Raw genomic sequence first — 124,292 nt, 5'->3', positions numbered from 1 at the left:
GTCAAGAACTCCTCAGTGCTCAAGTTTAGGTGTATATGGAGCTGAATGCTTCCAGCCTTAGAATTTGGTCCCCAACTTGTCAGGATCAATTGAGCAAAGAGTTCTCCTCTCCACAGTAGTAATGTCACCGTTTCCTTCTGCTACAGCACTTCTCTTCCTTCCCCTCTCCTTCCTTACAGCGGCCAGTCAGCCAGTTTACAGGCTGAAGTCCAACTTCAATTGATCTTTAAATTGCTGTTCATCACTTTGAGGAAAATTTTATAGTCAGAACTCTGTAGCCGTCTTTGGCAAACCCTTCATATCTCCGTGGCACAATTTGGACCCATGCTCTGCGTCAATCTGCCAGTCAGCCAATCTCCCCTTAGTAACTGTGGAACCCATTAGCCAGTTTTAGCCAAATTGGGCAGAAAGGTTAAAGTCTCAAAGTAGGAAGTTGGCTGGCTTATGGATGACGTTTTTTTCTGATCAGCACATGGGTTGCTCTAAATCGGACACAAAACCTACTGCCCTTTACCCAGTCTGTGTTTAAAGGACATAGTAGGGAACTGTGGGAAGAACAAAAAATACACTGAGGGAGCCGCTCTCTCACGGGGTGGATGGGAGGGGTAGGCAGGGTTATTGCTGTGGACACAAACCTCTGGCAGACCAGGCTGCAGGTGTCTGTTGTGTGAAGTCCATGTAGACAATGCAGCCGTTGTTTAATGTAACTGCAATATAACATTGTTTTATTGAGCGGCAGTACACTTTACAGATTTCTCTAACGATGTAATGACGAGGAGAAGTTTCAGCTCCCACACCCCCCATTGCAACTTTAGCTTCAGCCAGTAAGATATTTGTGTAAGAGAGGTAAAGCCAGAAATGTGACCTGCGCTTCTCCAGCTGCCAGCCCAGGAGAATGTGGGTTATGGCAGAACGAAGGAGCGATCCTATCTGGGTTACCACCATGAACGGGTGCACTCCTGTCTTATGGGAAGCTGACGCTCTGAATCGACAAAATGGAAGAACGAGAATAAAACCTGAGCTGACGACAGCCTGTGGTAGTGGAACACTAGAAGCTTAAAAGAGTTAATTTCAACGCAAAAATCTCTTATGAGGATTCTCACCCAGAGTGTTGTCATACGAACATTACTTTCCCCGAAGCAGTATGCCACAGGCCCCGCGTCTCATGGGTCTTGTGTGGTCCATGTATGGCCAAGGTCACCCACAGGGATGACTGGGAGCTGGAAAGTAACTGTGACCCTGCCAGATCCATATAACCAGGTACCATGACAGGTGCACAGCTTCTCGATATCAACTTGAGTGGGGATAGTAGATAAAAGGTGATGCAGAGGAAGACGCAGCACGGCCCTGAAACACTTGCAGTCTAAGTAGGCACACCGAGTGAGCGAGGCTTTCAAATGGCCTCAGGGCTGGCCTAACTTTATTCCTGTTGAAGTCAGCGATAAAACTCCCATAAACGGAGCCTTTTTGAAAATCCCACCCTTGGGGCGTTGAAGTACTTAAAGGAAGAGACTGGAAATCATGCAGGCTTTAGATTCAATTTTGATCAGTTTTCATACGTGTTTCTGTGGGCCCAGCCACGGAATGGCGATAAGAAGGGTTCCTCTGTCTTTCCGTTTTGTGCATCCACGTTCAGTAAGTAAAATGTGTAGGAACAATTATACTGCGGTTTTAATTTTGCCTCTGAACTGCAGTATCACAAGCACACACGTGCTGTGTGGAGCTGTGAAGAACTAGCTGGTACCGTGACTTAAGTGATAAAGGCTGTACGGCCGATAGACCAGTGAATTCTGAAGAGGGCAGATAATCTTGCCAAAAAGGCCCAGGGCTGGCACTCAGGAGATCCAGTTTTATTTCTCACTTCTGACACGGGCTTCCTGTATGACCTCAGCACAGTCATGTAATTGCTCGGTGCCTCAGTCCATCATCTCTTTAATAGGGTTACTACTTACTTATTTCCTTTCTCCCGCCCTGGCCTGCCTTACTTAGGCTGCAATTCTGCCAGGGAGTGGAGCATTTCTTACCACGTGCAGGGCCTTCACCCAGTACAATGAGACCTAATGGCAATGCCTCTACAGCAATGCAATACCAATTAAATAAATAAATGAAGACGATAGTATCATTTAGGACTAGATTTGCAGCTTGCAATCCAGCCCAAGGTCAAAGTGCTACGCTTCCCTGGAACCTCGGGACCTAAGGAAGCGCTCCGCAGGGAGGTAAAGTGCTACGCTTCCCTGGAACCTCGGGACCTAAGGAAGCGCTCCGCAGGGAGGTTTCTGCACTGGTCAAAATCAGCGCCAAGCAGTAGCAGGTTTTGGGAAAGGACTGAGCGTCAGTCACAGCTTCGCAGCCGGCCTTCGCTGGCTAACTGCTGGAAGCCACAAGTAGAGGCTCCTGGAAGCCACGAGTAGAGTCTCCTCGGAGACGTGGCGTTGGACTAAGCCTCTTCTCACCTTGTCTGATCTTGGCTCTTCAGTGCTACTGCGGTTCTCCTCCCCTACTGACCGCTAAGTCGTGCACATGAATGCCAGTATCACAACTGCAGAGGAGCTGGTGTCCTTTTGAGCTGCCTTGCATTCCCATAAGGGGCCACATTACAACAAAAGCCACAGCAGGGCACGCAACGTCGTGACCCAAAATGGAGCTGCAGTGAAAATTATTTCCATTACTCGAACCTGCATTCATTCTGATTAATTCAGTGTCTCCTACTATATTTAGATAACCAGGGATTAATTGTATGTGTGCTGAAATGCTTGTCCCTTGTAATAAAATCATGCCGAACTATTCCTAACTTGAGTGCCACTTGAATTCAAAACCTAACTAGACCCTGAGGGCCTTAGCCCTTACTTAGCTGGACGTGTAGGGCATGTAGGATCAGGGCTTTGCTGTTTTCTAATCAAACCACATGGTTTTCAAATCTCATTGCTTGTCTATAATGCTAAATAAATCAGGGATTATTTAATTTGACTGCTAATTCTACCTAGCGATGCTTCAGAAGCACACCTACTTCTCAGTGCATGCGGTTGTCTGTATCTGGTATCGGAGACGACACTATTTTTGTGCTAAATCTAGTCCCTAGTTTAGGTCGATGCAAAGCTAGGTGAGAACTGATACATATACATTGCTATGTAATGTATTTCTAACTACAGCTATATTAATAGCTGTATGTTCCTTGGCTTTGTGGGTCACCCCTTTATGAAACCCATAATTAACTACGTCTTCAAGTGAGCTACTTCGGAGGGCTTTCTGCCAGGGCACAGCCTCGGATGAGGCCGGGCAGCGGGATTACATTCACATGTGGACGTGGCTGAACATGCTCCCGTATCACCCGCAGGCGGAATGAACGTTTTCAAGAAATGGCTAAACTGGACTCTGAATTTAAAGTTTACCAGAATAACTTGTGCACCAGTAATTGATGACCAGTGGAAACAAGTCAGAAAAGAAACAGCGCGCAATTCCTCCACCACGACTGGCAGCCGGAGCTGGTTTTATGGCGAAGTACGGGCAGCCAGTGCTGCAGCTCTGCTGCCTCCCGATCCGGAGGGCCTGGAAAAGTGAAGAAGTGGGGAAAAACGAGACGGTACCCGTCTGTTCCTGCCGTTTAAAGTTTAGTAAACCCTTGGAAAGAGTCACCGTAGGCTTTGTGAAACCCAAGCCAGGCCCCGGTGCCGCTGCGGAGCTCGGGGATGGCGAGCAGGCTGGCCACGTCCCCGCCGGGTGTCAACCACCTCTCCAGCCCTGCCGGTTCCCCCCGCCCCGGCCCGTCCCGGCGCTCCCGCCCCGTCGGGGCGGCCCCTGCGCGGCGCCGCCCGCCCGTCCTCCGCCCGTGGGCGGGCCGTGCCGTGCCGTGCAGTTAGGTTGAGGCTCCCTGCGTGTGTCTATAACTTTGTGTTGCTGCCGGTGGTTGTTAGGAGGAGGAGGGAGGGATGTGGAAGTCGGCGGCGAGCAGGGTGACAGGCTGCTCGGGCGGGCTGCGGCGGGCGGATCGCTCGCCTCTGGCCGGCTGCTCGCAGAGGGAGCGGGGGGATCGCCGCTTTCCCTTCCTTCGCCTTTAAAGGGAAGGCGCCTCGGAGCTGAAGGCGCAGGAGCAGGAACCATGCAGCAGCGCTGCTTCTTCCTCCCGTGATATTCGGATCTCGATTTCTGCCGGTGTGGAGGTGGCTGTTGATTCTTCCCCCCCCCTCCCCGCCTGCCTCCCCTCCCGATGTGGCTCTCCCTGCCTCTTCTGCCTGCGCTTTTTAAATGACTTGAGTGAAGGGGGAAAAAAAAACTGTCAAGATGGCAGCAGCAGGAGCAAGGAGGTTATGAATGTGGTGTTGATGCTGGAACAAAACCTATTCTCTTTGGCAGCCCTAGGGAGGGCTTAAAGCTTCTGGACCTGTTGGAAGACTGGCGATTTGATTTGTTCCCGTTGTGTTTGCTTTTTCCCTGCGAGGAGGAGGATTTTTACATTTTTTTTAAATTTTTTTTATTTTAAATGACTAGCCCCCGGGGTGGCCTTCTCCTGCCCCCGGCTCCGTCGGCTGTGAGATTTTAGGGGGGCTGCTCGCGTGTGGCTCGGGGGGGCACCGCAAAGTGACAGGCTTGCGCTAGTATGCAGTTGGATGTATGCTAAGACTTCGGCTGCCTTTAGGGCGTTTTGAAGGAGGAAAAAAGAAAAAGTCTTCGGCGTAATCTGAAGGACCCCTCTCCCTGCCCTCCTGCCGAGGGAGGGGGCAAAGGACCAACCCCCCCCTAAAAGGGAAGGTATCTGCGGAACCGACGAGGAGCTCGCTCGCCGGGGAAGGCGGGGAGGGTGTCCTCTCCCGGCTGGATACAGCGCAGTTCCCGCTGGAGCGACTTCTGCATCCGCATGGAGTGAAACATAAACAAACGCGCACACGCACCGCGGGAGCGGACGCCGCTCCGCCGGCGCGGAGGGCAGCGCCGCGGGCACCCCCGGCACCGCCCGGCACCGCGCTGCCGCTCCGGCTCCTAATCTGATTTTTTTTTTTTCCCTTCCTTCCCTCCCTCTCTCCCTCCCCTTCCCCCCCCAACCTCCCCCCCCTCCCCCCGCTCCGGCGTGCGCATCGCCAGCGGCGAGCGGGGCTCGGGGTGCAGCGGGAGAGCTTGGCCAGCGAGCCCGTAGCGGAGAGCGGCATGCCCGCCCGCCGGCCCCCCGCCTGCTAAAGCTCCCGTCGGCACCGAGGAGGCGGCGGAGGAGGAGCGGGGTCGGCCGCCCGCCCCGTCGCAGCGCCCCGCCGCCGCAGCCGCCCGCGGGGGAGGCCAAGATGGCAGAGGCGTCGCCCCCCGCCCCGCTCTCCCCCCTGGACGTGGAGCTGGACCCCGAGTTCGAGCCGCAGAGCCGCCCTCGCTCCTGCACCTGGCCCCTGCAGAGGCCCGAGCTGCAGGCCAGCCCCGCCAAGCCCGCCGGCGAGCCGCCCGCCGACGCCGCCTCCATGATCCCCGAGGAGGAGGACGACGAGGAGGAGGGGGGCGGCTCGGCCATGGCCGTCGGCAGCGCGGCCCCCGCGGGGGGAGAAGCGGCGGCGGCGGCGGCCACCACCGCCGTCCCGGAGGAGTCGGCGCGGCTGCTGGCCCCGCTGCCCGGAGGCGGCCCGGAGGGGCCGAGCCTGTCGCCGGGGGGAACGGCGGCGGCGGGCGGCGGGGGGCTGAGCGGGGGCCCGGCGGCGGCGCCGAGGAAGTGTTCGTCGCGGCGCAATGCGTGGGGCAACCTCTCGTACGCCGACCTGATCACCCGCGCCATCGAGAGCTCCCCGGAGAAGCGCCTCACCCTCTCCCAGATCTACGACTGGATGGTCCGCTGCGTCCCCTACTTCAAGGACAAGGGCGACAGCAACAGCTCGGCCGGATGGAAGGTGAGGCGGGGGTCCCGGCGGACCCACCGCGCCGCCCCGACGGACGGGCCGCCCCCGGGGGAGGCGGTGGCGGACGGGGGTGGGGGGTGCCGGCGGCTTTCCCCGACGGCAGCCGGCCGGGCGCTGCCGCCGGTCGCGCTGGGGGTCGGGATGTCGCCTTTGCTTGTTTTATTTTATTTATTTATATTTTTTTTATGGGAGGGGGTAAGAAAAGTTTTGGCGCTTTCCTGTTGCTGTGTGCAAGCGGGGAGGGCTCCGAACTCCGGGAGGAGGGGAGACGCTGGAGCGGAGCTGGCTTCTCTGGTGCACGAATACATAAGCAGGGAAAGAAAAAGAAGGGAAAAAAAAAAAAGAAAAAATAATTTTTAAGGGTGGGGTTTTGTTTTGTTTTTTGAAGTTGTAGGTACCGTTGGTGTAGCTCGTACTGGAAGTAAGCAGAGTTGCTTTTATGCGGGGTCAGTCTGAGTCTCAAAGCTCAAATACAGAACGACTCTGTGTCAAGAAATACCCCTGTGGTTTCCCACACGTTCCTCAAAGGCAATAGAGGGAAATTCGGGTCTTGACATTTCTTCGTAAAGTTAATCAAAGTGTGGAGTTACTGGCTGCTCAGCCACAGGAACGCTTGGTTTGCGCTTCCTGTGGTGCCAATCTATTAGGGCACCGTCTACTGATAAATCCCATATATCCGAGTGTTTTCTGTCCAGCATTGTGACAGTTAGCAGCTAAGATTACTACCGTTTTAATAAGTGACAAAACAAAATAAATCTGGTTTTGCGGCTTGTTTACTTAGCGCGGGCAAAAGCACGTTGCAGGCAGGCAGGGTTTCTGCTCTCAGAGTCTAACAAGGCCTACAGGAGCCGGTGCTGCACATAAAGCACATTTGTAGTGATTTCCAGAACTGCTTTTTTCTCCTCGTTTTCCATGTCCATCTATTAGTGTCTGTCGGACACCGAAATGTCACATACTTGCAGCTCTACAGAAATGCAGGTGCTGCTCCATGTCGATACTGTTTGCAGAGGGAAATCCCAGAACGGTTCAGTTGCTGCCGAGGGCCGATGCTGGCAGCATCCGAGACTGAGTTTTTTTGAATGGATGGCTGAAGGCGAATTTGCCGGGAAGTTTTATTGTGTTACAGAGCAATTAAATTTTCTCTTTGAATCTCTCTGGCTTCGGATCAGGGGATAACTGACAGTATACAAGTCAGTCGGAAATACTGTATGGATGAAACCTTTCTGGCAGTTTTCGTATTAGCAGCCCTGTCTCCTATTTTGGTGCCTGACTAGGGCTTGCTGCTAGGAATTGAAGTGCAGCTGTGTGATTTTTTACCTTCCAAACGGAGCACCATAGAGGAGGCATTTCACTGACAGTCTTGTCTCAGGCTGGCGAAAATATAAACACAAAGTTTTATCGGTGTTATATTTTAGCTGGTTCAAGACAAGTCTCTTAAAAAACCACAGATCCTTTTTACAGCTTTTACCTCTGTTTTAAGGTGTTGAATTTTGATCTGACTTTACAAGTGCGACATGGAGTGTGATAAAGGGTTACGTCTTCTGATGACAGCCCGTGCCTTCGTAAGTTGTTTTGTTTCACGCAGAAGCAGTGGCTTTAGATGACAGCTGCTATGCCAAATCCAGCCTTTTTATCTGATACTTTGAGTTTTCAGTAAATTCTCGATACTCGATTCAAAGGAAGACTTACCGAACAATGGGGCTGATACTGTTTCGGCTGAATTTGGTGGGAAAACTCCCATTCGCTTCCAGCAGAAGCAGGATTTGGGCCACAACGCAAAGTGCTCACATTGATTAGTATGCTTCATACAGTCACAATTTTTCTGACAATTTATACTGTTAATTTGATATTGATTCCTTTGCTGAGCAGCATTAACTGGTACTTGGAGCTAATTAAAATGTTAAAAACTTGGATCCCTTGAGATTCCTCTGATATAATTTAGTTCAGAAGTTTCTCACAAGCCTTTAAGATGACCTTTCTCGGGAGAGGCAAGCATGCTGGTAGCAGAAAATTCTGCCTCTCTAATGACTGGGAGCCGTCTCTGGAAGTTAGGGTGAGGTGTTTGATCACGTTAACGGCGGGTGCAGTTGTGCGTGGGTGGCAGGGGCATTCTGAAAGGGGCAAAGGAGAGGTCAGGAGCTAATAATTTGCCAGGCAGCCAAAACTGCAAATTTTTAATTGCTTAGCAGGGCTAGAGTTTCTTTTAATGTATGCATATACGTTCAGGAGACGACTATCTCAGGAGAGGACTATTTCAGTTTCTTTGGCTGGAAAGTAAATTAGTTTGTGCAGAGGCAACACTCTTTAAATAGAGACTCCATCTTAGTCTTCCGATGCTAAAACACATTATATGTTATTATCATCTTTGTTTCCCTCGCAGGTAATGAATACAACTCTTCAGGAACTAATGTCAGCTTTTCACATCAGACTTTTTTCAGATTGCTAGTTACACTGAGATTTTAAATGAACAGAAGATACTTCTGTATCAGAAAGCTTTTATCTTAATTTAGAATATTTTTACGCAGCTAAGTTCGTCTTTGAAGGCAGCAAGCCCATTTAACAGTATTCTGCGCTGGCACTGAGTGGGAAAATTGTCATTTTAAACAAAGGGAAGAAGAGAACTTGGTTGTATTATCTTTTGTATTATTATATATGAAATATTAATACCATTTCCAGTGACACGTGCTGAATGCCATAATCCGTAAACATAGCTGGGATTATACTCCTCAAAACAATTATTTTAAGAGCTATAAATTAAAGTTACAACTATCACTTTTTCTTTCTTTTTTTTTTCCCCAGTTTTTTTTTTTTTGCCTAGGGCATTAAGGCAGAAGTGAACGTTTCAGATGTGGTTAGGAAGGCATATATTACGTTTCCGCTAATTCAGATAAGGTTTGCCCAATACACACCCCTGGCCCCCCCCTCCCCCAACAATCTTCTCTGCTTCCCGCTCTCCCTGGCCCCCCGTGGGACGTTAACTAACCTAATACTGCCTGAGAACTAACTAGGGCAGTAGCGTACGGTGCATGGCTGCAGAGCTGGCATGCTGCGGACACTCTTGTGTCCCACGGGCAGCCTGGTTTCATATGATCCCGTATGCTTCCAAATCACCGGGAGGGGCTTAGGTGCATGCTTCAATGTCCGCTTACTGTCTTGGATCCTGATGGAGCGTCGGTATTTGTATTTGTCATCACTTGGAGGTGGGAGAAAGGGTCTGAGGGTGAGCTGCTTTCACCCTCGTGACGTGCTCTGTGCCAGGCGGCTGTTGCAGGTACTTCCACGGAGCTCCCCGATGACCAGATAAACCCGTCTCTCCAAATTCGGGTATCCTTTACCCTGTCGATGTCCTGCAGTCACAAAAATAGTGTGCTGACTAAAAAACCAAGTTTTCCCCCAAAAATATTTAGGATGCAGTCACTCACTTCCCTCAATAATCTTGACATAGAAAACTGAAACACCTTTGTGGCCGTGTATATAGTAGAGGTGCCCGGTTTCACTATAGCTTAAGTACTTCCATATCTCTTCCTATAATGTTATTTTGTAATTTCTTGCAGCACTATCTTGTGAAACAGTCTTTTCTACATGTAGAGTACACTAGGGGGACTATTTTCCTCTTCGTTGAGCGGTATGGCAAGACGATGAATCCGGTCCCTTATACGCAGATACCAGCAGTTCCCAAATTTAAATGCAGCTGATTTGCTTTGATTTGTTTTTTGTATCAGAAGCCTATTTGTTTTACACCTGTTGCATTCATCTTCCTCTGGAAAGATAAATACTAGCTGCTGGGATATTTACTTTGAAGGGGAGATTTTTGTAAACTTTGTATGTGGACATTTCATCATTCCTTTACCGTGTTTTATCAACCGATACGTACCGAAGGGCTGCAGTCCCTTCAGTGTAGCAAACGCGCAAGTCTCTTCTCTAATTATTGAGACTTGAAAAGACTTGAGAAATTTGCAAGCGATGTAGACAGATGTCTAAATCTGTTTGCCAGATGCTGATACTCAAGACGTGTCGGACTTTTATTATCATCTTTTTGCAAAGGATGTGGGAAGGAAGCAACACCACTCTCTGTTCTTCTTATGTCTCCTTCCTCAAAGTGGCATACAGCGTCTTTATCAGGAGCGACAGCATAAAACTGGAGTTTGCATCAGTTTCTTTTTTTTCTCTGTTGTCTTTTTTTCTTTTTTCTTTTTTTTTTTTTAAAGACTGTGTTTCTCAGTTAACTGCTAGTATGAATATTATTCTTCTATTATATTCTCACTTTTTTTTTTCTGATTTTGAGCTGCCTTGTTCATCTGTACAGAAGGGTTTGTGTTGCACACTGTATCCCGATTATTTTAAGTTTTGATCTACCGAAGCGAGCACGGGTTTAAGCACGTGAATGGATCCTTGGGACTTCACTGGGATTACTTGTGTGCTTAAACTTACTGCTTAAGCATCTTACCTGATCAAAGCCTTACTATGTTGTGCTTTCACAAAATACTCAGTAGCATTTGTAAGTGAATTTCGTGCTGAGCAACGTAGAGTGATGTGCGGTTCCGGCCCCAGAGTGAAAACCACTGGATAACAAGCTTCTTTGCATCAGAGAGGAGTCTGCTTTAGTATCAAAGTAACAAATGACTTTTTAAACTTTCCAGTAGAAACCATATGTAGATATTAGTGCACATGATTATTTTATATCTGTAATGTACATCAAAGATCTCGCTTTTCCCCAGCTCATGCATGCAGGCGACAGCTATTAGAGGAGAGAGAGAGAGAGACACCGAGTAGCTCTCCCGGAATCATTGACATTGTTTGATCCACAGTGAGACAGTGAGGAAAACCTCCACCGAAGGACTTGTTAAATGCAGATATAAACACATCGCCTTGGTGAATGTCATCAGCTGCAAAGAGTCGCAGGCTCTGAGAAACTTAACTTTTGATGTGAATGGGAAACCTCCAGTGAATGATGCCGGAGAGTATCGCTGTCAGCTAGACCTGCATGACAAATACTGGAATTGATGTCCCTCAGTTTTTTAGAGGCAGAAGGTTACCTAGAACAGTCATGCAATGTCAGCGTTGTCTGTAATAGGTTATTAGAGTCAATATTTGAGTGTATTTAAAATAGGAAGCTTGAGAGTGAAGAGGTTGGCTCCTGCACTTACCTGTGTGTTTGAAAGTACACGGTTAATGCTACTAAAAATTAAATCACCTTAGTCTCTTTTATATCCGCTGTATTGTGTTGGCTTGAACAAACACTGTCTGAGACTTATCAGGCTGGGGAGGAGGGACGTCCTGGCTCTGCTGCCCTGGAACGTCCTGCTTCTGCTTGGTTTTGTCCTGGTAACACGAGCAGTGTCTTACACACCAGGCCATTTTGTATTCGGGTCATTTTGGTGGTGCTACACCACTTTGCTGTAATCCTGGGAGATTAGGGGAGGCTGGGCACGTGCTGGTGCATTTAGAAAGGCGAGCGATTAGGGTTAGCCCGGTGGTTTTGTGAAAGCTCTTTGTACTGAGGTGGACAAAGTAGAACCCTGGGGTCAGTGGTGTCCCTTGCAGAAGGCAGGCAGCGTTGGGAGGTGGGAGGGGGAATGTGCAGCCCCCCCCCCACACCTTCCTGCAGCGTCCGGGCTGTTTTCAGCCAGCTCGTGTGGGGTGGATGGGGGAGAACAAGCATGAAATCACTCCAGAAAATTACGGGTGGGTGCGCTGGGTTCAAAGGGAGGCCGAATGGATTGCCTTGGAGGTAAGGGAAGACTGAGGATTAACAGCCAAAGCATTTCTCTAGGTGGCAGCCTCCTAAAGGTGCCCTGCAAGATTTTGGCAGCCAGTAATTTTGCGTGGAAGTATGGAAAATCTTTTGTGAGGATTGTTTCTTATTTGCAATGCAATTACAGTGGGTCTTGGCGTAGTGGCGGCTTGCCAAGGGAGAAACTGAAAGTGTTTCCTAATGCAAGTTGTTACTTAGACTAAAATCTTTGCATGTTCTTGTTTTCTCTCCCACTTTTTTAAAAGCCTTGCTACTATCTCCGTCACAGAAAACGCGCCCAAGGGCAGGATTATAAAATGGCAGCATTAGTTTCTTCCAAAGGCACGAGGCCCTCTGCGTTTCGAGGCAGACTCTCTCTGGAGGGGGGTGAGCTCCGAGCATCCTCCTGCTGCTGTTCCTTTCCCTCCACCACAAAAAATTCCCAAGTCGGCACTGGAAAGGGGCCATGAGCCTCACCAGGTCCCAGGGCAGGAGTCACATCCAGGTTCCGCAGCACGTAGGGAGCATCCCGATAAAGGCCTGCCTGATAACACAGCGCTCAAGGAGCCGCAGGGTTTTTTTTGATGTGGCTTTTCTTGGGGCTGACAAGTACGTGCGTGGCACAGTGGTTCAGGAGCAAAACGAAGTGTTCAGGTAATGTGCACAGTCATACAGTTTTCGGTAGTGCTGGCTCAGCACACCATGAGTTAAGTAAAGATTATACTTAACCTTTTATTTGCTCTTTTTTTTGTGCTTCTACAAACTTAGGCTGTTCTTTTTCTGTTACAATTTCCTGAGCATTGCCACACACTAAGCTTGGAAAATGAGGTGCATTTAGCCAATTTATGGCCTGACATATATTAATTAACATTAATTACCTGCTTGAATAGTCCATTTAGCAGTTATTATTAAAAAGTGGCTTGTCTACAGACGGGGATTTTCCTTCGGAGTGAGATGTTTTGTTCTAACTTGCTTCAGACAAAATCAGGATGGGGTATCCCATGCTTTTCTGCAGGGCTGTACCGGTTTCCTGATGTTCCAGTTGTGTGTGTGGGATACTATTACACCACTGACAGGCACCAGCTCCTTACCCGTGTGTATTTGACAATTATTTGACATCAACTTAGCTTTCCCAAGCAAACCAGTGTGTTCCCAAGTGGTTTTTGCTAGCGGTGGGTACCGCTCTTGCTCCTCTGGTTGAGGCAGCCGGAGAAAGAGCCACACTTCTCAGCTTGCCAGGAACTGCAGGGAGATCTGGAGGCCTGCGGTGATGTGGTGCCAGCCCGTGTTTGGGGTGGAGGAGTAGGAAAAGCTCAGGTGTGCAAGGCCAGAGGGGGTGCATAGGAGTTGTTGGGGCACCCTGTGGTGCCCTGCAGGGAGGGCGTCTTCAGCTCTCCGAGGATGATGGACCTTGAGGCTCCCGCAGCTGTTGAGCGCAGGCCACCCCTGGAGTGGAGCATGGCCTCCAACAACAGCAGGTTATGTCCTGCTGTATTCATCAGCTGCGTTATCCAAGTTTTCTCCTGGGCAATGTATTGGGCAAGGGTTGTCACAAGTCATTGGTCTAAAACCTGTGCGATGAGGGGAGTAACAAACAGAGAGCACTTGTTCAATTTCCAAATACCAATATTTAAAAAAAAAAATATTCCATTTCTCAATTCCCCATCCCCCAATTCCGCATTCCTGTCTTGTCAGACTCCAGGGATGTTACGTCCTACTTTACCTTCTCCATCCTTCCTTTCCTAACACCAGCCGGGGGGGTTGCGTGGTGCATGGGGTGCCTCTGTGGGAAATGGAGGGCTGGCTCATAGCTGTGCATGGCAAGTAGCTGCTTTTTGGTTGGGGATACAGCGTGGAGGCGATTGGGCTGATGAAGAGCAATTTCAGGGCAGTGTATGGGGTTGGGAAAAAGCAAGTGATCGCATTAGTGCTCTACCTCATCCCTGTGGTGAAATAGCAAGGGAGCTGCCTTTCAGCGGGGCTGGAGAAAGGCATCACTGTGTCACCATTGCTTTTTGCCAGAAAGGTTCCTCCCGATGCTGTGCGTAGCTGTGAGGTCCGGGAGGAGCCAGTCTTGCTGTGCAAAGCTAGATTCCTTTCTCTAGGCCACCCCCCTTGCACGTTTGTTCAAGGACCGATATGCTCCTAACGCGGCTTTGCAGGGAATTTTAGGCATGTCGGGAGTTAACAGCATTGGTGTCTTGTTAATAACTCTGTGTCCTACCTGGACTTTGCTTATTGGGGCAATTCTCTTTATCTGTACACTGGTACCTATTAAAAATAAAGGCTATTTAAATACTTCTACTGATAGGAAACACCTTTGTAAGATTTCAATGACAGAGAAATGCCTTTCTGGGTATTTGTACTGGTAAAGAAATGCCTTGTGAAAAATTAGCTCTTATAACAGACTTGTGCTAACGAATTGTATGGATTGCTTGCTTGATCGCAACGTGTCATGTACTTAAGAGCCGAATTATGAAATGCTGGGTTCTCACTTGAATATGTTTATTTGGCAAGGTGTTCCTTTGCTTTTCTTTATGATTTTCTCCCCTGCTGGTGAAGTTGCCACTCATCAAGTGTAAAGGGACATGCGAGGGAGGTGTGTGCTGGTACAGGAGGGCAGAGACAGCCTGGGGGTCATTGCCACAGAGCTGGAGGAAGGTCCACTTGAAGTCAGGAGGATGGTGTGTGGCACTAACAGCTCTGGGTCTCCCGGAGAGTGCTGCCTGCCAGTTTTGGGGGGGCAGTAGGCTACTCGCAGTGGAGGTGGGGCTCTGGGGGTGCAGCCTTTGGCTGCTGCACACCTGAGTGCTGCGGACAGTCTGGTGCGGCGTTTCCATGGGCTGAGTCACTGGATCATACCACTTCTGCATCCCTTCACCCACTGGCCATGCTGAGGTGAAGGGTGGGTCTGTGCTGATGTCTCCATGCGAAAATCCCGTTGAGAGCTCCGTAAGGAGGGCAGGAGGCAGGAGCGCTGTCGAAGGCACTGTTTCTCTCTTTTGACACCTGCCTCTGAGGCTGCCTTCACGCTTCGTGTTGTGCTGTGGGTCTGCCTGGAGGCTGCTCATAACCCATTCCTCAGCCTTGCAGCACCTTCAGGCCAGCCTGCCTCCCCATCCCTGGCTTTCCAAGACCTTTGGCTCTCCCTAGGGAGCAGCGAAGGCCATGGGGACACCCGTGATAGTGACCAGCGTGTGGGATGCAGTCCTAGGAAAAAAGTTTTCGGTAGGTCTGCTGTCTCCTGAGTCGCGTGAGCAGAAAAGGGCAGGTCCGGGCTGGATGCCAGGACTTGGACAGGGAGGTAACATCTGCTTATCCTGACCCCAGAGGAGTGGGAGGCAGCAGATAAGTCGGAAGGCTGATGAGGACAGAGAGCATCCAGCTGGGGGAGGACAGATAAAGGAGCAACCCAAAGAGATCGGCACGTGTCCGCTTGGGCTTCGCTCTGCCTCCTGGGTGCTGTGACTGCTCAGTCCAAAGCAGTTCCCAGTTGGAATGGGAAACCAGTTTGCGTGGATGCGGCCCAGTCTATGACGGTGCAACTTTTACGGGTAGATAAAGTAAAGAGAGCAGGGTCTGATTCTTGCCCCTGCTAAAGGCCATGTTAAAGCAGCGGAGTGGGGCTCTCCTGTGGTGCTGCAGCAGTGTGCATTTGCATTAACGTAAGTAAGACTCAAGCCAGCGGTGCTTAAAATCCTGATTGCAGCTGAGCCTGGACTCCCGGTGAGGACTGAACAGGACCAGGGAGTGTTAGTAACAGTGTTGCACTTAAGTAAACAAAGCTTTGTTTAAAGACATATTAATTACCTAATAATAGTCTAATACAAACTACTCTCCTAGTCTAGGCAGCCAGCACCTCTGACGTTGTAGATGATTTGCCATTACAACTTAGTGTTTTCTCGTGCCATACCATGTTGGTTTCTGCATTTTTTCCAAAATAGGATGAAGAAGAATAAATATATTATTCTAAAGAGATCATTTTAGGACACAACATCCAGGGCCATATTTGTTTTATCTAGAATGTGGACTGAATTATCTTGATATATATGCCAGTTATGTGTCAGCGCTCTTAAAACCTGCTGTATTTTTTTTTTTTCTCTCTACACTAGCTCTTCAAGCAGCTATTTCAGCTCTCCAAAGACACATTATGACCAAAGTTAGCCCTGCTTTCTCACATGAAATTTACAGTGTAAACATGCCTTAAAATGTGAGACTTAATCCAAATCAAAAGTTTCTGACTTCGCGGGTATTTGTGAAGTTAGGCAGTGAACACCTATCTTGTGTAAATATATTTGCTAGTACTTCATGGAGGATTTATCAGTTTCATATATAAAGTTCTAGATATGCTTAGTACATAACATTTGGCGTTTGATAAGTGAAAACAGCGCTCAACAAAGAATGTCTTTGTGTGAGACTCTCACAGGCTCCCACATTATCACCTTTTTTGCTGATTGGTTTTGTGCTGAGAGCAGTGATATGGTTTCCTGAAAGCCTATAACCTGCTGTTTGTTCTGCAAAACTGCTCTGGACCTTAACTAATTTTCAAAGAATGGTTTTTTCCAGGAATTCGTAGGAGAAGGTGACGCCAGTTCAAGTCGTGTCCTGAGATGCTTGTAAGCTGAGACACGCAGAGCCGCTGTCCCTGTTTTTGTGCAACACGATCTGTTATGTTCAGAAGTTTCTCTGTATGGGGGAACTCAAAACCATTTGTCTGAGATGTCAGGTTTCAGGGTGAATGGTGCTTCTTTAAGTATTCATCAAGACCTACAATGGGAGGCTGCTGGTCCTACGATGCCTTTGTAGAACAGCCTTGGCACCAAGAATGATGCTGCCGCTGAGGAGCTGTAAAAACTCTGAAGTGTTTTGTGAATCTTGTGCAAGCAGCTTCTGCATTTGCGTAGCCTGAGCCATGCACGTGGCCCAGATAAAAGGGCCACATCTAAAATCTTCGATTTTAAAATGGAAATCGTGTCAGAGCTCTGCATGGATCGGGCCAGAGGTTTCCAGCCTAGTTTGTGTAGCAGCCAAAAGCTCCAAACCTAATACTGTTATTTTCATCATGATGTTGACAGTGTAATTCTCGCTTCACATAGCATGTTGAGACTTATTTCTTGCCCCATTGCTCTTACAGCCTGGTTCATGCACGGCAAAAATACTTTTGATTTAAATGTACTAGGAGGTTTGCACTCTTGGGGTAGGAGAGAAATCTTTGATGAGGAGCTGTTTTTTAGAAAGCTGTGGGGAAGGGAGCTGTGTGCTTAAGAAGGTATTTGAAAATCAATGGTGAAGCCATTTTACATACAAAAAAAGAGGGAAAGTGTGTAGGCCATGAGGTAGTGGCATATGGGGCTGGGAGGAGGAAGGATTCTGTGAACTAGCAGTAGGGAGTAAATCAACCTGATGTATGTTCACAGACATCTGATGTCTACTGGGCCTAGTGGGGTAGCTGGGAGCAGGTGGAAGAAGCATACTGTTTACCTAATTAGAAACATAAATAAAATCTTTCCGACATTTTTTTCTAAATGAAAACGCATCTGAAGCATATGTCAGACTTCTCACATCCAGGAAAGATCTCTAAAACCCTGCCGTTCCCCAGGGAGGCTGTTTCTAGCCCACCTTCTTCAGGGCTCTGCCGGGTACCAAGTCCTTCTGGTTGGAGGATGGAGTGGGATGTGCATTAGCAGTTGAAGATGCTGGAGATCTTCCTGAGCGCGTCTGTACTCCTCTCTAATCAGTGGGAAAAGGTCTGTCATTTGAGGTGATAGACCAAGGAATTGGAAAAAAACAAAGAAAGTGATCATAATTGAAATCATTGCAGGTAGGATTTCATCTCTGTGTATTTATTGAGAAGTCGGGGATGGTGGGGAGCAAGGCCTGGGCGGCTGTACAGTCAGAGCAGCTCCATATCTCCAGTGTATTTTAGACACCGAGGAGACAAAGATGATGCTAATTGCAAGAGAAACTACTTAACTGCTTTGTATTATGTTTGAAATGAAGGGGGAATAACGCTGATTGAATGACCTATTTTGACTTTCTCAGTATAATACGTTTAATGTTTTAGTCTTTTTCTGGACAGCGAATTATAATTTTATCAAATCCTGCTGGAAATGAATATGTTGCTGGGCAAAGTATTTTATCCTCGCAGTTTTAACCACAGAGTTACCTCTTGCCGCTTGAATCAGTGGCAGGAGTTTTCTCTTTCGTCTGTAAAGGTCTTTTGCTATGCAACGCAGTGACAGCAGTCTTTTTTAAATACAAAATAGGGACCTGTCAGGAAGAATATAAAATAGGGCACTGAAGGAGTCTAATTTAGAAGGAGAAAGGGCGTAAATCTCCACCTCTCTCTGATGACAGAAGGCCAAAGTACAGCAGAAGTCTTTCCCTGCTTGTAAAGTGCTGGCCCTGATACCAGAGAAGTTGTTCTGTTAAAGGCACAGCTGTATCTAACCTGCTTACGGGTTTTTCAGCATTATTTTCGGTACATAACTGGATGTTGCATAAGGGGATCCTTAGACGACGAAGCGCCTCTGTTAGGGTCCGCTCTGCTTATTGTGCTGTTACAGAAATTGTTTGCAGTTTTGGACCGGTGTCAGGCAGAATAATACTGAATAAGTCCCAGATGAATGTGGGTGGTGAAAGGAGAAAAATAACTTCAAATAAAGAGGGGTATTATCAGCTGAGCAGCCAGTGTTGATCCTATGGTGCTGAAAAATGGAAGCAGGAAAAATAGTCTTCTTTTTTTTTTTTTTTTTTTTTTTTTTTTTTTAAGATGGAAAATCTTAGCCGAAAAATCTGTTCTGACCTGAGCTTGGTACCCTACTTAAACTCGCAGCAACTTGGCATCTCTGCAGCAGCGCTGCGAAGTATTGAGTGGGAGAACAGAAGTACAAACAAGCCTCCAAAACTTGAGAGGATCCTCAGATTCTTTGTCCGTTTAGGACAACATGACCTGTAGCGTCACTTGCAGCTGCTGCATCCAAGAGTATAAATAGTGAAAAGAACACTGATTTGGCTAGGATAAAATGTTCATTTTGGGTTTTTCCAACAGCTGTGTCGGGACTTAACCCTGGCAAAAGCTTCTCACGTGTCATTTTTTATTCAGGCTCCTACTAAGCATGTGGAATGACAATGTTCTCTAATTGAAGGAAAAAAAAAAGGAAAAAAGTAGTAAATTGAGAAATAGTGTGGATTTGGTGTCCCCTCAGCCTGAAGGAAAAACAGTTCGCTTGAACTGTATGATAGCAGTTGTTTGAGAAATTAAGTATGGATTTCCTTCAATTGTAGTTGAATCATGACATCTTACTAAATTTATCCAGTCTTGAGTGCCTGGTTTCTGGTTTGACATTTTCTTTGGATGGTTGTTGCTTTGTTTGTTTTTTGTTTTTGTTTTTTTTTAAAAAAAAAGCTCTGCATGGTCTAACAGATGGTAATTTCCTTATTTTCTGCAGGAAACTGTGTCAGGTATCAAACCACTGATTTTTCCAGGTGGGTATGGGCATGCAGGGACCAGCAGCTTTCTCCTTAGAAGCAGGTGGGTTCGAGCAATGCCAGTGATGGGCCCTTCCCATTTTCCAGGAGCAGACCGGGAGTAGGAAAGTTGGATTTCGCGTGACTTGACCATTAACTGTGTATCACTGGAGCATCCCTGTGGATAGGGAACACTGTTCAGTGAAGTGCCAAGCAGAAGTACTAAATAAGAGTGCACTTCATTTATACGAAAATCTACAGTGAAAAAATGTTTCGATATAAAAGCCAAGTGCTCGGGGAAGTACAAAGTGTCACGAATAAAGTTGCCCCTAACACTTGAAATAACTTCTCATGCTGGCTCTGACACCATCGTTAGTAACGAGCTCACACACTCTATCCACCCCCAGTCTCCTTGTTGGGCTGGGTGCTTCAAGGGGTATTCAGGGTTTCGGCTCATGCCCCGTCATCTCCATGTGGGCCCTATGCCATACTGGTTGCACTCAGCTCTCAGTAAAGAAATACGCCCTTCCCGGTGTGCTCGTCTGTGTCATTCGCCTCCCCCAGTACCCGTGGGTTTTCCCCGATGGGCACCGTCCCAGCCCTGCATCTTCTTCTCCCCTGCCCAAGCTCCTCATCCCCAGTGGTCTCCTGTGCCAGCCTCCTTCCCTGCCATTTCCAGTCCTGTTCCACGCATTCCTCCTTCCTTTTCCTGGGATCTCCCGCCCTTCTGCCCACCTCCTCTGCTTTCCAGATTGGCTGTCCTTGTCCAGCTTGCCTGTTTTTTTCTGTCCAGCTCCCCATTCCACATTTTTCCCCTGCCTTAGGATTCCCTATTTCCCATGTCTTGCCTATCGCGGGCCACATACTCTGTTTCTAATTCCAGTTTCAGTTCAGGTTTGCAAAGCTATTAGCAACGGGGAACAGGGTTTTATAAGAGGAAGTGTTGGACAATTTGAGGTGTAGGTGGGGCTCACAGCACCACCTATAATTTACAACATTGTTTATTTTCTTAACTAATCCACCCTTAGGTAAGTAGTCCCGGTGTGCAAATCCTTAGTCATTTGGGTAGTCCTGTTCCCTCTGCTGATACTGTGTACAGAGGGATTGCTCATCTGTGTCAGAGATGGAGGATCCAGCTTTAGAGAGACTTCGATCTCTGTTTTGGTGAGGCCTGTACTAGACAGCAAACAGTGTCTGAGATTATACAGCTCATTGGGCTACTGAGCTGCCCCTAGAATAGTTAATGGTACGTGTAGTAATTGCTCTCCTTTCCATGGTGAGGGGTTGATCCTTTTTCCTTCCCTATCAGTGAGAACAGAGGAGACATACAAGTTCCTCACTGATAATATATAAGACATGAAAATACACAGTCCGTACTCACACCATATTCTGCATCCTCTACTAGGTGCCCTCTGACTTGGTGTATTTAGACTGGAAAATGTAAAGAGTCTTTTCCTTGCATAGCTCCCTGGTTTTCTTGTACCTTCTGCCTCTGCTGCTGACTTCACGCCTGGTCTTTAATGATTCTGGCAAATGCCTCCACATCTAGGTGGCAAACATTTTTGGTTTTGTTATCAGAATTAGGGTTTTAGTTATCACACTTAGACTGAGAAACTCATGCTGAAGAGTTGCTTAAAACTGTAAGGTGATGCCCTGGAGTGTAGGAGGGTGGGCACCTTTGCTGCTTTCGCTGGGTACGACTTAGCTTCTGTCATAGTCAGTAGGCAGCTTCCAATGGACTCGGTGGCTAGATCAAGTCATTTAATGGTGTGAATAACCTTACGTTGACCTTTTAAAGAGCTTATGCATAGAGCGTGCAGTTTACGAGTCCCTTGTTTTGAGCTCTATCAGGAAGGAACTTTAATCAGGTAACAGGGGGGCCTGTCCTCTTTCCATCGCAGTAAAGTGCACGCAAGCAGGCGTCACAACGAATAGCACAATGGCATGCCCTGCTTTCTCTCCTGCAGGAGAAATCTGGGGTTCATCCTCCGCCACTGCTCCCCAGGCTGTTCCAGCAGCTGGGTCGGCTGAGGGCTTCACTGGTGGTGGCCGATGCCTTTCAGGTACCACACTCCGGTTTCCCTGGCTATAGATAACAGCTGTTCAGTCGCAGCTCTCTGGGTCACCATGTACGGGGATTTTTCTGATGGTTGTGGTGACCTTGGTGGGGAATTAGACTGGATATAATGTTTCCAAGAATTGGAGACGCCTGTGCCATTGAGCTGGTGCGCGTTGCCGAATCAATTACTAGCATTGGCAGGATTTTGCTTTAGGGGAATCTCGCAGCTACATCACAGTCTTGTTATTAGTAGAGTATTGTTAATTGGTTTTAATATAAAGCGAGATATTTGCAGGGAGGCTGGACCTTAAATAGTTGGTTTCTGTGAAGTATTTTTCCCTATGCGCAGCGCTGTTGCAGGGCGTACCCTGGCACTGTATCTCACTTTTGTTTTCGGGAAATTTTTATCAGCTTCTGCGTGGAAATACACGTTTGGTGTAGAACTGTCATCCTCAGGTGAGGAGTTGCGGCGTGGTGCCTCGACCTCCTCCAAAACTGGCGGTGTCAACTGAAACTCTCTGCCTGGAGGTTCTGTAACGTTTTTGTAATGTGTTGAATCACGATAAGGGGACGTGGTGTATGCCCCTGCCGAGCTTTTGCAGAGGGGCTGCCCAGCCAACCCCTCGTTTTTTATGTGCAGCCCCTGCTCCAAATCCAGGTTGCCGGCCCCTCCTGCACCCGTCGCCGTCAGGTGGCATGGAGCAGTTGTGACACAATGTTCTCAGGTGCAATTTAACTTACGACCTCACATATGTGAATGTGCCCCTTGGCAGGTGACCCCGCTTCACCAGCACCAGTTTAGAGCTGCACAGTTTTGCCCTGAGAGATCGGGGTCAGGCTTGGGGCTGCTTCCCTCCTTCAGTGTTGGGTTTCGTGCCAGGGCAGCGGGGTGTTTCTGCAGGCCTGCTCAGCCGAAGCCCCCGCTTGGGTTAGCCCTTGCTCGTGCTGGCGCTGAAGTTACCAGGAGCCCTCTGTGGAAATGTGTCCCCCCTCGTTCAGCTGGTCCATCCGTTGTTCACCGTGTTTGCAATTGACTGTCAAAGTCATAGAATCATAGAATGGTTTGGGTTGAAAGGGACCTTAATGATCATTCCCGGGACACCTCCCACTAGACCTGGTTGCTCAAAGCCCCATCCAGCCTGGCCTTGAACATTTCCAGGGATGGGGCATCCACAGCTTCCCTGGGCAACCTGTTCCAGTGTCTCACAGTAAAGAATTTCTTCCTAATATCTAAATCTAAATCTCCCCTCTTTTCAGTTTAAAACCATTACCCCGTGTCCTATCACTACACTCCCTGATAAAGAGTCCCTCCCCACCTTTCCTGTAGGCCCCCTTTAGGTACTGGAAGGCTGCTGTAAGGTCTCCCTGGAGCCTTCTCTTCTCCAGGCTGAACAACCCCAACTCTCTCAGCCTGTCCTCATAGGAGAGGTGCCTCCAGCCCTCTGATCATCTTTGTGGCCCTCCTCTGGACTCACTCCAACAGGTCCATGTCCTTCTTATGTTGGGGGCCCCAGAGCTGGACACAGTACTCCAGCTGGGGTCTCATGAGAGCAGAGTAGAGGGGCAGAATCACTTCCCTCGACCTGCTGGCCACGCTTCTTCTGATACAGCCCCAATGTGGGCTGTGAGCGCACATTGCCGGCTCATGTTGGGCTTCTTATCAACCAAGTGTTGCTTTTAATTCAAGTGCTGGTAGGGTTTGCCTTAAAATGCCTGTGTAGCGTTAAGCCAGTTAGGAGTTACAAATGTAAATATGTTTACACAAAAATGAGGAATGCATGAAAGCTGGCATTGCTTACACAGCCAAAAGCAGCGTGATTATATGCTAGAGGGACACTGAAAATGTAGGCTGCCGGAGCGTGCCTCCAGAAGTAAATCCCAACCAGAAGCGCTCGCAGCCCCTGCCTTCGAATGCACTGCCTGCCTGCTACAGCTGCTGGGAGAGGGCTCAGGAGTCTGTCAGCATCCCTGGGGAATTCTGTAGGAAAGTTTGCAATGCCGCAGAGAAGTGTTGGCTGTGTCTGAGCGGGTCCTTTTTTTAGATTTTCCCGGGCAGTAGCAATAGAGCAGGCAGTCAGGGGAACCTCTGAGGCTCCTGTTTCATAACTGAAAGTTAGGCATTTTTCACAAGCTGTCCCGTTTCGGGTTGTGAGCGCGGGCACACGCACACGCACACCCCTCGCACACACCCCGCACACCCCCCCAGCACAGTGTTTACTTCCTCTGTAAGTTCTGGGACATTCAGTACTAAGGAGCATGATACGCTTGCATAAACACCCCAGCCAGATTTATCTCTCAAGCCTATCTTTCCTTTCCCTTCTTGGAAAGTGATTAATCTACAGCACACATTTTGTTCTTTGATTGCAGGGCATTATTCTGTAATCATTTACAGTTTTGCAGAGCCGTAGCACTGGCTTGATGGAGTATTTCTGTCATGTAGCCGGTGGTGTCGGCTGAAGCTTTGGCCGCGTTAACACGGAGGGAGCATTACCATGCAGCTCTGTGTCCTGTTAAAATTGTTTCCTTCTACATTGTGTGCTTTCTGTGCATTGAAAAATTCAAATGCCCGTATTTAAAGTGCAGGTAAGTGCCTGCATAGCAATACATGCTGGGGGCTGATTTGTAAGTTTTAGAAACGGTGTCACTGCTGCAGCATTCTGGCTGCCAGCTGAGGCTTTCCTATGCCTTTGTGGAGGGTGGAGGAGTTTAAATAACATTTGTTTCCATGCTGCGCATCGTGCCTTAAAGCCTACACCAGTTAGAAATTAGCAGCCTATGTACATACAAGAACCTGGACACATCCCCTAGTGTCTGAGCAAAACAGAAAAGTGAAAAGGTTGAAGGTGAATCCGAAAATCTGTCCTGTCTATCGCATCGAGGCTTTTCCATGTGTCCTTTGTGGTTTTTGTTTGTTTTCCGCGTTTTCCAGTGTGTGAGGAAAGGTGCTGGGAGAGGTAGGAACCTTGAGTTAACATGCCCTGGGTTGAGATTGGGCTATCAAACAGAGCTTTGTTCGATGCAAGTGTCCCAGCTGTAAACCACTTCTACTTTCAGTTAAAAGGTGTGAAAAGGAGGTAGAAGAAATTGAAAGAAAACCATATGACTTCGGGTTCTGAGGTGTGAGTAAATTTCTTTTTGCGATATATGTGCACCTTTCTCTTCTACAAAGAAAGAGGTTTTAATGGACCTGAAGTTGGTGGGTCTGGACCAGTCACCTGCATTGCTAAGCCCCGTCCCTGTTAGCGGAGGACAGACAAGCGATGAGCGTCTTGCTCCAAAGGGTGCACAGACATCTGGCCGAGTAATCTCACACACCATGTCAGACAAAACGCTTTTCTGTCACCTGAAGACAAACCAAAGCCCCATAGTTGAAATACAGAAGACACAACACTTACGTACTGCATGCAAAGACATGGGGAAACCGAGGGCGTTGCGGGTGCAGAGCGTCTGTTAAATGAGGTGTGCAGAGGATCCCATGCCAGAAGTCAGGACAAAAACATCTTCCAGTAGCCTTCCCTGTCAGTCTGATCTTGCGGGCAGGGCAGGACAAAGGAGGGGGATTTCCTCTGACCACAAATCCAGCAGTTGTTTTAAATGGGTGGATGTCAGAAGAGTACCAGCCTCACATCTCCAGCGATGGGCTTTGGAGCAAGGAGAACAGGCAGCACAGACAAGTATTATTTTTTTTCAACCCCTGCTCCCTGATTTACCGACATATAGGGGTATCTAGAGCATCTGATCATAAATTTCACTTCTCCATCCTAGAAGTGCATATTTCTGTAAAGTCCTCAAAGTCCTTAATTATAAATAAAGAGGAACTTAAAAGCAAGGAGAAGGAAGACTAAGGCTCTTGTGAAACAACAAGTGTTTAGGAAAACTGATGAATTGTATAAGGAAGTGACAGGTTCAGCATATGTATGCAGGTATCCAGCTGCTTGGTTGGGCTCAACAAAGGATGAAGGTATCTCTTCTGTGGTTGTGTGCCACTTGGGTTGTGAATTTGCACCATCTCCACTCCAGTGGGATGAGGCCCTTGGTTAGATTGTGTTTGAGGAAGGGACCAGGTAAATAACATTTTTTTGTGGTTGTGAATTAGTGGCAACGGCAAGAATCTTAGCAATAGGCAGCTTTTCTTAGCATCTGAGAAAGACCAAAAATTACACGAACCAGTGCCAGCCACTTCCCATGCTCTGCATTCCCCCTGAGACCAAATGGAGCTGCTGCTTGTCTCCCCATGCTGCTTTGGTCATGCGGCCGATTTTAAGCGCTGGTAACTGAGTGGAAGCGGCCGTATGGGAGGCAGAGCGGTGCTGCCGCCCGTGCCTGCAGCTGGGACCTGCTGGGGTGGGTTGTGGCTCAGCTTCAGGAACTGAATAATTCGTGTCCAGTTCCCTGGGGCGGGAGCTTCCTCTTGACTGTGCTTGGACATGTGCCATGAGGTCACGGAGTCTGGGTTCAGCCTCGGTCACCCCAGTTTCCTTATCGCCTTGAAATGGTTTGTGCTAGCTCTGTTCGTTTTCCTTTAGCAGCAAGAGATGAGCCCCGTTAATCTTTGCTGTTTGCATCACTGTTTTTACAAAGTACAGCTGCCCGCAGAAAGATTTCTAGGACGTAGTGGGTTCAGTACAAAGGAGTTTCGCGCTGAAAGCTTGAGGCCCCATCCCATCAGGCAGAAAGGAGCCTTTGCCTCAGTGTGGGTTAATTATTTGTTAATAGCTGGCTGAGCAGGCAGGATGGTCATGGACAAGGCATGAGGCTGCTCAGCTATGTCCAGAGTAACATTTCTGAGAGTTAGGAGGGAGTGGTTATCCTTAGCTGCCCACAAGTGTCAGAGCTAATGTCATGCTGAAGTTATGGATTGTTCAAAAGCTTGGGGAGGAAAAGAAGCATTTGACATGAATGTGTTTGATTATGGAAGGGTATGTGCACTGACAGCAAGATCGTCTTGAGTGGAACAGGTACCTCTGCGGGAGGTTTTGGATGAGGACTGGGTGCTGGGAACATCTCTCTCAACATCTTGACCACTGAGTGCTGAGTGCAGTAGAGAGCTGCTGCTTGGAGCTCATCTGAAAACTTAGTGGCTGGGCAGGTGGAGGTATCTGTTCCTATATATGGCCCCCTCATCTCTGTAACTCCCATGTTTTACCTCCACACTTGCCTGGTATGAGGGTGGATGGAAACAAGAGGCGTTTGTGTGAGGAAGACGCTTTGCCAAGCTGAACAGGTGAGTTTAGGAGGTGATGCTGTGGGTGTCAGTGCAGAGGAGCCACTGGCTCCCTGTCATGCATCACATCAGCGGAGAACCCCTGAACCATGAAAGTGTCCCAGAAGAATGGAAGAGCCTGTTAATTGCACACTACCATTTTATTCTTTTCCAGTGCAGCCAAAAAGCATGTGTGTTCTTCTTCACCCAAGGGGTTTGTTTTCAGGTGGAGTAAGATCCACCACTGCTAAGTGTAGCTGTTGTGCAAGTGCACAATTTTTGGCTGTGATAGCTGCAGTTGGGTCAGATCCTTAGAAAGGACTTGCCCTGTGCAAGCCCCAGTAAGAGATGTATTAAGCCCAGCAGAGACTGGAACCAACACTGAGGTTGGTTGCTGTATCTGAGGAACAGCAGACGACAGGCACCTCCCCTCCACCACCCCCTCAGCCCACTGCTGACTTTCAGTCCTTTCTTTTTCCTAAACCATGAAGCGTCAGAGAGCCAGTCCTGCTCGTTGGTCACCCATAAGGGAAACTGGACATTAAATTCTGAACTTCAAACTAGGCTAACATTTTACTTCTTTATTTCATGCTAGAGGTTGGTCCTGGGCACAGTCTTGAAAGCACCTCCTGTGCAACGTAGAACGGGACCCAGAGAGAGGAAATGAAATCAGAAATGGAGAAAAGTTATTTTAGTCATAAATAGCTGTGGTAGGAAGGTAGATGTTTATATGTGCAATAGTACAGTACCTACTGTGTGTATTTTAAGAGAACCTGAGAATAGCAGCTGCGCTGAAATACTTGACAGCAAAGTCAAATATAGTTTAGGTTAAAAAAAAAAAAAAAAAGAAGTTGCTGGGGAGGGTGGATTTGCAGCGTGAAGCCTGTCGGTGTTATCTCCACCGCGCGGCACAGAACAGCCTGTGACTCCGGCGCTTATTTGCGAACGCACAGTTCCCGTAACGGGATACATCCCACTCCCATCAGCCTGGTATAGTGCCCGGGTAGACGCTCCCCCGCCTCCCAAATTTCCCCGAGAACCGCAGGAGGCTGACAGCTTTATTTCTCTGAAGGCTGCCTTTTCTGAGGCGTCGCTGGTTTTGCAGCTGAGGGACCTGTTGAGTTTTAGATCTATAGAGCTCGGAAGCAGCGAAGCCTCAAGCACCTAAAACCGGAGCCCTTGCTCATGCACTGAGGTCAAAAGGATCAAAACCTAAATTAAAGTCGTCCCTGAAATTTGGCTCTGAATCACAAATTCAGGAAGTTGTACATGAAAATCGGTCTGGGCACAGTTTCTTTCTTAAGAGTTCTTTGGCTAAAAATAATGTCTTGCGCTATAGTTATAAATAATACGGGCTCTTTTTTTTTTTTTTTCCCCATCTAATTAAATTGTTACTCTTGCCACAACGAAGGGAAAGGGAAAAGATAATAACATGAATCTGGTTGAACAAGTACGTAGCTTGCAGGTTTCAGCTAGAGCGTTTGCAGCTGCAACCGATGCTGAACCTTACGCTAATGTATTTAATTGTCAAAATTAAAAGAAGGTGCTCTGGAGAAATCAGCAGTGTTTTCTCTGTGTCCGTCATTTGGGAAACACTATTGAAAGCTCACCCAAAATGTTTTTTATCTCTGCTGTCAAAATATAGAAGAAAGGGATTTTTCTTATGAATTTTTTGAAGGAAACTGCAGTGTTTTTTTCTAAAATTGTGGTTGAACCGTATGGTAGGATGTTTTCATGGTCTCTGGTGTCTTTTGCTAACCTAATAAAATGACAAGCAGTGGCCATGTGTAGCTCTGCCATTATAAAGCGTGGCACTCGGCAGGTTTGCCACAGGTAAATAGTGGGCAAAGCTGGAAAAATGAACTTTTCTGCATCGCGATCGCAGCACTGAGATGCTCTTTGAAAGCCATGTGGGCAGCCTGGCCATGGCCATTTGCTTGCTGAACAGTAACAGAGGGCAGCAGCCTGGTGAGACGGTGCTTATCACACCTATTGCAGCTTCTCTGTGTTAGCACCCAGAAAAGTTTCATGTGTTTTGCTGCTGAGATTTGCCAGCCGTTGCTCTGGGGCCTTTTAGCAGCGTCGGGGGTTTGTGGTGGATTGCAGGGGCCATCGGAGAGGCCATTTAACGTGGCGCAGCTCCTGGGAGCGCGCCGATAATGGTCAGTGAAAGCAGTAATCCCAGAGGCCTAAAGTGGGTAACGACAGGCAATAACATGGCTGCCAATCTTCAAGCTTAATCATGACATCTTTCAGGCGGCGAGGGGGTTATTTTTCCCAAATGAGGCCACGGCAGGGGAAAAAGAAGGGTCTTAAAAAGCAGGGTGCTGCGGTGAAGCTGGCCTGCTTGGGCGACAGAGCTGGGCACAGGCTCAAAGATTTATGGTCTTGAAATTCCCTGTACCTTAGAAAGAAAAAAAAAGAAAAAAGAAAAAAAAAAAAAAAAAAGGTGGCGAGGCAGCTGCATTATTTCACTGGCAGTGATGCAATGCCAGTGACAGACCAGGACAGGAGGGACCAGCACGTTCTGTGACAGCACGGAACGTACGTGGTGTCAGTGGAGCAGTGCCCTGCCAGCCAGCAGCTTCCACCAGTGCCCGCACTTCGCCTAGGGCTTCGTTTTCAAGTCGATATTTGTACCTAACAGCTGGAAGCAGCTTTTTGGAAGTAACATGTAGTCACTGTGCATGTACAATTTCCAAAATACCCTCAACCCCTCCTATTTGCTGTGCTTTAAAGGGTTTAGGACTTTTTAAAAAATTATTTTATTACAGTACAGACGAAGCATTTACTTATTTCTCATTCACTTGTCAATGGCGCTGCAAGCGTGCAAATCTCTCAGGAAAATGCCATGCTCTGATAAGGCTGTAAACAGAAAGCAGAAATCCTGGTATTACTTTTAATGGCTTACCGCATCGTCCTGAAGTTGTCTGCTGCCCTCCAAAAGTTAGTGATGGCACAGGCAAAAAGAATACTGTAATATTGAAATGAAAGACCCAAAAAGAAGAAACAAGCATTTTTGTAAGAAAAAATGCAAATGGGGGGAGGGAGAAAGCTGGTGCCTAAGTGCATGTGTTTGTTTAAGAAATTGAATGGGTAGCAAATACTTTTCCATGTGTGTGGAAAATATGAGTTGGCTTTTGCAATAGCATTTTATGGGAAGAAAGATCAAGGGTTCAGGAGCTGAAATACTTATTCATAAAACGTAGGGAGCAAAGACAAGCTACTTGTTGTGCTTCTGCCCATTTGCTGTAAATCCAATCTAGCTGAATCATTTCTAGGAATGGAGTGGGTAACTGGATTTCCAGCCTCCTCTCCGTCTTGGCTTCTCTCCTGCGTGGCTGCTGCTGATTAGTACTGGTTGTGCTGAGCTTTATGTGGAGAGTATGTGCCTGTCCACTTGATGGTGGCTGAAGCTTTTACCACCTTGGGATCTAAGCACAATCCACTTGAAACTGGATTAAAACAGCCAACTCGTTTTACGGAGGCTCGTTAACAGCTATGAGGCAGCAAGCAGAAGCTGACCTGGGTGGGACTGTGATCTGATGCTGGGGAAATGAAAGGCCCTTCCCCATCCCTGGTCCCATCGCGGCGCTCTGTATGCGGTTTCTGCCAAAAGCAAACGCAACCCAAGCATTTCCCGCAGTGCCTGAGCTCTCCCGAAAGGCTGAAGACGTACGGTCTGCTGCGTGAAGCCGAGCTGTGCTGCAGGTGTAATGTTTAGTAGTTCGGTGAATGTGATCTTTTACCTGTCTCTCTGAAGAAATTTGGGTTTGGGCTGCAGGGGCTGCAGGTTTTCTCCGCCTGCCCCCCCCCCAACCCTGCGCTGGCCAAATGATTTGAGCCCTGCTCATCTGCCAGGGCGTGAATATAAGGTCAGTACAGCAACCTGGTCTCGGCCACCGCGCCGTCCTGCACCCACTTTTGTTTAATCTGGACCATTACCAGCTCGTCTTAAATACTGCTGTATGCCTGAAGTCAGCGCAGCATGGCAAGGCCGAGCCCCAGAGAGACAAGGTGGGGCTTGTTGGGGTTTTTTTCTCCTTCCTTTCGATATGTGTAATTGGAGAGGGGATTGAAATGGCTACTCAGAGTATTTTTGAGAGCTTTGAGAGGGCGTGAGCCCCTGAGCCATCCGTGGGTTTCAGGAGGGATTGATGCTGCATCCGAGGACGTAGTTTGTCCGTCTCTTGGAAGGGAAGGAGTCTGGGCTGGTGCTGCACCGGCTGAATTTGTCTCAGTTCGGTTAGAAAAGGCAGCCTGACCTACCTTGCTGACGAATATAAACCCTTTTGGGTGTTAGCTAGCAAGTTTTCCTATTTAGTATTTTTGAAATTGGTTCTGAAAGGGTCACAGTTTGGAGCTTGTGTTCTTTTTCTCCCAAAAGAGGGAAGTGGGTTTTTAAGGATGGTCTTTGTACAAAGTGCAGATTGTTTCTTAGCAGCAAGTGAAGGAGCTTGCTAGCGGGAAAATGTTCCCAGTAAAACTGTCACCTCCACATTCGGCAGTTACCCTGCGTTTAACGAATGGCTTGGGAGGGCTAACAAAGTTTATTAAAAGCAATTTGTTTATCTAAACAAACCCTGTGTGAAAATGCCATGACTGAATGGACTCAAAGCCCTCTAATGATTTTGTGGGGAGGAAAGTTTTTTCGTTGTTGTTGTTTTTCAATCCTTAAAATGTGATTCCCCTTCACCCCTGGCTTTTCTAGCTCTGCGCCCATTTGTGTGTGTGTGCTTGTGTGGTTATCAGCCCCAATGCGGTTCCAGGTCCCTTGGGGCAGCAGCCTTGCCTTGCCTCGTGGCTCTGAAAGACCTCCACGCAGCCAAAAAGATCCTGGCGATTTATGGTTACCACCCTGTTTTTATTGCGTGCCTCTCGCCGGCTCCTCTGCCGAGGTGATGCTGCGCCAGATAAGAGACTTTTCTCTTGTTTTGGAGCGGCTGCTGCACCTCGAAGGTATTCCTGCTGTGGGAGGAGGGTGCTGGCAGGCAGGGCAGAGCAGCTTTAGCTGGGATACTTGCAGCTTTCCATCCCCTCTGCTCGGGTCTCCCCGCTCCTGCTAGGGGCAACCAAATGAAAAGGGTCTGTAGTCCCCAGCAGGCTGTTGTGAACACAAATAGGGCCACGCATCACGTGTGTGAGATATCCACCCCCATCACCCTTTCCATAGGTGCTCCCTTCCCTTGCTGGCTGCCTCCCGGCTGGCCCTGTTGGCTGGGTGTTTTGGCAGCTGCAGCTTCAGCGAGGTTAGGGGAACCTCCTCGCTAAAGCTGAGGGTCTGGCTGTGGTTGCAGGGGGTGGCGAATTGGGAAGGGGAGACGATGACCACTAGCCTTTGGGCCGTGAGGACAGAGATGTCTTGGGCATGGTCCCAACGCAGTTTCTTACGAGGCTGTGCTTCTTTTCCAGAAGATAACGTGTTGGCTCTACACGCTATCAGATGAAGCCAAGGAAATATTTCACCCTGCCCCTACTGCACACCTCAGTGAACTTCAGTCCTTCCCTGTTTCAGGCTGCATGAATTAATGTGAAAATCGGCCATATTAATGCCAGAAGGTTGCTAGATGGCAAAATGATAATTAGTGGCTGCCATCTCTTGCCTTCTTGTGGGCGAAGGCCCCCACACCCTGAGCTGTCAGGACAACCTGGCCCCAGCATGTAGAACACTTTGGTGCTGGTACGTTGGAGTTGTGGTGGATGCTGAGGACAGGAGTGCTGTGTCCACCAGGACTTCCGTAGCCTTTTGGGAGACCCGGTGGTGGGCACCTCCTGTCTTCCTCAGGATTCCCCTTTTCCCATGGGGAGATGTCCGAGTTAGGGACTGGAGAGCTGTGAAGAGAAGTAAATGTATGTGATGCTTCCATCAAATAGCATGTCTGTGTTTAAATACCTTTCTGGCTGCAGGAGCTAGCCTCTCGTACCTAACACGGTCATTTAAAGGAATAAATAGCAAGAGATGGGACTGAATTGTATTTTAAGTATTTTAAAGCTAGCCAAGATACAGATGCTCCCGAGACCTCTGGCAAAAATAAATTAAATTGTTTTTAATCTAGTGTATTAAGAGGATCAAAGACAACCTGTCTTTTAGGAACTTTCTGCCTCTTTTTCCCCCAGCCACCCAGGGGAAGCAAACCACTTCCTTTAGAAATAAATATTTCTTTACGGTGCTGGGACACAGTTGGTCTTCCCACCTTTGCTTGCCTTTGCCACCTCCAATTAGTATTTTATTTAGGCAGTTGTGTCTATTCTTTTCATCACGAGAGTTCATTTCATATTAGTGCTGTGCTTCCACATAGAGTCAAGTGAGATCCTTCGTTATTATCTCTAATACATGAAGCAATTAAGATGGTTCAGTATTCTGCAAGACAAGCAAAACTGAAGACGTTCCGCTCTCCTCCCAGCCTCTTCCATGTTGTGTAAGCGGTTTTGCTCGGAGGCCGCGCGTTTCGGAGGTTTTCTGACTTCCTTGCATGTCGGGCCAGCAAAATTTAAATCCTAAAGGTTGAGAGGCAACTGCCTACGTGATCTTACAGGCGTTGCCGGGTATGGGGTGATCCTACCAGGCCATTTGAAGATGGAGGATGTTGACGCGGTCTCGCAGGGTGTGATTTACAGCTATCTTCCCTCAGGCGGGAGGTGCCGGGGTCAGCCCGAGCCAAGTGACCAAAAGGCTCCGTTCATTGCAGCGTCCAGGCAGCTAACTCAAAGACCCAAACGTTTCCCTTGCAATATCTTAAAAATTCCGTTCTGTTGTAAGCAATTAGGCGTATTCAGAACAAACATGCAACGGGCTACATATTTTGTGCATCGTTTTCTTATAGCAAATATTAGTAGGTTGCCATTATCATTGGGTCGCCCTTTGGGTCAGAAGCTACTTCTGCATACCAGAATGAAGACGTATTACTGACTTCATCAGTGCATAATATGCTAGGTGAAATGGTCCCTCCTTGGCAGAAGTCGTTTCAGAATTCAGATTTAATGGAATGGACTTGAGAACAGTTTTGTAAATCCCTTGCTTATTTTAGGTACTTCCCAGTGTTAGGTTTATTTGCCCTCCAGTAAGCTCTCCCTTTTCTTTGTCTCCAGTGATTAGTTTTGTGTGGGGTTGTTTCATTAGCCCTGCTCGTGTGGTGGTCGTAGTTTGCTGCCCGACAGGAGTTATTTGGATTCAAAGCAGGAAAAAAGGGAAAATTAATTTGGAATTGCATACTTGTCATTTTGATTTTATCCAAATACAGATGCAGGATTATGCCAGAAATCTCTTAGATGTACCTAATATGCCATACATTTTTGCTTTAATGCAGGATGTTTTCCTCTGTCTTCTGACTCAGAAAGGAGGGAATGAAAATTGAGTGAATGTCATAATGTGACATTAATTTTGGACTACAATTCTGTTTTTCCACAGACTCTTACGGAACAGTGAGAACAACTTTCCCAAACAATAAAAGAACATATTGAGATACTATTTTTTTTCTAGTTACCACATTTAGACAGCATTTTACAAACTCGTGCTGTAGCATGACAGTGGGTCCATCGGAGTCAGTATGGCTGGGTATGGGGAGAGGTTTTAGGCTGTGCTTAAAGAAGTTCTGTCCAAGAAGTTGGGCGCTTTCCCAGAAGCATCCTCTTCTTGAGACGGGAAGGGACAAGACGAGAGGACATCACTGTGACCTAGGGTGGTTTTGCAGTCAACTGGGACACGGCTGTCCATGGACGACAGCAGTGTTAAGGCAGCACAAAAGCTGGCTCATTCGGTGTTGAAAGGCTCTGCTGCCTGCCTCTCTGTGTCGGGAGCCTCTGAGCTCAAGAAGAATGTCATTTGGGAGTTGGACTTTTATTATTATTGTTTTCAGTCTGTCTCGGCATGTTGCTGGAAAGTAGCTCAGACCTTCAGTGTGTTATGACAAGCCGACTGAAATTAATACCGTATTTTACATTGTTTTAGAGAGTGACCTCATCTAGGAGCTCTAGGACCTCATCATAAAGAGCTCGTCTTATTTCCCCAGCACTTCTTTCTAAATCTATGTTCATTTCCCCTTGGTTGGGCTGAATTTATAACAATTTATAACACTGAAAACAAGTTTATAACACTGAATTTGTAACACTGGAAACAAAGTCAAATGCAGAAAATTTAACAGAGCTGGTTCTTCAACTTTAAAAGTTTCCTTGACTAGACTGGGCACTTCTAAATGTCTCCTTTTTTTACAGATTCTTTTTTTCTTTTCCTTTCTGGAATTCCTGAATCAGATGAAGGAGATTTCCAGTATTCCTGTGCTGGAAATTTATCCGTGCTTTCCATGATACTTCAATAAAAAAGATCACTAAAAAAAACCCTTTTGCCAAAGCTGTATTGCATTCCTTTTGAATTGTTAATCTGATTATTTAAGTGTAATCTTAAGATACCTGATAATCACATAGAGTATACAAACTCTCTTTGTTGAATTTTTTGAATTGCGTTGCACTTCGCAGTCACTGGCACCTGACTTCCATCTTCCTTTGCTTAAAGGTAGCTGTAACCTTGTACTCTGAACCCTCTTCTCTAGGCACTTGTTATGATAAATTTCCAAGGTGTTCTTTATTTTCCGGGGTTTTTTTAGAGATTACATGCAGCGGAATAGAACTGAGTCCAAGATCTGGTATATTTTATCAGAGTGATTACCTGTGGATTTAAATGTGTTGAACAACGATGACGGAGGTGCTTGTGTTCACCACTCAGTTGCCTCTCTCAGAGCTTTGGTCAAAAGTTTTAAGGAGCGAGTTAGTAGATTTTTCTTACCAGAAGCACATCTTTTGTTTATTTCTAAAATTGAAGGACCTGGTATCTTCTCTCATCAGCAACTTTTTTCAGTTAGAACTTGTGATGGACTCTTTGGAGTTTTTTGGCATTTTTTCTCTAACAAGGTTGACACGGTTGAGATGAGAGCTCCTTGGAGATTTTTCTGAGAGCAGTCCGAGCCTTTGGACCCAAATCATCTCGGTACTGTTGTACTTTCTGGGAGTCAAAGGCAGGGTCCTGCAGGGCTTTCAGGATCCCTAAGAGCTGCTGGAAACCTCAGCTGTCTTTTTGATGTGCGTGCCTCTCGTGCAGTGTGTTGTACCCATATTTATGGTTTTCTAAGCCCTCTGAGCACCAGCTCCAGTGGACAGAAAGGTGAACTCTTCACTGATTTGTGTCAGCCAGCTTTAGCTGTGGTCTTCACACAGTCTTCAGTGGAGAGTTGAGATCTTTATGTGGCTGGTCTAGCAGCTTTTTTAACAACCTTTGCCTTTATTAGCAGATTGGTCACTATTGCCTTAGGGTACCTTTTGCATCATATTTTGTAATTTATTTCTGGTGGGAGGACCCATCTCGCTGTGCCCATTGCTTTAGTGATACTGAAGGACATACCCCGTCCTGGACCGCATGTTCCTCCAACTCCCTTCTAGCTCCAGGGGCTTCTCCGAATACTTTGAGTGAGTGGACTTTTTACTTTTTTACGTCTTTCTGATGTTCTCAAAATTTCCTGGTTTCCAGGGCTTTTAATTTTCCCCACCTTTTGGTAATTCAGATTAGAGGCAAGTGAGCAGTGGTTGTTGTAGGCTGTGGACCCAGGTTCCTAGTCTCAGAAGAAATTTGAGTGGTAATCCCATTTCGTCAAAGAAAAAAGCTGTCCGTCCCTCGCCGGACAGCAAAATGGCTGAGCTGGGCAAATCTGCTTATTGGGTCTGTGACTTGCTTCATCTCCCCCCCATGCAATTGTGCACAGAGAGAAGAACTCCCTTCACACATTTTCATTCACATCATCCAAGCTTGAGGACTTGGTCTAGAAAGATTAAACTTGGGTTCTGTGTTTGCTGCCAAGACGCTGCAATCCACCAAAGAAAAAAAATTCTTGCTAAGTGAGAATTCAGAGCTATTTAGTAATAAGGAAAAGAAAGTGCAAGATCTTTCTCCTTCCCATCTCGTATGTGTGGGCATGCAAAGGGTACCGGTCCTGCTTTTGACCCTGCATCCCCGCTTTCCAAGGGACGTTTTGTATAAATCAGCATTAGAATTAGCAGGCTTCTGAAACCAGGTGTGACAGAAATGGCTTTAATTTAAATGCCTTTTAATTTGAAGTCATTCATGCTTTCCAGTGTTTCATTTGAACAGTAAGGAGGAGACTTTCACGTGTACTGGAGGAGTTGGTCTCTCAGCTCTTGTTGGCTTTTACTGGGATATGAAGAAAAAGCTGTCGCCGCTGTCCTTGAAAAATCTTTCTGTAAAAGTGATGAGTTGGTGTTTCTTTCTGGGAGTCTTTGAAGCTGGTATTTTCCTGAACTTCTTACCAGAATTACCAAGCAAAGCTTTATATTCAAATATTTAAAAGATTGTAATTGCTTTAATTAAAAAAAAACATGCACGCACCTGTATTTGATTTATATTACAAATACCTGTATTATCAGGTTGTATTTGCCAGAGTAAATACCTGAAAGGTTTTAAGAAACTCATTACATTGAAGCTCAGGGACTGAGCTGGCCTGTTTCTCAGGTTTCACAAGGTTTTGTCCTATCTTCCTATGTGTGTGCATGTTTATATGGGTGTATATGTGTCCTTGCATTTACCCTACCAATAAGCAAGCAGCCTGGAGAGCTGTAATCATCCTCGGTCGGGATAAATACGCATTGCCGTGTTTTCTAGAACTACTGCAAACACTGGTAAAATTGTCTTGAGTCGCGGGAAAAGATTTGGTTTACTCCTACGTAGGTGTTCTGAGTCTTCCTCCTATGCAAACAAAAGCAAAGTGGAAGAGCTTTGCTGCAAGCCAGAGCCAGGCTGGGAGTTGCCAACCTCTTCTGCCCAGGAGCATGTGTTCCCCTCGGTAATGTCACACGCAGCCACGTGAGAATTGCTGGCACAAGTAAGAGGTGCACAGGTGATCTTCTGCTACCTTGAAATTTTATTTTTTTCCCCTTTGTGGAGTTATATTGGTTGCCTCTGCTCCCACTTAAAAATACGTGCTGGAAGGAAGCACTCAGTAGAGTCAGCATTTTTTAACCTGTGCTGTAAGGGATTTAATGCACACTACTGAACAATATATCTCATCACCTGTACACTTTAGCATATATTTAGCATATATTTCTACAGCCATGTGTAATGATGCATCAAAACACGTCATATAAGGAGTTTCAGCTTGTGTCCCCAGATGAGTTGGGGACCACTGTGAGCCAAGTTACCCCCATGCCTTGTAGGAGCTGAGGTCAAGGCAAGCATTCCTGCACTAGGCTTAAGGAAACCTCAGGAGTTCAGAAGTTAAATTGCACTGAGAACTAAGTAACATAAATCAAATAAAGGGTAAATTCGCCTTCCCCCTCCCACACCCCCCAAAAATACAATTTTCTGGTTGTATGTGTCTTAAACGTGAAAATAACATGGGAGGCTCTAAATAATAGGGGTGATGGGTGAGGACAGGGAAGGGAGTGGGGAGGTGTGAGCCTCTTTTTTCTCACCTTTGTCCAAGGAGCGGAGCTGTAATGGAGGGTCTCACTGGATGGGTGATGAGGTTGGAAGATACCCGTGCAAAATCTGGAAAAAGCTTTCAGTTTTGGGTGCAAAAAGCCATCTTTGTTTGACAGTGGTCTTGGGAAGGAGCAGAGCAAACAACGCTATCATAATGCATCTTCTCTTCCTTGGCGTGCAGTTGTCACGAGAGATTTGTAACTCTTTTCTTGGTTCATTGTTCCCCAGCTAGTGTGTACTCTCCATTCAGTAGTGCCAGAATTAAGATGAAGCCTGCCCGTTTCAATAAGGCGGCTTTGTTGTACAAATGGCAGCACTTGTATAGAAATTGGATTGATTCCAACAGAGCTCTCACGATACACTGCAAAACTGTTGTCATATGATCCTTTTTATTACTAAGAAAAAGCCTGTTCTCAAAAAAAGACAGACTAGTCCTTTTTTTTTTTTTTTTCTGCTTTGTTAGGGGGGGAAAAATCACCAGCAAATTCCTTCAATTAATAATTAGCTGCAAATTTGAAAACTATGCCTAATGATTGAGTATAGTAAAGAGATCGGATTAAGTGCAGTGACATTAATGTAGAAATATGATGGAGCCCTATCTACTTCATTTTATGTAGCAGCAGCCTTGATTAATCAACTCGCAAGTGTAAGCAAGCACGGAGCATTCAACGTTAGCAAGAAGGTATGGGAGGTGATGGCACAAAGGGGAAAGGAGCAATGTTGGAATGATGCAAAGTGCCACTGTGGTTTCTGAGAAGTGTGTTTCTCTCACCTACCTGCATTTCCTCAAAAAAAAAAAAAGGAGACAGCTTGCTCTAAACAAGCTGTTTGAGAAAGCGAGCATCTCTTGGTACTCCGAGTTCGTATAGCACTTAGCGCTATGAGTCCCTCATCCAGGCCAGGCACAAGGTAGGATGCATCCTTATGAGAAAGACATTAACTACTAATGTCTGCTAGTGCTAATAATGGAAATTGCTGTTTCAACTCAGAAGTATTTTATTCTCTAAGAATTTTTTTTCTCCATGCTGGAATCAAGCATCTAGAAAGAGAGCACTTCTTATCAACTAAGGTCCAGGTGTTGGATTTGAAAAGAGAATTCTCCTCCCTTTATTCTTTTTTTTCCAGTCATATTCAGAAAATAGATGAACACATTTTGTTGTAATTATTGATACTAATTATTAATCAAGAAATGTTATTAAAAAAATTGTGTGTTAACACTGGGGTAGTGTGAAGAGAAATTGCCTTAGATCTAGATGAGTTTTATAAAGCATCTTTTTATATATTTTTTTTTAATTTATTAGTGCACTTCTGTCTTAAAGTACACTAAGAAGCCTCATTTTGTGATGCTTTGTGACTTATAAACTGTTTCTTCTTTAGCTTGTGTTTTGCAGCAATGTGATAAGATTTGTATAGGTTTTGGTAGCTACAAAATGTAACTGAGTTCCTAGCACATACAGAGTAGAATTAATAGATTTTAAAGCTGGAGAGACCCATTATGCTCATTGTCTGACGTCTGTGTGACTACAGGACATCGATTTTCATCTAATAATTCCTGCATCAAGCACGTAAATTCTGGCTGAGCTTGAGGGTATTTTAAAGGCACCCAGTTCTGATTTAAAGACTTCAGATGATAAAGCTCTTGGAATTTTTTCCAGCAGTTAATTACCTTTTTTTCAGAAGTTCGAAACTGCTCTCCCATTCTGGATTTGTCAAGCCACTGTTGGTTAGGGGTTTTTTTGTTTTGGGTTTTTTTTTTTGTTTTGTTTTGTTTTGTTTTTTGTTTGTTTTTTTTTAAATTCCGTTTTTGTGTGCTAACTTGAGCTGATGTCTGCATCAGAGATGTTTGCTTAGGGAAGGTACATAAGACCAGGTCACCCCTTGGTCTTCTCTTAGGTAATCTGAATCAATTGGACTCCTCCTGCCCTCCCTGAAAGGTGTGTCTTCTAGGACTTTACTCTGGTAGCCCTTTACTCTTCTTAATATCATTTATGTAAGTATTACTCGTTATATTTTTTTTTTCTATTACAGATGCCCTAAGCTTTTTGAAATACTGGAATTCTCTAAAACCCTATTTATCGTTCCATCCAGTCATAATTCCACATCCATCTGTAGGCTCTCCAAAGTATAGTTTGTGTTTGGTAGGTGTGGAGGGTGTGTGTTGGCCACTATTTGTGCATTGAGTGATGGAGGAACTGTTTATTTTTAGCTGCTCCAAGAGTTGGGAGGGTGATATGGGAGGTAGGTGTGCCAGGTGATGTAATGAGAGGCAAATACATCGTGTTTTTAAAAAATTCTCTCTAACTTCTCTCCCTCATCCCTTCCCTGGCTCAGAATAATTATCTGGAGACTGATAGTTCAGGATAAATTGTAGGTCTAACAGGTAATAATTATGTATAGTGAAGGCCAGTCAGTCTGCCCTCTGTAGTGTCAAGTGTTGTGTACACCAGACGATGAATAAATTGCGTCTCGCAGCTAGGGATTCAGGATCGTTGAATTCAGTTTGATTGTGAAGCTAAAGGTAGAATGGGCTTTCCTTTTGCTCAATAGCCTGCAGTGCTGCTACTCCGCAGGTTAGTGTTGGCTCCAGAGCATTTCTGCAGTCTTGATGGGAAAATTAGCTCTTATCTACAAATTACTTCTTTTTCCTAATTGTGACTTTTCTTCTTTAAAGATTTTTGTTTACATGGGACAAAAAGGAACAAATACTATTTTATACGGTTAGTGGAATTCAATAGGCAGAAGTTAATGGAGCAGGCTTGGTGGATGGGCTTTTTTACAACACAAAAATCTCACCTCTGCTCTCCAGAGTCCCTGAGCTGCTGGCAGCAGCAGGGATCACCCTGTGCCATCGCTCCTCTTAGCCTCTTCTCTGGTTGACCCGTTGTGGTTACTGGGCTAGAGGGACCGCTGGTCCCACCGAGGGTGGTGGAATTTATCATGATGGTTCTATATCACAGTAGAAATTAAACCAAAGTTTGTATTTGTTGTTGGATAAACCAGCCTGTTCACTGTGAACTACAAGACGCGGTACTATTGGTCACTTCTTTATCTTGTATTACAGTAATTTGTATGAATAAATTAAGTGCATGAATAATATCCGGGAAGGACTTACAGGGATAAGTATGGTACTGAACATTATGGATGTTCAGTATATGGATCCATAATGTTACTGTACATTATGGGTGAATATATTACTGAACAGAGAAATTTCAAAACTCTCCATTAGATGTTCATTAAGGCACACACTGCCCTTTGCTCTTCGGATTTAACTGTGAGGCTTGGAGCAGGCTTGTTGCACAGACACATCGAGGTCAAGCCTGTTTCCCTATCTCCCTACCTTTAACAGTCACAGGGTGGGCACCAAGTCGAAATCCACAGTCAGCGGCCCCTGTAGTCAGTGGAAACAGAGACAAGGTGGTTCCTCATACCCACGTTACTGGCAGCTGAGGCAGTTGTGACCCATAGCTTTGTATGGACACCTGTGACTTTCAGGTGGCCAAATCTAGTGGTAGGAGGGGACCTTTGCCCATGTTGATGTGGAGTTTGCGGGAGCAGAACCCTCTTTGCATATCTGCCTTTGCAGAGGCTTGCTTTATAGCTTGGCGTGCAGCAGTGCCCTGCGGGACTGGGGTCGGGAACTCCCCTCCTTTCTTACTGCCCGAAAAGTGCTTGCAAAGACCTTCAGAGTATTTGAGTCTTTTCTCTTACTCCACAGCTATACTGGTAGTGTCCATCTTTGTAATGGGACCCTCCATGGAAGTTCATTTCTATTAGAAATTTTCTTTTAATAATACATTTTGTTGTCATGATTAGGTTTTTGGATTTTTAAAAAAAATTTAATAGTTTTTGGATTTTTGTTTGCTTGGCATTGTCATTGAATATATGCCTTATGTCAGAGTTCCAAAACCTCCGCTTCCCTCTCCACACCTCTCTGTAGGCAAAGATAGATTTCTTTACCTACCCAGATATGCTAAGTGTTTTGTTTTGATTTAAGTGGAAATAATGTGGGTCTTCCGTTCCTTTTTCTGTATTCTTGATCCATTTCCCTACTCTGCTGTGCATGTGATGACGAATTTAGCCTTTTGTAGATGCAGGAGCTGGAGCTTTTCTAAAACCACCGAAGCTTCCAGCCTCCATTTCCCGCTGCTTTTTGTTTGCCTGTTACCTTGTTCGGCAGTTTGCATGGGGAAGTAGCGCTGTAGCTCTTAAAGAGAAGAAGGGAAATCATAGAATCATGGAACGTGTTGGGCTGGAAGGGACCTTTAAAAGTCACCTAGTCCAACCCCCCTGCAGTAAGCAGGGACATCTTCAACTAGATCAGGTTGCTCAGAGCCTCATCCAGCCTGGCCTTGAATGTCTCCAGGGATGGGGCCTCCACCACCTCTCTGGGCAACCTGTTCCAGTGTCTCACCACCCTCAAATGGTGAGCTCTGGCGTAGCAGAGCCGGTTGCAGGAGGCTGCAAGTCCTTTTACCACCAAGGTCAGCAGCATGTTGGGAACCTCATCTGCCTACATGGGCGGGTACAAAGCCAGAGGGGACAGAGTGCAGTATAATGTGATATTTTTTTTTCAGATGTTGAGGAGGGAGCTGCTGTTTGTGTCATGTCTGGCTTCTGTTCCTTGAGGGTTAGCCATGGAGAGGGAGGTGCTTGCATCCACTGATGGTTACAGCTCTGTCTCCATGCAGGGAAAGGTGTAGACATCTTCTCTCATCAGCAGGCCACTGGAAGCTCCGTGACAATTTTGGTTTGCTTCTGTCTTAATCCAAATCCACAGCTTTCCAAGTAAGTGTCACAGGGGAGGTTACTACAGGTCACTTAGCAGTTTCCAAGTTCGGTGAAGTTGCCGTGTAGCGCTTATTAAGAGGATGGGAGTATAACAGGTAAGCCGAGTAAATGGATTAGCCGTAAGCAGTCCTATTGTTGGCACCGCCTGGAGATGGGTTGTGCACCAAGCAGTCGTGTCTTGCAAGCGATATTCTTTCATCCCCCGATTGCAGAAGAGCAGCATAAATAGAGTGGCCTACATTGAAGTGATTCCTAGAGGAAAGAGGCATTTAAAGCCAGGGACGGTTACGACTACTTGGAGCAAAGTGTTCAACCATAATACCCTTTCCAAGAAGGAGGGGAGGGGGAGAGGAGAAGGAGCATTAAGCCAAGCGTCTGTCTGTCCATTTCTGAATGCTTGAGATGTTAGGGACAAATGATTCCTTCGAGGCACGCGGCACTGCTGTCGTCTTTAGGAACTTCATGGAGCAGCTTTTACCTTTAACTATTTTTAGTGGTTGGCTACTGTTGGCTTGAGGGGGAGTTACATGAGGAAGGTCGCTTAAGAGGACGCCTTTGTGTTTTATTAATAAGACTGGTTGGGGAAGGGTAGAAACATCATACGCTTCTGATGGTGCATGTTGACATGGTTAGAGAAAGCATCAGTCTGCTGCACAGGAATTGCTCATAAAAATCATGGTTTGTCCCTGCAGCCCCTGTCCAGGAAAGATATTTAGATTGTGAGCCCTCTCTGCCTTAAACACAAGCAAATGTGGGTTGCCTGCTCCAGCCGGGCAGGTGGGACGCCCACCCACACTGTGTGGTGGCAGCTGGGATGTGTGTGGGACACAGGAATGCCGGCTGGCTGGTGTCTGTCCCCAGGCAGAGCACTGGCTCTGGAGGGCAAGCTCTCCTTTCCCCTGCTCCGTGGCTTGCTTTTCAGCAGAGCAGCTAGCACAGATTGGTTTTCACTGACATACGGCGTGGTATGCTTGGTGGTGTGTTTTTGGTGTCTCCTCGCAGCCTCCTGGCAGGGTTTGCAGCGTCGCAAGCGTCTAATGGTGTGGCTCGACATGATCAAAGGAGCTCAGGAGGCTTAGGGTTGGATATTTACGTATTTGTTTATTACCTACTATTGTCACTCATATTATCTACGATTACTCTAACTGAAAGAGCTCAGGCAAACACAGTCTCCTCCGCAATTTTCCCTGCCATCTCCTCTGCACTCCTGGACTCACTGGGGGGAAGCGGTGTCACCTGGAGCTGCCTCTCCCCCATCAGCTTCTTCGGGCGATGCTGTATCCCCTGACATGTGGGCACCCAACAAGAGCTGTGTGTGCTCAAGGCCCTCGCTCTGGGTGAGAGAAGAGAGGGTCCTCCACATCACAGCTCACATCTCCACTGGGTTGAATCGTGCTCTCGAGAAAACTTGCTCCGCTCCCCACCTTTCCCATTCTGGCACTTAGGTACCACAGGTATCTAAATCTGGTCTCTTTAGGTCAGAAAAAGACTTCTTCCCAATCTTAGCATCAGTCTCAGCTTTCCACCAGGGTATAAACAAGCTCTTTCAGATGGGCTGAATGAGATTATAAATACACAAGAGGTTCTGGGCAGTTCCTGTCCCACCTTCCTCAACTTCCCCGCCCCCCCCCCCCAGTTTTTTTTTTCTCTTTTTTTATTTTATTAAGCTAATGGGATTTTGAGCTGATAGCAGGTCTTTGATGAAGATAAAGACATTTGCTGTTGTGTTCATTAAAGCCCCATGTAAGGTAAATGTCTTCCACGCAAACCCCATAGTTTGAAGTGTCCTGCTGTTTTTGCCAGGTGGAGCTGCGGGATTTAACACAGTTTTATCACCTAGAAACAATCTTTCTCATCTGCAGGCAAAAAACGATTCTTGGAGATAGAATAGAAACTCAGATGCTTTGTGTGTGGAGACTAAGGCTGTTAAGAGAACATGTTAAGCATTAAAAGATCGTGGGGACAGCTTCCCTCTGGGACTTGTCCTCTCCCCAGTGTAAACCCTGCTCTGCAAAGATTTGGGCATAGACATCAGTGAGTCGGTTGGGGGAGCTGGGGAGGAGCACGCATCCAGAAAACACGCATATTTGGTATCAGTTCTTCCTCTTCTCGACCTCACCTTCTGTTTGTGTCCATTGTCAGGGACTCCACAGCGATCTGGGTCTGTTGCAGATTTGTTTCCACGTGTAAGTGGAACAAATTTTGCAATTTCTGCTAGTGCGTATCTATCTTTTGACGTTTCTCTCACTGAGTAATAGGATTGAAAGTCGCAGCAGCGATTGGAAGCCAAGTGAGAAATAGACCCCTCTTCTGACACCTCTCTGTCCCAGACCTGACACAGTGGGCAGCCCGCAGCATTGCCCCAACACTAAGAGGACCCACCGGTGGTTTTTTGGAGGCTGCATCTTCCGCGGCCACTGCCGCGGGAGGTAACAAGCTCCTTCAGCAGCTTGCATTCATGAAACTCCCTAAGAAAGCTCTCTGTTGGTGCAAGGGAGATGGAAACAGGCTAGGTGTGTTCTAGCTTAGCTGTTAGCACAGACAGATGTGAGGGTCAGAACCATGTAGCTGTGTACCGTATCAATTTATCCAAACCTTCCTGTATCAGGTTGGAATCTGTTGGAAATGCAGCGCATTTTTTAGAAAGACATGGACTTCGAACAATTGGTCTAATAGGATTACTCATTTTCTGATGCATTTGATTTTAAATCTTCGTAAATCTCCACATGGCTCATTTCCCCCTCAAAATTATTTTTTTTTCCACGTGAGATATTCTGCAGTTATACCAAACAGAATCCATATTTAACATAGCATGGAAATAATGTAATTTGAGTACGTCTAATTTTCATTGGATTTTTTTTTTTATTTAAAGGATTTCTATTAATGCAGATCTTAAAATACCATGCAACATTGTCTGCAAATACAGGCATGAAATGACTGTGCTGCTGAGCTCCCTGCAATTCGCCGGCGAGGCTGAAGAGCTTTGTCAGTGCCTTGCAGCAGGTCAGAAGAACTACTTCAGCTGCATTCTTCTGCTGCCATTTCTGTGATTGCGCATTGCTTCCACCATAGGAATGATGAAGTGGTATTTCACATAATTTTGCTCCTTTGGCACTTCTTCACAGAGAACTTTGTGAAGCTGCAGTGATCCATTTGAACTCCACTTCAAGCGTTGAGCGTGTCAAAGAGTGGGTACGTGCCATCAGTTTTGGCCTCATTTTACGTGGAGAATTGATGAGTTTCATTTCAGGAATGTTAATCGAGCCATTTGAGTTCAGGTATGAACTCTTTGCATAACTGCCTTTCGTCGAGGGAGTGAATTCACATGACCCTGGCCTGTCCCTCCTCACTTGTGTCGTTTCTTTTTCTCACCGCAGCCCCGCTCCTACTTTATTCCATAATCTAGATTATGGCCGAAGGCAAGACCTACATAAGCATATGGTGCACGTTGCACGTTGCATTATCTGAATTCATGAGGGTGTGATTAATGGGCTTAGGGTTTTAATTTGGCCTGTTGTACGCTCGTCTCTCTCTCCAGTGAGGCTGCAAAGCCTGACCAGTGACTGCTGGGTGCTCACACCAAGCGGTGAGGTGACACTAATTTCCTTGAAGTGCTGGGCGGCTGCCGGAGGTAAACCTCTGCTGAGAGGAGGAGAGGGAGCGGGGCTTGCTTCAAACTGGCCAGCCAGTTTTAGATGGCATTGGTTTGTCAGATCCTGCTGTCTCAAAGCAGCTCGGTCTCTGCCTTCTGTCTTCTGTGGAGAGAGCGGGTGGCCTAATTAAAGGGTCACATCAAATGACAGCAATTCCCTTTCAGGTGTCGCTCGGCGATGTAGATGCCGTAGGTTTGTAGGAGGGAACTGCTGAGCGGGACCAGGGGATAAAATCTCCCCGCATTGTCAACACCATTAAACCAGAAGTCCGGTCTGCCTTGTGAATTTGGCATCTGGAATTTGAAGAAGGTCAGTTGTACCTTCTTCATCAAATCTAGTGCATAAAATGACTTGTTAGTGCAATACGTGGCTGTCCAGGAAAAATACAGTAGGCGTCTGTCCTGCACAAATCACAAGAGGCACTGGCTGGCCTGGCAGCTCTCTGCGCGAGAGAGACTGGGTCGTTATCGTGCTGTTTGGCACAGTGGGAGAGGATGAGTAGATCAAAGCAGCAGGTGCAGAGGTTCCGGTGTCTACACCATATTCAAACCGACCATTTTATTCCAGACTAGATTTAGTCTGGTCCTTTGGACCAAATGTCCCCACTGCCATATGTATGTTGAATCTTCCTGAGGAGGGGAAGTGGAGAGGGAGGTGCCAAGCTCTTCTCGCTGGTATCCAGTGCTAGGATGCGTGGGAATGGCTCAAAGCTGCACCACGGGAGTTTAGACTGGATATTAGAAAGCATTTCTTTACCAAGAGGGTGGTCAAGCACTGGGACAGGCTTCCTAGAAAGGTGGTCAAATGCCCCAAGGCTGTCTGTGTTCAGGTGACACTTGGACAATGCCCTTAACAACATGCTTTAACTTTTGGTCAGCCCTGAATTGGTCAGGCAGTTGGGCTGGATGATTGTTGTAGGTCCCTTCCAACTCAAATAGTCTATTCTACTTTACTCTAACCTGTCCAAGCAACCACTTGGTTCAGATCCTTCAACCTCTGTTAAAAGACAGGAGGGTGTTTGGTGCATCCCCAGAGCTGAACTTGCCCATTTGGTTTTCTCTGAAAGAAATCTGGTTTGAGCTCAGCAGAGCCACTTTGTGGATGAAGCCAGGATGCAATAGGAGGGACGGCCAGAGGGGTTTGCCTCAGAACTGCTCTGGCCCACCCACTCATGTGGACACAGCCAGGGTGATCGTAGCTGGAGGCTTAGGAAGTCCAGGTTTCCTTTGCATCTCTGGCGCCGATGGGTGCTGTGTGGCTGGTGGGACCACTGCACCTCAGACTGCCCCGTCTGCTTCAAGCCGGGTGGTGTGTGCTCTCCAGGTGAAATCTGGTTCATTATTTATAAACTACTGTCGTTATTGCACGCGTGCTGTCGTGGCAGATGGGGACCCTGCACCACATTCATCTTTCACATTGTTATCTTTGCTGCTTTCACAACAAAACCTACACTTCATTCATAAAATCTCGAACACGTAGCCCCGAGTATGGGACATGCTTGTCAAGGTATGGTTTACTGTCAGGCATGCTACCTCGATGACGTTTCAACAGCAATAGAAAGATGTGTGTTTACGTGTAGTAACTCATCATAGAAGGAAAAAAAGATGAAGCTTCGGTTTCCAGCCAGCTTGCTTAAGGTAGTGAAATTAGCTTTAGAGATAGAGAAATTGAAGTTGTATCTATTTTATCCATGGTGCGGTGTTCAAACAAACTAAATTAGGAGCTTTGTTTGTGGACTGATAGTCAAAATTCTAAGTTTTTATTTATCTTGGAAAGATCTAATGGTTTGTTTTTAGTAATAACAATTCTGCTAATTTTTATGTTAGGCAGCCAAATGTTGTTGGCTTAGATATCTGTGTCCCTCAGAACTGCTGTTTTTAATTTTTGGATTTGGAACAAACCCAGCATCCTAAGTTAAAAGCAAAACTTTTCTCAGCAGGTTGAGACAAAAAGGAAAGTGATTGTATCACAGAATGTATGTGCTTAACAGCTGAGCTTTTTGATTCCATGGTTACAACAACAAAACCAAAAAAACCACGCATATAGCCAGTTGGTAACTTTATTGTTCGAGTCGGATGGCCTTTCTTAAAATGAATTTTAATGGACAAGCAGGAAAGAATGTATTGCCGTACTTGTGCAACTGAAGTTTATGAAATAGGATTGGAAAAATACACAGAATAATTGGGCACATCCTGTACTTAGTGAATCACCGACCTAGTGCAATAAACAGTGCTGCGTTCGGGAATTTAGATCTATACGCTGCTTTTGCCAAGAACATTGGGAATTGCTTGGGATCACAGATGATCTGCAGCAGGGGCTACCTAAACTCTGCTCTCTGCGCAAAGTTTTTCTTCTTTCCATATTTCGTGTTATGAGGTAATTTTTGGTTTCGTGACACAGGCGTTAGTCCAATTCTGTGACACCTCGCATCTGCTTAGACTAACTCAGCGAAACCTAGGAGACAAAGCAGGAGCTGTACATAGCAGGACCTCTGCAGGCGTTGGTATGGTAAGGGAAGACAGTTCTTGAGCACTGTCATACGTGGTCTAACCAACATCTTTCTCAGTGTTTTGTCTTCAAATGTAAAAGCAAAAGCTACAGACATTTGATAGCTTCAATATTGTTTGCCAGGTAAGAGGGATGAACTTGTGAACATGTTTAAGAAATTACTGAATTTCCAGAAAACAGGCTGGTATTTAAGGGACATGAGAACCATTACGAAGCCAGAAACAAACACAACATCCAGATCTGCTCTTGAATACGCACATGGCTCTTGCAAATTCTGAGTGAGCTGCACATGCACAGGCTTAATGGGATCCTGATGGAAACCATCCAGGGCTGGAGTCTGGCTCCTGGTGAAACTAGGACTGCCGTCTGGCTAGGACTGGTGTTCGGGTCTCAGGCAAACTGATGGAGATGTTTTCTTCCCTCAAGGAAGTCTGCGTTTAATTGTCAGCCAGAAAGACAGGATGGCTTGTGTGCAAAGCTTTTGCAGCACTGCGTAGTGTTAGCCCTGGGCTTCTTCCATCTTGTTTTGTTGCCCAAATCACGATAGTCCTTTTAAGGGGAAACTTTACTATTTACAGCAGAGGGAGCGTACCAGCTGTAAACTGAAGGCTGCGTTCCTGTTCTTTCTCCTTGTGAGGACAACTGCCATCCAGGAGATGCAAACGTCCTGCATTTCTGGTACCATTGAACTGAATGGCAGAGTTTAAGTCTTCATTCAAAGCAAACAGTAGTTTCCTCAAGTGTCGGCAAGCAAGTAAGTCCCCAAAGGGAGTGTCTTCTGCAGTTCTGCTTCATCTAGGGAACAAGAGCCAAGAAAGTAGAAATAGGTTGGAAAAGTTGCGCTAGGCCCAGAGAAGTGTTTCTGTTTGGAGTAGTGGGACAGACAGAAAGAAACTGTATCAACACAATTTTTATGTTGGCAGAATTTTTGGAGGTTAAACTTTAAAAGCATAGCCTTCTTTGTTAAAGATGTAGCCTCTCTTGGGGGAAGAGAGAAATGGATTCAACCAGCAGAAAGCGCCTGCTGGTCTTCTCGTCCTCCTGGATAAAAACCGTAACAGTTCGGGACATTCCTGGGGAGGGAAATCAATTTTCTGCACTCCTCAATGCAACGCAGATGCAGCTGTGGCCGTACAGTGAGTGAATCATTCTGTGGCCATCTTTTTAATGATGAAACTATTATGTGCTACATCGCCCATTCAGGCATTTTGTTTTCTATTTCTCTTCCCTTGGTTCCCAGGAACATGAATAATGAGGCTTTTAGCAGAGAGGTGGAAATGCTCCCTGAGACACACCGCCAGGGTAGGACATGCTGTCGGTCGACACTGTGGATAATATTAGGGATACGGGGGCATAATTGGCTTGAACTTTTGATCACCCCTCAAATTAAATCCAAAGCTTTTTTATCAAGTTCAGATAAGGTCCCTACCTCTAGTTGACTCCCATTAGAGCTCTGTCCTTCTGTGTAGCTCCTGGTGGTGTCTCTTTCCATCTCCTTGGGGTTTCAGGTGGGAATGGCAGTGCGTTGCGGATGCAATAGCTCAACCCTGGCCTACAAAACCCGGCGAGCTCAGATGATAAGGAAAGACAGTTTATTACTCCAAGAGCTGCCTTTCCCACATCAAGTAGATTTGCATCAGGCAATTGCATGAATCAGATCTTGATCTTCATTACCATAAAATACGGCAAGGAAAATCCCATTTCTGAGAGTCTTTCTACTGTACACAGATCCAGATGTAAAGCACCGCTCTGTGCACAGCAAACGGGACTCGTATGTATTTTATTAATGTAAGTGTAATGTAATTATTCTCTTGTCCATCTGGCAGGTGGTGTTTTCATTAAGAAGTGAATAATCTAAGCTATAGGCTCTGTAGAGGGGGATGAGTATGGAGGAGATTCAGGTCATCTGCTGTGGGACCATAAATAGAAGCTAACAAGGGAGCCCTTGCTGTCCTTGTCCACTAAAACTGAAAATCTGTTGCTTTTATTTTTCTTTTAGCAGACTGCTCGCAAGCTTAGAAGCTAGTCTATTAATGAAATCTTTTCACCATCGTGCAGTTTAACTCCTCCTTTATGGTAGTGGCTGGAGGCACAATGTGAAAAAATAGGCGTTATATAAGAGAACGAAAATTAAGTCCTTATATAAACCACTATGCATAGGAAGATAAGATTAAAATCACGCTTCCGGAGGTGCCCGGTATGTCTCTGCGTGCGAAGTACTGTTTGAAAAAGGAACATGGATTACTTAAGGCTTTTTATTCATGTAGAAGGTCCTGAATAAAAAAAAAAAAAACCCAAAAAAACCCACACAGAGAGCAACAAGCCTGAACCGTCCTCCAAAAAATTTTGAGAAGTGTGGTGCGTGGAGCTTTCTAAAGGAAATCTGGTTGCTCTCTGACCGTCTGTGTGGCATCTTCTGTTTCCAGACAAAGTTTTCTGATGTCCACATGGAAACGGGAGCAATTTCCTCTTTCCATGTCCTAGCAAGACTTTTCTTGGCACAAGTGACAGCACAAGGCCTAGTTTGAGTTTTGCCCTGGAAAGATATAAATATCCTGGCCCTGTCCCAGGAACATTGAAGCAAGGATTAAGTTTTATTTTTTATCTGGTAACATTCAGGGAAACCTATCAGAGTGACCAGGCTGGGAGGGGCGTTCATTTAGTAAAGCCTGTAAGCCAAGAAGAAAACTGAGCTTTTTTTTTTTTAAAATTCTTATTATTTGTTATTCTATCATTTTAAATTTAGGAGAGGGTGCTGAAATGATGCTAAGCATCATTTCTTCGTGTATGGTGTAGGTATTGCCAGGCAGAAGGTTAGAGATTGTTGTTGCCCTTTGGTAGAGGCACAGATTTCTATTCGGACAGGCTTGCTTCCTTTCCCAGAGGAGTCTCCTTATTTTCCTTCCTCGTAAAGCTCAGGTCCAGTTGCTGTTCAGCCAGGGTGCAGCATGGAGGCTGCCACACCACCACTTCCAAGGAAACACTTCTGAGGGTCCTCATCACCCTGGCTGCAGAGGATGGGAAACTGAAACCACACCTGAGCAACAGCCCCTTGAAAACTGCTTTAGAGGCTGGGTGCCAAACAGTTTAGCGCTGTCTGGAGGTGCTGGGGCGATCCCTTCTCATTAAGGGTGCTGCTGAGCTTCTTTCTTTTGCGGGTACCGAAAATACTTGAAAGGAGATATTTATTTAACTACTGCGCGACTGAGTACGAGAAGCAATGGGAGCAGGAACAGTAAGTAGAGCATCCCAGGCAAATGGTGAGCTAGAGCTTTGCCAGGCTGTAATAAAGCATGGGTGACCCTTTGCCAAACATGCTCTTTCCTCTCTATTTAAAGATGCTATTAATCCCCCCAGACTTCATGAGGTGTTATCTGGAAAGGCTCGCTGTGCAGATCAGTCTTTACCCTATATACGTTGCTCTAGGGGGGTTCCTCGGTTTCTGCAGGAGTTGGTGGTCTCGGTGTTGAGCAGTTTTATTGTTTCAAACAAGGATCCGCTTCTCTGAACGCATCAAGCCTCAGTCATCTGTATGTATGTGTGAAGGTCAGTGGGCCTGTCAGATACCCTATTGTAAAGCCTGTCACTAAATCAATTTCTTTTAATTAAAAAAAAATGCTCTGCTTTTCAGAAGTGGCGCACCCTTTCATCTGGACAAAACCCATTATATCCCAACGCACATAACAGTAGCCGTGAGCTCTCTGCTAGTCTCGGCTGTTGCATTTGTGGTTTGGAAATCTTGGTAGTCAAAAGGGGGCTGCATTTTCCTTTCCTCTGAAGCCACTGGCTACTGTTATTACTCTCTCATCATCTAACTTTGCGACGGCAGAAGCAGGAAAATGTCAATAGCAAAAATCAGGTAGCCAACAGGTGAGAGACATTCCAGCCCCCCCCCTCTCCCCTCCACTCCCCCACCCCCTCACCCCCCCAGGTGCCTAGAAGCATGCAGAAGTCTGACACAACGGCTAAGAGAAGGACAGGATTTTGCATTCATTTAGTAATTCCCTTGGGGTTATACTCTTAGATGACTTAATGACTTAGTGTATACCCTGTCTGGAAGATAAGCAGGCATAATTCATTGCAGGCAGGTCATTCATCCTTTGAGATAACCAGCAACTACACGCCATAGGGAGCAGGGAGATAAAGATACTATACATCAGCAGCAGTAGTTCAAGGTTTCAACCTCTCCGCCTCCTTCTGTGACCCAGAAGTCATTTGCAGTTGATTATTCAGCCATTTGCTTTCTTTAGAGAGAAATACACTGGCAGCAGTTGGCTGAAGTGAGTACATTCTCCATTCTGACGGTGCCGAAGCATATCTCTACCTGGAAGTGGACATCCTCATGTCGCTTAGAGGCTTTATGGCTGGGCTAAATGCTGGTTTGGAAAACTTACTGTCAATTGATGCCAGTTTTTCTGGTGTTCTTCTAATGGTGACTGTTGCTCGCCTGCTGTTTGGGATGCTTGCACATTGCTAATTTTCAGTTTCGGTCCTAGAGAAGCTTTTAGGGGTCCAGTTTATGTGTCAGCAATATATGTGGTCCAAACTGAGGCACAGAGAGAGAAAGAGTGTGTATATGAAACAGTATATTATACATATGGATTTTCTTGTAAAAATAAAATTACTTTCAGTGTCAGCAGGTACATTTTAAAACTGAACAAGTCACACAAAACCATGCCACTCCTAAGCTAACAATTATTAGGATCAAACATACGACGTGACCTCTCCTGAGTTGATATTCCTTCCTCCAAAAATTTGCACTCCAGAAACAGATATCTTGAGATACCCTGCATTGCAAAGTTAAATGTTTGACTCAGCAGGTACCTTATGATGACTAACTCTCAGTGAAATATTTTTCTCTTGTCTCCATGCACAGCAAAAGAAACAGCAAGTACGAGGCTTTTGATACGGACAAATGGTGGTCACGGTGTGATTCACAGTCTGTGATGTTGCTTTGTTTGAGGAGGAGGGGAGGGAGAGAAAGAAAAGTCTATTTTTGTTTGTTTGCTTTCTAATTACTTGGGTTATTTTTTCTTTGACTCAGCAACTCTGAACAGTACATACTGTACTACTGTAACCGGCAGTCAGGGCTGGGAAGTCGAACGATGGTGATGATGAAAGTAAATATTTTGTATTCTCAGAGGGATTAGGAGGAGATGGAAGAATTAGTCTCGTTATGATTTTGTGTGGTGTCACAGGCCCTTTCTACATCAGTGCTATCCTGTATGAAATCTTTAGACCTGTATTTCTCAAGTGAAGTACTAAAACCAAACAAGAAATCAGAATAGTTTTGTTTTCACACATTTTTTTCAATTACAAAACCCACTTGTTGAGATGATGAAAACGTTCATCCTGCACAAGAAACCATGCTGCAAAGAAAATGAAGGAGTCTTGTTTTCAGTAGTGCTTATGGCCTGTTTAGAGAGTGTCTTAAGAACGGAGTGGAGAGTGACTTTGATTGACATGAAGTAATTAACATGAAAAAATTTGATTGACATGAAATACCCTGTACCTCACGATGCATTCCTGTCAGTCTGCATGCTACACTGCAAGACTTGTACTCATCATGGCACACCTTCGCTTGGTTGTCTCGGTCAAAACGGTCTAAGTCCCAACTTCCAAGGTGAGCCCTTACTACTTTTAAAGGCATTAAGTTGCATTTGTGTTTTCACATAAGGAAACACTCAAGCCTGTAATGGATTGCAAGGCAGTCTGGCTGCAAGGGGAAGAAGTGCAGCTTGTGGATTGCTTTGTGCAAGAAGGGATGCTCACTAATGCACTTGTCATCTTCACATTCTCTGCCAACATGCTTCGTTAATGCAAGGCACTCACATGTCAGGATATGTTTAATACAAGACTTTCTGGCTCCCTGGGGGAAGAGCCTCACTTTAGTGAGAGTTGTTCACCAGAGTTGGTTGGGTGTGAATTTTAAGCAGGATATCCAGGCGGAAGAGTTGGTGTCGATGGCCACTGGGGAGCAGATTCCAGAGATCTTCTTACAAAGATGCATGGCCCCTCAAGAACTGGGAATGGAAAACTGTTTCTTACCCTATCTTACAAGCTAAAAGCCCTGCAAAGCATGTTATTTTGCTTTCCAACCTGCTCTTCTGAGAAGTTTCAAGCACCGAGGAGGCTTTGTGGAAAGACAGTGGAGTTCTTGGGAAGGAATGGCTTCCCACCCAGATTCTTGCATGGGTAGCAGCTCCCATCTGGTTCCTTTCTAGAGGCTGCTGTTACAGATTTTTGATGTTTTATTCCATGCTCTTGCTTCCAGTGTTTATCATGGTACTAGAAAACCTAAATGTGTCCTCTTGCAGCCTTTAATTATGTGATAAAAGCCTATTATTTTTCTAGACAAGGTGACCTGTGGATGGCATTGTCCTGTGAAGGAATAGGACTTACCATTTGCTGTTGCTGGCTTTCCCTTCTCCTCTGTTCCTTACCATATTTTTTTCAGTTTAAAATGGTTCTCTGTGATTGTAATTGCACTAAGTACAGTCGATAATGCGGAAGTGACCTATTTTGTGCACAGTTTAGCTGATTCTGCAGTTGCCTGTAGGGTTTCCTAGCAATGTTCCTCAGCCGCTCCTTGGCTTAGAAAAGGCCGATAAGTTAAGCATGGCCAGCACAACATACTGGAGTTAAGGAAAGTTCAAGGTAACAGAGGAGGATGAGCCCTACAGGCAGGAATGGGTTGGACCGAGTGTTTGTAAGGCAAGGTGGAGGCCTCTGGAACAGACCATCAGGACTAGAGTAGATGTCATTAAACGTATTAAACTGTTGGAAGTCCTTTGTACAAGTTTGTTAATACTCCAGTGACATGGCCAGATATTGTGCCCCTGTAGGCTCAGCAGTTAATGTATGATACTTCTGGCATCTGAGGTACGTACTCAACTATAAAAAAATAGATGAGCCGGGACCCATTACCATAAACACTGCCTGTAGTGCTAGTCCTGGTAACAGATTGTTCTGTGCCTCATTAAAAAGGAGATGGCACTGTCAGAGGAGTCAGTGCTTCATTTTGCCATGTTTGCTACATAATCAGTTAATTTTGCTTAATAGTGCATTGCGTCACAGATGTGCAGAAGGGCAGAGTCACTTTGATTTCTGCATAAAACCTCCACTCTGGTGCAGCTGGAATTTTCATGGAGTGTGCGAGCAGGCGAGCTGACCTCAGCCGGTGTCCCTGCCTTACCCCCGTCCTGGGTTCTCCCAGCAGTGCTCTGGCCAAGCTCCATGCTTGGAAGGATTCAATGTACAGGTTCCTCAGACTAGAAGTTAGATGTAGATGTATATGAGGGTGGTCATTCGGTGTCTGCGGTGCTTGTGCTTTGTTTTTTCTCTCTCTCTTTTTTTTTTTTTTTTTTAAATCTTGCTTAAGGCACTGCCGAGGACTTCCCACTTTTCATTAGGAAATACTTTAGTGCCCGTCTTTCATCTAAGCATTACTTAGAATATGAAAGTTAGCATTACTGATTTCTAACGAGGTGATTCCAAATCTGTCTATCTTAACGTAGATCTTTACATTTTACTGCCTTTTGAGTGCAGCTTTTGGGAAGATTATTAACAAGTCAAATACAGTAACACAAAATATGTGGAGAAGCCGAGTTTAGAGCGCTGTTTAGGGACAGATTATTAAAGATTACAACTCAAGGTTTTAGAAGATCAGCATATTACACAGTATTATGGCATATCCAACAATTAGTGCTAATCGTATACTGCTTAAGTTTGTAGTGAAACTGGGTATGAGTAAATGGTTTTCTTCAGATGAAAATTAATATATTCAAAATAAGTAAGTATATTCTGTACTCACATATCCCAGTCTGAGAGTATTATTGGGATCTAAAAAGAACTGAGTTTCTAAACTCTGTAGTGTGGTGTGAATATCTTGTTTAAAAAAAAACCTCAAACATGCAAAAAGTCATACTAGATGTGTTGAGGGCCCCTGTTTAGAAAAATGGGTAGACATGTGATTAAGTTCATCTTTCTTCAGAAAAGCAGGTAAGCACCTGCTTAAATCTAAATGTGCTTAAGTTGTGTTTACTTCAAGAAATGCTTAATGAGGTTTGAAGTTAATCATCCACAGAAAAGATTTTCCCCAATAAAGACTTGCATACACACAAAGGGAGAAAGGCGCTTCAAAACTTAAGTATGATTATAGGTGTAAGTGATGGATATGATTTTAGAAGAACCTGAAGGAAGTTAGGTGCACAAACCTAATTGAAATTCAGTGAGTCTGGAGCATCTAATTGTCTTGGGTCCCTCTGAAAGCCTCGACCTCTTTTAAATGCTAACAACTGAGGGAGGTGCTGGCTCTTATGATCTGATTTCACATTAGCACACCAACACCTTGCTGGGTGTTTCTCCCCAGATGCTCAGTGTGAGAACGTAACTCTCTGTCTATGGTTCCTCCAGTATTGCCAAATACTAGTGATCCTTCAAATGTTTTTATGAACTAAAAAACCACATGAAAATCCCAGTGTGTTTACAAACTTATTTATCACCCAGGAAGAATTGAGGAAGATAAAGGTGGGGGGTGTGTATGTATGATTCAATTGCAGTTCTCTGAAGTTATGAGCAGAAGAGCCTTTTGGAAGCCAGCAGGGTCAAGGTGTGATTTTTAATTAATAGGTGCCTGACCTGGCCCCCTACCTTAGTCCCGGCATCCTACACAGGAAAATTTGCATCTAAATTTTGTATTTTCCTCTTTCTCCACTTTTGAAAGATCAACCAAAACTTTAAAGAAAGTCCTTGAGCTTGAGGTGCTTGGTCACCCTGATTCCATCTGAGGCAATGGCCACAACTTCCCTGGGGATGTTCCCGTGCTCACTGAGGCTGGCTTCATCTCAGGGCACAGAGAGGAGCACTGCTTCTGACAGCCACATCTTCCACAGCAACGTATGCTGACCCTAAGAAGGGCTTTGGTTGTCCTGCGTCCTCCCTCTTCTCCCCACGTTCCCCATGGTTTTCTCTTTCCTCCCTTTCTCCACCAACGTCAATTATTCTGCTGTTTAGCAGGCCAGTCCAGCGAGCTGATCTGGCCAAAATCTGTCAGGAAGAAGAAGAAAGAAAAAAAAAAAGAGGACTGTGGGCACCCTGTTTGGACCAGTAGCAGCCAACATGAGCCTGCACTCGCGTTGTGATGGTGGAGCTGTGTGTAGGCAGTCAGCTTTCTAGACAGGGGTGGAAAGCGATACACCAGGGGAAAATCAAGAGTATTTTTACGTTGGACTGGTTACCCACTCATGCAACCACCTAAGCATCTCCAAAAATTCCCGAGGGCCAGTGCAGGGACAGGCCTGGGCAGTGGGAGAAGAGACCTGCTTGAGGCAGCGTTGCCTCTGAAGAACGTGTTCCTCAAAGCGTGGCTTTCGCCCTGCTTGGCAGGTACGTGTTTTGTGGCTGTAGCAGCAGAGATGCGAGGCTGCTGCAAACAGATGCATTGGGACATGAAGATGAATGCCTTTAAAGAGAAAGAGGAAGGTTTGGGGGTGGCTGGCTCTTAGGACAGTAGGACGGGAGCCTCATTAGCGTGACGCGCCCAACAAGGGCAGCCAGCCCTGATGCTTGAGCTGTGTGGCCCGTGGGGTCTGTGGCCGTGGGTAGGCAGTGGCACATGCTACTCCCAAATTGCAGGTTGCTCAAATCAAGGGGTCTTGCATAACGGGGCCTACAGGATCTCTGGGATACCTTTTATTTTATTTTGTTTTTATTAAAAATGACTGGCAGCAATATGCCCTTCTAAAGTTGGCATACTTCTCCATTCGCTCTTCCACTCGCACGTAGACACGTAGAGTCAAACTCACACAGCAGCCTGTCACAGGCAATTTGTATTCTTTGTTTGAGAAGCAGCCTATAGACAAAACCCGTTTGCCTCTCCCTTCTGTTGCATTAAGCTATTACTGAGGGGATTTTGGGTGCGCGGATGGGTTAGGCACCTGATTTCTGCTGACTTGAGTAGGAATCAAGGCACCTACTGCTGCCTCTGGTGACTGAAAATCTTCCCACAGGTTTTGGCTCGCTGAAAGCTTCTTCATTTTGTTTGGAAAAGGATGAATAAGTCTTTAAATAAGGAGTGCGTGCTCGTTGGGGGTGAAGGCCTTGTCTTGTTAAAGCTCTCAGTGTGCAAGCTGAAGAGAATGAAGCCTTAAAGGCTTGGGCTAGTAGCAGCTTCGTTACGTGATATTTTTTTTTAGTCACATATTCCCACGGCAGGGAGCGAGGCTGACGGCCAGGACTTTCTGCTGCCCTGCCTGGCTCCTTCTTTTGTTAAATTTTGGTGGTGGTGGACTGTGTCTCCACTGGGCTGCTACACCAGGCTGGCTTCTAGTGTGGGTTCACCAGAGCCTGGGGAGAGAGGCTTACGGTCAGGATTTTACATAGGGGGACTCAAAGCTGGGTCGTACCTGTGCTCTCTGTGTGATGGCTGTTCCTTGGGATCTCTTTCTGAGCCTCACGCTTTTTCCCAGGTCATCTCCTGCAACACCAAAGTGCAGTTTCTCAGTTACTTTTTGTTTTGATTAATGGAGTTTACCCTGGTTATTCTATTCATCGGGGCGGGGGGGGGGCACGGACTGTTAGATGCACGAGGAGTTTGCAAGCGCTGGAGGAATAACACCACACAGGTAATAGCAGGTTTTGCATAGTTAGTAGGTTTCAAAAGCACTCACCAAAGCCTGTTTTTAAACGGGGAAGCACTTTGAAGGAAAGCAAAAACATCTCGCGTAGTGCAATCTGTACTTTCTATCTCAAATCTTTTCCTGTCTCTTTATAGTAGCCAGTCCTTGATATAGCGTAAAAAAACCATAAAAACTTAATTTTCCCTGGGTGCTGTTATGTTTAAATCAGAGTAAGTTAAGACATTTAATAATTTAAAATTGCGCATGCAGTATAATTGCGTTTCTGTTTTGCTGTCTGCGGCTGGGTTTAACACCCAGGCATTTACAGGAGTCCTCCACATCATGGGGCACGTTCTGCTCTCGCTCCGCTTGCCAGGCTCCTGCCAGTGTGAGACAGAGGGCCTGTTAGAGCTGCAGGAGAGACCAGGATTGTGCCTTTTTTGGTTGGTTTGGGGTTTTTGGGGGGGTTGGTTTTGTTTGGTTGGTTGTTTTTTTTTATAGTTGCTTATTTTCTGAGATCCAAGTTTGGATTTCCCAGAGTTGACACCGAGGTTAATGGTCAGGATCCCAATTGGCGCTGAGTGGCCGTTTCGGCACCCGCTGCCCAGGGTGGTGGGGTGGGAACAGGAGGTTCTGCCCGCTTTGCTCCCCCAGGACACCGACGAAGTTCTTCTGCCTGTAAGCTTGTTTGCACTCACTTCTTGAACAATGTATGCTGTGTGCATTGTTTGTTTTTCAGGCTTTTAGTCAAGCAGAAAGGCAACTTTTCTCACTTGCTTTATGCCAAAAGCAATGGAAGTATTTTCCCCATGTCCGTAATTCGACTCAGTAATGAGTTTAACCATTTAATTCCTCTTGTAGAGCAAGCTCAGGGGAAGGAGAAGCTTTTAGAAATGGTTGTAGTTCAGGCGTGTACTGAAATATATTTACTTCACCTTTACTGGGAGGTGCAGATATTCTGGGCAGTAAGAAATACAGGGGAACTCGCAGTGAAATCTTAGGCAGTGATTAGCGTGGATGATTTTGATATGTAGATTAATATACAAGAAATAATACATGTTCTGGTTTTTGAGCCAAGGGTATAATTCAGCTAAGAGGCTTGATACAGTACGAATGAAGGTAAGATCAAAACTGGCTCTCTTCTCCTTTATTTCTGCAGCTTTTCTAACATTTCTTCCAGTTATTTGTTGGGCTCCCTAACAATGCCGGTGGAAAAATATAAAAGGCTAGTAGGCATAACCTCTGATTTTCATGTCATTCCACCTATTTATATCTGGGGTTTTTTTACCAGTTCTATATGTCTTCAGTGGAAAGGTGCTAAGAGCAATACTGTGAGTCCCAGGACAGGTGGTTCCATTTTTCAGTTGAGAGGGCAATGCAATACTACGGAGTGTATTACAGGCTTGGAATATCCCTTATTACAATCACGAGTATTAAGATTAATGTCATGACATGTGAATTATTATTTTGCAGTGCCAGTCACTGCGAGCATCCTCTGTTGCACTAAATGTAAGGAGCAGCGTATTGGGTTGGGAGAATAGATTATCTGAGGGGAAAAGAAAAAATGCAGACTGCAGTGTTTCCCGTAACGTACTGTTTATTTTCACTGCTTACCCAGGCTGACTTTTTCTGGCAAAAGCCCAGCACCTACACCTGAGGACTCTGTGCCAAGCTTGGTAGGTCTGACAAAAACAGTAGAGCAACGCTGATTTTTTTTTTTTTTTTTTTGCAGAGATTTCTTTCTGTTGGAAAGGGCAGTGTGAAGGCTCTTCACCGGGATTGCTAATGACAGGGCGCAATAGCCTGGCCGCTGCCTTATTAGCACAGTGTTAAGAACGTGTTTAATGGAGTCTCCGTCAATAGCGTTGCCAGCTTTCCATATGTAGCAGGAGGAGCAAGGTCTCCATTAAGACCTTGACTCACGAGGCGGTGGGGTGAAGCTCACACCTTCTCCGTGCTGGGCAGCCGTGCCGTGCCAGTGGAGGCTCACCCTGGAGGGAAGACAGACGGCGTTGGTCTTGCCAGCCCTGCCCCGAGGGCTGTGTCAGGGACAGACGGCTTCGTCTTGTGGATAAGGCAGGAGACATAGCCTGATCCCGTGGGTGGGGATTACAGCCAGAGGCTGCCAAAGGAACATACTGAATCAGTTTATATCCCGACTGGGCACCTTGCTGGCCAGTGGCACCCTTTTGGGAAGCGCTGGTGAGCCTCCCATCCTGACAGTCCTGGGCTACGCCTGTGGGGTGCTGTCTGCCCACCTCCAGGATGGCTTTCCCTGCCCTCTGCACACAGCTGATGCCGCTGGACCTGGGGTCTTTCCCCAGCCCGACCCTTTGTGCATTAGACAGCACATCCTCTGAGGAAGCCACGGTGGCTCATTTTAGCCCCCACGCCATCACAGCCTCAATGCTTAGTGGCATTTACCTGTCCCTGCCTCGGCAAGCATGAGAGAGGAGAGTTCCCAGCATCCCTCTCCCCCTGCCGCAGCAGCCCCCAGGAGAGAGCCCTTCGGGGGGCTGGGGTACCACCAAGGTGGTGGGTACAGAGCCTGAGCCCCAGCCACTCGGGCAGCCCCCGAGCATGGTTGGGTGCCGGTGTTGTGGCTCACACGCCTGCTCGCATCCCCTTGGGTCTGGGCACTAATCCTGGCTTGAAATTTTAAATATTGACAGAGTTAATTCCTGACTGCTTCATACTGCAGAAACTGGTCTCTGATAAGGCTGTGTTTAATAAGGATATTCGTGGTAAAGAGCTTTGTTGGCTAGACAGAGCTTTACCTTGCAGAGCTCTGCTCTGACGGGTGAGGAAGAGGAGGTCCCCTCCCCGCTGCGCTCCCATCTTGCAGCCTGGCAGCGCGGTGGAGTATGAGACACAGGCGGGTGATACCTCTTTTCCCCCCCCCAAGAATTAGCCCACAAAATACCTTTACACAGTTGGCTGCGAGCAGCACGAGGAGCCAGAGTAAATATACCGCTGCAGTAAGCCTAAACTCTTAAACAAATGCCAAAAATAAAAGCAGCCTACCTTACTTTTTCCACCTTACATAGCAGTTTCCAACCACATCAAGTGAAAAGTCTAGGTGGGTGTATAGTGTTTATCATCACTGAGTAATACACATTACATTAGCTGGGACGTTTGTTTTGTTCCTGACTACTGGTTTTAAAATGGTTATAGTGAGGGCAGGAAAAATGATTTAAATTTATATAGTCACCCAAGAGATAGGAGGGTGTTCCTGATTTGGGGAGGAAAGCTGGGAATGTAAGTTAATACTTCTTTTTATTTTTTTCCCTTCCACTACAACTGCAAGCAGATTGAAAGGCAGACAGTGGAAGTGCAGAATCAGTGATGCAGGATTGCTTTCTGTAAGAAATGATGTCGGAGTGACTTCTGCGCCCGCATTCGTCTGCGGCAATTGTGTCCTCCAGTATTTGGAAATTGCTTACATCGGCGGCAGCAAAATTTGCAGGCCGAAGCAACGAAAAAATAGAAAACAGGTGCACGTCAGAAAACGTACTTTTTGTTCCCCTGTAGTGTCTCCTGCGTGAAATATCGCAAGCCTCCTTCCAGGGAGACTTGGCCCTGGTGAAGGTGCGTGCTGACCGGTGCAGGGAGGAGGGCTTGCTGCCGGGCAATGCTACAGCATCTCCTACCTGGGGGTGGAACCAGGGGCTGTGGAGATCACGGCGGGGGGGGGGCAGCAGACACGGTGCATGTCGTTGCGTCGCTTTGCAAGCGAAGAGGGCAGGTTTTGTCAGCCGTGCTTGGGTAAGGTCTGCACCAAAAGCGCTCAAAAGAGTGAGAGGGCAAGTCACGGCGTGCAAAAGTTTTTGGCCCTGCGCGTTCTGCAAATGGCGGCAGCGTGGTGCTGGGGTGAGTGGGCTGTGGAGGGATGTCGCCGGTACGTGGAGAGGGATGGATTGAGGAGGTCTGTGAAAGTAGGGTGAAAGGCAGAGTCCGAGTCTACCATTTTTTTGCAGGCCTTGAAAGTTAGAAACATACCAAATACAGACCCAGAGGATACGTAAGACCTAGCGTAGGGGGAATGCTGGTGCATCTGGAAGTGCTGGACAAAGAAAACCTTGTTACCTTGCGGTGCTTTAGCCTTTGATGCATTCATTTCAGCCACAGGATGTTCAAGTTTAGCCAGGAGTTGGCAGACAGATGAACCGCCGGGCAGTTCACAGAGTGACTCAGTCTAGGCGAGCGTGAAGAGTCATCCACATAAAGGTGACCTATTAACAGTATATTCACAGAAACTTCCCTCCCCCCCTCCCTCCGCAAGGTTTTCGTGTTTTTGTGGTAAGGTTTGGGTTTTCATTCATGGTAGTTTTCCACTTGATACATTGCTTCCCGCCTGCTCTGCCACCCAGTCACGCCACCACCTCCACAGAAAGGAGGTACAGGGATTTTGTTTGCCTGACCCATCGCCTGACCGTGGTTGGTGGCCAGGCGGTCTTGCCTTTTCGAGGAGCTGTCAGGCAGAAGTACGGTCAGCGTAAAAATTGTGGCAACCTCCCTGCATTTCCTCACCCACCTCCCCACTCTCCTTTGCCGGCCATAGCAGTTGTTGTGCTTCCTTATGTTAGCTTCATGGAAGACCGAGAAGCATTTGTGGTGTGTGATTTAAGGCACTTGTCCAGCTGCTCGTTGCTTGGTGTTACCCTGTTTTTGCAGTCAGGCAAAACTCTTCAGGAACAACTGTTTCACTTGGCCTTTCTTTCTAAAAAGCCGTGGCCTTGAGGCTGTGTCACACGGTGGTGGGTTTTTTCTAAATGAAGAGGGTAGGAAAAGCACTGTATTTACTTGTGCTGGATTTTCTCAGAGGGAGCTGAATAGGAAAGTTCCTGCTCAATATGAGAGCAGAGAGATTTCTCCTTTGGACTGAGGTTTATTAGTTTGTTATCTTGTCATTTGACGCCTGTTAAATTGCTGTGGAAGCACCAGAGTGAGGAGCTAGTGATCTTTTCAGAAGTAAAAGAAATTAAAAAATCAAGGATTAAATAGTTTCTGCTCTGAGGCTAAAATTACAGGTATTAAGTGTTTTGTCTGTTTTATTGGTAGAAAAACCTTTATTGTTTGTTACAAGTCATTTACTTGAGAAGTGCAAGAAGAAAGTCTGTAGCCCCTTTCCGTTGGTTTGGATGAATTATCGCGTGTGCCACTAGCACTAATTCCTCTTTCTATACCTCTGTGCCTGCCTGCCTGCCTCCCCCCTCATTTGGGGCATGTGTGTTGTGCCTCCGGTCACTTTGTAGAAACACCACGTTCTTTAGACTAATTTCTCCTTTTTCATATGCTATTATTATCATTTGGTTTATTTCTCTGGGCGTGCAAAGATGAGAACAGCTTGCACAGAGCTTGCAGTCTTAGCGATGGGAAGGGAGGAGCTAAAGGAAAAAATGACTTTGGGGAGAGAGAGGGGAGAAAATCGTCATGGTGTGATCTGAGGTGCCTCTGTGCCACACATGAGCGGTGGGGCAGTTTTGATCTCCACGGCTCTGAAACAAGCCTCAGGTCCAAGGATGCCTCAGGAGCCTCAACTCCCAGCTTGGACATCCAAGATGATGCCCAAAGGTGGCAGCGTGGCTCATCCCGCTCTTCCTAGCTCTTCCTCTGTCCCCGTTGTGGTGCGCATCTCCCGCCAGAGATGGAGAGGGCGTACGCCCCAGTATTGGGATGTTTACTGTAGGGCTGAGTGGGGTTGGTTTAAGAGCAAAGTAGTTCTAAAAACAACCAGGCAGGCAAGACAGTGGCTGCTGGTAAAATGACTCTGGGAAGATGCCTCAGGGGGGATTAAGATACAATGCCGAAGCTGTAACTGGGAAGATCCTACCTCCTCAGCTCCAGTTTATTTTGCCAGTGTTAAGGAGGAACAGATCAAAGGAAGGAACTATAAACAGTTAAAAAAAAAACCCTCTCCAGGCAGAAAGGAGGCAGTTGTTTGGGAGCTGCTCACTGGGAGCAGACACCTGCCTTCGAGTTTGCAGGAATCTCCGCTTCTCAGCAGCTCTTGAAACATGCGGTGGCGCGGGACCGAGCTGGGAGAGACATATGTCCCCTTTTGTATCGATTTTAGAAAACATTATGCTGCCTACCTTCTGTTAGTCGTAAACCGTATTTTGATTTGAGAAAGCCATTTCGTGGGGCTGCTGGCAGCAGCGGCCACTGGGCCCCGGGGGTCCCGAGTGCCACCCCGCAGAGCTGCGGTCCCTAAGCCCCGGTGGGCGCTTTTGGAGAGGGAGAAGGGATGCAGCCGTGCTGGGGAGCGCATCTGTATCTGCTCACCACTCTGTTGTGCACCCTGCACACTCCAGGGGAAGCCGTAAATCCTTGCTGTCCCTTGGGGAGGAGGGTGTGATGGGCCTTGGGCAGGGAAGGTCAGGCACCTCCTGGCCCTCCAGCAGCAGTGCCGCATCCTTTGCGGGAGGCAGTTATGGCTATGGGTACCAGCACAGCCTTCAGTTCAAGGCGTGTAGCTTCAGGAAGCCTGAGCTTCTTCAGCAGTCTCGTTTTCAGTCTCTCCTGCCTTCTCTGAGGGTTTTAAAAATCCACTTTTCCAGTAAACAAGAGTCTCAGTCTTTCCCCTTGCGCTTCCTTGCCTATCCCACTCCAGAAAAAGGAGTTGCTTGGCCTCACTGGCAGACAGCCTCTCATAAATCTCTGTGGGCCTGATGGTTTGTAATTTATTGCCCACCTACCCCATCAAATATTTTCAAATTACTCATGTTACTTGCTGGCCTGCCTTTTACTGCCCATTCTCCTCTTCTTTCCCTTCTAGCAAAGTATTTATCTGAGGCCTTTCACACACGTAAAAATCTTGAAAGAAGTCCATCTCCTCTGCTTTGGGTATGGTTTGTCCCTCTTGACTTTGACTTCTCCATAATAGGAACCTGTGTCGTGGAGGAATCTGTGGCTATTGAGTTGCCCCCTCCATCTGCTAGAGGCGTTACTTGAAGCAACAGTCTCTGAATTTAGGAGGCTTAAACCGTGTCCTTTCCTGGATCTCTCCTGCCACGTGTCATTTCTTGTATGTGAAGTTGTTTATTTGGCTAGATGATGGCAGTCTCTGGCTTTTGCTATCTCTGCAGACGCATATGGTCCTGCTGATAGAGAGTCCTGTGTGTCTGCCTCAGATTTGCGGGTGACGGTGGCATGTGCAGAAAGAAATGGGTGGAGTTGGCTGCACTGTACGGTGTGCAAGGCTCTGCAAAATCCCTATCTGTGGGAATTGCTAGTCAGCTCTTATCGGTCACGTCCCGGCGCAGTGAGTTGTAGAAATCAAATTAGCAGACAAGTCAATTGCTTACGTCAGTCAGAAGTTTTGCACTGGGAATGATGTGATAGTCCAGGGCCCCTCGCTGGGTAGCGTCCCCGCGTTTGATTATGAGGGCTGTAACAAAATGAAAACCTGACAGTGCAGTTTTGTTTCTGTCTTAGTTTTTTTTTTTTTTTCTCCTTCTTTCTTGCTCAAAATGTTTTTTTTCTCGCTGTCATTTGGGGCGAGCAGAGCAGAGAATCTGTCCTTCCTATAAAAGTAGATAAAGCTTTGCCCTGTTATTTTATAAAACACGTTGTTGTGACATACCACGCGGTTCCTCACATCACTCAGTAGTTCATTAGTCTGTCACTGTACAAGCCTATTAAATGACAAGCTAAAAAACACAAGACAGTACAACGGTCCATTAAAATTCATAAAGGATATCAAATATTCAAAGTAAGGGATGTATAAAGAAGATGTTTGCTGTAAATACTAATACCTGTAGTTGCATAAACATAATGAAGAAGTGCTGTGCACTGCCAAGCAGCGGACCGCTGCTGACAAACCCGTGGCTGCCCGGGAATCCCTGCAGTTATTTATTTCCAGAGAGCTGCTACCACTTCAGCGAAAGGTCTCCTTCAGGAGCTCCAGCCTGTCATGTGAACCTCTTCTCCTAAACAAACACCACAGCCAACCTGAAATCGGAGGCAAGATCAATTACTTTCAAGCTCTCAGTGGCACGGAGTAACAAGACATCTTGTGTCCGGGGCAGAAGCAATGGACCTCTGGCTTAACATTTTGGAGAGCTTTTTTTTTCCCTGCTTTCCCTGGAGTATTTGTGTCATATGTCATGATATCGTCTAGTAATTCTTAATTTTCTTCGCAACTGCAAATGCCTGCATTAGTAAAGCGTAATTGAACTTCCCAAATACAGGCAGCAGGCAAACTTTAATGTTTTAAGGGCAGGCTTTCTGGATAAAAGCTTCAGAGCTCCCACCAGTTCTTTCAGCAGCAAATCCCAAATTCAGTTTCAGCTTCATCCCACCTTTTGCAAGAATATCTACCCTTAAATGTAAAAACTTAAAGCAGTGGAGAATCCACATCGCCTTCAAATGTGTTTTTTCAGAAGGTTAATTACCTTCACTGCTAATATGTACATGATTATTTCTGCTGTGGTTTCGGTTTCCAAATACTTGGGCCTTGTTGAGGCTTTGTCTGCTAGTAATACAGTCCCCAGCCTCCTCTACCCAAATCTGTAATAAATTAGTTTTCGAGTCTTTTGTCTGTAGCGATTCTAAAAATAATTTCTTATTGGAATCCAATTGAATCCGAACGGAGCGAGGTGATAATCAAATGATGTCACCCTCACGTCTTGCGCTGCATCTCTCTGCCTGCCAAAACTAGCAACAGTTGCTATGTACCCAGGGGAAGGTGATACTCCCAGCCTTTTCTCGGTGCTGGAAAGCACTCCTTTCCAGCGCTTCGCAGGCCCCCAAGAGCTGCTGACGTCTGTCCCAGCCTTTTCATTTTACCCTTACTTGTTGGGATAGCCACGGAGGAACAAGGATCGTGTCTTGTAGGATGCTTTGAATTTCTCCTGTTGCTGAAGACGACCATTTCCCCAAACCACTGCCGGTCTGGAGGACTGATGTGATGTAGCCCGTGAAGTGCCTGTATCGCAGTGCTTGGGCTCCGGGGTGGAGACCTCGCTGCAGCCTGTGTGGCAATGTCCGAAAAATCCGTGCATCAGGACAATGGCATGACACCATGGCGTTTCCCAGCCAGTTTATTTCCTTTTCTCAGTAGCACCCCTGCAAACTTGGCTGATGGTGGGACTCTCCCCCCCAGCTTTTCTCTGGGTACTTCCAAAACATCAAAAACCCCACCAAAGCAGCAGGGCCCGCTGTCACTTGACACGTGGGTCTCCAGAAGTTCTTCAGTAGTGAACCCAGTCCTGTTGTTAGTGGTAGGTAGGTGATGTAGCAGGTTGCTTTTCTCTCCAGTAAGAGTCAGCATGAACTGGGGCATTCAGTACCTGGCAGATGACATTCAGCACATTGCAGGGACCGGTTTTCAACATGACTAGAGTTGTGGATTTATTTTTTTTCTTGTGCTCTCCTAGAAAATCATGCTGGCTGTTGGGGTGTCCCAGATCTGCTGCTGGTAAGACTTCTTACTGGCAGCGTGCGCTCATGAAAGGGTAGATGCTCCTCCTGACGACCATGTGACGGCTATTAATACTCGCAGGAGTCGGGCTCTGGCGCTGCTCCTCAGCAAGGCAGAGCCCTGGGTTTGCAGAGACGTCTCCATCACGCCCAGCATCAGGCTGACCTCTCTCGGTCCATGCCTGGGACCAAGCAGACACGCCTGGCCTTACCCTCCCTGCGTTGGCCGGGTTGTTTGCCTGGAGGCACCCAGCGTTGTGCCCTCCTCTCTCTCTGCCAGCTGGCCCCTTCTCCAGCGGGAGGGGAGCTGCAGGTGCGGGGCTCTCCCGTGCCCGCCTGTGTCCCCAGATGACTTCCACCCACCTGGGACTCAGGGCGGAAACCAGGGAGAGAACAAGTCAAACGTTCATGAGGCCCCAGTTAGCGCCAGCGTGTCTTGGCAGCCGCTCCCTGCCCTCTCTGCATTTAAAAGGGATTGCCTGCAGTTTTTGTCTTCATTTTGCTCCAGCGGTTATCTAAACATGCAAGCTCTGTCTTTGTGTTTCTGGGCAGCGTAAAGGTGCTGGATCGCAGGCAGCCTGAGATACGATCCTGGTTTTCTACAGGACTTCCTTTTTTATTTTAAACGTGCGTGGTTGCAGACAGCATTGTACCCGGTTCCAGCAGCATCCTAATTCTGGGGAGGGAGCCGGGTACGGAGAAGGGACACAGGAGAAGAAAAGCACTGTGTTCACTGGCCGGCGTACCAGAGGGATGGGGTAGGGTTGAGCACTAAGGCATTTTACAGTGTTATAATGTGTACCGTCCCGATATATAGCAGCAGTCGAGAGCTAATTGACATGTAAGTGCCCATAAGTGGTGGAGTGAAGTTATTCAAAGTTACTAAAGCTATTTTGCCTTTCACCAAGTGAAAAAAACAAAGTTATCTAGCTGGAAAAAAAGGAGAGGAGGAAAAAACCGGCAGAGTACCAAACTGTGACTCGTTCAAAGTAGCTTGTGAAAGTATCTTGTGGACGTCTTTCCTGAAAGCCTTTGAAATTCAACGACTATGGACTCTTGCCTCTTGGCACACAGACCGATTCCTTCTCCTCCTGGCAGATTCTGCCTAACAGTTGCCCTTTTTTTCCTCTTTTAAATACCCCTGAATCACAGCGCTTGCTCATTCCGCTTTTCTTCATTCAGGTCTAAAGCCTTAAGGACTGCGTCGAAGTAGCAAAGAGCACAGCATGTACTGGATGTTAGAGCCAAGGGAGGGGGGGTGGGGAGAGGGAAGAGACGACCCTGTCTCCAGGCTTCCCTCCTAATCCTGCAAACTTTTTCTCCCATGAAGAGTCCTGCAGAGGTCAGCCAGACTTTTTGCACGAACGGCGATTACTTGCTATTCAGCATCATGCTTGGATTATGTTTAAAGGAATCTTAATAACATGGGCCAGAGTTTGTGATAAGGCATGGATGGGGTGCTTTAAGCCAACTGAACAGAGAGGCTGCTGAAGACGTGTGTGGGATTAATTAAACAGAAATTTTGTTTGTTTGGCAAGCAGGGCTGAGTTGGGCCAAACTCTGGAACTCAGAGAAAGTGGCTCCCTAAAAAGAACATGTAAATGCAGTGCCACCGGTGTCCAATGTGCACTCCCTGGCGTCAGCCCCGAGGAGGAAGGTTAGTCCAGGCACACGTGATCTTTCCAGGAATGATCTGCCCAGGTGTCCCAGTTCCCTGTGTGCCGGTCGGTACCTTGTGCACTCCCATGTTTGGCACTGCTTATCAGATCAGGAGGCAGCGCTTCGAACCACCCTGTACTCCCGTTGGCGTTAGTGATTACGTTGTTGGCTCTTGCAGTGGGAACCATTTCTTGGGGCCTGGAGCCGCAGAGCAGCTCGCCCAAGCCCCGTTGCTTACAAGCGTGGCACTGGAGCAGCAGGAGGGAGCTGAAAATGAGCAGAAATGTCACCCTGTTGTGCCATAATGCCTTCTGAGTATATTTAGGGTCTCCTAATACAGAAGACCTCTCAGGTAGCTGCACTTGGTTTCCTGGAAAATCAGCTTCAGTCCTTACTGTTCTGCTGGACAGATATTTTCTGTCATATTCCCATATCAAGCTACTTCACTAATTAAAATACAACTTATGAGCGACATGGAGTCCAAAGTCCACTTCTGCAGCATTGGGAAAAAGATAAGATGCTCTTCTATGCATATAGCATTAAGGCGTCTCGCCGTCCTGACTTCAGTTGCTTTTGACACTCTAATTTAAGGGCAGTGGGTCGGAGGGGGGGCAACTCTTCAGTGTGAGTTAAACAAGAGGAACCCGAGTGCTGCCGACTCCTGCCTGTACAGGCAGAGTGCCACGGGGGCAACAGCTGACGAAGACGGCAGCTGCTGCAGATGCAGGAAAAGACAAGTGCCCGTCTGCTGCCTCCCACTGTCTTCCCCCTCCGCTGACAGAATTGCTGTTTGTCCTGCCGAATCCTTATGTGGCTACCGCTACCCGTCTTCCCAGCGGCCCAGAGTATGGTGAAGGGCTGGGCTGCCTCCCAGCCTCTTCCTCCTTATTTATGTGTCACAGGAGGAAAAAACCTAGACGGAGATAGGTTGTGCAGGGTCATCCTGTTGTAGTTATGATGATGGCGACAATTCATAGCTGAAGCATTTGATTTGTTAACCTTATAAAAAGATGCCATTAAATGCTGTATTTAGCTCCTCGGGGGAAGTAGCCTAGTTTCTTTTTCATTTTCCTTTTCTCATCCCTGTTTTAACATTAGTGACTCAGCTGTCACTCTGCTTAGGAAGGGCCGCTGGGGTTATAGCTGTGATTGGATGGCACCAAGAACCCATTTCTGCTGAAAATAATTAATATGGTGCATTTTCACCTCAAAAAGAGCCTGATACAAAACTAGAAGAAGCTTTTCGTCAACTTTTGCAAGCTTTGAAACTTGCCTGTGAACAAAATTGGAAATTTCTGTGTCTCCTCTTGTTTGTCCTTGTCAACAAGGCAAAGACGGGTGCATATCTAACCCTACACATTGAGGGCATTCCTGTTCAAGTCCACAAAGCAGCTCACAGGGTATGCATTTAGGTACGTGCAAAAGCCTTTGTAGGTGGGAATTTCACTTTGCAACAGGGCACGTGGTCAGGTCCTGTGCACAAGAACGAGTTTCCAGCAGCTCTGAAAATAGTCTGACTAGAGACAAGCGTGGTCTCTTCCATCTCCTTAATTTTTTTCATTCCCCACATTGCGGATCTTAACCAAAAAGTCGCCTGGTTAATTTCTGTTTTTCTAGATAGCCCATCTCCTCTAAACTTTAATCACGGGGCAGGGCCGGGGGCGAGGGGAAGAAGAAAAAAAAGCACAAAGCTAGTTTGTGTTAGCTCATTTTGTATTTTCCATATCAGCTCGTATTACGAAAGTATTAGTAGACCTGTCATAATGTGTGCATGTTGATGTTGCTCAGGGTGCTTGGTAGTGGGTCCCTTCTCTTTCCCAGAAGGAGGAAAAATATCCCCATAAGCATTTGCCAATGCGCACTCTTCCAGTCCTCAACTGTTCCGCTGCAACTTGAAGGTGCTTGTTTCTTGTGTACTTTTGTTATGAAAATGATACCTGGCATACTGAGGAGGCCTTGCATTCTTGAGCTATGAATACTGTGATCAGTGTCGTAAAAAACCCATGATGTACAACAGCACCATCATTCTTAGCATTGTCCTTTAAAATTTGCCCTGTGTCTTGAACATGTAGGTGTTGAAAAAGGGCTTATTTCACACAGTGTAGTTCCACTAACAGAACTCAAAGTTTTCCCCCTAAAAGCGGGATGTGACATGTGTCCACCCAGCCCACCTGGGGTCTGGAACCAGTTTCTCTGAGAAGCAGAAATTCATCCGCCTGTCGGGCACTGTGAGAGAGCACCTGTCTGGAGGGATTGTGGGGCCTTCTCGGAATACATAAAGCTACTGCAACCACAAGACACATAGATTTTGATCCAGCAAGTCAATACATACAATTTTCCGGAGCAGGGGATGGTGTCTGAAGTGACACCATCTCAGGGTGCTGAGAGGTTGCCTCAATGCGTGTGCTGAAGGACAGGTAAGGCAAGGTTGCTTTGTGCTAGCAAATGAAACCAAAGTGAGACTTTCTGTTTTATGTTCTGTAGCATATTTATCGAATTAACGCTTCTAAGGCTGTAAACTTCCAGATGCAAACGTCTTCTACCTGTGCAGTCCTTCCCACAATGGGAGGTCAACCAGACTGCAACCTACAGGGTAGGTAATACTTGTCCTTGTACCTGCTGACGACCTTGGCTGTGGACACAGTCAAGGTCCTGAAACCCATCACCCTGTGGCTCCGCAGCTGCCTCTAAAAAATGTCCTGGCCTACGTACTGAGTGATACAAGGGCCCCAGCATGGCCCGAGTGTTGGCTTCAGGAGGGATTACTCACATATACAGGTTCAAACCGGGAACATGAAAGGGCTCCTCCAGTCATCCTTCTGCTATTCAGGCTCCGGTGTCAGGGTGGGGTGCGAACAAAGCACCGGGAAGTGCTGGAGCATTTTGACACAGCCTAGCTTTAGGCTCAACATTTAGCACTTGTGATTGTGATTGTATCAGTGACGGTGATCTTAGTTTCTCAGATTAGGTAAATAGCTTAAAAAAAAAAAAAAAGAGATGATCGTCATACCTGTGCATTTACCTGGGTTGTTAGGTTTCTGGGATGGTGCTGCTGCCAGTTGCATGTGAAACAGGAATGTCCTGCTTGCTCTAGCAAAGGGCTGATTCATTGGCAGCGTAATAGGTGTCATCTTCCCTTTTGTCAGCTCCTCGGGTGTATTTTACCCCTGCAGTGAACAGAAAACAAATTTTAAAAAATCCAGTAAAACCAGTAACATGCAAGTCATCCGAGTGAGGTGAGGTTCGATGAAAACTAAAACAGTTCGTAAGTGGGGTTGGGTCAGGCTGGGATGAATCCATAGGGGTAGAGGGAGAGCTTGGTTTGGGTGAGGGCAAGCTCTCTAAAGCTGCCAAGCCCTGGGAGGTGCTGGGAGCAATGTCCCAAAGCATCCGCAGTCCCAAAGCCTCCCTGTGGGAAGGGTGAGATCCACCAGTAGAGATGGTCAGGCACTTGCAGAGGAAAATGGGAAGATGGGCTGGTGGGCTCCGTTGTTGGAGGTGCCCATTTCTCCCCACCGAGTGCCAAGGAGGACCAGCGCCACTAGCTTGGACGTCAAGCTCTGATTTGGAGCTGCCCAGGCTGGGTAAGGAGAGTTAAATTTTAAGGCCGTAAAAAAACTTTTCTCCATAGGAAAAAAAACCCAAACAAACCAAAACCAAATCAAATGCTGTCAACTTGGAGATTGCAGCTGGGGCATCACATCATGGAAACTAAAGCCACGTGCCTTGGTGGTGAGTTTGTGGGCAGGCTGGTTCTAGGGCTGGGTGACCCCGTGCGATGCACCCATGGAAGTCAGATTAACAAACAGGCTGGGGAAAGACTCCTGAAGTAAACCCACCTCACTACTGTTCGTATTAAAACAGTGAGGAGGAGATGGATTAAAACAGTGAAGAGATGCCATGTCATCTGGCATGGCATGAGCTTGGTTTGTGTATACAGAAAGCAAGTCTGTACGTTTTTTTAAATATGTTCCTAAACAGAGCGTTTAAAGTATGTTCCCCAATGCAGAAGGAAAATGTAGGAAACCGTAAGAAACCGAGAGGCTAGGGAGGACCCGGGTGTTATTCTCAGGACAAGAGCAGAATGTGCATCAGAATACATCAAAAGGCAAACTGATCACTTTCTACTTTCAGAAGGCATTAATATTTTACAGCTGCCATTACGTTTTGAAGAGTGCGCAGGTATTTATTGGTAGCGCCATAGCTACCCAGGCCCGAGTGAAGGAGGAGATACCTGTTTTTCAAGTTGTTCTGTTCGCTCATCCCTTGTCTCCTAATTCACACCCCGTCTGTGCCGGCACTGCAGTAACTCGGTGAATATCTGAAGTTGCGGTTGAGCATTCCCACACCGGCTCCCCTTTCCGTGGGGCTCCCAAGGGCTTTTTTGCCCCTAAAAGCCAGCGGGTCAGACCCACTGAGAGTTATGCTTAGGTTCATCCCTGGCTTCCCACAGTGCTCAGGTCTGTGGTCTTCCTTTGTCAGCTGACGACTGAAGCACATCGTATTTTAATTTTATTATTTTTTTAAAAAATCAGATAGTATCTTCTGGTTCAATAATAAACTAATTACGTGCTTAAAATAGCACAGGCGAGGGGTCCTGTTTCAGATTAGTCTACGTCGCAGAAATGCCGGGGGCTGTTTCGGAGGTGGCTCGAAGGGTTTCTCGCGAGAAGGTCTCGGGTGCCTGGGCTGGCTTTTGAAGGGCTTGCTCAGGCCTGATCAAACTCGGTCAGGCGACAGCGTATCAGATCTGTTCCCCTCATCAGTCACATGTCAGCCGTAACTGTCACCAGATTTGCAATTTAATGTGCACAGCTCAACAGTTCCAATTAATCCGGCCCGGGTATTTAACAATCTATCATTTCAGAGCTAGCGCTTTACAGAGCCACGTGCAAGGCAGCCTTGCACTTCGGTCGGCCAGGAGCCCTGGAAGGCTTTCTTCATGCACACGGATTTTACTCTTTCCCTGCCACTGTGGGGTGTTAAGTTGTTGCTGGTTTAGTTGCATTGCACAGGCTTGGAAAGTGTTAAAATGAATCAACACGATCACAAAAGAATTTCAAGAAATAAAGGTTTATAATAGGTGATTCAGCAATGAGAGGCTTTTGTGATCTTCCATGGGAGCTACTATTTTTAGTGAATTATTATAAGCAGTAGCATCACTCACATTTATTTATAAAGGCATGAAAGAACGCCCATACGTGTTTCTAAATAGTCGATGTATAGTAACGGCCATATGCTGAGAATAAGCGAAAATAGAATTGAGCATTCTGGTTTCCACAACGCTGCGTGAGGGTTGTGCTGGGATCTTTGCATCTAAGAAAGAGAAAACAGAGGGAAATTTTTTTATTATTTTTTTTTTCCTTCTAGTTCTTCTTTCTAGCAAAACAAACCCAAAGCCTTCAGGGTGAAAGTCAGCCTCGCAGTAAAATTGCGTGGTTTTCATTGAGGTCTAACTGGGTGACCACTGAGGTTTGTGAGGACTCTCCCAGTAGCTTCGGCAGCTGGTGGATTGGGGCTGTGCTGACAGTGGTAGCTATTTCTACAAAAGTTACTGTACGTATAATATTGGGGTTGATTAATTGTGTGTGCTTGCACTTCTCTCGGGGCTCCGTGGCATGGAGGAGGAGAAACACAGTGATGCTGTGCTGAAGGGGCTCCACAAATACAGCGTGGTGTCATTTCCAAAATTCCTACAGTGGAAACGCTTTAAGTGCTGGGGCTTGCCATTACGAAAAAAAAGAGTAATAAAAAAAAAAGATGTTATCTGCTGGTGACACTACTCCTTAACATAAATTAGAACTGTTTTGATCTGGCTCGGCAAAGACCCATCCGTGTGCATCCATTGTAGCTTTTTTGTACGCGGCTCTTTTTGTGTGCTTATAATTAAGTTAAATCCTTTGGTTGAAATGAGTAGCGTTCTTGAATTTTGGGCAGCCATGGTACATAGCACGTGGAAGGTAGTGAAAAAGGCAGCTCTTGACAAGGTGCCTTTACTACCTCTCGATGACGGTGCCTGCCTCCTGGTTCCCAAATCCCATTTTAACGTGGAAAAGTGTTGGCATAGCAGGCAGAGGCTAACGCTTTACTTTTTAGGGGGCTTCCTATAGCAAAGGGTGCTGGGTTATGTGGCTCCCGACGCTGGGAAGAGTTGCTGGAGAGCGCAGCCTTTTCTTGCTCCGCAGCTGCATTAGTTAAAGTACCAGCATTTTCCTCGCTCTCTGCTTCCCATCTCCCAACACCCAGCGGAAAAAAAATAAACGGCAACTGGCATGCTCTACTCGCAGCAAAACAAATGTTATTTATTAGAGTACTCCTGTGGTCAGAGGACATCTGACTGTAAAATAACTGGAGATTTTTCTGCTAACTGGAAGCGTGATGCTCTGAGACAATTTCCAGGCAGTGTGCATTTTCAGCTAAGTTTTATTTACGTCAGCTTAGCGATTTGCCGTATCACTGTTTGCAAAGAGTGAGGCAGCAGTTGTTTTAGCTAGAATTAACTTTTTAATTTATTTTTAATAGGAAAAACTTTTGATTAAGTAGCGACTCGGTTCCCATAGCTCCGTGCATTGAGATGTTTTTCTTTTTAAACCTCCTTGGCGGGCACGACGCTTGCCGCCTGCCCTTGTAGCAAGGAGCAGCTGGGGTGGTGGGGAGCGAGGCGCGCGTCGTTAGGGAGGGTTTGTTTTCCCTGCGCTAATCACCTTCCCCTGTCGTAATTTGGCACAGCGTGGCGCCCTGCGTGCGGGACGGAGGCAGATCCGTGCACTGCACTCCTATCTGAGCCAGCACATTTCGGAGGATAAATCTTCGCTGGACTTAATGTTCTCTCCCAAGGGGCTTTAATAACCCCCAAGGCTTTCCCCTCTTCCCAGGGGTGGGGGACGACAGGCGGAGACGCGGGCAGAGTGCTAATTACAGCGGGGGCCTCTTCTAGCCGTTCCCCTACCGCCAAGGTCAGAAATGCTCCTTTGAAGAGAGGACGAGGAAGGGAATCCACAGAGACACCCTTCAGATGCCGAGCTGACTTTTTCCCCCTAAATCTGTGGGGTTTTTTTTTCCCCTTTTTTTCCTGCAGGAGGGCATGCTTGGCTGGTGGGGCTGAGCCTGTGTCATCCCACTTATCCTTTCCAGGCTGTGAGGACGGTGGCCTTTGCCAGCCGGGTGCAAAGGGGATGTTGTCCCCCGTGGGACCTTGGTGCGCTCTCACCGCCTACTTCTGCTGAACATCTGGTGGGGTTTGCGGGAGCTGCCTTATGAACTTGCAGATGATACCAAACATCGAGCATTGAAAACATTTGGGTGTCAGGAAAGATTTTTCTTTGGGTGTGTAATATGCTTAATGCTTTTTTTCCCCCTGCAACTTCCATAATTTAGGGCAAATACAACAATCTGGAATACATAATATTTAGTTTTATATGGAAAAAGTTGTATATCAGTACAACTGGACAGATACTGTGGGAAGACTTTCCTTATGTTTTAGTTCTTGCTTTTTCTGCTTCTTCACCTTCACTACTTTATTAAATTACATATATTTTTCTGGTTTGCAAGAACTTGTGGGAAAGAGGAGTAGATCCCTTTTTGGAGGAATAGAGGAATAGAGACCTCTTTGGGTTGGTGGTTTCTGAGTTCCTTGGGAAGTGCAGCATTGCAGTCTTACAGAGCAAGGCAGAAAATGACTGTATGGAACCAACAGATTGGATCTTCCTAAAGATCGCCTTGTCTAGACTCGGAAATCCCTTTCAGCAGAAATTCCTACGTATGTACACGTAATTGGCAACTTTAATTATTTGTAATTTTGGAGTCACTATATCTGTTTTCTTGCAATTGAATCTCATTGGGAACAAAATGTAAAACTGGTAGTTGAAGCAAATTTTGAGTTACTTCATGAGAAGGCACAGATAACGGTCTGGATGGGCGGGCAAAATGTGTTGGATTATTCGCAACCACCTCTTTCAGCGACAACTGAATGCAAAGAAAGTAGTTTGTTTCATTTTTTGTTTAATTTTTGGTGGAGGCCCTCTGTAGGGGTGTTCATGCCAAAGGAGGTTTATGCTACAGCATTTTGAGCAAGGTGGCATGGGCTGGAAACTGAAATTCAAGTGAGCACGCAGAGCCACGGAGAAGCGGAGCTCCCTCCAGTCAGCTGGAGGCTGATAAGTTGGTTATTTTCATGGGTTCTTTTCACTGGTGTTAGACCTGATGCCTTTCCCGACTGCGTGGCTACCAGACAACTTCACATGGTGAAGTTAGAACATTAAATATGTTAGTACCGTATAAAATAAAGTATAATTCTCCCAAGTGAGCATTAGCAGCGTTTATGGGTCTGCAGATAACATTTGTTTTTCTCCCATGGTGTCCTAGTATCCCCCCAATTGTTAAAATAAACAACTGCTTTTGATTTGTAGCTGTAAGTGTGCAGTTTAGGAGCCTGTATCTGAAATAACGAATTAGCCACTCACTACAAAACACTGAAATAAAAACAGACCAGTGTGTAACTTGGACGCGGCAGCCACCAGCTGCACCTCATCTTGCTAATCTTTAGCCTTTTTTTTTTTTTTTTTTTTAAATAGCGGGGGCTTTTAAGAGTTAAGTTACACAACTCTCCTTTTATTTTTAAAGTGAGTGGATTCCTTGTTGCGTTGTTGAGGATGATAAATTGATACCACATGTTGCTTCCAGACAAAAAAGACTCTGTACTGCAGTGGAAGCACTTGCAGCTGGTGTCTGAGTTAATGGACGGGCTCCACAAGGTAAACACGGGTTGGAAGAGGCAGAAACAGGCACAGGGAGGGGAAATTTTCTCCGTTCTAAAGGCTCAAGCATTTGCTGCTGTTGGCTGACCGGGGCCAAGTGTCGAAATCATACGCAGTCCCAGCTGCCCTGGGAGACTTGTTCAGTTGTTCACGTCAAATCAGGTGTACGGCACTTTGGAAATGCTCGAGTGTCCTCTCTGGGAGGTTACCCATTTGCAGTCTTATCAAAATATCAAGAGAGACACGTAACTAGGACGTCGTAGCTGATTTAATATTCTCCTTTTTTTTTTTTTTTTTTGCAAGCAAAATGTGGCTGGGTTCCCTCTAGGTGTGTTAACTGAACAAAATGTGGTGCAGCGTGGCCCTGGTTTTGGGGAAAGTGCTGTCACCACACGTGTTGCTGCCCTGGTGACACCCAGCTGCACCTCTTCTCCTGGTGCCATCAGCCTGAGCCAAGGTAGGGCAGCAGTGCTACTTGCCTGTGGCACTGCATCGCCCTCTGCTCACACCGCATCTGCCCGCCCTTTGTGTGTTCCTCTGCCCTTGGTGGACCTTCCTCCTCTCCAGGGCTGGTCATTCTTCCCTGCAGCACCAATTCCCCAGGGGACCGGGACTGGGCTCAATGCCATACGGGATGCTCTTGATCTTATCTGCAGGAACCTCGGTCCTTCTGCCTTTTAGCAGAGTGCACAGCGTTCTTCAAGTCCGATATAAATAGTAACACTAATAAAGGGAGGAGCTCATCGTATTTCTTTTCTACTCTGCTCTTGTACCGTCCGTATGTTGTACCCATCGGTGGTGTCTGAGCTCTTTCCAAGGTGTCTGCAGCCTGGCTAGCATCTGTCCCATCTACATATGGTCTCCAGGACAGATTGGTGGAAGTTCCTTTATAGATCTTGTAAAGTTTCTCATTGCATTTTGGCGTGGAAAAATGTGTTATGTTTCCATCATCATGAACAGCAGCAGGCTCAAATCATAAACTGTATTTTCTTTGCTTCCCCACCTCCTTTGCGGTTTGTCGCATGGTCATATCTTACTAACAACGCACATGGTCGTGTGCAAAGATTGTCCCACGATATTTTCCAGTATTTTAAGCAGACGGGAACATTCTGTGACAGCTCAGAAACCAGGTAGAAAATAGTGTTATTTCCACCCAGATTACAGCCTGGTAGCACAGCGCAACAGCCTTTACTGATGTGAGTTGTCAATCCTGGTGACTTCTGTAGCAAAACTTGCACGTGAAGGGATAATGGAATCCAGCCCTAATTTGATTTGGCAGAGCATCCAACACGAGGAGAAACCAAGAAACTCAGATACTGTTGCTGAAGAGGTTAGCGGGGGAGGTTACGTGAAAGAAGTGGGTTTTAAGGCGGTGTTTGAACAGAGGGTGGAGATGGGGTACACAAAAATAAATTGGCCCGTAATTATGCTTAAGAAAACAGTCTTCCTACAGCAGAAAAGTAAAGAAAAACAGAAGCCAGAGCATAAGTGGCATATTGCGTAATGTAAAGGAAAACAAACTGCTTGGATTTTTTATAACCGCCAATTTTCAATGCAAAAGTATTATTACATTCTTTTATTATTTGTGTAATACCAACACTGAGAAAAAAGATATAATAAGAAGAAAATTACACATGTGCACACATATCCATACATGCAGGAGCAGCCCTCATCCTGAAAGGTACTTCACTCTCACAGTTTTATCATTGAGGATTTTTGGTGGTTTTAGTACAGTTAGTGTCATACTACAGCTACCACCAGCAGAAATAAGCCATTTTATGGGAATACCACAGGTTGAAAACTGTTAGCTACTGGCACTTTGGCTGAGTGGTTTTATATCTGAAGCTATGTGGCATGCTGCCTATACTACCCTGGGTGTTTCTTTTCTGTGTTTTCTAAGATTTTTTTTTTCATTAGCAAGAGTCATGGTGGTGTGTATTCTCATACCCAGCATTTTTAGGTGGGGAACAGCATGGTTTGTACGGCTCTTGTAGCCTGGCTTGGTGTACTGGTCTAGATGTGGTTGTCCTCGTCCTGCCGCTGGCTCTTTGCAAGGAGAGATCCCCATGCAGATGTTCTCACATACAGTTGCCCATGAAGGTCACAGGGAATGAATGTGAGAGCTACCTGCATTGATGCAGTACAAGCTGGAATATCAAAAAAGGTTATTTTTCAAAAAAACAGCAGTTCTCCAGCCAGTTGGTAGAAACCTGAGGAAGTAAGCAGTGGCGCCTAGTTATTAGAAGCTAGAAACAGACTGTTGCCAGACTCAAAATATAGTTAAAATGTCATCAGTTAAATAATAAAAAGCTCTTTCCTTCCTTACACTGAAGAACTATTATGCTGCAACTCAATCCACCATATTTTGAAGGCATGATAGTCCCCTAGAAATGGACAAGTTTATAGCTGAGGCACTGACCCAAACTTCTCTTGAAGTATGTCTGCGAAGTCTGGTCTGCTGTTTTGTGCGGATTGTTTAAAACATAACAGTTGCTATTTTGAACCATGGTCCATATGATTTCTCTTTTCATTAAGTGATAATCACAACCGCGTCTGCTGTCTGCATGCGAGAAGAACTTCAGGCGTGTTTTCCATTTCACGATCTGACAAAAACCACAACACTTACAGGGGGAAAAAAAGGCCTTTTATACTGAAAAGGATTGTTTGAGAAAAGCTGGGCTGTATCTCTTTATGCATCCAATGTGTCAGCAGTTCACTTATGTCAAACGTCCATTTATCCTAACGATGCAAATGTCAAGATGCTCGTGAATTGATTTGTTGATTGGTTCATTCTTTGCCCATTTAAATCTGGAATTTTCTTCAGTGCTTTGTAAATGAAGGACACTTATCTTGGACGGTTTGATTATGCTATGATCCTGTTGACTTTGTGTTTTTAAAGCATACTGGTAGAACAAATGTGATTTTATCCTCTTTATAGATATAGCTGGTAATTGCCAAAGTTTAAGAAAAAAGAACTTGTGCAACTTTTTAAACTTGATCATCTTTAACCTAGAGGAATAGCACACTGTTTTCTAAAGGAATATGGAATAGCTCCAAAAATCTTGACTTGCACATGGAAAAAAAAAAACAACAACGAAACTTGGAACCATTCTCACTGACAAATACTACTTGCTTGTCCTTTCTTTGAGCCTTATTTTAAGCCCAAGATCAGCAGGATGAGTGGAGAGGGATTTTCATCTCCGTTATTTGGTTTAAATCTGGAGTCATTTCACTAGGGCTGCCATGGGCTGGTTTTCTCTGCCTCTTTCTTGTTCTGGGGTGATTATCATCAATTTGAGCCAACATGGTTTTTGAACAACAGATGTTGCTGACTAGTGCAAGCGGGTAATACACAACAGCAGACAGTGCTCAGGGTCCCCTCTAAACACTGTATTTCGTGGCGTCCTGTACAGCAACGGGTACCTGACTGTGTACAGCAGCTTTATACAACTCTGTATCCAGCAGCTTACAGGGACAGGGATATCGTCGTGTACTGTGTCACATCACGTTTTGATGACTGTGAGGATACTATGGTGAGGGGACGGCGGGCCAGCTACTGTGGTACGGGAGTATTTCTGGTGCCTCTAATCAGGAGAGAAAGTACAGCTCAGTCATGCACAGGGTGCCTGTGGGAGAGGAGCAACAGCACTTGCAGTTTTATCAAGGATTATTATAACAAACACACAACACACATGCCCGTGAAGAATTAAAAAGACATTTGCAGAGGCTGCGATGAGTGTGACTACCCCTCCGAGTCAGATTTTTGCAGTGCCTTTGCAGTTTTTATTTCAAGGAACTGATGGCAAGATTGCCGATAGTATAGAGGTTTGTCCTGAGTCAAAAGTAAGGGAGAACCATCTTGCTTCTTGCTAGCAGGAACGGAGCTGCGTCACACTCCTTTCCTTAGGACGCAGCTTTCGGGGGTGTGGAGGTGGGCACCAGGAATACACAGCTAGCGCAAGCACGAGGCTTGCTTTACAGCAGCATGCTGGCGCCCTGCAGCCACACTGCAGCCCTCCCGTACGCACCACCCAAGAAACCCGTGGTGATGCCCAGGAGGGCCCAGTGCTTTTATTCATGTTGCTGTTTTCATGTGATGTTGGTTTAATGATTGAGATTTGGGTAGCAAAAGAAGTAGGGTGCAGGGTCTTGACATTTTGTTTTGTTCCTTTCCTGCAGAATTCGATCCGGCACAACTTGTCACTCCACAGCCGATTCGTCAGGGTGCAGAATGAAGGCACCGGGAAAAGCTCTTGGTGGATGATCAATCCCGATGGTGGAAAAGGTGGCAAGGCGCCCCGGAGACGCGCTGTGTCGATGGACAATAGCAACAAGTACACGAAGAGCAGAGGGCGGGCGGCTAAGAAAAAGGCAGCCCTGCAGACCGCCCCGGAGACGAGCGAGGACAGCCCTTCTCAGCTCTCCAAGTGGCCAGGGAGTCCCACCTCCCGCAGCAGCGACGAGCTGGATGCATGGACAGATTTTCGCTCCCGTACAAATTCCAACGCCAGTACGATCAGTGGCCGCTTGTCACCAATTTTGGCAAGCACCGAACTAGATGATGTTCAAGATGACGACGCTCCGCTTTCTCCCATGCTGTACAGTAGTCCATCGAGCTTGTCCCCATCGGTAAACAAACCGTGTACTGTGGAGTTGCCTAGGTTGACTGATATGGCTGGGACAATGAATTTGAACGATGGACTGACAGATAACCTCATGGATGATCTCTTGGACAATATAACACTCCCTCCCTCCCAGCAGTCGCCCACAGGAGGGATAATGCAGAGAAGCTCCAGTTTTCCGTATGGTTCCAAAGGTTCAGGGCTGGGTTCCCCATCGAGTAGTTTCAATAACGCCGTGTTTGGGCCGTCGTCCCTGAATTCCCTCCGCCAGTCGCCCATGCAGACCATTCAGGAGAACAAGCAAGCCACCTTCTCTTCCATTTCTCATTACAACAACCAGACGCTGCAGGATCTCCTCGCCTCTGATGCACTTAGTCACAGTGATGTCATGATGACACAGTCTGACCCACTCATGTCACAAGCCAGCACAGCTGTGTCCGCCCAGAATTCCCGCAGGAATATAATGCTCCGCAACGACCCCATGATGTCGTTTGCCGCACAGTCCAGCCAGGGCGGTCTGGTCAATCAGAGCCTGCCTCATCACCAGCACCAGTCCCACAACTCCTCTCTTAGTGGCAGCCGTGCCTTGTCCAATTCCATCAGTAACATAGGCTTGAGTGACTCGAACAGCTTGGGATCTACCAAACATCAGCAGTCACCTGTCAATCAGTCTATGCAAACACTTTCTGACCCGCTCTCAGGCTCCTCTTTGTACTCCTCTAGCGTGAACCTCCCGGTCATGGGACACGAGAAATTCCCAAGTGACTTGGACTTGGATATTTTCAATGGGAGCTTGGAGTGTGACATGGAGTCCATTATCCGCAGTGAACTCATGGATGCAGATGGGCTGGATTTTAACTTTGATTCCCTCATCTCAGCTCAGAACGTTGTCAGTCTGAATGTGGGGAACTTCACTGGTGCTAAACAGGCTTCATCACAGAGTTGGGTACCAGGCTGAAGGATCTTTGAGAACAGGGAAAATGGGCAAACAGGTCAGTGCCCCATAGATGTGGTAAAATACTTGGTTCCATAGTTTTATTGGAGTTTGCACCAAACCCTTAATAGTTAGTGCACACTAATAATATTAATTTGTGATGGCTTGCTGTGTGTTGGTATGCAACAGGCACAACCAAGAAACGTTTGGAGGTGTGGAGGGAAACGAGGCTAAGCTATAAAAGCTGTTCGGCTGCAACACTGTCAGCACGCACCTGATGCTACGCGTCCTTCTTAATTTAGGCATGAGAAATGTTAATGACAAATCAGGCAGACCAAGGTGGAATATTTGTGGCTTTTAGGAATCACAGAGCTCCAACTTCTCTTCTTTGAAGTCACAACAGATGGATTCTTCTCTGCAGCCGATGCCACACGTAGCCAAGCTGTGTTACGTAGGGATGGGGCAAGGGGCTTTGCGGTCAGTGGAGCAGTAGTACTGCAGGGGAGGGGGAAGAGCATCTTTGCAAGATCAGTGAACACACCGAGGATCGGGTGTGCGGGACAGATCGGGAATGAATTAGGGTTGTACTGCTGCTGTGGTACAGCAATGCTAGCAAAATTTTATTTTTTTTTTTTTTTAACCGTGTTTCTTGGCAAAAAAAAAATAATAGCAAATCGAGGAATTATATCTTGAAATAGCAAAGGTGGGATCCTGGTCCCAGGAACATCCTGGGTTTAATGTTTTAAATATGCAAAACTTGTTGGGCCCCCCCAGGACTGAGGTGGGTGTCATTTTCTTTTGGACTCCATCAAGAGAATATCCGTAGGTTTGGGTTCTGACATAGGTGCTTTTCAAATGTTAGTTTCTTCAGTTTAATTTTTTCCACATTGATGTGTTTTTTTTCCATTTGCTTCCTTTCCATAACTGGGGGCATCTGAACTTTTAAACATTGTTTCTGTCATCCTTTTGTCATTCTGCAGGCTGCTGCCCATGCCTCTGCCTGCTCACCCGTACATATTCACTGACTCATAGGGTAGGTGCCACACAAAGTGCCCTTTCTCCTTTGTTTATTTATTAGTATAAGGGAGTAGATTTCAAAATATAGTAGGATAAAAGGTTAGCTATAAATTATTGAACGTGTTCTCTTAACTTCAGAATAGTATGTAGAGTATCCCGGCGGTGAGGTTAAATGAAGTATTCATTCAGTTTTCAGCTTACTTCCAGCTTTCTTATTTCCTGGATGAAGGATGGAAAGGAGTCAGTGTCGTTTGACTTTATGGTGCATAATTTGCCCCTTTCATCTTTAATTGAGTTCTCATTCTCTATTTCACAGTTAGGTGTTCAAGGGGAAGTTTTGTGGTAGGCGAACAGCAGTGGTGAACCTGCTGAATGTCTTCTTGTGTGTATGGAGTACCACAGGAGACGTGTGCTGTGGTCTGATGTCTGTGAAGGAGAACAAGACTGCCCCGGAGTCCTCCTTTCAGTCGTTCTGCAAAGCTGCTTCGCTCCAGTGGAGCGGTTGGTTTGCGCAGTCCTTTCTCTGTCGGTGGGAGGATTTCCTCTGGTTCTTTCACATCTTCTCGCTCAAAGCGAGAGTGTTGCAGTGCATGGCCAGGAGACAGGCTGCAGAGGTGGGCTGTAGAGGACACCACGTCCTGCTGACCCTGCATGGGACAGCAGCTTGGCAAGGCCAGGGCCACAGCCGAATTCCAGTTTTCCTTCAGTTCCAGTGCTGGAGAGCTTAACAAAGGAAAGAGGAAAAAAAGAATTGACTCATGAACCAGAAGGCAAAAACTTGGCAGAAGGTCACACTTGCTGACCAGTTCTCTCTTCCTCCAGTTCATGAGCTGTTTGGATTTATAAACCCTTTTTGCATGAGGTGAAAAAAAAAGGCTGTAGGAACGTTATCGCTGTGAAACATCCAACAGTACGATCTGCCAAATGGGGCCTAAAAAATAGATGCTATTGACAGCTTTGCTTGACACAGCCAAATAGGGCAGCCTCCTGCTTTCCTGTCTTCATTTGCTGTGTGTAGGTAGAAGATGCCTGCGGGGAGACCTGCCTGGGCGGTGTGGAGGAGGCTCACCATGCCACCTCCTTACCGATGCTCGCTGCTGCCTCTTCACCCTGGCCTGTGCCGTTCATGGAAAGCATAGCCACCGCGATCTTTTTCAGGCTGCTCCCTCTGAATAAAGGAACTGACACATCTGTGTGAGCGGAGTCTCATTGCAGAGGACAGATTTATTAACGAGACAGCTCTCCACGGTGGATTACTGTCCAGTCATCTGTGGAAGCCTCTTTCCCTCTCTGACAAGCGGACCGGCTGCTGCGGGGTGCCTCCGGTATCAGGTGCAAGCGCAGATGATTTCTGCTGAGGTGGTTCATCATGCACCCTTCGTCGTCTGTTAAGCAGCGCTGTTTCAGAGTTTGCCTCCCTATGAGCATCTCGTATTTTCATAGGGACGCCTCTCATGACATCGGATGCGATCGTTCCGAATTGCTTTCTCGGTTACTTCTCTGCTTTGCCGTAGCAACAGAGACCCCTGAATTAAAATAACTCACTTCGCAGTGGTCATGTTCCCAATAACGAATCTTTACAGGCTTGAAGACTGGGGAATGCTTTCAGCAGAGCAGCCTGGCGCTTGTTCACGCTAAATCCGTTTCACGAAGGCAGCCAGGTGCATTTTGCAGGCAGGCAGAAGCAGTTACAGTGGGTTATTGGCATACCTGGGAATAGTTTTTTCTATGTGTTTTCTATGAAAAATAAGAGAAACGTTGGTGTCAGTTTTCGGGAAGAAAAGAATGAACCCAATTACATAGGTATTTAGTTTATACATACTTTACGTATAGAGGGGCATTTACTTTGGGAGAGAATCAACTACAATTTCTTCATAGGGGTAGTGAAAAAACCCACCGTTGTGGGTTTCGTGGCTGTGCATGTTTGCTGCACTGCAATAAGCCTGTGCACAGTCCATGGAGAAAACCTTGCCTGGTCCCACCACGCTGGCCCTATGCCTGTGAGGCTGGCCATGCCCAGCCTTTTAGAGGGCCCTAATTGAGGCATATAAACGAATTTGGGTTTTTTTTCTTTCTTTTTTTTTTTTTTCTCTTACAAGAAGGAAAGGAGAAAATCAATATGCTTTTTTCTTGCTTTACTCACTCAGCCATAATTTTCCCCTCTTAAGCTGGCTGGGGCCTCTGTTCCTCTGTCTCTGCCTGCTTCCCAAGAGCACTCCACCCCCTCAGATTATGACCAACTTGGTTTTTCAGCTTGTTTATCAATAAATAAAGACATCACTATTCCCTTGCCTGTTTCTAGAATACCTTTTATTTTGAACTTAATGGGTCCTCGCTCAGTCTGGGGTTCCCACAACTCTGCACCCTCTGTGGTCCTCAGCCAGCAAGTCCCAAGGGACTTGGCATTCACCAAAGAGTAGTCCCAGGCAAACTGGCAGGGGAGACTATTCGGGACATTTACTGCTGCCTGGAAGGTCAGGAGCCTGGTGATAAACTACCGCTTGGGCAAACATTTCCTCAGGTATCAAGACCCATCTAAAAAGTTGTTTAGTTGTTTTAACCTTGGTTGTTTCCGTGATCCAGTTTACAGTGGCGATGCTGGCAGGGCTTGGGTGGGGGCTGGAGGGACGGCTCAGCGCGAGCAGGGCAGGAACTTGAGCTGGTTTCACCATCTGAAAAACTCATCTAACTGTGTCTTCTGAGAGAGATTTCAGTGTGCCATTTAGCAGGATGCCTGTGGGCTCTGTAACAGAACAGTGCTGGAGTCAGGTTGACCTTTTTGAAAATTACAATTAAAATACTTCACAGATCAGTTAGTGTCACTCATTTTCCCCTAGCATCGTCTGGGTCCCCACGTCATCTTACTGTAGCAGGAGAGTGCACAAGCGACTGATAGCCACGTCATGTAACATTCACACAATTTGATGATTAACATTTCTGATAAAGCAAAATCCTAGGAAACGTAACGAAATGCCTGTTGGTATTTCATTAGTCCCTACCAGTTTGGGCTGCTTGCCAATTTGTTAATTGGTGTTCAACCTGTTTCTGGGTGAAATTTGTACCAAATACGAATGCATAGGTCTGTGGATGACTTACTGTTCACTACAACACCATCTTAAAAGTTGAAGTAGATAGAGAAAAGATCTCCATTTGGGTGGAGTTTCGAATCGGAGACCTCTGGACAATATACCACAAGGAAGACGATTTTTATTCTTTACCAGAAGCCTTTTTTTCTGCTCATTAAAGCTGAAATGTGGAAACCAGAATCGATGGACCTCTTGCCTGAGGATGCCGACAGCCTCAGGACTGTAGCTGCTTTTCCTCATCTCTTATTTTCAAAAATGAGGTCTTAGGGGTAGGGCTGGCAGGTTTCTTACATGGAGCCAAGATGGGGCTGTCTGCCTTTAAAAAATCTAAAGGAAATTCAGGAGCAGCAAATTCTTCTGCTCCATTTCTAACAGGTTAGTGGTTAAGGCGGTGGCGCGCTTCTAACATTTAAGTGTTGTTTTAGCCAGCCCAAGTTTTGAAAGGTGGTTTTGTGACTAGCTGAACATCAGGCACGCCAAGTTTAGTCTTTGAACAAAACCATCTATGTAGAAAGCGTGTTTCGCTGGGAACAGGGATCCCATTAACTCCAAGGAGGGCCTGCCCCGAGCAGGCTTCTGGCTCCCTAGGCACACACCAGTGGCACGGGAGCAAACTTGCTGCTTGTGGCCACTGGGGAGGAGGAGAGGGGAAAGCCCAGCAAACCCTGCTGGGGTTGCCAGCCGTGTGGTCCCGCTGGCCACGGTGGCCCTCGAAGGCCCTCGACACAGGGCCTTACGCTTTCAGCCCTACGCGTGCAGGGATGCTGTGGCTTTTGCTGCATGAAGGCAGCAGGAGCTGACACACAAACACAATGAATCGTTTACTCCCTCTGGGAGTAGGGCTTTTTGGTTTTGGTGTTTTGTTTTTTTTAATCTGGGATTATACTTTGGGGTTTTATTAACCCAGGAAAAAGATATATAAAAACTAGGATTGCCTCCGCAGGCTTGTGTTGTGAGTATAGAGCAGCTGAAGCCAGGACAGTGGTCTGATCCTGTGGTTTGGGTGTTCTTCTGTTGGTGTTTTATATAGATATATTTTTTAGTACCTCATGCTTTGTCATGTGATTCAGCAGCAATAATTAGGGAGAAACTTGCTGTCCCTGCAGATGCCAAGATTACAGGATGACATACTCTCACCAGATGACAGCACAAACTGATATTTTTAGAACAGCCTGCATCAACTGGTCTCCCCAGTGCTTTCCTCCCTGGATCAGCAGCAGGCAGGTTTTATTACAGAATGAGTCTTCACAAATTGTCTTTTTCATGTGAATGAGCCGTAATGATTGTTTAGAGCTGCAGATCAGTGTTGGTCCCCAGATGTGCTGTTGCCTGATAGCTGGGATGGTTACAGGTGGTTTTTCTTTTTTCTTTCCTTCTTTTGGGCTAGACTTTTAAATAGCCCCCCTAAAAACATATTTTCTTGAAGAAGCGCATAATAAGAGATCCTTTTTAGAAACATAACGTCATGCGGCTGAGGAAAGGTCGAGATCTTTTTTCATAGCAATTCAGCACTCAGCCAAGGTGATGAACTGACAGCTGGGGAGGTTTAAGTCTTGTGTTGATGACAGCCAAAGAGCACAGGTATAGCGTAGGCAGCAGGAGTGCACATATTTGAGTAGTATCGTATGTAAATAGGTGGCCTTTCTTTCCTGGCCTGGGGAGGGAGGATAAAGGAAGAATGCTCACACACCACCACGCTGGGCACCCAGCGCTGCTGGTGGAGAGTCTCCAGCAGGATGCTCCCATCAGCGCTGCCCCTGACCGAGTCCCACACGGTGCATGGGGACACTGACCCCATTAAATCAGGTACCTGCGGCTGGGTGGTGGGAATGCTCCGCTCTGGTCCGGTCTACAGGGGCTATTTAATCAGCTTTTCCACTCAGATTACCACGCAGGGTGGCAGTTGTTGGAGTCTGGCAGAGCGGACATCTGCTGAGCAGTAATCGGACGGAGACGCAGCTCAGCTAACGGAGGCCACTGTGTAGCCGCGGTTGTCTGCCATTTCACCAGGAAAAAAGCCACTTTTCCCAGATGATGCCGTGGCAAATGGCTTGCATTTATGCACTTTTACAGCTGAGCTGAATATCTTGCCCATTGTTTTTCCCTTGTACTGCCTGCTTCTCCTGGCTTTCATAGGTAATTTCTTTCATACAAATATAGAGAAAATCTGGTTTTGAGGAAGGACCTTCTCTCTCTTGCCTTTTCTACCACTTGGAAGTCATGATGGAGGATGTCCTGCCTTATATCAACATGGTGGAAATCCTTTTGTGTGACCTGTGTGAGCACGATTGGCCTGTCATTTTACTGCAGAGGAAAATGAGAAGACTCCTTAGCAGGGAGGGTGGTTTTAAAATAGGCTTGGTACCTGGCAGAGAAAAAGAAACTCTGTGGGGACATTCAGAATAAAGCGTACGTAGCATGTTTCCATAGTGCTGTAAACGCATAATTCAGGATGTTTCCAGCCATGCAGGTACCTTTTGCTCTAAACAGTGGCTCTTATTCTTCAGATTCAAAAGTGTGACCACAATCCTTCTGTGTTTTTGCTCAGGTGCAGTAGTTACCCATCCTTTTCTGATCCGTGGTAGAGGTCTCCTTCCTAATGCTCCTGGATGCCTAAAAAAAGCACTGTTATTCCAGCTGATGCACTTTACCCCTAACAGAAGTTGTATTTTGCAAATATTTTTGGCCTGCTTCCTCTAATCCAGCAGTATCCTGCCTAAAAACTGCTGTGTTGGACTTCCAGGCTGATGTCTCTCAGTCAATGGCCCATAATTTCCCATGAGTTCCACCTCCCTCCTCAGGCCCCTGAAAGACAGGGAAGGGGTAGAATTTACCATAAAAATGTCATGTAAGAAGCCTGGAGACTTTGTAGAGAGGTGATGTCCTGTACCTAAACTCTTCTCTGTTGGCCGGGATTGGCAGAAGATTGAACCCAGCCAGATATGATGGCTCTCAACAGCAATTGGGTGTCAGCAGTGCTTGTGCTGGAAAGACGGCGTAACTGCACACTGACATGTCTGTAGGTGTAAAAACAAGTGTGTCAGCATACGGCCTTCTTGTATCGGCAACAAGGCAGTGACATATGTGGTGGAGTCTGCATGTGCCTGCTCCTCTTGCGAGCAAGTGCAGAATTTCCTGTGAATTTGAGTATTCAGTATTGGGTCCTGATACATTAGCAAAACCCCGATCTGCTTTTCCTTTTAAACGTGTGGGTACGGGTGGACCAGTTTCTCTCTGGATGTCTCCTTTTCATCTGTAAAGTGGGTAGAAGGGACCTTATCCACCTTTGAGGGTAAAATGAACTGCCCAGAGAAGTGTTGGACTCTCCCTTGCTGGAAATATTCCAGACTTGGCTTGGCAGGGCCTTGAATAACCTAACCGAAGGCCCTGCCTTCAAACAGAAGGTTGGGCCAGGTGATGCTGAGTCCCTTCCAGCCTGGACTTCTCGATGATTCTGTAGGCAAGTGGGACATCAGAATAACATGCCTATCAATAGTTGTGGCACCTGACTACAGTTCTGGGCAAGCCTTTTGTCCCAGGGAGCTGATATAGGGGGAGAGAATGATCTGCTGTCTTTGGATACATTTACTTTCAAAATACTTGGTTATCTGCTATCGTTTACAATGTTTCTTAGAGTGGAAGAGCAGCAACAGAAGGAAAAGAGACACTTTCCTGCTTTACGTGCCTGTGCAAGTACCAGCACAGCAGCTTTTTAGCTCCCATAAGGCTTAGTTCTGGGCCGGCGTTCTTCCTCTTTCCACCCTTCTCCCTCACTCACTGCCCCCAATTCTGAGCTGGAAAAAAATCTATTTTTAAGAGTAGAACTTAAAAAGTGAAGTTGCAACATGCCTGAAAGTTCATGAAAGAAACCGCATTAAGTCGCCAGCCGTTTTTTTCCCCTTGGGCTTCACACCCGGACCTCAGCGTTGGCTCTCAGCACAGAACCTTCCTCGTGCAGCCAACGCTAAGTCTCTAGGGTGTCGCTGTGGCATACCTGCCATGGCATCGGGATTCCTCATTTTTATTCTGCTTGAACAAAAAATCTCATGCTGCAATTTTGTCATAATAGAAGGATTGGCCACAGTAGTTATCTTCCTTACTTGTTTCTAAACAAATACGGTGTATTCTTCAGTCTTGAGCTGTGAAACCTCAGGCAGAATATTAACTTGTAACCACACGTAATCAAGTCTTGCTTTTTAAGCCTACCCCTGTTTTGGACGAGAAGCTGTACTGCTGGCGTCGATGACGCATCAAGGGGCAGAGGCAGCAGAATGAATGCACATCTGTCACTAAAGGACGCAAGTTTCCTTCAAAATGTTTGTCTCTGGACAGTAAAAGTAATTATTGGGGTTTCCTGTCCCTGGGGAGTTGTTACAGAGTGGTACCCAGGGAAAACACTTGTTTTACAGACCTCTAAGCGGTGGTATTTTTCAAGATGTGATCCACTCAGCAAATCAGGAGGTCCTTGGTAGGTTGCCGTACAGAGGAGCTGTGTGTTGCTAGTGCAGTTTCTCATGCCATAATTACGTAAAGGAGCACATAGGTTTTCTTTTAACAGAAGACTCTATGTGCTGATTGTTATGTTAGCTTACTGATAAACTTAACACCACTGCATGTTATCTGTGTTGTGCTCTGGGGACCATTGATGTGTCACCTTTCTATTCTGAAGAAATTCCCAGTGCTGCGTAATTGGCACTGTTGGGAATCAAAGGGAGAAGGCAACAGGCAGCAGATGATCCTTCAGAGCTGATCTGATGGTGCCCAAGCTGGTGTGGGGCTTGGGAGAAGGCCACCCGGTGAAGTGGTGGAATGATGGGAGACGGAGGTGAGGAAATGTTGCTGGAGGGAAATCACAACCAACAGCTCAGCCACAGAGTAAAGCAAGAGTAGCAGTTGTAACTCGTCAGTAGCAAGGTAGAGGATGGGAGGGCAGGGAAAATGACAGAAGAGAGGGGCATCTAATTTCCCACATAACTGCTTGCAAGCTGAAGAATTATAAAATACAGAAACACTTGCTTTTTGTTTTACACTCTTCCACCAAACAGGATAAACAGATTTAGCATCTGGGGTTCAAAATGTCTGTGGGACATGACAAAGCAGGAGTTCATCCTCACCCCTTACTTAATACTTTTTCTGTTTCTGTTTTAAAGTCATTATTTTCACCAACCACATGCATAATACTTGCATAAGCTATAGCTTGATATATACTATGGATTCTTCTAACGTCCAGCAGAGGTGTCTTGTTCCAGCCTTCTGTACCCAGGGGGGCAAAACATCCGTCCTGGAATTGCTTCTGCTTTCAGTGCGTGCATGTGTGTGGGACAGAGCCCGGGTGTCAATGCGGTTGTGAAGACCGCACTCCAAAATAAAGCCTTCACCCTCTTCAGAAGAAAGTCTCAAGAAAAGGAAGTCTAAGAAACTTCAGGAGAAAGTCTAAAATTCCTCCTTCCTTTCCACTCCCTGAGGATTGAAAATGGGCTTCAGGTTTGGCAGAGGAGCTTTTCAAGGGAGAACTGAATTTTCCAGGGAGTGGCTTAAGAGGTACAGGCAGATGATGTTTTCCAGCAGTGCCCTTTTTGGGGCACTCCAGCCTAAGAAACAGCAAACCATACCACACCTGAGAGGGGGCTCTATGCCTTTGTTGTGGCAAGTTAGCAAGCACTGCTCTAGCCCACCAGCCCTGCTAGACTTCACCTTTCTTGTATCCCTCCTTCACCTCTTTTCTATGTATTTCTTGCATCACTCCCTGTGCTCGTACTTCTATGGCTCTTACCCCCAAAACAGAACACAATAGTAAAGGCCAGGAAAAAGGATAAAGTGGAGTCTGGAGTACTTAACCTGGAGAGCTGCATGTTGCCCTTAGAGGACAGCATCATCCTGGCTCACCAGAGGAGAAACCCCATCTGCCTCTGCAAATTCAGGGTGACGCTCCAGAGCATGAACTTTACCCGTGGCCGTCAGGAATGGGAGAAAATCTCGTGGTGGCTCAGGATGCAGCTGGAGATTTTGGGGGCAGGAAGAGAGGAACACTGGGGAATTGTGGTTGAGGACCATTGATAAACTGGAGTCCTTGCTTCCCTGCCCGATACGGTTTTCATTGCTGTGAAGCAGCAGGCTGCTAGCTCAGGGTTAACAGAGGCGTTTTGTGGCGAGGCAGAAAGCGAAAGTGTGTGGGTCTATTACAGACTTTAATGGGGTAATTTGAAGGCAGGCAGGTTAAGACTTTGATCTACTTCTTTTCGGTTTTTAATCCATTTGCAGAGTCCATGTAAACAGAGCTGTGAAAAGGGAGCGTGGTTTGGTTCTGCTATGAGCAAATTTCACCGCAGCTGTGTGTCTGTGTCCTAAATGTTGGCACTGTCTGAAGGATGGGTGTCCCCAGGAAAAAATGTCCGGCAATGCCACTTCCGCAAATGATGCTCATCATCATCCGTCCTCCAGTTTTTTTCTCTTGTCACTTTGTTTCATAGTATAATGTTTAGCATACATTTTTTAATTTAAACGTTAAACACGACTCTGGTACTTCCTCAGGAGTTTCTGTACTCGTTGACTTTTAATTAATAGCTCCGTTCAAAGTCAGCAAGACTTCTCACACATGCCGAAGTTGAGGCCACGCTCAGCATAAGTGGTGGCTGCGGGAGAGCGAGCCGGCTTGCCAGGCTGTGGCGTGCGGGACCCGAGCCTTGCCTTCAGATGAGGTTGTGCTTTGGGAAGTCACCTGTTCCCAGCCCCCCTGGCGCTGAGGCTTTAGGGAGAAGTAGAGAAAAGGGCATGCAGTCCTTTGAGTTGCATACGAGCCACTAGCCAGGTTTTACTGGGGCCTACCAGGCTTGTCTGTGTGTCTTCTGCTGACCTTGTTACGGGCATCAGGACACACTTACCAAATGGAATCGTTGCCAGGCAGTCACGTTAACGAACGGCTAGCGTTAATTTGCCCTTTGAAAATGAAGAAATCAATATGTTGATCCAGTCAGAAATCCCTTTATTCACAAAACAGTCTACCCCAAGCCCCTCCACATAATTAAGGCTAAAGCCAAATTTTGTTTGGGTGAAAACACGCAATCTGTCTGCTCCCTAAGCTCTGCTGAATGAAGTTCTCCCCTAATGGTGCAGGGAGCAGCTGTCACGCTGTTGCTCTAATAACCATGAGACAAAAAATGATTAAATTTCCATCAATCATTTAGCATTATCAGAATAGGTCATTTAAATAAAATGTTATCATAGGATCAGTGCCTGGCACCTTAGAAAGGAGAGGGGTAGTGGTGGAGAGTCATCTCCTGACAGCCGTTGAGTGATCCCCCTTGCAGGAGATGCGGGTCCAGATTAATCCAGCAGTCCCTCTTAAGTCCATCATTTTTCATGAGGGTGACTGATACCAGGATCTTTCGATGGCAAAGACATTCCTGTAATCAACTCAAATGGCTTTTTGGTTTCAACAAGTGTCCCCTTGTTCTTGCACTATATAAAGAAGTCACCAATGAGTCATCCTGTGGAAAATCCTTAACAGGTTCTAAGTGGTATGGGGGACTAGGCCCTGGTTTCAGAAGCCATTTCATAGCCAGAAGTTAAATGCCCAGCAACGTGGATGGCTACTGAGTAGGCCTTCTGAAAGGATTTCATGGGAATATTTAAATGTGTATACTTTTCCAAAACTTTACTTGGTGCCTGCCTGTGTTTTTAAGCCACTGAGTAACTTTAAAAACCTGTCCCCTTGGCCCCCTTGGTTGAAATGTTCATCTGTTTTCAGTGTTTACCTACTTGCCATGTCCCTTCGTAGTCATCTTCATGCTGCATCCAAGGTGTCTTCCCAGTGTTTTTCCCTCTGCAGAGAAGTTTCGTGGCTATAGAATAAGCTGGACCCTAACCCCATTTTTAAAGTCGAGTGGACTCTGTTGACGGTGTGTTGCATGAGCAGGAAAACAGAGAACTCCAAAGTCCGAAGCAAAAGCTCTTCCCTGCTTCTCTTGAGCAGCCTCCTTTGGCTGTCCTTCAAGGGCACTGGTCAATGTCAAACACTGATGGAAGATTTGTCCAGCCTTTTGGTGATGCTGAGAAAGGGTGATCAAGAAAAATGGAGAGAAGATGGAGGATCCTTCCATGCTTTACCTGGAAATACGCTTAGCAAATAGATGATGCACTGGATTTCTGTAAATCAGACTTGGCCATTGTTTTTTTTTTGGAAAGAGGGTTTTTCTTTCCTGCTTGGGAGCAGCTAAGCCAGCAAGGAAGCACGCTCAAACCATGGCAAGGGAGAAGCATCTTCAGGCAGGGCCACAGCACGGCTTATTCCTTGCTATAAGTTTGAAGCTTCTGGGTGCAAACAAATCAAAATTGATTGTCAGTGTAAGCTGTTGTTGGGTTTGGAGGTTTGCTCGGTTGCCTTTTTTTGTTGTGTTTTCTTCCTACATGCAGCAGTCTCACTGTCTTTTCTTCTTTTTCTTCTTCCTCTCCAGGCCCTCAAACTGACACGAGATGTAGAAAGAGAACCCTTTGCCAAATCTGCTGTCAGCAAGTGGACAGTGATACTGTTTACAGCTTACGACCTTTGTGAACCCTGCATTATTTTCCTAACGAAGCAGACTGTTAATAGGCCCCTTACCGGAGTGAAGATCCTCTTTTTATTTTTTTCTTTTTTTTTTTTCCTTCTCTTTTTTTTGGGAATTGAACTCATTCTGAAGTATGCAAAATCTTCCTTTTCTGGGATGGCCAAGCACCTGCTGTGGAGACAATGTTCAGCACCATCCTGTTGAGAACACACTGTGTAGCCTTTACAGTAGTTACTTGTCAATGAGTATGTGGTGTTTCAATATATTAATGGTTTATGGGATGTTTTTAAGTTGGCTTTTCTTTTTGGAGGTTTTTCCCATCTGCCCACCCTCCCCCCTACAACCTCCAGTTTGATTTCCTTAGATTTTTGACCGTATTTGCTTTCTCTCCCTGGGGAATCTAAAGTACCGTGCCCGCGCAAGGAGATGATCGTAACCCAACACTGCTCAGACGTCAGGGTTTTCTGAATATACAGCGTTTGTTTTACCAATCAACCGTCTGAATTCCAGAGAGAGGTGATGAGTGTGGTCTGTTTGTTTGTTGGGTTGGTTTGTTTGTTGGGTTGGTTTGTTTGTTTCTTTCTTATCCTTCCCTTAAATTGAATGGTACACCCCTGTTTTCCATAAGCGTCAGACCAGGGTTGATTGCAAGCCGAGGGAAACTGGCGAGTTTGCCACTTGGCTCGTGAGGATGGACTGATGGCGGGTGCCGTGGCCCCCACGGGTGCTGAGGCAGGAGCCCCTTTTGCCACCCGCCAGAGCGGGCTCCCCCCTCCTGCCTTCTGTTAGCCCCCTACTGCCACAGCAGGCTAGTAAGGAGGTAAAAAGCTGAGCTGGCAGACAAGTGGAACATAGCCACCTGTAAAGCTGTGTTTGAAAAAGCGAAAATTAAGGGAAATAACGCCACTTCGCAGAAAAGCTAAGTGTAGAGGCTGGGCATCGGCAGGTGACTTGCAGTGGCAACGCCGGGAGCTGAGGCACAGGTCATTGCAGGGTGTGTTACTGCATCAGTGATCCTTCCTTGTTGTTTTTTTTGTTTTGTTTTGGACATATCCTTGATTATTTTTTTCCTTCTCATTATGTATAATCTGTTGTGGCAGAAGAAGCAGGAGAGGGAATGGCAAGGTGACAGTATCATACAAATGGCTTTTCATATGGGTATAGATTGTAACAGGATAAATGACACTGAAAGACAAGGCAGTTTTATATATTTTGCTTCTAAGATTTTCTTTTGTAAAATGAATAATAATTAATAATAATAATGAATAAAAGGTATGGTGCTGTATAGATCCTCTCTATAATCTGGAAAGTTTGATTACTTTTTATTAGTATCTTTGGGGGGGGAGGGATACAAAAAAAGAGGGGAAAACACCAATGGTACATAGGAACTCGGTATGAAGAGGTTCTGAATAGGACAGTGTATACATAATTCTCCAAAGCGATATATGAATTTTTTTTTCTTTGCATAAAAGCATTATGCATATAAATATATAAATATATTTTATTATGTACAGAAATGGATCATTATGCATGGATGTTAGGAAAAAAAACAACCCCAAACTAGCATTTTAACCCGAAGTCTCAGTGCATGAGTTCCCACCGACCCGTGTCCCATGCAATGTGGAGTGACTCCCTCTCGCCACTGCCACCGCACACGCACAGTCTTGCACACACAAACACACACACACACACGCACGCACGCACGCATTCGTGGGCCCTTCCTCGCTCATTACTTTCCAGGTCCCCGAGGTGATGTTAGTGAAACAACAGCTCCTAGTGTGATGGAAGTTTTGGTTTTTGTATCGTAACCCCCACGCTGTTCTCTCGTAAAGATGCACCTCTTGGTTTCTCCCCGCAGTTATGACTGTGTAGCCTCCGTGCCGTTGTGGTTATCGTAGCCCTGTAGCATATCAACTCTTCCAAGCAGCCAAGGGTTTATCATTTGCCTTTTAAAAAAACTTCTCTTTTCTTTTTACACTGAGGTGGTCCATTTGACAGCGTGGGGACCAGTTTATTACATTTATTGGAGTTAACTGATGCTCATTGCCCCTCTCTGTCAGCAGCCAGCTACCCAGGACGTTCAAGTAGCACAGTGGTCACCTGGGCTAGAGGTCGCTTTGCTTATTGGAGTCCAGTTGCAGGCACCTTTTACTAAGGTTGGTCGAGCACTTTATCACCAGCCTCCCCTGAGTGCGTAGCATTAGCTCTCAGCTTCCCGGTACACCCCGAAATGCGAGTGTACGCTGAAGGACATCCCTCAGGTGCTCTTTTCCCCGAGGTTCCTCCATGGTTGCCATCCTATGGCTGGGCTTGTGCCCCTGCCCCTTGGTTTTGGCCACCGGCAGAGCTCACTCAGTGGCTCCCTGTGCCAGGGCACAGAATTTGTTCCCTGAACAAGTGAGCCTCCAGTGAGACCCGAGGTACCTGCCCAAAGACCACTAACCAGGCCACTGACAGCAACCAGTAAGGCCTGACTTGATGGTATGGCCAAGGTGACCAAAATCCATCATTTTATTTTTTTTTTCTTGGTAGGGATGCAGTTCTTGTCAAAGGCAAGAGAAGGCCCGTTAGCTTTAACCAAATGGGGGCAACTTGTGGTCTGCTACGGCAGCCTAGCCCCCCGGAGTCCAACGGAGCTAGCTCCCCCTGGCAGAAATGAGAGAGAAAACTATGGTCCCCTCTGTTCATAAAATGGAGAAAAAACACTTCTGATTTGGAGACAGCCTGTCAATGGCAGAGAAGTTCTTTTAAAACAAGAATAAAAAAATTAAAAGCATTAGCAGCTGAAAGGCTTAACCTGCCTCCCACCAATGTTAAGGAAAATATTTCCATTGGTGTGGCTGGGACACCTCGGGCGCCTTGCTTTGGAGAACATCCCAACACTTGCGGAAGAGGGGTGGACTGGGCCAGCCTCTTCATTTTGATTTGGTTTCTCTTGCTCATTTTTGGGGCCAAAATTTTCAAACGGAAGTGCCTGGTGTCAGGCAGCGAACGTGGGGGACTCCAGCATGGTGGCACGGAGCGAGCTGTTCTGCCCTCGCCGCTTCTCGAAGGAGGGAGAGGTGCCAGGTTCCCTCAGTCCCAGGAGAAGGTCAGCACCCTCTACGCCTGCCAAGGTGCCCAGCAAACACGCTCCTCTCCAGAAGTGCTAAATAAATCTCCCTGAATTCAAAGGGTCACTTACTTAGGTGTCAAAATACAGGCTGATTTTGGGAACCTACCTTTGGAAAATATGGCCGTTAACTCTTTGAACATGTTTATGCCTAGACATTTTTCTTCTGAAACTGTGTAAAACAGATAAAGGTCCGGAAGAATTATGTAGTTATCTTTTAAACACTTGGTCTAAACAAAAGATCTAAAAAGGTGACATTCATGCAGTTCCTAGTCACAGGTTTGGGGCTTGATTTAATGATTTTGTAAAAAAATTTTCTCTTGAGAATCATTGGATAGTTGACCACTGCTTAACTCCAGAAATGTTTGTGCCACCGCTTCAAAAAGTTAACCTTTTAGGTCATGTATTTCTCTAAAATGATGTCATTGCTTGGCAATCGGTGTCCTGTAAGTGTTTCTAGTACACGGTATACCTTAGGAATTGCCAACAGATGCGAAGGGGGACCAGATACATTTCGTTACTATGGGTTGGAAAAAATGGATTGTACATTTGGCTTCACATGTTTAACTTTTTTTTAAAAAAAGTTGCATGATTGGAAAAAATATGTATACAGTATCTGTAAAACTGTTTTATCTGTTTTTGTTTCAAGCCATGTAAATTGGAAGAATATTAAATCCACAGCCTTATCGCGCATGGCCGTCTTTACATACCGAAGAGCTGAACAGTTTATACTTTTCATTTGGGCTATCTTGTACTTTCATTTGAAAGCAGACACTCTCATGTTGCAGTCTTACTGAGGATTTTATATTAAAAAAAAAAGAAAAAAGATGCTGCCCTGGAGGAATATACTACCTTACTACACAGAGGTTGGAAGGAAGTTTGTTTTGGAGCAAAACCTGCCCCTTTCCAAAGGAAGTAGAGACGCAGTGCTTACTCCACTTGGTGTTAGTAGATATTGCCTTGTGTATTCCATTTTAAATTGTAATCTAGTTTGTAAAAGAGATGGTGACGCATGTAAATAAAGCATAATGGATCTCTACATTGCACATTTGCCTTTGCTCTGGTTTATTGTGTAGCGGACAGACATCTATACGCAGGACCTGGAGAAGGGGTGACTTCCGAGCAGTGGGTGAAACCAGCTGGTGGGGGGTGTGGGGCTGGGGAGGGGGCCTTGTCCTGCGTCCTCTGGAGTCTCTCAATGCATATTTACGTGGGACTCTGCACTGCAACCCTTCAGCCAAGTCAACGTAGTTTTGGTGGTCAAATAACTCCCAGCAGGATGGAAAGAAGCGTGGCCAGCAGGTCAAGGGAGGTGATTCTGCGCCTCTACTCTGCTCTCATGAGACCCCACCTGGAGTACTGCATCCAGCTCTGGGGGCCCCAGCATAAGAAGGACATGAAACTGTTGGAATGGGTCCAGAGGAGGGCCACAAAGATGATCAGAGGGCTGGAGCACCTCTCCTATGAGTACAGGCTGAGCGAGTTGAGGTTGTTCTGCTTGGAGAAGAGAAGGCTCTAGGAAGACCTTATAGCGGCCTTCCAGTACCTGAAGGGGGCCTACACAAAAGGTGTGAAGGGACTCTCTATCAGGGAGTGCAGTGATAGGACAAGGGGTAACAGTTTTAAACTGAGAGAGGGGAGATTTATATTAAATGTCAGGAAAAAATTCTTTACTATGAGCGTGGTGAGGCACTGGAACAGTTGCCCAGAGAAGCTGTGGATGCCCCATCCCTGGAAGTGTTCAAGGCCAGGCTGGATGGGGCTTTGAGCAGCCTGGTCTAGTGGGAGGCGTCCCTGCCCATGGCAGAGTGGTTGGAACTACATGATCTTTAAGGTCCCTTCCAACCCAAACCATTCTGTGATTCTATGATTTACTGCTTCTAAAAATCACAAAGTTCACTTGATGGGGGAGTGGGAGGTTGTCCCTTGGGATGGCGGCGTCACCCGGCAGCTGCAGCCCAGCTAGCCCGTCCTGAGAGACAAGCAGCCCAACTGCAAGAAGAGTTACACTCCCCCACTGTGGGCTTGGCTGGGTTTCAAACTGTCTTTGAAAAATGCCTGGAGTACTTGAAACCACCCGTTTGGGATTTGGGATAAGAAAACCAGCAGCCTGACTCTGCGGAAAGTTATACCGAGGGCTCTGGCCAAGGCACAGGAGAGCGTGCTCAGAAACATGAGCCATGTCGACAAAAAACTGACGGGGAGCCACAGATGTATATGGGTTTTCGAAGTAATTTTGCAAGAGTAAATGATAATTTTTGAGGAAGAGGAGCCTTTTTGCACAGCAGGGAGGGGTTTCCCATGACTCTGCGGGGACAAGGGCCGTGTTGTCCGTGCAAAGCCCACGGGAGCTGAAGTACTGCAGTATGAAGAGCAGCTTGGGGATATCCCTTGTTTAGCACAGCAAGAGCTATTCAGGCTTTGTCCTAACTAGAGATAGCCTGAAATATTGCAAGATCCCGCCAGAAAATAGCTTTTGGCCAGGATGAAGTGTGCGTTCGCCTTCCCAGAGTGAGAGCGCGCTCGTCCTGCAGCAATTCCAGCTTCTCCTCAGAAATGGAGCTGGTTTGCTTGATTTTTCTGAAGGCTCCTCCAACAGTGCTCTGGCAGGGAGCCAGACCCATGTCCTCCACCTCGTTGGCATCGCCCCACTGGTATTTAGGACAAATGATGGGAGCGTTTGTCCCGGTGAGGTGTCAGGTGGAAGAACCTCGGCTTTGACCGGCATTTTGGCAGGGGCAGCGGCAGCGACGTTGAGCTGATCAAACCCTGGGCGAGTTTTGTGCTGAACCTACTGGGTTGTGTTGTGCAACGCCTGTAGCTGTGACCTTCAGTTCACCCGGCCTTGGAATAGATCGTTCTTATCTTTCAGAGTACTTTCAAAATAAGTTCCAAACATTTTAAACTTCTCCGAGTTGTCCCAGAAGACAAAAGGCTTTTCGAGCTGCTGCTGCCGAGACTGGTGAGGCAACCGAGAGCTATTTCGGGAGCTCCCCGCCACATATGCTGAGTTGCGAGTTCAACCAGACCAGGGAAAACAGTATTTTACAGCTCTTGTTTGGCTACCGCTGCCAAGGAAGTTAGGGTTGCTGCTTTCAAGAAGATTGAGATAAGCAAACCTGGGAGGCTACCTCTTTTTCTGGTGGAGTCATCCTGACTGGTATCTCCCCGTTCAAAAGGAGGACTTCTTGGGTGAAGTGAAGCCCAAGCCAGATGGAGTAGATACGGCTCTCGCTGGCGCACAGATTCATCCCGCTGCCAGCAACTTCTGCAGTGTCTCATCGCTTCTCTGTTTGCCCGACCCAGCCCACAGAGCTTTTTTCCCACTGGCTCTGCCTGTGGAATTTTTTTAAAATGAAAATACTTTTATCATGTAAACACAAAACATAGAAAATTCCATTAGGAAAAAAAAAAAAGCTTGCTTTTTTTTTTTTAACTGCTATTTAAATCTTTACAAAACCTTGGAACTGTCTGACAAAATTCAGAAACTCCATTTTGGATTTTTTTTATTTTTGCACTTGGATTTTCTTTTCATACTAATGACACCAGTAGCTTTGCATGTGCCACAACATTTACTTATTAGAACAAAGTGTCTCCTGCTTTTATTGTTTGATGCTTTGATGACATACCAAGAAACCGATTTAATCTAGAAAATGAGATAAAATGTCTCGATTCAGTAGGAACAATTGGCCTAAATGAAGGTAACTGTTGTAACATTCTTTTAATGTTGCATTTTGCCAGGCAGGTTTAGAGGTATCTGTATCCTGTGAAGGACATGTGGTGAAATGGGGGAAAACAGTAAAAATATATGACGTCTCATGAAAATCTTTCCAACTTCCAAGACAAATATGATCCTGATCAGGATTACGCACACACACAATTTTCAGTCTTTTTTACGTGGTACCTTAAAACTTTGGTTTTGCTGAAATTCAAAGCACAAGGCAATTCCCAAGTGCCGCCGTTCCCCGGGGATTGGCGGTGCCAATGGCTGTGCATGCCACCCTGCTGTGCACGCCCTGATGAGCATCGAGGCCGCCGCCAGCACCGGTGGCATGTGCCACCACATGGAGTTCAGGCTTCAGCTCTGTTTCATGCCCTGGGGGCCACTGTAAGCCCCCGCAGCTGGTGCAGGGAGGTGCCGAGGAAGGAGGATGGGGAGGACGTCAGTGGGAGCGAAGCATGGCAGATGCCAGCAGCTCTGGTATTCATGTGTCACACGAGACCTCTCTGAAGCTTCATCTGCTGCATTGGACCATGGATCCTTAGAATCATAGAACCATAGGGTTGGAAGGGACCTCTGGAGATCATCTAGTCCAACCCCCCTGCCAGAGCAGGGTCACCCAGCGCAGGTTGCACAGGAACGAGTCCAGGCGGGTTTTGAATGTCTCCAGAGATGGAGACTCCACCACCTCTCTGGGCAGCCTGTGCCAGTGCTCTGCCACCCTCAAAGGAAAGAAGTTCCTCCTCATGTTTAGGTGGAACTTCCTATGCTCAAGTTTGCGCCTGTTACCTCTTGTCCTGTCGCTGGGCTCCACTGAAAAGAGCCTGGCCCCATCCTCCTGACACCCACCCTTTAAGTATTTATAAGTGTTGATAAGGTCCCCCCTCAGCCATCTTTTTTCCAGACTGAAGAGACCCGAATCCCTCAGCCTTTCTCCATAAGAGAGGTGTTCCAGTCCTCTAATCATCTTTGTAGCCCTTTGCTGCACCTTCTCCAGCAGTTCCCTGTCCTTCTTGAACCGGGGAGCCCAGAACTGGACACAGTACTCCAGGTGCGGCCTCACCAAGGCAGAGTAGAGGGGGAGGATGACCTCCCTCAACCTGCTGGCCACACTCTTCTTGATGCACCCCAGGATGCCATTGGCCTTCTTGGCCACGAGGGCACATTGCTGGCTCATGGTCACCCTGTTGTCCACCAGGACTCCCAGATCTCTTTCAGCTGAGCTGCTCTCCAGCAGGTCAGCCCCCAACCTGTACTGGTGCATGGGGTTATTCCTCCCCAGGTGCAGCACCCTACACTTGCCCTTGTTGAATTTCATAAGGTTCCTCTTTGCCCAACTCTCCGGCCTGTCCAGGTCTCTCTGTACGGCGGCACAGCCTTCTGGTGTGTCAGCCACCCCCCCCAGCTTTGTGTCATCAGCGAACTTGCTGAGGGTGCACTCTATCCCCTCGTCCAGATCATTGATGAATATATTGAAGAGGACTGGACCCAGTACTGACCCCTTCTACTGTTTGTAACCACCTTGGAAAAGGGCAGCATCAGTTAGAAAGTGCTAATTAAGAAATGCAGTTGTACTCTGATCTCCAAAGCAAAAAGACGGAGGAAAGCTGTGCATTGATATGACCACCTCGGAGGTGCTTCCTGGGGAGCGGCAGAGGATGCTGCTCCTGACACCTTCCCCTCCAGGAGGGTGAGATCCAGCCTTTCCATCTGTGAATGATGGGCATGGTGTCTGGGCAGCCTCTCATGTCGCGTTTGTTGTTTCAGTAGAAAATTCATACTTCATCAGCACTTTATTTTAAATCTCTATAGGCTCCTTTTACTTAAGGCTATCCAGGCTTGTACACCATTAACTAGTTCATGGATGAATGTCCGGGAGAAAAGTCAGTGCTTAGAAAGCAATTTGTAACAGACATAAAATAAAAAAAAAAACCTTAGTCCTTTTACTCATTAAATGAAACCCATTGTCATTCACACTTCTCTTGAGAGTCATACTTGCGATATCAAACTGCGTTATCAACCTCAGCGTGCATCTGTTAAGCAAAATTTATGGCGAGACTGCCTCATTTATACAGACATTTTTGCTATGCACTGCCACTCAGCCTAGCGGGCTCCTATGGAAAAGCCACAATTTAAGTCAAAACTCTACTGTGCCTGAGCGGTTACAAAATTATAGTGGCTTTCAGAGCTAGGAGATATCAAAGTCTCTTCCTGGGGAAGGCAGCTACCTTCAGGTGTCTGCTCCGAAGCTTCTGCCTCTAGGACTACAGCTAGGAGGAGAAGGTATCACAGGGAAAGGTCAGATGCGGATGTACAGGGTGGGTCTTCACTTTGCAGTTGAGTTGTGTTTGCTCTGCAGCCCGGGTAAGGTGGGCTACCTTGTTGTCAGCAAAGGGTCAGCGCTAATTATCTTACCCCAGAGTAGGAGCAGTTATGTGGGAACTTACCCTGCAGTAACACAAATACAAAGCCTCGCTTCCTTTTCTCTGTCTCCTCTGTAACTGGCACTTCAGGGTGAGCCCATTTCACTCTGTTTTTCACTAGAGGACATCAAGGTGACAAGTCGTCTGCAGAAAGTGCCCTGAATTGCTGGCTTTTGGGGGACTTGGCTGAGACTCTGTTGCTATATTTCCAGCCTCTTAAAACTTCTGCCTGAATATCTTTGCTTTTCCACAATCTCTTCACCTCACATCGCTGAAGCTGTGTTCTCTTGTTGAGAAAGGGCCTTAGCGACGATGACGTGATGTTGCTGCTAGCGGGAGACTCCCTCGGTTTGACTGTCCCTCAAAAACGCAGGGGCCAGCTCCCACCTTACCTATCTCATGGGCCATGCACCCGAGCCGGCTTCTCTGTGTGTGCACAGAGAAAACTGCAAGAGCTGTGAGGGTACAGGAACGGCAAATAAGGCGGCACGTGAAAAGAGCCTAATCAAATGCTACCCTTTAAGCCATACATTCCCATGGGGGCACCTGAACCACTCCTTCATGCTCTTCAGTCATTCTTCAATCCACTGAGGTCACCAGCGGTTCCCAGTGCTGTCAGCAATGGTCTTACTAACTTTTGACCCCCATGAGCCTTTCTTTTACAAGAAGTCTTTTTTCTTTTTCTTTTTCTTTTTCTTTTTTTTTCTTTTTCTTTTTCTTTTTCTTTCTCTTCTTCCTTTTCTTTTTCTTCTTCTTTTTCTTTCTTCTCTTTCTTTCTTTTTCTTTTTCTTTCTCTTTTTCTCTTTCTTTTTCTTTTTCTTTCTCTTTTTCTCTTTCTTTCTCTTTTTCTCTTTCTTTCTCTTTTTCTTTTTCTCTTTCTTTTTCTCTTTCTTTTTCTTTTTCTTTTTCTTTTTCTTTTTCTTTTTCTTTTTCTTTTTCTTTTTCTTTTTCTTTTTCTTTTTCTTTTTCTCTCTTTTTCTTTTTCTTTCTCTTTTTCATTCTCTGACTTTTTCACATTGTCTGTTTTTCTAAGGCCAGGTATTAAAATGTGGGGTCAGTAAAGTCAGTTGTGGATATGATTATTTTTAATGGTGTTTTTATAGAAGCAAGAAGCCCAGGTGACACAGTTAAGAGCTCGTTGCCGGTACAACTCACTCCATTCCAGCCATGCTGGCAAGAAGCACTGTTTTTTTTTTTGCTGCTTCAAGCTCCGTCTTGAGTCTGAAGACAGAGTTTGCTGGTCTAGCTGTGTCAGCCGCCTTTTCCTAACGTCAGCTGAACCCTGCACATTGCGTCCCGCAGAGCAGCAAGTTTGCAGCCAATGTGAACCGGTGGCTGTATTCAAAGGTCTGCTAAGGTCAGGAGATGTGGAGCTGAGAGTAAGTAGAAATGGTTTGTGGAACTCTTACCAGGTATGGCTGCTCAAAGGCACACAAACGCACCACTTCAGAGAAAACCGCTACAGCCAAAGGAATGGGAAAAAAAATGAATGCCTTGCTCTTTTTAAAAGCGTCTCTCTTTGCTCATGCTGTGCTGAGTCTTTCTGTGAGAAATGGATATTGTGAAGTAGCGTTGTAGAGCCTAGATGCAGCCTGGAACAACCATCTACAAAGTCGGCCGTGGTGCCTGCCCTCCGGCAGTGCTGGCACTTGTCACCTGTAATACTTCCCTGGGCCATAATCTGCAAAATGAAATTGAAAAACTCTGATTCTCTCTATTTCAGTGAGTCAAGAATCTGCTAACTTTTCCTCTTGAAGGTTAACGGAATTTGAACACTTTATGCTGATCACCTCATCCATAAGTTAACAAAAAGCTTATCTGCTTCTTTTCCACTGTAATTGACAGTCCTCTGTAGATGCATGTTCAGCATTTCAAGACTAACTTAAAGGTCAAATTTATCATACGGGCAGATTGGATGAGCTCATGGTTGAGGAAAGACCCATCTAAAGGTGCCTTGTCTAACATATCTCTATACACATACAGAGCCCACACACGTTTCTTTTCTGTCTACCCTTGTCTCAGACATCACCTGTGTGCCAAGAGTCTCAGGACGAAGCTATACTACAAAATTACAGGTGGTTGAATTTGGTACCTGGAATAATAATGATAAGGGTCTGAACAAAGGAGATGTATTCGGAAATGGATAGAGCTGAATTTCATTCTTCTGTCCGCTCTTATCTGAAATCTTAATTACACCAAAAACTGCTGAAGTACCTTGTTTGTGTTTAAGCAGTTTACTCCCAAATTTTTTGTATCCAAACATGGGTCTGTGCTGCTGCAATAGCCAATAATGGTACCTGAAGCAAAGCCTGAGGACCCTTGTACCCTGCACATGGGACAGTCATCCACAAAGGGTGGCCTGTAATGCCACGCACCCTGGGCACACCTTGCTCAGAGCCTTGCTCAGAGAACACTTCATGGTGCAAGTATTACACCCGCTTGGCTTCTTCCCACAAAATTAATGTATGAAGATATAGTAAAACTGTAGGTATGGTTGAAAGTGTGAGCTGAGTAGGGGACGTCAATAACTTCCCCCAGTTAAAATCAGTATCTTCAGTGGCATCCCCTCTGCCCTATTTGGTAGGGCATTACAGGACACAGACTATTCTCTTGGGAAATGGTGATCAGCTAAAAGTCCCTTTCCTCTGGGGATTTCTCTGCTGTATCCCACAGGCTCTTTGTCCAAGTGTCAATTTTCGGCCTGTTCCTCCTCCTCCAGGCAGAACCGCGGGTGGTGGCCATAGAAGAGGAATTTGGAGGTAGAAACCAGTTCTCCGCCAGACACTTCAGCAACTATCAGCTCTTGCACGCGCGTTTCCAAAGCAGGACCTGCACGCTATCTCCCCTCCCACCCGTCCCATCCTCCTCCTCTGAGACTAATCTTGTGCCACACGTGTCCCCCGGTCCACAGGCTGCCTGCCCTACCCAGCCTTGGCTGGGTGCCCACAGCCAGGAAGGCCCCGGAACCCGAAAGTTGTCAGCAGCCTCTTGAGTGCTGGTGTGTGTCAGCCAGCCCAGCAGCTGCAGGACATGTGCCCCACACCCTAAGCAAGGCCCTCATGCAGAAGGAGGAGTGCCACCGTGTGCCACCAGGAGGAACTGGGAGGGGAAAATCAACCAGATGGAAGTCGGTAGACAAAGGTGCACAGCACTGTGCTAAGGAAGGAGAGATCAGCTGCCTGTACACCAAGTAGGGTGCAAGCAGCAGCACTGGAATAAGGCTATTGTGGGCAGCAGTGAGCTAGAAACCGTCTGAGCTCCTGCTGCGGTGTTGTGGCACTGGGGCGGCCCTGGATGCTGGAGCCAGCCTGAAGAAAAGCAACAAGAATGGGCAGAGTCAGCAAGAATGGGGGACCTATGGGAAAAGGCTGGTTTTATTTGTTAGAACAGGTTGAGAGGGGACACAAACTGCCCTTTACATAGAGGACTACTGGAAAAACACCCTTCCTGCCCACTATGGAGAAGACATAGCTGTGTTTCATCTGCAGCAAATGTAGGTTATGTTCTAGCTATGAGGGTAATTAACACTTTTCCTAGAGGTATAGATTTTTCTTCATTAAGAGTGTTTTGGGGAGCAAAATGTTTGCCTGGATTTTCATTGTCCCTGCCTCAGAGCAGTAGGATGATCTCCTGAGGTTCCTTCTAACCTCGTGCTCCTATGACTTGCCTTAAAGAGTTAAAACAGCTTTAAAAGCAAAACAAAACAAAACAAAGCACAAAGGCTTCTGCCCTTTCCTACCTGAGGCACAGATCTCTATGTACGGTTGCAAATTGTTATCTTTTCTCCGGGTTTGAGTGTAACAAGTATTGAGTAATGTTGTCCCGGTGTGTTGACGCATGAGCCAGGGTGTGCCCCAGACCCCGGAGAGGGATTGATGGAGTGCAACCGCCTGCTAAAAGTCTGGTGTTTGGTTACTTTCTTCTCTCCAGCGTCTCCCTTTGCGCCCGGAGACGCTGCGTATTGTCCCAGTTCTTTCCCCAGGCACATCTCGCTGCAAACAGAAGCTGTTCTCTCCTGTTCCTGATGAGACTCGAAGCTCTGAGAAGATGCCCTGCCCTGTAGGTTACCTTTTCCTGATGAAAACCAGTGCAGAAAGTGCTCCTCTTGGAGCACATACTCCAGCATCTGTCGACTCCTCTCATGGCTGGATCCCTGCCAATCTGAAGGACCAGAAGTATAACTACAGGTGAAAAGGCAGATATTCCTGCAATGGGTCAGGTTTGTTTCAGAGGTGTCCATCTTCCCCCGCTGAGGGCACGTGTTGGCCCTCCCAGCAGAGAGGATTGGCTGGACCAGGAGAAGATGCAAGCAGTAAAGCCCCACCGACGTGAGCAGCAGGGCTGGCATGGGGAGGGACGCAGGAGGCATGGCAGGGAGAGGCAGTTTTGGGTGAGCATTTGCTTATCAGAAGACCCAGGTCCTGGAGAAAGATGCAGCCTGAAGCCTTTTGGGGGGGTGTCCCCGTCACTGCTGCCAGGCCACCAAGGCTGGCGTCCGGGAGGGCATCCCTCTGGGTCAGGAGGAGCCAGACATCCCGTGCCGGCAACCGCGGGCAAAGCGCAGGCACCCAAACCAGCACATTGGGCTGTGCCAGAGGCCAGCAGGGATGCTCATGGCAGGATCAGCCTCCTCTTCTGCTGGCAAAGAAGAGTGTCCACTACCTCCTTGCCCTGCAATGGGGCCGGCAGTAACCCCCACACACACCCCCCCCAACAGGGTCCCGGCATAGTCAGCCAGGAACTTGTGCTGGACTTGGGCTCACAGTCAGAAAAAACAAACCACTGCCTTTTCGATGTTTACACTAGATGTTTATTTAACAGTTCATTTCACAATCCGTTTCTCTTCTCCCTTTGCCGCGAGTTGATTTATGGTGCTGCAGATCCTATCTGCCTGCCCTGCCCAGAGCACGGGCCCGGAGGAAAACCTGCCAGGGGTCTCTCCTCGTCCTTGTTGCTGTTTTGTCTGCAACTGCCCTTACCTATGGCTTAAACTAGAGCAGTTTCTGCCAAAGTGTGATAAATTAGTCTCTTGCTCCCTTGTGCTTCGGTATTTTGAGGAGTGGGCGGCTCAGGGTCTCTGAAGAAAACAAGAGCAAGCGAACATGGTGCAAAGGGCTGTCCTCAGCTTCCCTCTGGCTGATTTCTCCCCTGGCTGGACCGGCGGGTGTTGAGGACTCCTGAGGATGCCATGGGACTGTAGATCCTGCGCCCCACCTGCTGTGTCCCCCTGATGATGAGGTGCCATACCTGGCCACGGGGCAAGTCCCCGGGCTGTGGGCATGGTCAGTGACCGCAGGAGACGGCTGGTCCCTGCCCGCCCTGCGCCATAACGGATTGTCAGGGGCTGCTGGGATTAACCGGGATTACTTGCTCCGTGGTACATTTAAATTTTGATTTTTGGGGAGGTGGTTTAGCTTCACCGGTTTAATCGAGGCCTTTCCTCCATGGCTGTGCATGCAAAAAAGATGCGCTGCAGTTTACTGAGGAAAGAAGAGATCTGATCTGAAGGTCTGGTGGGAAATCCCTGAGTAAAACTTGGCCTTCCTCGCCAGCTGCGTGATTTGGAGGAGGAGAAGGATTCACCTTTCCTCGTACGGAGCCAGATGCTCCCCATGAATAACTGGACCCAACCTAAACGCAGAAGGAAGTGTATTTAAAAAAAATAGAGGTGTGGTAATGACACTATCACGTTTTATGTGCGTTGTGTAATCCGTGACGTGCGTGGCTCCTGAAGAGCCTGCTCCCCAGTCACAGATAAATCACTCCTTGAAAACAACAATAAAATCCTAATACGTTGGCTGACTAGAGACGTTTTATCCTTTTCCCCAGGAAAATGATATTCACCACAAACAAATGTATATTTTGTGGACTGAACGCTCATGCGACAAAAAGGGTGGTTGTATAAATGAAGCCAGAAGTTTTGAAAGAAGAGAATGTCAACCTCTCCAGCTTTTTTTATCACCACTAATTGCCCTGATGATGCATTGGTTTCACATGGTTTCACACAGAGGGCACAGAGAACCTTTGGTTACCTAAATTAATATCTAAATAAGTGTTTCCTCACAAACTTGTTTAGCAATTTACACCTTTCAAATTGCTGTTGTACCAAGTAGGGGGTTTAATGTTAAGAAATGTTAATGCAAACTAGAGTCTAGAAGAAGGGAATTGTTTTGGCAATACATGTTTTTGAGCTGTAGCTCACTGGTCCAAATTTAGCCCATTCTTGCCGTGGTAAAAGTTCTTAAAGGCAATATGAAAATACCTGCTTTTTCCTCCTTTCCTACAAAAAGTATACATACTTTTATTTAACCATGGAATGATTCTTTCTTATCTGTAATAATTCTGCAGGTGTTGGAGAACGATGTCAGAAATAGAGAAATGAAATGGTCAGGGAAGTATGAACTTCTCTGCTTTTGTGCACATGAGGATTAAAAGGAAGGTCTTAAAAGGAAGATCTGCTACCATTTTATGTGTTAATAACACCTCCAAACAGTACATTAAAGAATAAGAATGCAACACTGCAAGTATAAAAATCGACCCTAGCTTAGACAAAATTATAACTGATAAGCCCCAATAAACCCAAAACCATTTACATCAATACTGTGAAGCTAGGGGAGGGTTTGGGGGTTTCTTTTCCGCCGATTGAAACTGCGTATCTTAGGAAAGGCAGCAAGGCTAACACACTGCTTGGCAGCCTGGCGTGGAGACATTCCTAAACGCTTGCAAGAAAGTCAAAGGTAGAACTGAAAAGCTGAGGGGCGGCAGCAGTAGCGAGGGCGAGGACGGTTTCTGCAGGACGATCAGGAGATGCATTTCGTAAGAGAGGAACCTTCTCCCCGGATAACTTTTCGTAGCTACCAACCATGCCTTGCAGTTTCTGTCTTGCAACAGAAGTTGTATGTGGAGATTTTGTTTCCCTACCTGACCTGTCCGCCCTGCAAGAGGGCCATGAAGCCTCAGGGGGAAAACCTGGCCCTTGGGGGCTCCTGCTGACACCTCCCTGCCCACCTCTTGTCCCTCACAGGCCATGACTGATGGGGCTGCAGAAGCGGGGGTGGCTGCTGAGGGTTGATCTGAGACAGGGTAACCAGAGGAACGGCAGTGGGACTTGCCTGGCTGGAATCCCCCAGGCGTGGACCAGTGGTGGGGCCTCCCAGGGCTTGGTCCTAAGCTCACCTGGGTACCCCAACATTGCAGAGGTGCCGTGGGTACTCTGACAATGCAGAGATCTCAAAGATGCCCCATCTTTGCACCGTGGGTGCCCCAAAAAACCCTCCGTAACCTCTCGCGCCTGGTATAAACTCTGCCCAAGGGGCATTTGCAGAACACAGGCTTCCTCCTGGCAAGCCTGACTTCATGTGGAGCAACAGTGGAGAGGTCGTCCCCCTCACCTCCTGCCAGCCTCGCCTGCCTGCCCAAACTCAAAATCCCAAAGGAAAACGTTTCATTGGTGTTTTGCAATATCCTTCCCCTGTCTGTTTTTGCTGACCCTGTTTCTCAGTCTGTTGGCTAAGATCAAGTATAGTATCTCAAGGACACCCCGGTCCCATCCTCCGTTCCTCAGGAGGGAACAAGGGAAGATGCAAACAGTTTTGAAAACACTTGTTTACATTATTTTGTAATTTATTGGGAATCTTAAATGAAGTGGAGCAACCCATCAACTGAAAATAACCCAAGGAAAGTGGTTAGTAAAGGGGTTGTCAACATGTGCAACGAGGGCTGAAAAATGGCAAATACAGCTCTACTAAAAAGAATGGAGATAGAGTTGCTGCAGTTTCTCTTGTTTGGAAGTCAACTATAGTGCCCAGTGACGATGTCCAGCTCCCAGTTTCTGAACGGTTTGACTCCTGAAGCCCTGGTCCTCAGACTAGGCTCTGTAGGTTTGGGTCTCTGCAGTTTTTTTCTACAAAAATTCTGGCAGTTCGTGAGAAATAGTTTGCCAGCATTTTATTCCACCACGTCTCCTGAGAATGCAGTATGGGATTAAGGCAAATCTATGATATCCCTTCGGAGCAGTTTGTACTTAGGAGTGTGGTACGTGTAATATTTATCCAGGTAAACCTTCCCCTAAACATATGTGCTGGACACAGGGCATGAGCACAGGGCTGTCCCAGCCTCACCGTAGGAAGGATACCTGGTGTGACAGCAACAGGGCAGCCATCAGCCATGTCCCAGAGAAGGACAGCTTCGTGCCGGATCAGCAGCTCAGGGCTCTGCCACGGGGCGAGCTGCGAGAGCTGTGGACCGCAGGCATGCAGAACAGATGTAACGGAGCAAACTGCTGGCATAAAAAGAGCTCCCGCTCTTTATTCGGCATCCAGAAATGGCCTATGATGTCGGGAAGGGACGGATCAGAGATCTATGGAGTGCTACCTTTTCTTGCTGATTGCAGGGGACTGCATTAATAGGGCTGCTGAGTGTTGATAAGGGCTGCTACAGTGAGAAAAGCCAACCGATATGATAAGGCATGTATTTTTGTGTCACGTTTCAAGCCATTAAATAGCACTGAGTGGGGGCGGGGTGAACAGGAACCAAAGTTGGGTTAAAAGTTGTCCTTTATGTTAAAGGAATCTACTTGAATTCACTTTCCAGTAGTTTAAATAAGAAAGTGGGTTAAGTTAGTTCTGATAAAGTGCTAACTGCATGAATTATGTTCACAGGCAGGAAAAGTGCAAATTTGTATCACAATTCTGCCCCTGCAGCCTTTTGGGTTTGAGGTGGGTTTTTTATGACACACACACCCCCCCACCCCGTAGGACTGTACTCGAGGCCTTTCCCAAATAATAGCATCGATTGTAGGCAACGGCATGACAATTCTGCGTTAGTGCTAACCCAGGGACAGGGATGCCAAACTTGCTTTCATTACGGATGATTTGATTAACCTTTCATTGGGTCTGCAAAAGGCTATTGAACCGACTCGGACACCTTTTCTGTGCTTCAAAGACCCGAGGTGTTTTTTATCCAGTCCCTCCCCTTTCCCTCAGCGCACAGAAAGCCTGCAATTACGGGCAGCTTTCAAGGCTGGCAGCTCTCGCTAACAGCCAGGACTTGTTGGGGCGCAGAGTGGAGGAGCTGAATTGCAGTTGGAGCAGAATGAAAGCCATTTCAACCTGTGCCACTCAACCCCCTGGGGCTGGGACCTCCCCTCATTTCTGGATGCGCACACTCGGAGGCCAGGATCTGGCCTTGGAGCAGGTCTAGCCCATCATTCAGGTTGTAATCGGTTGCTCCTCCGCCATGGGGAACAAATACCCAGTGAGCCTACGCAGCACCGTGTCCTCTGCTGGCATCCCTGACCCCCCTGGTCATGCTTCCCTGAGCAAATCAGGAAAGGGTAATGTTTGCATGAAAACTCGCAGGAACTAGGTGATCACAGAGATCCTCATGTCCCACCATGCGTGACCAAAACCAGCCAACAGTTTCAAGAGCTTCTATACAGGGAGCGTCTGAGCTTATACAACTTGTTTCTGCAGAAAACCGAGCTTGAACAAATCCTGAGCTGATCTGAGTGCCTTGGCAGAAGATGAAATTTCTTCACTTGTCTCCTGTTCCCTGGAGCTCAGAGAGGGTCTGGGTCTTTCCATGGCCTTTTTCAAGCCCCCCCTGAAGCCTTGCCTGAAGGACTTGAGTATGCATGCAAGCTGATGTTTTTCATCAAGAATCTACGGTATCATTAGCGCGTGGCAACAACTAGGTGAAGAGCATACAAAGGGCATCACTGAAGGAAAGGAGAAAGGCATTGTGTATGAGCTTCGGTCTTCTTGGTGAACCTCAAGGCCTTCCATTAGAGGATGGTGACTTGTTCCTAAAATTTTACTGTGGTGAAGAGGCTCCCTTTTGTAGGACTTATCACCCTGCTCTGATGTACCTAGATCTACATTTAAACCTAGGTGTCCTGGAGGGTGCTTCACGGTGTCGGATTTGTCTTTGGAAGGGATCTGCCTCCAGCACTGCAGGCAACTCTGCCCCCTAAGCCTACAATTTAGTTAGTTAGCTATTTTTTACAACACTGCAGTACGTTTTTGGGGGGAGAGGGATTTTTCCTCCTTGCAGAGTTGGTTCTGGGGCTTTCTGCAGCACGAGGGCCGGCAGCTTTTTGTCTCAACTCACAGGGTTGTTAATGTTGTTAATGGTCATAAAATTATTGCACCCTTTCCTAATATCAGTTGACTTTGGACTTGGGAGCCAGTGCTACCCTTTACACTTCAGCATTTCACAAAGACTTTACATGTTGGCAGTGAGAGCTGGGTATGAACTAATCTGGGCAGTGTGCTACAGCTGCGGCATTGCTTCACTTGAGCTTTTCCACGTGTGGACTTCAGAATCAGAGTCTCTGTGTGACTCCACCATATGTAAATGTGAGAGTTCATTTTTTCCTCTGCCCATGTTGTGACTGAGCTTGAAAAAATCATTCCTCTGAAAGCCAGTCTCTCTTAGGTTATGCTGAAGTCCAGACAAATGGGGTACTGGGCTAAGATTGAACTTTGTGTTTCAATCCTTCGACGTGCAGCCACTTCTCTCCCTTGGCACAAGGCTGAAGTGACACAAGGTAGAGACAATTTCCTTCAAAGAAAAAGCAAAACATTCTTCTAAGAAGGCCTGAAACAGCCCAAAAGCTCCTGCAGGAATGTAACTTATGGTGCATGTTTGGCAGGGGGAATATCAGGTAGATGCATCCCATCCATTTTTATCTGCACAACATGCATGTCTCTTTCTATGATCCCTCACCCAGAATTGTATTTTAATATTACAACTGAAGACATGTATTTAATTGTTGTGGTGCCTATAAGAAACTACAGGCTCCTCTGAAGTCCTCTGAAACTGTGAAGTGTTTCACAATGTATGAAGAGGTAATTTGCATTGAGAATCAATATGCTAATTATTATGTCAACACTTACTGTTTTGGCGTGTTTCTTGGCTCCTGGTCCTAGAGTGTACAGCCACGTACGGTCCCAGTTTGTCTGCAAGACGTAAGATGGGCCTTGGCTCTGCGACAGTCACAGGACTTGTTAAAAGAGATACAAACTGAAGATGAAGACAAGCGGCACGGTTTGTACTATTTAATCCAGTCTAGCTTCATTCTGTCAGGGCACGTCAATTAAATCAGATGAAGAAATTAGGGACCTTTTGTCTAGCCGGTGAGTTAAATAAATACTGATGAAAATAAAATGATTGTTAAACACATAAGTCAAAATAACTACCATACCAATCCATATGGTTTATGTAATGTCAAGTGGCGTTGGAATACAAGTGTCAAACATGGGCCCAAAGACGTTCTCCTTCTTCGTTTTATTTATTTGGAAGATGGTTGTGCCCTGAGTCAGGGACCAGGAATAGCCGTGCCAGGCGCCGCGCCACCTCAGAACAAAAAGATGAACTTTGCCTCTTGGCTTCTTCTGGAGCCTGACAGCTCTTTGGGACACCAGGGGGATGCGCACGGGAGGAGCATGAGAAACAGGCGGACGGTACGGCTTTTAACATCGCGGCTCCCAGTGTGGAACTGTATAAACACAGCACGCACACAACGTGCGACTGCGAAATAGTTGGCCGCAGAGTTTCTGCCATATAATACTCTGCGACGAGGCTGAGAGCCATCCAGGAGGAGGTCAGCTGAAATGGTCCTGGGAGCTTGGAGAAAGCAACCAGAAAACACTGGCTTGTCTCTGCTAGACCTGTTAGTTCTTAATTGCTCCGTGGTAACTAATAACTAAGCTGCACAGGAAGAATTATAATGCAAACTTGGGTTGTGCTTGCAGTCTTTTTAAAGTGCTTGCTTTAGGGGCTATGTATACGTGCGAGGCATGGGGAAGGCCGGTGAAGTGGAAAGGTGCTGTGGGTTGGGATAAGTAGTTATATGAGGAGAATGTGTCTCTACTCTCCCTCAGCATCCCCAGATACGTGAAAACACAGTGCCAGCAGAAGGGAAGGGTCCACGCCTGAGAGCTCCTCACTTTCCAGGTGTTCGCAGCAGAAATGAGAGCGGCTGAACCTCCTGCGGTTGCCCAAATGGCCACTGCAAACTTCCTGGCAGATAACTTTGCTTCCTCTTGTTTTCCCTTTGCCTGGGAAAAAGGCTGCTGGATTATCGCTTTTCCAGCCAGCTGCTAACCCAGTAGCACACAACCAAGTTTGACACCCCACTGGCCTCAAACATGCTTAACCAGATCCCGGTACTTCTCCCCACAGCAAGAAAATGGCTCTTAAACACATCCTGTATATGTCTTTCCCGGGACACTTGTATCTGCTGTGGATCCCAGTCATGGCGGGCCAGGGGCTGGTGATGGGTGGGCGATGCTGGGTCAGTCTTGCACTCCCTCCAGGTTTGCTCCTCACCTCCAGGAAAATAGTTCTTTTCTCTTTCTACCGCAAAGATGAAAAGAAAAAGCTAGGAAAGGTTTCTGGTCTATTTATATTGATCAATAATTTTCAGATTAAATTTTTGTAAGTGTCTGTGATCAAGAGACAGGAAAAAAATGAATTTGTAAGTGGTGCTACTCCCCACCCCAGGCAACCATCAAAGCCTTTATTTTTTTTCACAAGTAGCTCTAGTTTTACTTTATCAAGGCTGCCAAGGACCTTCAGAGCCTGATGACAAGCCTTTTCATTTGAAAAAGCACATTTTTGGGTGGGTTTTCTGCCAAAGGTGAGAGACGATACATGTGCAGAGTAAAGCTAACCTAGAGATGAACTACCCTGCTGCTGGCTCATCTCTCTCTCTCTCTTTTTTTTTTTCTGTTTTGATTTTGTTTTACTGACAAATTTCTAGGTACATTTGTTAGGCTATGTTCTAACACCTTGCCTATTATTTTTGCTTTACATGTCAGCGTTTCGTTTTCAAGTTGCAAACTCTTATCAGGTAACTGAGGGGAACAGATTTTTCTTTCTTTAGCTGGAACTTAGCTGAGAAAGAGTACTTCACCCCACCCCAGATATCCTTGACAAGCCTCACTGGGGTGGGGGTGTTCTTTAACTCATTTACCTGCGGTAATTAAGCCTGCCCCACCCCTCCAGCCCCCCATTAAGCAGCCCTGCAGTTCTCCCAGGTGAGCACAAAGGCTCAGAAGGCAGAAACGCCTTCGGGCCCCAGGGGTGGCAATAGGTCTGCTCAGCTATGCCGAGTTTAGTCATGCATTTTAAGTTTCTTCCTGAACCGGGGTCTTAATTCTTGTGCCATTTTACTGGAACAAAGAGGTCAGATTATTTATAGCTCGGTCGCCTTTGTGTGCGTGCAGCTCGCAATGCCTTTGGTGCTCCATTTCCTGGGACTCCTTTTCCCTCCGGCTCTTAAGTCGCAGCTATTCTCTCCTAATGCAATAACAGTAATTATCCTATCGCTGGCCAGTGAGGCACCCTCCATTAGCACCTGCCTTACCTAGCGCACGGCGCAGGCTGGGAGCCAGGTAAAGCCCGGGTAATTTATAGCTCATCAGAGAAGCCAACCAGCCCACGGCCTTCCTGTTTTGTAAAGAGACGGACTTATCACCCAGACGCTGCTGCGATGGAGGCGCTGAGAAGGCAGGAAGATAAAAGTAGTGCACCGGCAAGCTTTGGCCCCGTCTCTCTTTGGTTTTGTGCTCTGTTGTTTCACCCAGGCATGCAGTCAAGCAAAATCATCATGACTTGATGCAACCAGAAGACAGCATTGACATGTTTGGAGCCACTCAATAGACCCGCGACATTTCACAATGTAATTGTTGTTTCGCATCCGGCCGCCAAACGCAGAATGAGAGACGTGGAGCTGGCCCTGCTTAAGGTTTCTCTGCTAAGGCCGGGATTCAGTGCAAAGTTTTACAAGTTTTATTTGACTGCTGTTCTATAGCACCCTATAGGATGTGCTGTATGGTGCACAGACTGCCTTCACAGCATCTTCAGTCCTCATACATTTGCAGGGTGCATCTGTGGCCCCTTTGGACCGAAATCATGATCCAGCCCTCCAACACGTTCCGTGGTCTCAAAATTGCAGAAAAGGGGCCAAACAAGGAGGAAAAAAAATCCCTGCTCTGAAGGGACTGGGATGTTTGGCTCCCTCTTCTCCTTCTGCCACCAAAACCCTTGGCCTGGGGCAGCCTGGAGTCACCCACCAGTCTGTCTGAAAACAGCACTCTGCTTGTGTTTGTGCCTAAAACCCTGCTCTTTCTATGGCTGAACTCCTTCTCTTATTCTCCTCGCCCTGCAAAGTGCTGCACCAGGCAGGGAGCAGCCCATAGGGGATTTTTGTGCATCCCCCCCATACTGAGCAGGGATGGTCTGTTGAGTTGCTGGTGACCCGAACCATCAGCGGCCACCCTAACGGTCCAGCTTCCCATCTCAGGCACCAAAGAACTGCTGTTGCTGTCAAAAATGTTTTCAAAAGTGTAACCAAATAGAAAACAAGAACCTATAAATTCTCCTTCATGACAGCACTTGTGGTGTGTCTGCTCTTGGGAGGAGAAATAATTTTTCTTTAACTGCTAAGCTGACACATCCAGCAGGATTTGGAGGGCAGAGGTAATTGATGAGGTTAGATGAAATGAAGAGCAGATCTTGAGAGAATCACTCTTGACACTGATCCCAGCTTTGTGCAGGCAAGGCCAGGTAGTCCTTTGCGCTGAGGATGCAACACGCAACACGTCTGCACTGGAGAGATCAGTCAAGGAAAATCTTCTCTGACACCATTTGGACTTGGCCCGCTTCTGTCCTCCAGGTAGTGAGGAGCATTTTCCGCTGGGCCTTAGAACATCTCAGGCTGATAACCACACGCTTCCCAGCATAAAAGTTTCTGGCAACATTTTGCTGAGCAGCTTTTGTACTTCTGATGGTCACATGTGCCCTCTGAAACCCAGCAGGAGCAAAGCTGCAGGGTCAGAAATACGCTTTGTCTTTGTTCCTTTAGTCGCTGCTCCTGTTTTTGGCTGAGATAAAAACTCTTTTGGAAATTATTCATATCTTCATTCAGTGCTTTGGCAATCTGAGGAGACTGCATTACTTGGTGATGCTTCAAGCTAGCAACAGTAGGGCCCAGATATTCTTGGATTTGACAACCAACAAACATCTTCATCAGCGAACTTGTACAAGGTGATGTTGTTTTGATGTGCAATTAAGTTACTAGGGATCTAGTCACAGAGCAGAGCTTTGAACTCACTGTTTGAAGCAAATGGGGGAATAAACACAAATATGCATGCATCTGAGACTCGGTTTTCCAGTGGGCAAACTGATGAAGTGGGGTGACGCTCCTCAGCAAAGCCGGCTTCAGCGGAGAAGGTGCAGGCTTGAGTGCAGGGGAGGCACGGGCAGAGGCAGGGAGGTGAGGGATCCCACACCCTGCCTGCTCGCTCCACGTGTCTACGGCACTCAGTTCTCCAGTTAGTCCTGGGAAGCCTCAGGAAGGCTGTTGGGAAGACACAAGGGTTCACAGGCTGCAGAAAGAGGACCTGATTGTTGAGAGGTCAAGAAATGCCAGTGTAACTGTCAAAAGCAAACCTGAATGGAAACTTGCAAAGTATGCTAGAAAAAATGGCAAAAACTTCTTCAAATCTCAATGTTAGAGAGGAGGAAAAGCAGAGTCAGGCTGCTGTGCAGTAAATGAGATTAAAGATAATCTAGGCATGGCCTAAAATCAAAGGAGTATTTTACCTCTGTTCTCATTTAAGGAAGACAAATCCTAGGGGCAAAAGCAGGCTGGTTAATGGGAACGAGGATATGGAAATGGAATCACTACTGTGGGGAAGGAAAGCTCAAAGAGCAGGCTGCGTTCCTCTTGGGGGGGCAGGTCATGCCTGTCCAGGAGTTCTGGAAAGACCAGCATGTGAGGTGGCACGTCTAACAGCAACTGTTTTTATACATCTGTCAAGTCGGCGAGGGACCCCGTGGCTGCGGAATATCCATTACAATGCGTTTGGTTACGCAGGGTTAAAACATAATCCAGCCAACCATCGTCCTTGTAACTCTGACCTCACTGGTATGCGAGGCTTTGGAACATGCCTTGAAGGTTGATTAAGAATGCAAAGGCACATCAAAAATGGGATGAAATGCAACTAAAGGTACATCCTGCCAGACTAACCCGATGGTTCTCTTTGATAAAACAATTATTTTCCCAGACAGGTGATATCTGCCAGATTTCCTTTATCTAGACTACTTTAATGTATTTGCTATGATGTCAAGTGTGAAACAACTGATGTTGCCGGAGACAAAATAGATTAGGAGAGGAATTGCACGGCTGGTAAGAAGAGGAGGCAATGAACGCTAAGGGTGGAGATCTCAGGCCAGGAGGAGTTATCTGGGAGAGTTCTTCAAATAGGAGTTTTGGGACCAATTCTGCTTTAATCTTTGCATTAATGGCATGCTCCTGGCCCACGCGAGCTTTGTGCTGATGAAATGCGCTGCACAAAGCTGTGACGCATCGACGGCACGGAGGTGGTTTGGAGGCCAGGCAGGATGAGTAGGGGACCTCGAGAATGGCTGTAATAAAAGGAGGATGACATTCAAGTAAAAGACAGAGAGTCATGCAGGTGAAAACCAGTGTCAGAGGTGGCTTTTGCTGTTAACAGGGAGTGAATCATTTGGGAAAATAACTGAGGAGAAAGAAAAATCAGCTTTAGATAGTCATAGAAAAGTTGTGTGCTGCCAGCTTGATCCTTATGTTGCATCTATTTCCGGTTGAGATGAGGAAATATTAGTGCCAAAATACACAGCCCAGATTGACTCTCCTCCCTTCCCACCTCTCCTTTTGGGATAGATGCATTAACAGCAGAACAGCTGCAGAGAAGAGCTGCAAGGAAGACCAGGGGACCGGAGACCCTGTCTCCCAGGAGGCCAGGGGAAGGTCCTGGAGCACATGCATGTGGTGATGGGGATGGAGTTTGATGGAGCAGCTACCCTCCTGCAGTCTCAGGCTCCAGTATCCAAACCGGGCTGCTCTAGCCTAAGGCTAGCCCACATTGCTGCCAGCTGCAAGCACACTCACATTTATTTTCTTTGCATTAGGGGCAAAAGCAACCCCTGGGGCAAGTGGCGTAGGCGGGGGTAGGGTAGAAGAGGGAGGAAAGGCCAGGCTGGACCAGTTCACTGGTGTCTCACACTGCTTTGGTACCAAATGAAGCCCCGGTGCAATATTTCACCCTCCGTCCCAGGAGTTACCAGCCCTTCCACCGGCACCTCAGGCTGCAGCCAGGCTCAAACTGCGCCTCAGTGTCAGAGGTCCGACTCCAAGGACAGCCCCTGGTGAGGAGCGGATGCAGTTGCATGCAATTAGATTTGTTTTAATATTTTTCCTCAAAGCTTGGGAAAGCAACTGAAAAATAAATAAAAACAACTGTCTGTCTGTGCGATTCACAGCCAGAGAGATAAACTGCAGATTGCTCTGCTTAGCAATTACCAGAAGAGAAGTTTTTCCGCAAGTGGAGACGGGAATTTGCAGGAGGGCTCCAGATGAAACCTAGACAAACATATAAACAGAGTCCGACCCTCTGGCCGTGCCTCAAGCCAGTCAGACGCTGCCGGAGAGGGACTGTTGCTGGGGGCTATCAGATAAGACCCAGCAAGATGCTAAAGAAATGGCTTCCAGCCCAGGTTTGACACCCAAATATTGAGCTCAGCAAGAGGAGCAGAGATGCTCGGGGCTGTCGAAACTGG

At 46.7% G+C, this 124,292-nt stretch overlaps 1 protein-coding gene across 7 annotated transcripts; it reads left to right on the top strand.

The window, feature by feature from the left end:
* Positions 1 to 4,885: 4,885 nt before the first annotated feature.
* On the top strand, positions 4,886 to 101,584 carry FOXO3 (forkhead box O3). 7 transcript variants are annotated; one of them, XM_054195746.1, is made up of 5 exons: positions 4,886 to 5,858; positions 21,039 to 21,134; positions 83,401 to 84,835; positions 85,758 to 85,810; positions 97,334 to 97,473. In XM_054195746.1, exons 1-3 carry the CDS (start codon positions 5,271 to 5,273, stop codon positions 84,799 to 84,801), a joined length of 2,085 nt encoding a protein of 694 aa, XP_054051721.1. In that variant the 5' UTR covers positions 4,886 to 5,270; the 3' UTR covers positions 84,802 to 84,835; positions 85,758 to 85,810; positions 97,334 to 97,473. The 7 variants fall into 7 exon arrangements, with proteins under 7 accessions (XP_054051721.1, XP_054051719.1, XP_054051720.1 ...); XM_054195744.1 differs by lacking the exon at positions 21,039 to 21,134 and having other exon boundaries at positions 5,126 to 5,858; XM_054195745.1 differs by lacking the exons at positions 21,039 to 21,134; positions 97,334 to 97,473 and adding an exon at positions 86,111 to 88,080 and having other exon boundaries at positions 5,126 to 5,858.
* The last annotated feature ends 22,708 nt before the right edge of the window (positions 101,585 to 124,292 follow it).

Source organism: Rissa tridactyla, chromosome 3, assembly GCF_028500815.1.
Source record: "Rissa tridactyla isolate bRisTri1 chromosome 3, bRisTri1.patW.cur.20221130, whole genome shotgun sequence".
NCBI lineage: Eukaryota > Metazoa > Chordata > Aves > Charadriiformes > Laridae > Rissa > Rissa tridactyla.
This window is presented reverse-complemented; position numbering and strand designations above follow the sequence as displayed.

Excerpts from the sequence above, each read along its gene's own strand:
- FOXO3 (XM_054195746.1), top strand. The coding sequence starts at position 5,271 with ATGGCAGAGGCGTCGCCCCCCGCCCCGCTCTCCCCCCTGGACGTGGAG. Across the intron at positions 5,859-21,038 it reads ACAGCTCGGCCGGATGGAAG|GAGAAATCTGGGGTTCATCC; the intron begins GTGAGGCGGGGG and ends TCTCTCCTGCAG. Across the intron at positions 21,135-83,400 it reads TGGTGGCCGATGCCTTTCAG|AATTCGATCCGGCACAACTT; the intron begins GTACCACACTCC and ends CCTTTCCTGCAG.